The sequence below is a fragment of the Mustela lutreola genome, chromosome 5 (assembly GCF_030435805.1).
Source record: "Mustela lutreola isolate mMusLut2 chromosome 5, mMusLut2.pri, whole genome shotgun sequence".
Lineage (NCBI taxonomy): Eukaryota > Metazoa > Chordata > Mammalia > Carnivora > Mustelidae > Mustela > Mustela lutreola.
This window is the reverse complement of record NC_081294.1, coordinates 24,104,581-24,248,759: the sequence shown is the minus strand read 5'-3', so window position 1 is coordinate 24,248,759 and position 144,179 is coordinate 24,104,581. Positions and strand designations below refer to the sequence as shown.

General features: G+C 35.6%; 1 pseudogene; it reads right to left on the bottom strand.

Annotated features, from left to right (window-relative positions):
• Positions 1-54,805: 54,805 nt before the first annotated feature.
• Positions 54,806-55,375, bottom strand: LOC131831102 (histone-lysine N-methyltransferase SETD2-like; annotated as a pseudogene).
• Positions 55,376-144,179: the final 88,804 nt, after the last annotated feature.

The window sequence follows — 144,179 nt, the reverse complement described above, 5'->3', positions numbered from 1 at the left end:
TTCCCTAATCTTCTTTTCGACTTTCAATTGGGTAGTGTATTCTTAATGGATTTCATTACCAAGCTTCCCTTAGGATTTAAAATAGGACTTATCTCCTAAGACTGGGTTCACTCCAAATTTATGTTCTCTAACTTCAATTGAGCTGTCACTGAAACTCTTCAATTGTGTGTGCATATGTCTTCAATTCATTCCTCTTTTTTTGTTTTTTGCTTTTTCATTTGGCCCTTCCAAACCATTTCCACTCTCTTCAAGACCCAAACACACATTTCAGCTCAGCTATTATTTTTGAATGCCAAGTATGCAACTATTTTCCTATGTGATGAAGTACAGAGATCAGTTAGGTTTTCTTCTACTTACCATGAGCTCCCACAGAAGAAAGAATTGCTCTTTTAACCCTTTTGGAGATGAATTTACTGGCTACTTCACTGAAAAGATCAGTCATCTAGGGTGTATTTCTGTAGCCTGTCTCTTCCTTGTGAGAATTTCTTCCTGTGACCATACCCTTGACTCTTCAGAACTCTACCATATCATTCTGCCATTTCCTTTTTCCTCATTGCTGGCTATTTTGAAGAAAGGTATGTGGCTTCTTTCCTAAATGGCTGCCTTCACCTATGCTCTTGATCTCTCCTTTCCTTATTGTCCTCTCTCATTCTTAATTCAATCATTTCACTATATTCCATAAACATATAGAACATTTTTTTTTTCTTATTAAGGGAAAAAAAGCCCATTTCACATTGGTTTCTGCAACCCTCAGGCAATTACCCACTTCCCCCTCCCCCCATTCTTTTATCACTATGTCCTTACTTCCCATTTTTTCATCAGTTCCACACAATATGATTTCTTTTTCTGCTATTCTATTAAAACTGTTCTTTGAAGAAACCAGCAAATTTCAAATTGCAAAATCAATACCTCTTTCTTAGCACTCAGAATTTCTCTGTTGTCTTAACATTGTTGACTGCCCCTTATTCATAAAATCCATGGGCTTTTCACTTCCCATTTGTTTTTCTCATCTGATTTTCTCCTCCTGCCTTTGTGACTTCTTTAACTTTTTTGCTTGTTCTCTTCATTTTTCAAATTTTAGTGTAAGGTCTAACCCAGTGTTTTGCTGTTGGCCTTTTTTTCTTTCTACATCTCTTTATTATTGAACAATTTAAGTAACTAGTTCAGGTGAGGGAGAAAGGAAAAAAGGTGACAATGTAGCATTTGCATACTTACTATGTACCAGCCACTGGACTGAATATGTTACATAAAGAATTCCATTTATTCACTAAAACAAAACCTAGGATATCATTTATCAGCATTTTACTGCGAAAAAACCAAGGCCAAGTTAGAGCTAAACATATTTTAAGGAGTACTTTTTTACATGCCTGGCTTTGTATTTTTCTTTCTACTTAAATTGAATTTATTCAGTCATCTCAGACTTAGTATTACTATCTTTAGTGGTTAGTTGTAGTATTTCAGATAAAAGATGATGAATAAGGTATCCACTGTTTCATAGTCAGATTTTATAGTAGGTCCATGATATAAATTCAAATATATCCTTTGTAACATTGTGCTTTGAAACGATTACTCTGTCATATACCTTCACTTACAAAATGTCTCTGGAATAGCTTTTCTGGATAAGGATTCATCACATTTACATGGACATCCTACTGTCATTTTATGTTCCACACATGTAAATAGCTTAATTTTAATCTTTTCTAAAAATGTATTTCTCTATCTGATAGCGCTGACTTTCTGTTTCTTTCAAGGAGGGCTGGCTTTTTATATCAACATTTACGTTTCCATTTTCAGTTCTTTCGCTATAACTTCATTTAGGAATGCATGTGACCACATATCACTGACGTACAGCTCCAGAAAAGGAGTTGGAGAAGAGTAAGCCAAGAATTATGGAATATTTAACTTAATGGTTTAAAGATATACATCTGCATAATATATTGTGTCAAGTAGATGGATGTCCAATGATACTAAAATCTTACACATTAATAGATTGGGAGGGAGTTTATTGAAGTCTGAATGGCTTAGATTCACATTTCTAAGAGTCTTCATATTTTGCATTAAGAAGCAGGCTTTTATGGAATGAGCTATTTTCTCAAAATTCTTATGTAGAAGCCCTTAATGCCCAATATGTCTATATGTAGATATAGTCTTTACACGATAATCAAGGTTAAAGGAGGCCAAAAGGTCCTAATCTGACAGGACCTTATAAGGTGGTCTTACAAGAACAAGAAGATATCTCTCCCCATCCCCGTTCCGTCCGCCATGGGAGACCCAACAAAGAGGGCCATCTGCAAGTCAGGAAGAGAGCACTGAAACTGAAACTGACCATGCTTGCATATACAGTACTGTACTGTAAATGTATTTTATCTTCCTTATTATTTTCTTAGTAACATAGCCTTTTATTTGGCTTGCTTTATTATATGAATATAGTATATGATACACATAACATACCAAAAATGTGTTAATTGGTTGTTTTATATTATTTTAAGACTTCCAGTCGACAGTAGGCTATTTATAGTTAAGTTTTGGGGGAGTCAAAGTTATATGCAGATTTTTGACTTTGCAGGAGGTCACTCCCCTAAGCCCCCCTCCCAGCATTATTCAAGGGTCAGCTGTATATCAAAACCCTCTGAATGAATTTTTTAAAAGATTTTATTTATTTATTTGACATAGAGAGAGACACAGTGAGAGAGGAAACACAGCAGAGAGAATGGGAGAGGGAGAAGCAGGCTTCCCGTGGAGTAGGGAGCCGGATGTGGGACTTGATCCCTGGACTCTGGGATCATGACATGAGCTGAAGGCAGACACTTAACGATTGAGCCACCCAGGCACCCCTCTGAATGAATTTTTAAAAGATAAACATATATATATATATATATATATAGAGAGAGAGAGAGAGAGAGAGATCCTCTTACAGATTGAAATGAGCTTTTCATCTTCAAGTTTTTACAGCTTTTTCTTGAAGTTTTTTAAACCCCCATCATTTCCTTTGATGCTGTATACAAATTTTCTTCAAGTCCTATTTGTAATTATCTAGACTTGTGGTAATGAGTAAAATAGGGAAACAGGTCTCTGTGAGTGAGATTTCCCACAGAAAACTGTTGTGCTTATCCGTCCTGAGAAAATAGGAATGAAATCATATTGAAGATACTTGTGTTCATCCTGAGTTTGCTATAGTTTAAAAATTCTGGATGAGTCAGAAAAGAATTAGTCTTTTGATTTTGAGGTAGTATATGATTTTGTATCACTAATTTTTTTCTAAAAGTTGATCCAGTAAGTAAAATAAAACATATCGGTTTTGTGTTGGAGGGCTAATCCAATCCCAGCATTCTTGACTTGTTAACTGCTCACATCTGTCTTCCTTCCTTTCTTCCTTCCTTCTTTCCTATTTTTGTTTGTTTCTTTGTTTTTGGAAGGGAGTTTATTTATATACTATTATTCTTAGGTCTTATGAATTGTTGTTTATTTTATTGCTTGTCTGCCAGCCTTGCTCAAATACAAGCTCTGAGGGTAAATATCTTGGTATGTTCAGTTCCCACATGGAACAGCTCTTGGTCAGTGGTCAACATGTGCTGAATAAACAAATGAATGACTAGTTCCATTCTCCCTTGCCAAGGTCTAGGGAGAAATAAGCCCCCAACCAATGTACTTGGAGTTACAGGGAAATGAGTACGTCTGCTTCTGAAGACCAAGACCACATGAGAGGATGGAGGAGGAGGAAATCCAAACTCGGAACTTGTCACAGCTAGTGATTTCTGTGACGCCAGCTTCTATTTCAATGATTCTATTATTATGACAGCCCTAAAGAATCAGCCAAACATTAAAATATTAGGGATGGTGTAAATTATGACCCCAAAAGGGTTAGTAGCCCTGTATTCAAAAACATCCCTATCCATCCTTAAGAAGAGTCTTAGAGAACCAGGAATGGAAAAGGGGAATGTGTAATTTTGTTGCTTTGCCTCCTATCATTGCTATCTCACCCCCACTACGTGTGCTCTTGTTTTTTAAAAGAGCTCCCTGGAGTTGAATGGTGAGTGGAATAGGAGGATGCAGAAGCTGGTCCGCACTTGCTCATTCTATTCCGAAAGCCATTCTGCAGTTTGTTCGCATGGAACCTCAGCAGAAGCACTCACATTATTCCCCTGAAGCTGAGCGAGCTGTATTAAGGGGCTTACTCAAGTTTCAAGGTTTAGGAAATTGGGTGGTGGGTCCACAAATTGTGCATCCTGACGTTTGATCTCTGTCTTCCGTATTCTTTTTTCAGATCTGTCTCATAACTTAACTGATTCTGTAAGATGGGTTTCGTCCTTTTATTCATCACGTATTCTTTTACTCAGAAAAGTAGAGGATTTAATCACAGAGTTTGCAAATCAGCATTCTTGGGTTCAAATTTAGGTCTGGCACTTAATACTTACATGATATTGAGAAAATTATCCCGGCTCTCTGTCACTCTCTTTCCACATCTCTAAATTATGGATAATAATAGACCACCAGGCATTATTATTGTTTCTGAAGTCACTTGTTTTAAAATTTATTCACAATGTATCATTTTCTGTGTTCTTTATTATTTCTTGAATATTAATCTTCCTTCTAAGTTCACTCTCCTTCTGTCGGAAGCATTTACTTAGAAATTTATTTTCTTATGAATGTGGTGATGACAAACTCCTAGTTTTTGTTTGCCTGCTCTTGTTCTTGAACTAAATTTTCACTGCTCACAGTATACCGATTTGAGAGAGATTTTCTTTTAGTGCTTTGAAGATATGATGCCACCATCTTCTGGTTTTCACTATCATGTGAGGGAAGGAAGCTGTTGGTATAATCATTGCACCATGAAAATGAATCCGCTTCATTCTGCCTGCCTTTATGATCTCTTTTTGGGGATATTCTGTTGAACTGTGTGTATGTGGGGATGGGTATCTTGCTTGAGCTTTGTTTATCTTGCTTGAGCTTTGCTGGGCTTCAATGGTTTTTTGATTTCATTGGTTCTGGAAATTTTTTACATTAGATCTTCAAATACTTTCTGTGTCATGTTCTCTCTCTTTTCTACTTCTAGAAGGAAAACTACGTGCTTATTGGGACACCTGAGTGGCTCAGTCAATTAGATGTCTGCCATCAGCTCAGGTCATGACCCCAGGGTCCTGGGATGGAGTCCCATTTGGCGCTGGCTCCTTGCTCAGCGGGGAGCCTGCTTCTCCCTCTGCCTGCTGCTTCCCATACGCGTGCTCTCTCTCTCTCTCTGACAAATAAAGTAATAAAATACTTTTAAAAATTTTAAAAAATACATAAAATTATGTGCTCATTAAACTTGCTTAGTTTTTCATATATTAACATCTTTCATATTTTATCTTTTTGTTGTACTCTTCCCTTATAGCTATAATGTAGTTTAATAATTCCATAATTAATCTGTGTAAAAACTGTCCACTGTGTTCTCATTCTAGTTATTCAGGTTTTAATTTCTAACAGTTTTATTGAGTTACTTTTCAAATATCTTTGATTATTCTTTATTTTTTCTTGCTTGCTATAAATATTTCGAGCTTAGATTTTATGTTATTAAGCATAATCATTAGTTATGTTAAAATCTTTGTGTGTAATTTATTACCTAAAATTTTCTGGGGTCTCCTGGGTGGCTCAGTTGGTTAAATGTCTGCCTTAGCCTAAGGTCATGATCCTGGGTCCTGGGATTGAGCCCCAGGTCAAGCTCCCTTCTCAGTCGGAAGTCTATTTCTCTCTCTGTCCTACCCCTCACTTGTGCTCTCTCTCTCAAATAAATAGATAAAACCTTCAAAAAATTTTTTTCTGGATAACTTTCTTTTGTCAGTTGCTGGCTTTTGTTCATGGTGCCTTATTTCCTTCCATTCTTATTTTTGTTGCTCCCCTTTCTAGGACATGCAGAGAAACGTAGAGACAGGGAAAAAGATTATTGTACTGTACTATATTTATCAAAAATAATCTACATATAAGGAGACCCATGAAGTTCAAACCCTTGTTGTTCAGTGAGCAACTACACACACTCACAAATATGTATTGTTGTCCTATGATTGCCGTAACAAATCACACAAACTGGGTCCCATAAAACAAAATTTATTCTCTCACAATTCTGGGGGCCTTATATCCAAAATTAAGGTGTTGGGCCACACTCGCTCCAGAGGTCTAGGGGAGAATCCTTCCTTGCCTCTTCCAAGTTCTCATGATGTCAGTATTCACTGGCTTCCTTGGATCGTGACCACATCACTCCAACCTCTGCCTCTATCTTCACATTGCCTTTCTACTATGTGTGTCTTTCCCTCTTCTGTCTTTGTGTTTCTTATGAAGACATTTGTCATTTTATTTAGGGCCTGTTACTGATGGGAGGGTCTGCATTGTGTGAATGGAGGTGCCAGTTCTTGGATTCCCCACAAAATATTTATGTGAGCACCCATTCAACCTACTGCGGGGGCTTTGATATTTCTTTTGATAATCGTATTTTTATTTCAAGGTCTTAAAGCTTAAAATCTTTGCCATGGTTCCTCCTTATGTCCTATCAGTACATGCAATGAAAATATTTCAGAAAGTAAAATACAGAAAAACAATGTAATTTTACAAATTATAACATGAACCATCTGAAAATATTGACTGAACTTTATATCTTTTGGGGAAAATAATTGGTTAATTTTGATGAAAACAGAACATAGCTAGCTTATATAATTGACTTGATTTTCTTCACTCCTGCCATGAATCCCAGTAGTTACTCAGACAACCTTCTGTTTCTGCATAAAATTAAATGTTATATAAAATACCAGTAAGAAGTAAAAGGTCAAAGTGATACCTTTATTCTTTTTTTTTGTCACATTGTCACAAAGGACAAAAATAATAGAAAAGGTCTGGAAACATTGAAGCATCAATATCATAGAATAAAAATGAAAAAGAAAGAATTTTAATAAAATGAAAAGGAAACATTTATGCAGAACAGAAATAAAACAAAAACATGACATACTAAAGGGTTAAGGCATAAATGAATTAGGTATTTGAAAACCTGATGAATATGTAGGCTATGTCTCGGATTTTCTGCTTCCCTCCTGACATTCATGTATCTGGCCTCACTGCCTCAGAGAATTCTGGGTGTTGGAAAACTCTTTTGCCACTTTGGACATTTCAGACCTCTTCACATCTCCAGGACAATGATCTATTATGTACCAATGGCAAGTCAAAATGGCCATTAGTAAGAATACAGAAGACCCTCTGACAACATTTACTTACCGGCAGCTACTACTCTATTCTGAGCTGATCATTTCCTTCACTCTTAAAACTTGCCTTTCAGTACTGCACTGAGGCCCATTTTCCTCTCTAAGGAAGCTGTATTGCATTTGATTGAGTCTCCCTTTCTCTGAGAGTGACCAGTGTAGATTTATCTCTTTCCTCTCGTCTTTCCCTTGTGTAAGGTCGCACAACTTTTCTGCTCCAACCGCAAAACTGCACTCAGGTCCTTTGGTTCTCTCTGTTCTTGAACAATAAATATATTACCTCAATTCAATAACAGATTAAAAACAGAAAAGCAAAGACAAATTTGCTGATTTAAAAATGATCATTTGTCCATGTTCTTTTTTTATGCCTTTCAAAAGAGAAGGAAAGTTCTCTGGCAGAAAATAGGTGATCCCAAGGGGATGTTGGGCATGTTTAATAAAACTAGCGCTGTTTGATCAGTTGGCGTCTGCATAATTGAGAGGAAAAGCTTTGCTGTCACTTGCATCCAGCTTTTATGATGGCTCAAAAATATCTTCATAAAAATCAACCTTTTAAAATTATATAGCCAAAGCCATAGCATCCTACTTCATTGTCTGTATTCAATAACGGTTTAAAAGACAAATGAAAAGATCATTATTGAGTTTTCATTCTCACCTGAAATCATTTGCTGGTGGTAAAATCGGTCAACGTGCCAGAGATGAGTTCTAATGGAGACTGACATTAACTCACCATGAGGCCACTAAATCAGAAAGAACCAATCAATTGTGTTCTGCATCTTGGGTTTGATTTTTCCAACTTATATGTTACGTCTGAGCGTCACTCTTTTCCTTGTCAGTGAGTATTGAGTTGGAATTTAGTAATATGAGAATGTAAAATATTCAGTAATCTCTGAGTGGCCAGAGAAAGCTGGCGTGACTTGATATTCTATTTCTAGGATAATTTTTTTCCTCCCCTGGGAGTTTGGGACAAAGCATGTAAGAAGATGCTATGACCTTTGGAGGAAAACCCAATCCAAATTTAAGAGGGTGTTATCTTGGGCTCAAGCTCTTTGCAAATCTACTTTAAATATTTAGCTATTTTGTTAGGTAATAAGAGTATTACAGTTTTAATCTCTGCTGTGATTTAGAAAGGAATAAAGAAGTAGTGATCTGTTTACAGTACATATTAACTAAATGCATTCATTTGCATAATACCTCTTTAGGGATGGACTACATCATTCAGTGATTTCTATATGTGGAACTACAGGGATATTTTAGGCTTCAGTGACACTGAGGTCTTAACTTAAATTCTATTAGATTAGCCCGACAACATTTCCTGATTAAAAATTCCCATTAGTGGTGAGACAACTTCTGAGAAGCACTTTTCACCTTATGGTGCCAGCAACTGGGGAGAATAAATATTCTTGTTTGAAAGTGAATTCCATATAGAAAGGCATGTGGTTACTTTTAGAGATATGAAAAGAAACAGTTTTTGACGTGGAGGAATTTAAATGTTCTGTAGGAAAAAAAATCCACCACCCAACTCCATGCTTTTTTAAATATTTAAATTCCAAATTCCTAATTGAAAGTCTGCAAATGCGAATTCTGTGGCAGATTTCAACTTTGACACCTTCATTAAAAAATGGAAAGTGTTGATAGTTCTTGATTGTAAACTGCTGGTCTTACTTTTAATTGTGTAGGTGTTTGTGGTGGATTACATTCCAATTTCCAAATGTTTCCTTCCTTCCCCTGTAAAAACACCCTCCCCCTCCATAATCAGGCTTGATCATGTGGTTTTTATTAGTCTTCCATAGGAGAAGATTTCTTCTCCATCCATTGACTGAATCTTTTGTGACTTGGTTTAGGCAATGAGTTGTGAGTAGCAGTGATGCATGTTCCTTTCAAGAAAAAGTTTAAAAACCACCAGCAATCTGCCATATCTTTTCCTCTGTCATGGAAATGGCAATATCCTAACCTAGGGTAACTCCTCATCTAAAATTCAGCAGAACAAAACTTCTGTTTTACCTCATAAATGATAGTGTTTCCCATGTGTATTACTTTCAGTGAAACTACTGCATGACTAGTTACTAATCTCTCAACTGAGGTCATTACTGTCCATTAATCAAAGTGCATAGCACTGCCTTAAGGCAGGTGTTAACATATGGTAAAGGACAGTGACATTAGGGTATAGAGCAAGCATTTTGTATTTGTATCCTCCTTGGGAGGATGGAGTTGCCTCCCATGCCTTCCTGCCTGCTTTGAATTTTCAATTATTTCTAATATATGTATATTTATTTGATGTATTTGTTTCAAGTTTTGGCTCTTATTTATAGGGTATACTATATTAAAGTAAAGACATTCATAGCATCTAAATTATGTTGCTCCAAAGTGAAATAAAAATGAAGAAAGTCTGCTGTGAGGGAGAATTAGAATCAGTTATATTAGACAGAATGAGAAACGAGAATTGAAAGAGAATGTAAAATCAAAGAAACAAGGAAGAAATAAGAAGGCCATACAAAAAGAAAAATGAGATGATTTTAGCCATTAGAATTTTCTAGAGATATGATTTTAAAACAATCGCCAAATGTTAAACGGATGCATAATTCTGAGAACATGAAGAAAAGCAGCTCAGAGATACTCAAATGAAAGATATCTATTTGAATATGGACACAGTTGGGAAAAAAGGAAAACCAAGAAACAACACCTCCCTCTCCCCCATTTAGGTCTATTCTTTCAAGTCATTGTCTTTGAAAGAGTTTAAAGGTGATATAAAATCCTTGGATGAATTTGTGTTCTCTGAAATCTTCAAATTATGTTTTCCAGGGTTATGGAATTCAAGGCAGGTCCTAGAAAAGAACTTGTTTCTTGACAACATTTCTTGTTTTTAAAATTTTTAATTTTTTTATTAACATGTAATGTATTATTAGCCTCAGGGGTACAGGTCTGTGAATTGCCAGATTTACACACTTCACAGCACTCACCATAGCACATACCCTTCCCAATGTCCAAAACCCCACCGCCCTCTCCCTACCCTCCTCCCCCCAGCAACCCTGTTTGTTTTGTGAGATTAAGAGTCTCTTAATGGTTTGTCTCCCTCCCAGTCCCACCTTGTTTCATTTATTTTTTTCCTACCCACCAAACCCCCCACGTTGCCTCTCAACTTCCTCATATCAGGGAGATCATATGATAATTAAGAAAGACGAAATTTCTTAAGACAACATTCAGAGACATCTCTGAATAAGTGAAATTGAGCACATTCATATTGTGCCTTCACACTCTTTATTTTGTTTTCCTGGCTGGACAATAAAGTCCATTTGGCCTCATCCATTTTGAGGAATCAAGAGCATATTGAAATTCTCTCACCTCTGCTTCTGACTGTAATCTGCTGCCACAGCTGCAAGTATGAGGTGTAGAAAATGAAAAAAGAAGGAATATGTTGAAAAACGCTAACACCAGGACAAGGGGTGTACTTTTTAACTGGCATGGAATAGACAGTGACCAGTCAGAATGGGATGGGGCACTGATTAACAGTAAGACATGTATCAGCCCTTACCTGTACACAATCAGTTCTGAAACTTGCCAACAAGACCTCTGGGTTAGAAACTGTCTTACTGAGAAGCTGGGTGAGTTCACCAAAGTGGCCACAAAGTTCTCATAGAATTTGCTTTTAACTTTTTCTTCTTATAGTTCCAGAGTAAAAATATCTGTCTCCATTCTCATCAGCCTTCTTTCCCTGTCGAGTTAAAATCAGAACAGATCTAGAATATTATAAAATTGGCATTTATATGTTAGTGTAACTCCACCCCTGAACTTGGTCTAGTTCATAGAGTGACCCACGATCAGGAATCTCAGAGGTCAGAAGAACAGCAGTAAAAGGAGGAGCCAGCAACTTCCCTGAGTAAAAGCCAAAACCTAAGACTGTCCAGCTGAGGTCAGAGTGTTTTCCTTCTCCTGGATAGCAAAACCTTATCATGGTTAAGAGCATGATCTATGCAAATTAGAATGCCTGGATTTGAATCTGCCAATCTGTATGACCTTGCCAAGCTATTTAAATGTTTTGTACCTCAGTTTACTTCATCTGTAAAATGGGAAATACTGTATTAGCTACTCGATAGTGTTTGGGGAAGAATTAAATAAATAAATATGCAAGGAATCTATAAAAATACCTGCCACATACCATACACTACATATATGTGCGTTAATACTATATTAATGGTATTTTCCTCTGTGTTGTCCCCTTTAGTTTCTTTAATTTCCATTCTTAGTTGTAATAAAAATATTCTCACCTGTAGATTGGCCATCTTTACCTTCTCTCACCAACTATTTTTAGCCTGAGGTCTTCTAGCAACTAGATGAAGGTAGAAAGCAAACATATGTGCTATTTAACTCCCCTTCACAAAAGGGAATTAGATAGAGGACTCAGGGAGACATCTCAGATCTTGGACCTTCTGCGGACAAGAATGTAAAAACATCCAGGTGAAGCTGGATATTATTTGAATATATATGTATGAGTTGAATCCATTAAAGTGAAAATTAAATACAACATAGAATGAGAAAAATTATCAGTGGCAGTGTTTATTTCAAAAATCACAAAACTAACATAAGAAAACTGTAGAAATGTACACAGTTTAAAAGTATTTTTTTGTAAACTTCTTACGTCTATTTTGATTATATCATGACTGAAAACATTGTGTCATGCTTTAAATTGGTTAATAAGAAACAGACCTTCATGGATGTTTTGTTTCCTGTTTATAACACACCTTTCATTAAATGACACTGTTTACTATGTTGGTCTTTATTTTGCCAGGATTTTGCCAATTTCCATCCCAAAGCACATAGCACTCAGAGTGACTTGTCCTGTTACTTCTTTTAGAGACTGGTTTCCCACTTTGGCAGGAAATATAGTCAAATCCATATGACACTAAAATATATTTCAAGAAAGCTATTTTTGAAAAGGGGAGGCATATGACTTAGGAAATTTTTCTTTCTCTCTGAGATGTCACTCCTTGTTCTCCTTGTAAGTCTACTTTGCTGGTTATTTTTTATTCCTCTTTCTTGGTTTCTTCTGCTTTCCTTTTTAATATTGATGCTATTTTAAGAAGTCCCCATCCTTTCCTATTCTCTTAAGTGCACTTTCTCCATGTCAGCTCATCTAACAATGCTCTCACTCTTGTTTTGCTAATAGACAGTTGTTTTCTGGAGAACTTTCCCAAAATATGTGAAATGTTGGCAATAGAAGGTTGAGCTTCATACTCCATAGAAATAGAGACCCAAATATTTGATTGAAAACCTAACTCCCTAACCCCAGAAGTAGTATGAGGAAAGTCACTGAGTCTAGTTTTGAAAATCTTGGAAATATTTTTTTCTATGATTGTTAAAAACCAATTTTTTAAAAATTGGTTATACGTTTTTGATGAGTTGTCCAATTGGATCAGTTTATCTTAAAAACTTTAGTCTGTGATTATGGGATTTTTATTGTCTTTAAATTTCAAGTACCACCTAGCCTGCATCAGTGGCTAGAGATACTTGAAATAAGAAATAAAAATGAGAATTTTCTTATACAGGAAAAGAAGAATGTAAAGGACAGGGGGGTAGGGTGGGAAGACTTTGTAGAACTACAAAGGAAAGGTAAAGGTACTCTCAGAAGCTTTATGTTGTTTAGCAAAGCATTTCTTTGCAGTTGATTTTGCTATATGGGGAAGTGTGTGAAAAGTAATTTGGAGAGAGAGATGACACATAGTTTTTAATTCACCCAGGGTCTGTAAGGCATATATGTTGACCTCTAAATTACCTCTTAACAACTAAACAGGTTGAAAAATAGAATAAGTCACCAGTGATAATGCTACAAGATGAAAATTCTGGAGAATAAACTTCCTCTGCCATCTACCCTGAGGTCCTAGACATGTCAGCGGCCATGAGAGTACATTCTATGCAGTAGAATTCAATGTGGTTCAGAAAGGCTATTATGCCTGAAGTTTGGGGACATATGAAACTCAACAGCAGTTAAGAATAGTTTTAAATATAACCTATTATACCTAAGCATATCTTTCTTACCCATCATGGTAAAAGCATATAAATGTTTATACCACTGTTTTTCAAGTCGAGTAGGTTGTTTTGTTCTTATGAAACCAACCCAAGACCCTAAATAACTTACGTAAACATGGCTGACTCCACCCACGTGGCAAACTTACTTGGAAAAGACCTGATTTTACAGGTGTGCTTCAGTAAAGAAACATATATTCATAATGATAGTGAGTTTTTCTGTCCTATTTTAATAATTCTTTCTCCATATAAGTTCTAATCCTCCCTGCCTAATTGGCAACCAGTAGAATATGTACAATCAGAGGCATATAGGCAAGAAACTTCCCAATGTAAAATAGTCCCAGAATGCTTTTTGAGAATCACTGAGAAGGATCCAGCCTCCCCCTCCCATCATTAGTCTTTGAAAGAACTGTGAAAACAACCTCTTTATAAATATGAATCAGGAGGAGATCAAACATGTGTATGTATTAGTATATGCAGTTGACACACATATATATATACAAATTTGGTCACCTCATATATATCAAGACTTTCTAAGTACAAGTATTATATTCTTAAGAATAATAAAACAAAACAAAAGAATAGTAAAACATAAGAATATGAGTACAGTAGATCTAACACATAAAAGAGGAGATTTGGCATGAATGCAAATACCTAGGATATAATGTAAAATCTAGATAACATAAGAAACTTTATAATTAATTGAGTGAGTGAATGAGTAATGGTTTTTGAGTTAAACTTGACAGTGAAGGACATTTTGAGGCACGTGGGAGGCACAGTTGGTTAAGCATGACTCTTGGTGTCTGCTCAGGTCCTGATCTTAAGGGTCCTGAAAATCAGTCAAGCATGTGGCTCAGTATTCAGCATGGGAGTCTGCCTGAGACTTTCTCTTCCTCTCCCACTGACCCCTCCCACGCTCTCTCCTCTCACTTCAAAATAAATAAATAAATAAATCTTTTAAAAAAAAGTAGTGAAGGACATGTAGCTAAATATAAATACTGGCTAAACAGTTGTAGGCAAAGGAATAGAATAAACGAAGGCATAGTAGAAAATAGATGGATGAATGAATGTCTGGGGAATTTCAACTTTATTTATAAAAAGTCAACACCATTCAACGTGTAAAGTAAGGAGAAAGTAAGAATGAGTACGGGGTGTTGAGACAAAGGCATGTTCAGAAGTATTTTGCAGAAACATAAATATAGTCACAGCCGAAAAGGAATCAAATGGGAGAGGAGAAGAAGGTGAAGTAGTACTCCAAAGTTTTTGACCAGCTTTGTTGCAAAGAGAAGGATCTTTAAGAAAATGTTGGGAATTATTATAATGATAGGGATTTGGAAATCATGTACACAGTATCTAGTATCAGAAGCAATGGGAAGTCATCAGATCATCCTTTATGATAAAATTAACTGCCATTTATTAAATCTTAATTATGTTCTGCTTTGCTTGGTGCTTCACATTTTATTTTATTAATTCTCCCAACTCTTGGAAGCACAGATTATCATTTGCCTCCCTGCCCCATTTACAGAGGTGGAAGTGGTGATCCCACAAAACATACACAACTCGTCAAAATGTACTCAATTAGCAGGTGGCTGCCTGGAGATTGACTATATTCAAGCTCAAGACTTGACATGCTCTTTGCTACTGCTGTTTGCTTCTCCCTCGAGGCAATTAGTTTAGTAAGATAAAGGAAAAAGACAAAAACATGGGAATTCTCATAATGAGGTGGGATGTAGGGATTTAGATTGGATAGGGAGGAGGCACCTTAAAACTGAAGACCTAGTTGGAGAAATGAGAAAAGAACCACACATTTTGTTTCATCATTTCATGGAAGGAGCAAGAGAAGTCCCATTCCGCTTGAGTGGAGGGAAGTGAATAATCACAGAAAGGTCAAGAGATACAGGTGAAGTGAGGGAAGTTATATTAAGATGATTACCTTGAAAGCAGTTGTTCCCACATGGCCTTAGGGGTTTTTATGGGGTCATTAGAAACCTGTTGAGGTATTGCCACTTCCAAAGACAGTTCTTAGTAATACAGATGCCAATTTTAAACTTTCCTCATAGAACAAACCAGGAAAAAGATGGGTTACCAAAACAAACCAATGTAGACACTATGATATTGAAATCTCAACCGTGATGACATTTAAAAGCAGAAAAATGATGATGAGCATTTTTCAAATTGGTTATTTTTTCAGGAAGAAACCTGAGATTCTAAATAATTTCTCCAAAAATGGATAGGTTTACACAGCAAGCTTATTTATAAAATGGCCGGTTCTGGAATGTGTGTTCTAGTAAAAACAAGATAGACACACACACGTGCAGTTTTAAAACTGTGATAAATCTGTAAGTTTCAGTGATATTTCAAATACTCATGGTATTATCAAAAGCTGAGCTCTGTTGAAAGAATGGCTTATTTGTATTATCAGTTGCACTTTAACCTCATCTTCCAGACTGACTATGGAGTGTTCGAACCCAGACAACAGATGGGATTATAACACGGGTAGCAACCATGTAGTTTTACAGAAAGAAGACCAGGGCATGACTCCTATTTGTTCTTTACTAACTAGTGACTATAGGCACCCACTTAAATTCTCCATGACTCATCTATAAAGTGAGAATAACATGGAAACTTCATCTCTAAAATGGGAACAACATTGACTATATTAAAATGGGGTTGTGTGGTAATATTTGTGAAAATGCTATATAGATTGGGAATTATTTTTAAAATATGTGACAATATTTTAAAAATTATTTTTATAAAAATATTAAAAAATTTTGTCACTGTTTGTTTCTGAGGTACAGAGTCTTTTTACTTTGTTGTTGTTGTTGTTATTTATATTAGGAATCCATGGTCTTAAAGTGAAAATTTGAAAAACAAGACCAGCTATAAAAGGTTCTTTTTTCATATTTTAATTTTATTTTTCTTATGTAGTAGCCAAAATCTCCACCAAAGGAAAAATGGGTCAGTTGGAGAATATAGATTTTTTATTAAAGCAATAATACATTATAGGAAAAAACCTTTAGGGTTATGGGATCATTTTTCATTCTCAATCGAGTTTTAATTTAAGGTGTGTGTGTGTGTGTGTGTGTGTGTGTGTGTGTGTGTGTGTTATTATTTTCTGAATCAGGTACTCGAACAATAAGACTAAAATGACACATTACCCAAAGTTATAAATAAAGAGTACAATTTAGTGTGATTTTTCCTCTAAACTATTCATGAATTATATAAATTTTTTTTTTTAATCTTTCCAATCACTGTTTTCCTTATGTCCAGGAAAGAAAGAAGTCCTTGTAAAGAGCAGCCAGCATTTTACAATTTCCTTCTGCCTCCCTGACACTTGTGTGGCTCTTAATGTTGCTCTTGAATGCTTCCCCCCTGCAGAACGCAGAATCATGATCGGACATTTCATTGTTTGACTTTCTGTAACACCCTACTGAAGACAGTACATTTAATCATTGTGTTTTGCAGATTAGATAAGGCTTCATCCTTGCTTTCTCTTTTCCTCCAGCAATTTAATATCGTGGTTGGCTTGCACACTTGTAATTAAAAAGTGACTTATGGAAGTGCACTGCAAACAAGACACCCACACCCCTTAGCAACCAGGGCTGGTGACTAGTTGTAATAATAATACAATGTCAAAACAGTATGATTTTTGCAGTGATTACTCATGTTTTTCTTTCAAAGGATGGATAAACAGGCTGTTAGGTTTGATATTCCAGAAAAGTGGTATCTGGAGCAGAAGAAGGGGGAACTGATGTTAATGTGCCCTCCAGCTTTACGATGGAAGGTCAAAAAATGCATCTTTCTATACTTACGTCTTCATTTATCTCCTTGTGTGTGCATGTGTGTGGCCATTTTGCTTACATGGCTTTTTAAGGTGAAGTAATTCTCTTAAAATTTGATTTCCTGTATGCTGTGGACCTTCACTAAACTCCAAAGCAGTCCTCCCTTCTAAGTGAGGATCATAGAAGCCAACAACAGGGCTGCCCTTGACTCGATGAAATTTTTCTTCAGTGTACTCACCATTCCGTGTGAGATTACTAGCTTTGTGGACTTCTTTCTTAGGAAGGAAAGTTTCTTACAGTCTCTCTTTCTCTCTGTCTTTCTCACTTTCATTTTGTGGTATCACTTGTAAATAAAATATGTTCCTGCCTGAAAATCATTATTGTATGACTGTACCTCTGCCAGACATAAGATTGGATACTGAGGATAATTGGTAACAACAATAGGGAAACGAACATGTGGACAGCCACAAGCCAATCAGGGAAGTAGATGTCCTGATAGTTTTGGAATATGTGGTTCTGTCAGGGCCCAGAAAGGACAGAATGAACTGATCTTTGGAATAAATTCATATGAGTATCTATCTTTTTAAAAAAACTTTTTTAAAAATTAAAAAAAAATTATTAACATATATATAATTTAATATTAGCCCCAGGAGTACAGGTCTGTGAATTGTTAGGCTTACATGCTTCACAGCACTCATCATAGCACATACCCTCCCCAATGTCCATAAACCCCCCACCCTCACCCTACAACCTCCCCCAGGCAACCCTCAGTCTGTTTTGTGAGATTGAGTCACTTATGGTTTGTCTCCCTCCTGATCGCATCTTGTTTCATTTTTTCCTTCCCCACCCCCCAAACCCCCCATCTTACCGCTTCGCTCAGCATAATACCCTCTAGTTCCAACCACGTCATTGCAAATGTCATGTGTCTATCTTAACAAGTGTTTTCAAATTAAACTCTAGTATAATCAAATCCTTGCTAGACAACACCAAGAATTAATAGGTATGTCTAATAAGTTTTAGAAGGCATTAAAAAACTAAGTTTCCACTCGGCTACAAAGTATAGTGGTCAATTAGAGCAGATGAAAAGAAGGCAGAATAAGGGTGAGTTTCAAGGACTAGGTCAGGGATCAGGACCAGAGACATAGATTCTGACCTGCTTTCAGTATAGAGTCCTGGGGTTTGAACTCGATAGGTAGTTTGAGCAAAGATATAGGCAAGTTGGACAATTCTAGAAACCGTCTGTAAAAGTGTCTCCAGTGTGGCAGAGTTTGGATGATTGCAATATTTAGATGCTAAACTGGAACAGCATTCCAGAGTAAAAGGTTACACCATTAGTTATTACACCAGACAAGTAGTAATAAACTGGAAATGACCCTGGGAAAATTGGCCACAGGCTCATTCTAAATAACTCTAATTCTAGGACCAGGCCCAATGTCAAGATGTTTGACATTGGCTTTTCTATCTTCTTTTCTTACTCTTCTTTCTGCCTCCCTTCATGATTATAGAGGCCATTTCTCCATCAAGCCCACCTCTACTCCTCTGGGAAGGTAGAGAACCATGAGCTAGGGCTTCAGCAGCAGGCTGTCCTCTTCACACTTTAGGAAACACTGCCCTCCACTTTTCCACTCTGTCCTCAAGCATGGGATTCTCTAAATTTTCCATGGCAGAATTAATAGCAGTAATTCATATTTTTATATTTAATTAACTATATCAAAGTATAATTTACTTATAGTTAAATACTGTCATTTTAAGTTCGCAGTTCTGTGAGTTTTGACAAACACATGCATCAATGTATATGTGCACCGCTATAAAGAAGATACAGAACATTTCCAATGCCTCAGAAACTTCACTCCTCTTTACAGCCCCTGTCCTATTTTCTAAAATTATACAGTTGACCCTTAAACAGCATGGGTTTGAACTGTGTGGGTCCACTTATACACAAATTTATTTCAATAAATATAGTACAGCACTATAAATGTATTTTCTCTTCCTTATGATTTTTTAATGACATTTTTTCTCTAGCTTATTTTGTTATGAGAATACAGTAGGTAATACATATAATGCAAAAACTATTTGTTAATTCACTGTTTATACTATTGGTATGATTTTGAGCAGCTGACTATTGATAAAGAGCTTGTGGAGTCAAAAGTTATGGATGGATTTTCAACTGCATGGGGTAGGGGGTTGGTGCTTCTAAACCCCACATTTTTTAGTGGTCAGCCCTACCTTAACTTGCTCTTCTATAATTTCATATAAGTGTGTTCTTTTGATTTTGACTTCTTTTGTTCAAAAAAATGATTTTGGATTCATCCATGAGGTTGATTGTATTCTGTAATTCACTCCGTATTATTGCTCAGTAATAATAGTCAATTGCAGGGATATATCACAATATTTATCCATTCACTGGTTGTTAGACATTTGGTTTGTTTCTAGTTTTAGATATAATGAATAAAGTTATTATTAAGATTCATGTACAGGCCCTTATGTGGACATATGTTTCAATTTATCTTGGTTAAATACTTTGAAAAGGAGTTTTGGAGTTTTATGGTATAAGAAACTGTCAAATTGTTAGCCAGAGTGGTTGATGATAATTTTATGTTCTCACCATCAAATTATCAAAGTCTCTATTATTCCAAAACCTCATCAACACTTTTTATCTTCAGTCTTTACTTTTAGCCATCCTTGTTGCTGTGTAGTGATATCTCACTGTGTTTTACTTAACCCTTTTCTGACAGGTAATGATGCTGAGCATCTTTACATATGCTTATTTGGTTTATCTTCTTTTGCAAAATTTATTTGAAATCTTTGTTTTTCCAAAATCATTATTATAAAAATTCCAAAAATACATCAAATTTTAAAGAACTTCACAGTTAATAGGAATATGTCATCTACAGCCAATCATTATATTTCACTGCAAGGTTTAAAAAATCATATTCATCTATTTATCCTTCTACTATCCATAAGTGAGTCTTATTTTTTTATTTCAGAATAAACTGTTTTCTGCTTTAATACATAAATATGAAATTCATTAACTGGATTGCAATATACTCACAGTTTTAATGTGACTTTTGCAAGAAAAATGCTTTTGCTTATGCATTACAGTCATATCATTACATAGAATGTTGCCTTCACTCCAGAATATTCTTTTATGCCATTTTCCAGTCAAGCCTGACTGTAATCACCTTTCTTATGTTTTTTTTCCCCATTGATTAGTTTTTTTCTTTTCTGGAATATGATTTATAAATTATAGAATATTCACAATTTTATACTTAGTTTTTTTTTTTTTTTATAGGAGGAACTACGTTGACAAGTTCCCTAGTATTTTTTTAAAGATTTTATTTATTTATTTGACAGCTCACAAGTAGGCAGAGAGGCAGGCAGAGAGAGAGGGGGAAGCAGGCACCCTGCTGAGAGAGAGCCCGATGCGGGGCTCGATCCCAGGATCCAGAGATCATGACCTGAGCTGAAGGCAGAGGCTTAACCCACTGAGCCACCCAGGTGCCCCTATACTTAGTTTTTTGATTCAACATAATTTTTGAGTTTTATTTATTTTATTTTATTAGTTTCTTTTCTATGACCAAGTAACAGTCCATTGAATATTTATCTATCCATTCTCCATTGGTGGGTTTTTTTCCCTATTTGAGTCTTTAGGAATAAAGCTACTATAAACATAATTGTACAATGCTTTTTGTGAACATATGTTGGCAGTTTTCTTGAATAAATTCCTAAGAGTGGGATTGTTGGATTATAGAGTATTTTTACATTGAACTTTATAAGAACCTGTCATAAAATTTTCCAGTTGGATTGTACCACTTTCCACTCTCTCTGCTTGTATTCCCTCTCTCGTGTTTCTCTCTGTCGAATGCATGAATAAAATCTTTGAAAAAAAAAGTGTAGGTATTGAGCAAGTCTGCTGAGAAAGCTTTAAGGTATCCTCTAGGTGATGTCTACTATGCTATTGGCATGGCTGCCGTGTACCTCATTTGAAATGCTCTCCTTATGTAGGCCTCCCCTGTCTTCTACTTCCCAGACTGCTTTTTCTCCACCTCTGACATTACTTGTTAATAAAAACTAGAATCCTCAGAGTTCTAGTCTAAGATAGCAAAACCCAGAGAGTGTAGGGAGATAGGGAGTTTCTCTCCTTCCTCAATCTCGGGCTACTTTGCAATGACTCAGATTTCTTGCCTTTTTTCTTGTATCTTGTATTTTTTCCAGATAATTGACAGCAGGACTGTACATTTCCTTTAAAGAATTCCTAGCCACGTGGATACAGTTTGCTTGTTGATTCCAACAAAACAATCATTTCAGATTACAGTTGTTCAATTTCCATACAGGAAATATATATAAGTGGAAGAGGGTTATTTTCTTACATTCTTTCTTATGAATTTTGTAATAAAAGAGCAGCTCCTTCATTAGTAAGAATTTACTGGAATCTGGGTTATTTATTCATTATTTGTCACATATAACATCAGTGGTACAAACCAGGTTGTGCCATGCCAAATCAAGAGAGTTTCCTTTATAAAAGTTCTACAATGTGAGGGAAAGACCATTCTTAGCCATTATTTTGGTAGCCTTTTCTAGCTTGACTCCTTATTTCCTTAGTGCAGTATCTTAAATAAGTGCACATATTTTCCAATAGGACATGAATACTTTGAACACAGAGCACAATATAAATGTAAAAAAAAATAATCTTTTTTCATATAGTATGCCAATTCCATCAATGTTTTAAAGATCTCTTGGTCAACTTCCTGCTGAAGTTTGAGTTCTCAGACTCTCATTTCTCTATGATGCCTCCAGAGTCTCTGTAAGAAGGATGCTTTTAACCAAACATGTGACCTGGGATGAGAGCTTAGCCCAAAGCTGATACTTGAAAATACTTTCATCTTCTTATGATTTGAAGAATCATTGCCTTTTTCCTCTGCAGTGGAAAACCTGAGATTTCAGCTAGGCCACTAGTATTATTTTTCATTTACTACTGATAAATCTGGCCATATAAGCTTATTTTTATTATCCAACAGTGACAGAGAAATTATTGTAGTCTTTATTCCTAATCAGTGTGTAATTACTGAGAGAAAGGGCAATCTCTAGGAAATATAAAGTAAATTTTGATTTATTTTCTCATCGAATGTTTCATCATTCAGACTGATTCTAAATAGAGTTAAGAATATTAATGTTTAGTGAGTTTGAGATCATGATTCAATGAAATCATATCGGGCTTATACTCCATACTCCTGGACAGGCATGTACAGGACACTTATTCATTTTCTTTAAAGAAAGAAAAATAAACATACATGGACTCATGTTTTCTACTTTGTCTCTTACATTAGCCATCTGTGAATTGATACCACCTGAATCTCACTTCAGCAGATAAGTATAAATTGCATATATTATAAAGATATATAGTGTATATAGATGTAGTGATATGTAGGTCCCTATCTGTCTGTCTATCTATATAGCTATCATGCTTGGCCATGTTCTGGAAGCCATATTTGTCTCCTTTGTCAAAAGGATATAGGCATTGTAGGAGTCTTGTCCTGAATAACAAAAACTCCAAAGAGTTCTTTAGAAAATGTGATAATTTAAAAGTTTCCAGGCCTACAGATTATTTTTTATTATGTTTATTTTATATATGTTTATTTGTTTGCTTGCTTTTTTTTTCTTTTTTTTTTTTTGTAGGAGAAAGGATAGCTCAGGAACATTGTTACACATTACACTTGCATTGAATAAGACCAGGTATCCCAACCCAAATGTCCAAGTGTATCTGGTTATTTATTTTTCTTGGTACAACTTGTCTTAGCATGGCCCATGGAAAATCTCCACCTGAGTATTCTCGGGTGCTTTGCTGAAATGTAGTTTCCTTAGCCACATTCAGACCCTCTATCCTTTGGGTAGAGATATTAGTATCTATATTTTCTAATAAACAGTCATGATGATGTATAGTTTGATGGATATAGAAGATTTTGCTAAGCTTTTTAACCCTAGGCAAAGAGAACCACAGAGGTTACAGGTTTTCTTGGCATAGAATATCTCAGTTTAGGTTAAGGATTTTCAGTTACTAGAAAGGTTGAAGAGTTGGTATGAAGGAATTTCATTTAGGAGCAGTAAAAATCATTAGCTGATCAATAGGCTTAATCATGTTTGTCTCTGAAAGAAGTGAGGAGGCCATTGGCATAGACGGCCTTTATCTTCCCTAGGATGGAGGTAGGTCAAACGTTATTTTAGAAGAGAAAAAATATCTCTGCACAGCAGACAGGAATAAGAGTGCTATGAGCACATTTGCCCTTTAATTTTTTACCAGTTAAGTGTACTCATAAAACAGAAAATATTCTCAGTATATATATATCTCTCAGGTAATTTACTCAAATGATTTTTTAAAAATCTGAGAAGTAGGGCAGGAGAATGGGACAAGGAAGAGAGTTGCAGCAACAGAAGGACAGCGCAAACCCTAAGCTAGAAAAACGAAGGAGAGAGATGATACGACCAGAGCCTAAGGGCTTCCAGTCATTCAGAAGAAGCAGCAGAAATAGTGGTAAGCTTTCTCCGTGGAAGCTGAAGCCACTGAGAAAACACAGATGTTGCCAAAGACACTTCCAAGGACAGAAAAGCACTACCTTCCAATCCCAGACAAAGTCTCAGCTGGCCAGACTAACTTAACTGGGTCAGTCCTGCGATGACACAGAGCAGAGGAAGGATGAGGTGGGTCAGAGGTCAACAAGCTCAGGACTGATGTAGTCTGCTTTTCTCCTGGTCTAGAGAACATGCACTCGTTATTCGAGACCTGTTTTATTTCTCATCATCTTCCTCCTCTTCTTTTAGAATTACCTCTTCGTTCTGTAAATAGAATCATGTGAAATTGCTGCTATTCAACTGCTCTTGAATTATAAAACCACAATGTCATATGTATGGTTCATCTTGATATCTTCCCCTAAAATACATATACTAGTAAGTGTTCATAAAGTATAAGACAAGCTGCCCTCACTTTTTACATACATCTCCCTCAGCTGAGCCAAAAGGGCTTTGATGTCTAGAATGTGCCTTACTTAATTTTATATCTCCAGTGCCAAGCACAGAATTTGGTACAAAATTGGAAATTAATAAACGTTTATTGGATGAATGAAGGGAGGGAAAAAAAAGTTTTGCATTACAACTTAAATTACCAAATTAGATAATGTTACATAAGCAAAAGACAGCATTCAATAAAAACATACTTCAAAATAATTTATTTTTTCACGTTAGAAGACTCCAATTCAGAGCTATGGCTGACTGTGCTAAATAGTTGAGCTACAAAGTTGGACTTTACTCTGTAGATTCATGTTATGTACTCAAAGAAGATTTAAAACAATTTAGGTATTGGGAATGGAATGAATTTAAACTTATGTATGTCATATATATCATATTTCACAACTATTTTTATGGCATACTTTCCATATTTTTAATTCTTATTTTTGAAATTTTCCACACAATTTGTCATTCTTTGTACAAAAAAAAAAATGAAATAAGCTTTTCTTGGCCATCCTGGAATTTGAAACATATTGTCATATAGGTAAAATGTTAACATCATATTGTAGCTAAAAAATGCAAGGAAAATATGAAGTTTTAGTTCAAATGGAACTCTCTTAACTTAATATGAAACCAAGCAGTTAATAAACAAATCTTTAGAATGACTGATAAAACTGTATACTCACCTGTAAAATCGTTCACTTAGTGAAGTTGTAAATAATGTGTGCTTTTCTTTAAAAACATGAAACTTGAGGCAACTAGGACAATGATAAGAACAAGTTAGGTTTATTTTTTTCTCCCCAAAATTCATAATTTTTATGCTAAAGTAAAAAAGCTTGAAGTGGAAGTTTTCTGTGAAAAAGACAAGAAGATTAAATGGCAAAAGCAGTACTTTACTCTTTAAGCAGTACTTTACTTTTTACTTATTATTTGTTCTTGAGAGTTCATTCTATAAAATGCCTTTATCACAGTGTAGTTACCATATTAACTGAGGCCACGGTCATCTTATTTATCTGCTGTAGAAAGTCACTGAACCCATAAAGATTTCATGATTTGTAAACACAGAGCCTCCAATCAGAGAAGAAAAATAATGGAGCTAGAACTGTACAGAATAGCACAGGATGAATAAAATAAAGATCTTTGGTTCATGATTATTGAAACACAAGGATCCATGAAAAAAAAATCATCCAATATACTTTTCCTGAGTGTAGAAAGTTTTTGAGCTCATCTCATATATCCCAAAAGATTCCAAAGGATGATCTGGGGGATGAATAAAATACTGTCTCTTGATGTGATTTACTCACTCATCAAAGATTTACTGAAAGTTTCTTATATGCAAAGCTCAATGGGAGATGCCCTATAAAAAGGTGGGCGGGGGGAAGAAACGTAAGGGTCATAGAGATAGTCTGATTCCTCAAGGAGGTTGTTGTCTTGATAAGGAAGAAAGACTACGTAATACCTCTAGGAATAAATGGTGCAGAAGATGCTGGTGTGCTATGTTTTATGTCATAGAAATAATTAACTTGAAACCTGAAATATTTGTTACCTATGGAAACGAGATCAGCATAGATTGGTACCTGAGGGTAGGTAAAAATCAAATCTTCATGGATGGGAGATAGAAAAGAATAATTTATTAGTTCATGACTAGAAAGGGTTGAGATTAGAAGCCTGGTGTCTGGTGCACATTGTGGAGGGGAGTAGGGAGAGGAAGGCTGGAAACATTAATGGACTGCAGATGATAACAAGTTTCCATGCTAAGATCACAAGTTTGAACTTAATTTAAGGGAAGTCAGTGAGAATTTAGACTCAGGTGTGAAGCGAGACACACTCTGAGCTTAGATTTTAAAAATTGCAGTTAAAAGCCTTGGATTAAATATCTTAGACTCCTTGAAGCTTTAAAATTGCATTTTTCTATCGTTCTGGGAGTATTATGGCAGAGGATATAGAAGAGTTATATTGAAGAAGCTTTAGCTGCTAGAGGTTTCCAGGGTGTTTCTCAATGGGTATAGGAGTGGAGGCAGGAGTATGTGGGCTTCTTTCAGAGAGAATGGGTAGAAAGAGGTTTTGTAGCAAAATTGAGGGGACCTGGAGGTACTTGGGTGGCTCAGTTGATTAAGCCTCCAACTCTTGATTCTGGTTCAGGTTACGATCTCAGGGTCATGAGCTTAAGCCCTGCATTAGGTTCCATGCTGAGCATGGAGCCTGCTTAGGATACTGTCTCTTCGTCTCTCTCTTTTCCTCTCCTCTCTCTTTAAAAAAAAAAAAAAAAAAAAAAATGGGGGTAACTGAAAACTGCCATCATGAGAATAAAGAAGAAGTTAAAGAGGTTTTGAGTTTTGTTGACTGGATTGTGTCACTATGGAGAATTGAAAGCTTGAAAGAAAAGGAGTAAAGGAAGGCACATTTTGAAATTTTAAATTTAGATATGTGAATTTTTAGGTGTTGACAAGTTATGTGCTTTTGAAACCATATAAAATGCACTTGACTCAGGTTCTAAAATGTGAACACAACCAGCATGAGATCATGGATGGGACATGCGGAACATAGAGGGAGGGAGTCCCATGGACAGTAATGTTGAGAGGTAAGCCTGATAATGAATCAAGTGCCAAGAAGTGAGTTGTTAACTCTGAGTGAGAATCAGAATCCAAAACTCAATCTGCCTTTATCACTGGCAGAGCATGGTGCAAAAAGCAAAGGAAATGAATTTTAACATGTAATTGTGCAAAGAATTTTGAAGGCATTATTCCTATGTTGTCCCTTTGAAGCCATATGTCCTATCCCAATATACATCTGCTGTTCTTAAAGAATCATTAGCAGAATTCTGGAAAATGGAAGAAAGTCCAAATATTAGAATTATTACAGACAGGTCTCACTATAAGACCACAAAATGTTGTTATTATTTTGGAAATTCATAGTGAAATGAAGAGTCAGAGTCAAACTCTTATGATAAAAAAAAATGGTCTCTTGGCAGGAAGGAAAATAATTGTCTATTTCAACCAACTCCATAGATTGATTATAGATAAATGCTTATATTTATGATTATAGATAATTATGTGATGATCAAATGGAAAAATGCACGGGAATGCCTCTGTATGTTACATTAAAATGTAAAGTTTTTTTTGTTTGGTTGGGTTTTTTTTTTGGATTTGAGATCTACCTATCTATCTGTCTATATTTGGTTCAGTTATTTGTTTTCAAATTTTTATTTAAATTCTAGTTAGTTAATATATAGTAATATTGGTTTCAAGGGTAGAATTTAGTGATTCATCACTTACATATAGGAAATATACTGTTAAAAATTAATAGAAAATAAATGAACTATTGGGACTTCAACAAGATAAAAACCTGCACCGCAAAGGAAATGTCAACAAAACTAAAAGGCAACCTTCAGAATAGGAGAGGATATTTGCAAATGACCTATCTGATAAAGAGTTAGTATCCAACATCTATAAAGAACTTATAAAACTCAACACCCCAAAACAAATAATCCATTTAAGAAATGGGCAGAAGACATGAATAGGTATTTTCCAAAGAAGACATGGCTAATGAACACATGAAGAGATGCTCCACATCACTCATCATCAGGGAAATACAAATCAGCCATGATGAAGTATCACGTCCCACCACTCAGAATGGCTAAAATGAACAACACAGGAAACAACAGGTGATAGGGAGGATGCAGAGAAAGGGGGACACTCTTTCACTCTTGGTGGGAATGCAAACTGGTACAGCCACTCTGGAAAACAGTCTGACATTCCTCAAAATGTTAAATAGAGAACTATGCTAAGATCCAGCAATTATGCTACTAGGTATTTACCCAAAGAAGACAAAACTACTGATTCGAAGGGACACATGCACCCCAGTGTTTATAGCAGCAGTGTCCACAATAGGTGAATTATGGAAGGAGCCCAAATGTCCATCAACTGATGAATGGATAAAGGAGTTGGGTATACGTATGTGTGTGTGTGTGTGTGTGTGTGTATATATACACACACATATAAATTTTCTTGCTATATATTTAAATGTATATATTTTATTTATATATTATATGTACTTTACATAAATATATAATATATAAATAAATAGAATTATATATAAATAATAATTTAATAGATAAATATAATGATATATGCATATATTATATGTGAATATATTATGTATATAAATATTACAAATATATATTATATGAGTATTATGAATATGTAATATATATAAAATAGTATAATAGATAATAGATAATATATCATAATCTATCATAATATGTATAATATATACTATTTAAATATAAATAATAAATATTATTATAATATATAATATAAAATAATAACAAAACAGATGAATATGGGTGGGGAGCTGAAGAGAGAGGTAGTCCATAAAACAGACTCTGAACTATAGAGAAGAAACTGAGGGTTGCTAGAGGGGGAGTTTGGTGGGGGATGGGCTAGATAGGTGATGGGTATTTAGTGAGGACACTGGTTTTGATCACTGGGCATTATATGTAAATGATGAATCACTAAACTCTACTCCTGAAACTAATATTACATTATATGTTAAATAACAGGAATTTAAATAAAAACTTAAAACAAAATAAAGCCTATAGTTTATAATACTGGAAAAATCTCAATTAATTGAATTTGTGGGAAGGGCAAATTGGTATGCGTTACAACTTTTTAATTGTGAGTACTTTCTTTTCAGGTTCCATATTTTCTTTTTCTGACACCATAGCATTCCCAGTTTTTTCTCTTTAGCCCCAATTTTCCTCCTGGACCCTGAAGTTGTATGTATTACCCTTATTTGGATGTAAAAACACTCAAGTGTAAAATAGCTCTAAGTATTATTATGATCATATTCTCCCTTTCTATATCACCTTCTCTTCCAAACTTTCTGGTTTCATGTTACCTCATCTAGTTAACACAGCACTGTTTACCCACATATCACAATCATATCTTTAGATGTCATTCTAAAAATTTTGTTTCCTTACTGCACCTCTTCTAATCATCATTAAATTCTATCAATAATATCTTTTTATATATCTTATAATTATTTTTTCTTGATTCTTACTGTTACACTTTCCTTCATATAGATATAGATTGTTTAGATTATCTACAAAGAGATCAGCAAGGTTTTTCTATAAATGGCCAGTTATTAAATACTGTAGGATTTCCAGGCCAATATCTTGTCTCAGCTACTCAGTTTTGTTTTTAGAGCATGAAAACAGCCATAAACAATGTGCAAACAAATGGTGTTCCAAAAACACTTTATTTATAAAAAGCAAAAATTATTAGAAATGAGTAGTTATGATATTATTACAATTTTTTGAAATTTATTTTTTATTTATTTTCGGCATAACAGTATTCATTATTTTTTCACCACACCCAGTGCTCCATGCAATCCGTGCCCTCTATAATACCCACCACCTGGTACCCCAACCTCCCACCCCCCCCGCCAATTCAAACCCCTCAGATTGTTTTTTAGAGTCCGTAGTCTCTCATGGTTCACCTCCCCTTCCAATTTCCCCCAACTCCCTTCTCCTCTCTAACTCCCCATGTCCTCCATGCTATTTGTTATGCTCCACAAATAAGTGAAACCATATGATAATTGACTCTCTCTGCTTGACTTATTTCACTCAGCATAATCTCTTCCAGTCCCGTCCATGTTGCTATAAAAGTTCGCTATTCATCCTTTCTTTTTTTTTTATTTTTATATTTATTTTTTATTAATTAATTTATTTTCAGAAAAACAGTATTCATTATTTTTTCACCACACCCAGTGCTCCATGCAATCCGTGCCCTCTATTATACCCACCACCTGGTACCCCAACCTCCCACCCCCCTGCCACTTCAAAACCCTCAAATTGTTTTTCAGAGTTCATAGTCTCCCATGATTCACCTCCCCTACCAATTTACCCAAACTCCCTTCTCCTCTCCTACACCCCTTGTCCTCCATGATATATGTTATGCTCCACAAATAAGTGAAACCATATGATAATTGACTCTCTCTGCTTGACTTATTTCACTCAGCATAATCTCTTCCAGTCCTGACCATGTTGCTACAAAAGTTGAGTATTCATCCTTTCTGATGGAGGCATTATACTCCATAGTGTATATGGACCACATCTTCCTTATCCATTTGTCCGTTGAAGGGCATCTTGGTTCTTTCCACAGTTTGGCGACTGTGGCCATTGCTGCTATAAACATTGGGGTACAGATGGCCCTTCTTTTCACTACATCTGTATCTTTGGGGTAAATACCCAGGAGTGCAATTGCAGGGTCATAGGGAAGTTCTATTTTTAATTTCTTGAGGAATCTCCACACTGTTCTCCAAAGAGGCTACACCAACTTTCATTCCCACCAACAGTATAAGAGGGTTCCCCTTTCTCCACATCCTCTCCAACACATGTTGTTTCCTGTCTTGTTAATTTTGGCCATTCTAACTGGTGTAAGGTGATATCTCAATGTGGTTTTAATTTGAATCTCCTTGATGGCTAGTGATGATGAACATTTTTTCATGTGTCTGATAGCCATTTGTATGTCTTCATTGGAGAAGTCTCTGTTCTTTTTTTAAAAGATTTTATTTATTTGACAGGGATAAAGAGATCACAAGGAGGCAGAGAGGCAGGCAAAGGGGAAGGGAGAAGCAGGCTCCCTGCTGAGCAGAGAACCTGATGTGGGGCTTGATCCCAGAACCCTGAGATCATGACCTGAGCTGAAGGCAGAGGCTTAACCCACTGAGCCACCCAGGAGCCTCATATTGTTACAATTTATATAATCCAAGCCTTCTCCCAAGTGAAGATATGTGTGTCTCATTATTATTTGAGAGAGTTTCCTATTGTAGAACTAGCAAAATTTCTATTGCTTTTACTCTGATTAGCCATCATTATTTAATTAATATAATACTATAAAATGTAGAAAAAACTATATATATAATTTTGAACTAGGTGAAAGATCAATATGGGTTGTAAACAGCATTCTTTCAACTTGTGCTTCAACAGTTGCTTTTATTATAATTTGTATGTATTCCAAAGGTGTTCTCAAGTAAGTGGAACATGCAACTTAAAGCTGATTAATGGTGTAATTGTCCACAGTAAACATGCTCTTTACCTATCTAATCATTATTATCAACATTATTTTTTTTATTTATATGTTCACACAAAATCCAGAAACAAGTGATGGAGAAAAGTGGCATTTTTAAATATAAGGAAATGGTTGAGAAGAGTTCTTTCTGCCATATTGAAGATTCTTACTTAAGATTTTAGTCACTTTTCTTGTTGTAGTCTTGTGATCCCTGTTTATTTAAATAGATAGAACATTTAAACTCAAATACTTCTCTTCAAGACATCCATATTACTAATGGCTCAATGTACAATAATGGAGAAAGTAGTGGGGGTGACATCAACAAGATGGCAGAGTAGGAAGCCCTGGACTTTTTCAGTCTTCCCACAAACAGAAAGATTCAGCTATAATTCACCACAAAATTCTTTTTGTGAATTGAAAGGCTCCCACATCCTCAGAGAATGTGAGTCTAGGCTCACTGATTCCAGTAGAGGGATTTGGGGCATTCTCCTGAATCCCTACCCTTGATATTGAATCATACAATGAAGAGACCCACTGGTTCCCAGCTTCTCCCTGGGATGAGAAGAGGTTGATTAATGCATCCAGCACCCCAGCTTTCCTGAGGGGGCTTCCCAGAAGACTGGGACACTCCAGCTACCTGGGAGAGAAAGGGGAGGGCACTTTAGGCTAGTAGATGCCATAGGTCCCTACCCCATCCTGAGTGGATGAAACACTCAGCCCTCAGCTCCTTCTGCAGAAGAAAAGAATTGATCCATGCATCCAATATCTCAACTTCTCTGAGGCTGCCCAAATAGTTAGTATTTATCTTATCAGTCTTGGAGATTTGATGGGTCTAGTGAATGGCTATCCCAGGAGTTCAAAGTACTCATCTCTGAGTGCTGTGATTATGCATGATTTTACATTATTTTTAGGAATTTTATGTTTTCCAAATGCACCATGCTAGAACATGGATTACTTTATAAATACAAATAGCATAATGAATTTTATTAAAAAGAATGAGATATATTTTGTCCGGGTGAAAGGGAGAATTTTTGTTTTGAACTTAGATGCAGTTATTATTTTAGTTTCCTAATTCTGTGGGTGTATGTTCATGTCAAAATAATGTGAATACAATATTTTACTTTCCCAGTATTTTCTTATTTTATGGTGGCTATTACTTGCTATTACTTCAAAGAGATTGAAAAGATTAGGATCTGGGTAACTGCTTAAACGTATGATGTAGTTGAAATCCATTGAAATGATTTCTGGTATAATGTGATAATTGTATCAAGTATTAAAAGTGCAATGATTTTGGGACGCCTGGGTGGCTCAGTTGGTTAAGCAGCTGCCTTCGGTTCAGGTCATGATCCCAGCATCCTGGGATCGAGTCTCACATCGGGCTCCTTGCTTGGCGGGGAGCCTGCTTCTCCCTCTGCCTCTGCCTGCCATTCTGTCTGCCAGTGCTCGCTCTCTCCCTCTCTCTCTCTGACAAATAAATAAAATCTTAAAAAAAAAAAAAAGTGCAATGATTTTGAGTTCTGGTCTTGTTACACAGATGTTATCCCAAGCAAACTGAGCCATGAAAAAGCCCATTTGGTGTGATTCTAATTAAGAGTGTCCAAATTTTCGTGTAAGTAATGATTAGGCCATACCTAAAAAAACAAAGCTAGGATCTGAAAATAATGTGATTTTTAATAAAACTTATGTTATAATAGCAACTATGAATGAATACAATGGATAAATGTTAAATCTTATGTATAAGATTTTCCCATTTTTAAGCCCCCAAGTCTTTTATTTTAGTGATAAAGATTATCCTTAACTTTACTTTTGACTTTTGCAGAAAGTGTTGCCATGCTGATAGAACTTTGCCAGCAAAGTAAAATTTGGTTTGGGGAAATCCATACTGCACCAATGAGATTTCTTATAAATTGATTAGGTGACATTGGAGACTTGACATTCACTGGCATACTGGGGACTCTCTATTTTAAAAATTATCCAATGGCTTACATTAACAGCAAACCAAATACTACCCAAGATCATTATCCAAAAAAAGCTCTGCTGAAGTTGGTCAAACATAGACATACTTCAATTTTTAGTCCCTCCAACAGACTTCAGCCCATGGTAGGCAGATAGTTCAATGATAAAGCAAAACAGAGTGAGTACATAATGAATGATTGACACTTTAGGGGGATCTTTAATGCAACATGTTGCTACAGTTTTATATTAATAGAGTCATAAAATTTCTTTAGAAGACATTTATTATAAATGGATTAATTTGAGGCACGTAATTAAGTTCCTTTCCAAATGGCAAATAGCCAATCAGAGACAGAGCATGATTTCTGACCTTCTTTTCTCCTTAGTCACCAATGAGAATGACTTTTCTACTTGTGAGTCTCACAGTTTTCCATTTTATTAGCATTCTGTCTGAGAACAACCAAGTCACATGGATTATAGATTCCAGTTTTCCTGTATTTGAAGTCAATTTATTTAATAAAAAATTATATTTGTGTGTTGAAATTCTATTCAACACAATATTCTTTAAAAATATGTTTTAAAAACCACATATTGTTCAATAGCAAGAATCAAAAGATTTCAGCATACATCAATTGTGTAAAAGTGGTTTAAAGTTTCTATAATTTTCATGACATGAAAAAATACTCATTCTTCCATATCCTGCATTAAATTGTCTTGAGCTATATAATCCCAGTATGTTTCTTACATTACTTACACTAATCTTTACTTCTTCTTGCTGCAGAGATTCTCAGTCCTAACGAATCAAATATTAACATATTCAAAGGTCGTTGACTAGCTGAAGACAAATAAAGGCATCTTCACTCACCTTATTATCATGATTCACCTTTACCACACTTATGATATGGACCTCTTTTAAAAAGCCTTTAGATAAATCAGGAAAATTTCAAATTGATAGATGAAACTGAAATTTTAATATATATAACTTAGTTTCCTCATGAATGTAGAGCAAAATTCATAAGGTAATTATGATATCATCAATCATAAGTTTAGATACTGTTTCCCAAGGAACATTCATTACTACATAAAATTAAACAAGATGCTGATTTCCTAACATGTAGGAATACTTTTCAATGATAACTATATACTTATCTATTTTTAAATTCCTTTTAGGAAATTTATAAATGCATTATTAATAACTCAAATGTGTAAATAAAATTAAAATAGTTGTTTACCTGTGGACTAGACCTGAAAAAGAGAAATCTTGGAAAGGTCTTAGGCTTTGGAGATCTAACTAGTGAGGCATTATATAAGTCTAATGAGACTCCTAAACATGACATTACATGGCAGGCAGACTGCTCTTTCTCTAGGGAATGTTACAAAGGACATTCATTATCTATTAATGGTGTCAGATTTATGGTGAAGACTGTAGATATTTCCCTGAAACAAGGAAACTATTTTAAAATTACATAATTTAGATTTAGAATAAAATGTCCTATGCTGTTCACTGAGCAGCTATTTTAAATATTTCTTTCAAAAACAAAACATTTATAAAATGACTGAACAGAATTTTAAAATAGATATGATTGCATGTCAAAACAATTTGGTAACTTCGTTTAAACCAAAATAAGTTTTCTTCCTTATTTCCAAACAAAGACAAAAAGTTTTAATAGCATTTTTATTGCGACCAGTTTGTTTCAAGGATGAATACAAGTGTTTCTCAAGCCGTGTTCCAGGGAACATTGATGCAGGTGAATGCTGATAGTTTATTTGTTTGTTTGTTTTAAAGTGTGCTGAAATAATTTGAAGAATGCCCAATTTAAAAAGGGTTTGGATTCAGAATGTTTAGACTGCTATTGTGATTCTATATCCTTTTCAGAGACTCACTATAGTTTGTTTTTATGAACTAGATAGTAGAGTGTTGTAGAGGAAACAGAGAGGTAAGAAGTAAAAGCAAAGAGAATCTGTGTCCTACCTCCTTGAAAGTCCAGCAGAAGAATGTTTCTCACATGACTGAACCAGCATGGACCTAGCACTAAGAGCCCCAGAACAGGACCTAATGAGGGAGTGAGGGGGTGGCTGGCCTGGCCTAATCATTGAATGTCAAAAACAGAAAGGGACACCTGAGAAGATGCTACCTAGGTAGGGTAGACAGTTACAACCCAGACAAGATTCCTTCTGTCCCCAGCGGCCTAGAGTGATTGAAATTATATTTCTCCAACCAGCTAGAATGGAGACTTAAATTAGAAATTATGCTTAGTAAAAGGAAGTGTAGGAAATTGAATTCTTTGCACATCTAATTCTGTGGATTGAAATTTATTTTGACTGTAGGAACTTTTTTTTTTTTTTTTTTTGACTAAGATTCTTAGGAATATACTTCAGAAAACAGTAATCAAGCTAATTAATTCCTGGCAGTACATATATTTCATACTTACTGAGTTGAGCAAATTTGTCTTCAAAACACAAATTATTTAATAGGTCTGATCTACTTAAGCATCATACTAGATGTATGAGGTATGGAATATTGATAATTATCTTAATCAATGAAGTAAAAGTAACAAGCTATGTCTAAATGATCTGTGACATTTTCAGTCTTGACCTTGGCTTAACTTAGACCTTGGCTGATACTGTTTTCAGCCTTTGGATCTTTGGTGTGGCTATAATTTCTGAATAATTATTTTTCTCCCAAGAATGTGTTTTTCAATCTAAATTATCCATTTCTTTTAAAAACTAATGCAACCATGCAAGACAATGTAGCACTTTTAAAAAATTTCTTTGGAGTTATTTTATAAGCCATAATCAAAACTCTATTTTATTGCTTTAAATTCACATGTACTTTTAGATCAAGCATAGTATTACCTAAACTCATCACTATGTAGAATTCAGTGATTTTGCAAAGTTTAATGAACCATATCTAGTCTTAAAAGTTGAAGATTTGTTACTCTTAAAAACATCTCTGGTTCATAGTAGGCCTGTGTTCAGTACTTGTTGAATAAATGCAAAAATTATCCTGAAGAATATACTCTAGGTTCTTTAGGCCTTTTCAAAGCCTAGTGTATTTAGTTTAATTGTTATCTTTTTACAAAACATTCCACATCACCTTTCTCCTTGGATTTCTTCTATTATTTTTATGTTAAAAGCTAGTTATAAATTAATATAGTACATTTATTTATGCTTCTTATTTATTTTATTCTATTTATTTTTTGAGGTTAGGTAGATTATTCAAGTTTAATCCTACACATATTTAGTTAGGTGTGTTACATAATAGTTGTTGATATATCTGACAAAACTTTGTATCATTGCCGTTGTATATGAATTGTCTTTATTAATTTTCTCACTTAATCAAGAGAGATATTTTCAGTTACATAAAGAAAGTATGGACTAAATATAATTACATTGAAAGATGCTATACAGAATCATGTCAATTACATATGCCAAGTGGCTGAAAATATCAGTACATGGTTGTATGATATTTGACAAGAAATAAAAGGGAATTCTTGAAGCATAAAATATACTCTACTTATAGTAATGTTATATTTCTATTTATATTGTTCATTAAGTAATTACTGTTTTTTTTGATATCTGAAAAATTGTGGAGAACTTCCATTTTTATTGTTTTTCTTCATTTGTGTAGCCATGGATCTTAAAGTGGGGATTGCAAGGTTAGGCTCCAAGTTTCTATGACTACTGATTAGGTATATGCTCAGTTAGGTTGTAAATGTATCAGTGCAGTTTGTTGGGTAGAAAGCTGGGCTTTTATTACATGTTCATTGAATTATTAACAAAGGTCAAGATTATTGATCAATTTCTGTATTCTCTTATTTTCCATAATTACCATTTAGATTTTTATTTCCTATGATTCATATTTTGGCTTAAAAACAACTCTTGATTCTCACTTTCATATTCATATCAACCAACAAACATCTTGAGTGATTATAATGGGTTGTTCACTATGTAGGTGCCGTCCTTTTAAGAAATCACAGCTTAAATGGGGAGGATAATAAAATAAACATTGAACCAATAAAACAATAGAAAATCATCATAATCAAATGCTAAATTGCATGACAAAAGTTACAGATACTGTGAGAGTTCAGAAAAGTGATTTCTCTGTCAGTGTGCACAAGCTGAGAAGAGCTTCACAGAACAGGGGAGACAATATGACATTAAGTGCAAGTCTACAGAGGAAACTGAAATAAGGAGAGAATCCTAGAATTAACTCTATGTTCTCCAGCCTTAGAAAGCTATCTTTTTTTCAAGATTTTCATTTCAGGTTTTAACACCCAGCATTGAATTTCATAGTTGAATATAAAGTATTTTTAGGAGTCACAGTTATAATATTCTGTCAGTTGGAGATGCCAAGAAAATCAGTATTCTATTATTATTTAAACTATTCATACAATGTTTAGGGGGGAGTTTTGATTGCCTTACTTTCCTCTAAGCATTGGGATAATTGGGTCATCTTGTTAAAGTGTTATAAAGTACAGATTTGCACAATGACCAGGAATGTTTACCAGGGCCTAAACTTTTGCCTTTATTTGTAAAAAGAAGTCTTGATGTTTTATAAATGTCAACAGAAAGTTGGCTCCATTCATGATGCCTTTAATTCTTAGTACTTCTGCCAACTGATCCTTTTTCCAGGTCTTTTTCTAGGAATTTCTAAACATTTGATCAAGTGCTCTATGAAGATTTTCCATTTTTGTCATTCCAAGACTTTTTTTTTTTTTTTTCCCATTCCAAGACTTTGGTCACATACATGCTTCCTAAGATTTCATAGAATCATTCTATATGAAATTAGTAAAGACCACTAATTCTCAGAGATCTCACTAGTTTTCCCTTAATTATAGATTTCTATGGTGAGTCATGCTGGGTTACTAAATGTTAAACGAGTTCCTTTGCTGGATTTTTCCCAGATTTCATTATGCTAAAGTATAGGTAGATCACTAGTGATAGAAATATTATGCTGCATCTATTATTTAATCATAAAATATCTATTAATGCTTAATGGGACAAGCATTCTGTGGGACACAGTGAGGAGAATGCTAATTTAAGCCAAACGCCTGAATCCCCTTCCATTTTCTGGAAGTTACATGCCTTGTTCTGGATCACCGAGTGGTCACTGGCACAATAAACATCTGCAGTCTCTCCTATCTGAAACTACATTATGATGAAAATAAAGGAGGCTTTAAAGTGTAGCAGGAGCACAACAGAAGGCACATGGAAGAGGAGTGACGGAGGAAATGGGGGGGGGGTTGCAGCTGCAATGTGGGGTCTGCTTAGCAAAATCAACGCGGGATCCTGTTTCAGATGGTTAATGGAAGGCAGCAGTAAAACATTAGGCAAGAAACAAACTAACTGAGGTACTGGCACAAAATAATTTACTTTCCAAACACTGCATATGAAAAGAATAAAACCTAGATATTTACAGGCAAATAATTAGTGATAATTCAAATAAACATATATTTAAAAAAGATATTTCTGACAAAAATATAAGCAATCAACTGACAAAAATATAAGCAATCAACTGAAACTAATACTACACTGTGTGTTAGCTAACTGGAATTTAAATATTAAGAAAATAGGCAGTTACTACATGACACTTTGGCCAGAGTGGGTATGTGTGCTATAAATTAAAACCTCTGTATTCTAGTTGGGATTAGCTGCCCAGTCTTTGTTTCTAAACTTTTCTTGGCAGTCAACAACACCCACTGAGATGCTGACAGATCCTAGCAGTCTATTACCTCATTCTTAAATATGGATGGATTTTTAAAAATCTATGACATATTTGAAGAAAAAATAAAGATTAAGGTAATCTGAAAACCAGCCCTAGTACAGACAGAGATAATTAAAAGAAGAGAAATAAACTTAAAAAAAAAATCTCATGACCAGCAAAATTTGAGATGCTATTTTTTTTTTGGAGAAAAACCAATATTAGAAGTAATCCACATAAAATGTAGTATATAACTAAGTTATTTAACTCATTATATATATGATAAGAAATACAAAATACTAAATAAAAATTGTTCAGTAAAGGAAATGTAATCATATAGCACACTGCTTGACAGTATTTTAAACTAATTATTAAGTCACAGGAATACACAGTTTGGCTTACTGAGTTTCCAATATTTAAAATCAACTAATGATGAGAGAGGTTTTAATTATGATTATGCAGCAGAGAATAAGTTATGTCCCTGATATAAAATGATGACAGAAAAGATGTGTTTCCTAAAGTCTTAATTTTGTTAAGGGTATATAGCAGTGGAATATCTGGACAGAGCTATAGCAGCATATTATTTAGATATCTGAAAATAGCTATCAGAAAAATGAAAAAAACATAAACAACAATAGCTCTTCAAGTGAGAGTAACAGAAGGTGAGCAGTGGAGAAGGAAACCATTGGCTTTTGGGCCAATGATTTTAAATTATAGGATGTATTGCTTTAATAAGAATAATAAATCAAACTTAAAATAACATTTAGCAAATAGATTAAAATATGGATTATCTCTCAAAAGACTTTGGAAAGATAAATAAGAAGTCTTAATATATTTTCCTTTTAGAGATTGAAATTGCTAAATTCATTTTCCTAATATTTCAAATTTAGTAAGTTTCATTATACTGTGAATTTTGATTGTAGACATTTCCCTAACTATCTTCATATCCTCAGCCTCTAGTAAGTACTTTCTATAGAACAGGTACTCAGATGTTGGTACTTCCATAGAAACAAGCACTTAGATGTTAGTAATGCATCAGGAAGACATGATTAATTGAGATGACTTTAATATTCATTAAAAAATATATTAATTGATTAATAATAAAATAATTGGAGGATAGATGACAGAAGTATATACAATATTCTTCTCTGTGAAGTTCTTTCCTTGCAAATGGTCATATGTGCTATGCCCCAATAATGGGTCCGTGATTAAAAGAGCGAGACTGATACAAAGTGAAGGTCAAGCAAAGCTTTATTTCATGCCAAGCATCAAGAATCTAACCGAACTTTCCGGGATGCACCTCTTACAAGAGAGGGCGACCTTTCTCTGTTTCACAGACTAGCTTTTAAGGGCAAATGTCATGCTGTCGGGCCTGGCCACGCACAGGTGGCCAATGAGATTGTAACACACACAGGAAACTATACAGTGATGCTAGGTGACCAATTGAGTTACAATTTACCCTAGTAGACATTTGAACGAGCCTATTACACCTTGATTGGGATTGGCGCCCAAAGGGCGGGGCCCATACTCCTTGGTAACCAGGCAGACAGTATGCATCCCCCCCACTGATTGGATGTCTCCACCTGGCCTGACCCACCTTTGTATCTGGGCTTTGTTACCTGAAGCTGGTTTCAGGGACTTGTCTCCAAGTAAATCCCCTGGGGGAAGGGGATAGGTAATAGGTCCTTACAATAGGTCCTTACAATATGAACAATATAAACATTTATTCAGTCAAATATGTATTATTTCTGGATATGGATTCAAATCTTAGATATTTTCTTTACTAAAGTCAATCATTGATAATTTTTTTAAAAGTTCAAAAGATAATTGAACTTTCTATAGAAAATATGTTGAATTTTATGAGCTTTTATTCATGCAAGGTAAAAATACTATCTGAAGTTTACCTAAATCAATTGTTAGCATTGATCTCTTATTTAAGGTAGAGACAGATGAGTGAGTGTATCAATAATGATTCCAAACAAGAATTCTTAAATATAACGCGGCTCCTCTCAGAAAATGTGGTTACTTTTATTTTTTGCATGCTTAATAATGCATGCTAATCGATATTTTTTGCAAGCTTCAGTAAGTGTAAATATATGCTTATTTATTTGTCCTTTTTTGGGGAATGCTTATATTATTCACAATTAATGCTGATCACTTATTTTCTTACTTGTGAATCCTGAATAGGAATGTTCATCATCTTCCCAGGCTATTGTCTTTATATTATCTACTGGTAATGGTCAGGGCTTACTAAATTTTAAGCCATCCTTTATTATGATGTTTAGCAGATTTGCATATGTAAAACACATTATAGATACTTCTGTCTTTTAATATAAACACTGTATTTGCTCAGGATCCAACCAATAGAAAATATTTTAACATGTGAGATTAGGAAAGAAGCAAAAACATTCTGTCAAAATTAAAGGGAAAAATCATCTCACTAAGCCATCAGGCATAGGCTAGTGTTGTTTGATAGGATGTATATGCAAATAAAATCACTTGCTGCTAAGTTTCATTTTTCCTGGGGCTTGCTTGCTTGACTTGTAATTCTGTATCCCTGCCAGACGGTGACTTTCTGAAGGGAATTTCTGTCTCTTGTTTCATGGGAAGATTGAGGTAGCAAAATAGTTTGTAATAAGAAAGAAGTCAACCTTTGCCCTGAACACAAAATAAACCTTCAGCTTACTTTCCAAAGCTCAGCAAAACTTGGGTACATTGTTTAAAAGTGTGTATAGGTGAAACTCCATAACTTTTAACTCTGTCAGAGTCTGGAGACAATCAATGTGAAGAATGAGTAGAAAACCTATTCTAAAAGAAATTTTTAGCTCTTTAGGTGTAAGAATGAATACATGAACAGTGTCTGAACTCCTCTTTAGATTAAATAAGGTTCTTCCAATTTCTTCCGTATTTAATGAGACCAAAATAACTCAGAATGTAATACCACCTTCTCCTTTCAACCCCAAGATCTATTGAAGAAATGTTACATTCTCTTAAATTTATTTACTAAACAAACTTAAATTGAACTGAAATATTCACATCTATTCTTACTTAGCTACTATTAGAAAAATATGTCCAAAGGTAAAAAGAATTATTTTATTATGATATAGAAATAATTTGCCATTTCTCAAATGTAGGTATCATGTAAGCAAATATGACATCTGAGCATAATAGCAAATGGGCAGGAAAATAATGTATATGGATTATATCCTTAACACACATATAGAAATATATACAAGGTATAAAATAAAGACATATGGGATTAAAATCTAAGTTAATGCTTAATTAAAGCTGAATAATCAAGTTATTTCTTAAATACAAAATTCCTCATCATTTGATATATTTTTTCCATGTATGTGACAGTGGTTTAACTTATTAAAAAAGAGGTCAGTCTCTATAGTTAGAACTTTATATAGAAAGAGAAAGAAAGAAACAAACAAACAAAACAATCACTGATTGGGAATGGAATGTCGTAAGAAAAGTAGGGATATTTTAATGTAAAGAAGTAGATCCTAGGTGGGGCACCTGGGTGGCTCGGTGGGTTAAAGCCTCTGCCTTCAGCTCAGGTCATGATCCCAGGGTCCTGGGATCAAGCCCCTCATCTGGCTCTCTGCTCAGTGGGGAGCCTGCTTCCTCCTCTCTCTCTGCCTATCTCTGTGCCTACTTGTGATTTCTGTCTGTCAAATAAATAAATAAAATCCTTAAAAAAATAATAATTAAAAAAATAAAAAAGAAGTAGATCTTAGGAAGGAATAAATAACGTAAACAGGTAAAAAATTATTAAAATTTTCATCAGTTCACAGATTTTTAAAAATTTTAAGTGAATTTCTAATTACTAAGTTCTGATTTTTTTGTGTGTCATTTCTAAAGTTTCATGTATAAAATCTTAGTATATTCTCATTTGGAGCCGAATTCCTTCACTCACTGTACTTGTAGATACATCCGTTTTTTGCATGATTAGTTTGTTCATTTTTATTGCTTAGTAGTTTTCTATATTATGATTGAATTATACTATGTTCATTTACATGCTGATACTTATAAGAGTTTGTGTGGGATTTATATTAATTATTCATAGCAGTGTTTACAGAACTCATAAAGGTATGGGGTTTTTGTTTTCTTTACATGCAGTTTTCCATTACAAAATCAATATTGGCCATTTAGATTTTTTATGTATTTTTTTAAATATACAGCCATTTAGATTTTTTAATTTTATTTTTGAGTCAGTTTTGGTAATTTATGTCTTGTAAGTAGTTTATCAGCTTCCTATAGATTGCTGAATCTATTGACATTAATTGTTTATTACAGCCTTTCATTATCTTGGTAATGTCTATAGGATCTATAAATCTCTCTTTCTATTTTTGATATTAGTAAGTTGTGTCTTGGTTTTTTTTCTTGATGATCCTAACTGCAGATATATAAATGATTTTAATATTTCCAGAGAACTACATTTTGGTTTTAATGATTTTTTTAATGTAATGATTTTTTTGGCTTTAATGATTTTTTCAGAGAACTACATTTTGGTTTTAATGATTTTTTTTCTTTGTGTTTTCTGTTTTCTCTTTCATTTTCTCTTATTTTAATTTTTTTCTTCTCTCTGCTTATTTGGATTTAATTGGCTTATATTCTAGCAAGAAGTTAGAAAAGCAATGGATTTTTAAATTATTGATTTTAAATCTTTCTTATTTTCTGATAGTATTTAAAACAAAACATGTAACTCTAAACACGGTTGTAACTGCCTCCACAGACTTTGATATGTTGGATTTTAATTTAACTCAGTTCAATATATTTTCTAATTAACCATGTGATTTCTTCCTTGATCTATGATTTATTTAGTTTTCTGTTCAAATTTTAAAATATTTGCAATTTTCAAAATGTCTTTCTGTAACTAGCTTCTGATTTAATCTTGTAGTCTGAGCAGGTTCTCTATATATACAATTGAATATTTTTGGAATTACCAAGACTTTTCAATTTTGTTAAAAGGTCTGTGCTCACTTAGGAAGAATGTGTATTACACTGTCATTGGGTGGGTATATTAGTTTCTTTGGGCAGTTGTAATAAATTACCACAAACTGGGTGACAAAGCAACAGTTCTATTTTCTCACTATTCAGGGGATCAGAACTCTAAAACCAATTGTTTGACAGGATTTGTTCTTTATGGAGAGGCTCTGAGGGAGAATCCATTCCATGACCCTCTTCTAGTCAAAAACTAGACCACCAAAACTAAACCACCAAAAGTGTTTGCCAACAATCTTTGGAATTCTTTGGCTTGTAGAAACATCTCTGCATCTTATGGCTCTGTCTTTATATCATCTCATTCTCTGCGTCTTCTCCTTACAGTCTTTATAAGAACAGTGTCATTGGATTTAGGCTCCTCCCTGATCCAGGATGATATCAACTCAAAATCCTTATCTTCATTACATCTGCAGAATCTCTTATTCCAAATAATTTTACATTTTGAGGTTCTAAATGGACACAGATTTTGCGGTGAGGGGCGGGCATTATACCACCTGCTGTACTGGGTAGGTGTTTCATAAAGGCAAGTTAGGTTCAGTTGGTGGATGCTGTATTTCATGTTTTCTCTCCCTTTACTTATTCTTGTCTATTTAATTTTATCAGTATAAAGCTATTGAAAGGAGTATTAATATCTCCAACCACAATTATAGATTTAATTCTTCTGTCAGTTTTGCTTCATGCGTTTTGAACATTTAGGATTATAATGTCTTCTGCATGAACTGATCCTGTTTTCATTATGGAAGAGTCCTCTCTATTCTTGGTATTATTCCTTGTCTTAAAGTCTATTTTCTGATATTTATTTCACCACTCAGATTTCTTTTGATTAGTATTGCATGGCATTCCTTTTTATTATTTTACTTTTGACTCCTCTTTGTCTTCTTCATTTAAGATGTATCTCTTTTTAGATGATACAGGGTTCTGTCTTGTCTTTATCGGACCTTACAAGACTTACCTTTCAATTGATATATTTAGATTATTTACTTTTCCATCTTAGTCTTTGCTTTCTGTTTGTCTCATTTATTATTTAGTTCTTGTTTCCTCTTTGTCTTCATTCATTATTTCTGTCATTTCTGGATCTCTCTGGTGTTTCTCCCCCGGATGTTTATGGGTTATGTTTGTTAATTTGTTTGCTTGTTTTTAACATCCTGTAATTTTTTTTTTAAGATTTTATTTATTTATTTGACAGAGAGAGAGATCACAAATAGGCAGAGAGACAGACAGAGAGAGAGATGAGGAGAAGCAGGCTCCCTGCTGAGCAGAGAGCCCCATGCGGGACTCGATTCCAGGCCCCTGGGATCATGACCTGAGCCGAAGGTAGAGACTTAACCCACTGAGCCACCCAGGCGCCCCCTGTATTTTTTTTTTAATCAGTGTATTGCCACTGTGTACTTTATATTGTTGAATGTATGGTTTGTTGTTTTCCTTTAAAGAGTTTTAGACTTTGCTTTTGTATTTAGTTTGGTTATTTGTGGGTAAAGTTGATCCCTTTAACATTTTTTAAGCTATTAAAAGATGGTGATCTGTTATAACCTTTACACTGGACTAATTTAGTCCCACAGTGAAGGCATGGCCTTCCTGTGCATTCAGCTGCAGTCATCTTGTGTTCAGTGAGGTTTCTCAATGCTGGCTAGTGAGAATTTGAACACTCATCGGCTTTTAGTGTTCTGCTAATTATTCAACTTATAGCTCTCCTACAATTTTCTTTCCTTGAAAGTTGCTCTTCATTCAGCATAATGGAATTTTACTTTACATACGTACAGATTGATACTGATGAAAGATTCAAGAAGGCTCCTATGGATATCATAGAGGTCTTTCCCTGAAGGAGCCTCCTTTGCAGTATACAGCCCTATAAATTCTACACTTTGAGTGTTATGGTCTTTAATATTTAAATATTTTCCTTTCTCCCCATACCTTCTGCCGGTTATTCTCTTCATTACCAGCTGATGGCTTTGTTTTTTAGATTATTGAGAAAATTCGAACAATAAAAAGTTAACTTTGGTATGCTTTTATCACCACAATTGTCTACCCTCAGGCATCGAAGGACATACCCACTGTCTTCCCTATTATTACTTTGAACAAATGGTCAGTGCTATTCACAATGATTTATGCCTGCACATGTGTAGTAGGAGTCATCTACTTTCACCTGTTCAAGGACATTGCTTCGTGAATTCTTCCATCTTTCTCTCGGTTCAACAGTGCCTCTTCCCTCCAAGCATACAAATATCCTACATTTACTAAAAAGCAACTCATGCTCCTCTCATCAGCCCCAAAATGTCCCCAGCAATTGCGCCCATTTCTCTGCTTCTTTGTGGAGGTAAATTCGTCAAAGGGTAATCTATATTCTTATCTACTTCCTCCTCTCTCATTTTCCTTTGAATTTAGTCTAATCAAACTTTTGTATTTACCAGCCCATTGAAACAGTTTTTGCCAAGTCACCTCAAATTGCCACAACAAATCTAATCCAGGCTAGTGTAGTCTAATCCCTGACCTCCTGGTACTCATCAGTTATGAGAATTTGCAGTAAATAATTGATCAGCCTATTTTTTTCTTGATATACTTCCTTTACTTGGCCCCCAAGGCATTATTCTATAAACTTTTACTCTACCTTACCATCTGTTCCTACTGGGTCCTCTTTGCTGATCTCTTCTCTCCAGACTTTCACTCTTGGAAGGCTTGATGGCTTATTTCTTGGACTTCTTCCCTATATTTACTCTCTAAATTGTGTCACTCTATTTCATAGCTATAAATTCTATTTACAAGCTGATGGCTCCCAAATTTATATCTCAAAGCCAGACAACTCCCTTAAGTTCCAGGCTTACTTGAGGCTGACTATCCAAAAGATTCATTTGGATGTATAATAAACATCTCATAATTAATATGTTTAAAGCCAACATCCTGATGTTGTTCCCAGGCCTCCTTCTCTTATCTTACCATCTCAAAAATTGTAATTCAACACTCCTAGCTCCCAGGACCTTGAAATAGCTTTGACTTTCCTCTTTTCCTCATTACCTACTCAATCCATCTACAAATTCTGATGGTTCTACATACAGAGTACACCTCAAGTCTCTTTCTTCTTCTCCTTGTGCTCTTACTACCACTCTGGACCAAGCTACCACAATTACTGCTAGCCCACTCAAATGGGCCCTATTTGTTTCCATGCCCCTTTGTCTTATTCTTCCTTTGCTGCTCTTTTCCACATTGTAACCAGAGATGCACCTTTTAAACGAAGTCATCTTTCTGTTCTATCAGTCCAGTGTCTTCCCTCCTTACTCAGATTAAAAGCCCAATTTGGTATACTTAATGCCTCTCATTCTTCTTAACTCTTGTTACTTCTCATTGATTTTGCCCCTCCGTCAACAAACTTGCCTCCTTGGTGTTCATCAAACATATGCTCCTCTTGGAGCACCTAATACTCAGAGACCCCTGAAGGAAGAAACTGAATCTCAGTTCAGATGGATAACCTAACTCAGCTAATAAAATACCTCAAGTTTAAGTGGAATAAGGACTAAAACCTAATCTCTTTCTATAGTTTTTTTCCCCCCCTCAGGATAGCTAACATTTAAAATTCAATAGAAACATGTTGTGTATTGAGACAGACATGGGGTTTATTTTTTGACTTTCTCACTAATTCTACCTTGCAACCACTTTTTTTTTTTTTTCAAATACTATCAGTATGGTTTTAGTATTTTCAGAAAAATTTCTTATGTAATCATGGATGCTATTGAAGATCTTTCAATAGATTTCTCTTGATTGTAGGGAGAAATTTTAAGTGTGCTAGTTTCTTATTAAAATAATCAGCAACAATAAAACAATCTGGCTGTCTAAATTTTTACTCAGAAAACTACTCAAAAAGAAAACATGTGTAGATGATTAACCACATGGGATTGAATTATAAAGAAACACATTCAACAGAACTAGTATAATTTTGGCACATAAGCTATGAGATGTTTTATTCTTTAACTTCTATAGAAAGTTAGCAGTGAAGTTTTGTCCATTTGGATGGTACCACAATTATTTCATTGAGCAGTTCTTCCTAATTCCATATCACCAGCTGAAAAGAACAAATTGCATTTCAGTAAGAAGGAAATAGCTACACTCTTCCTCAATTCTGCCATAATTCAATTTCCTCTGCTGGATGCTCCAGTCCACTCCTGACTGATGGTAGGCAGCAACATATGGCAATACTGAGAGAATTTATAAAATAACTCTGCTAATGGTAACAAACAAATAAACAATCAGGAAGACTCAACAGTCAGGGAGAATTAATAAAGCTGGCAAATGCTTGGTTAATAGAGCTTCTCACAGTGAACAAAGCCAAGTGTCTGCACACATCTTGGTTGAGCTTTCTCTCTTCAGCCAGAGCATATTAATTTCCAGGGCTGCACTGACTTGAATATGGTTAGAAATAGAAGTATTTGTTATGAAGGCCTCCATATTTCTTGTGCTCTGAGTGATTTCCCAAAAGTCCAACTTCCAAAAACCAAACTAGTAAACTGTGATAATCTTTGCAGAATGCAAAATCTAATTCTTTCTTCCTTTTTTTTAAAAGATTGTATTTATTTAAGAGAGAGAGAGAGAGAGACAGCAAGAGTAGGCTCTCTGCCTAGAGGGAAGTCTGACATGGGGCTCAATCCCAGGACCCTGAGATCATGACCTGAGCTGGAGACAGCCACCTTAACTGACTGAGCCACCCAGGCACCCTTATTATTTCTTATGGCAATACAACAAACAAACAACAACAACAACAACAACAAAACCATACAAACCTTGCTAAAATATGTAGAGATGGAATGATTAGAAGGTACCTTCTATATTTTATTCGCATTGTATCATTTTAAACTTCTAATGGTTTGATGTACAATAAAAATAAGTGTATGTTTTGAAAATTAATTTGCTTATATCAAACCAGTTGCTAAGTCCCTTTCTGTCTCTTTTAGTGACAAGTACTCCTTTAACAATTCTTTTTCAATTTCTGTTATAATACTTAATAAAAAGATTATAATTTTCCTAATCAAAAAAATACAAGAAAACAAAGGAAAAAAAATGTTATTTTAGAAGAACAGATTTTTCTCCTTTGCTTATATGCCTTCACTTTTAACTTTGTCTAATTCTTCTAGACTTTACAGGTTAAGGAAACTGCTTATCTTTTTGTCCCAAATTAGAATTTTCAGCCCAAATACACCATGTAGGTCTATTTCCTTTTCTAAATTGTGATGCTTATTCTCATGTGGTTCTTTACAATTTGGAATTGTTTCTTCTGTTTTTTCAGTTTTTTTTTTTTTTTTTTTTTTTTTGGTTTGTTTCTTTTTTTGTTGTTATTGTTGTGGGGTTTTTTGTTTGTTGTTTGTTTGTTTTTAATGTAGTTTGAGTCTCTTCAAAATTATCAGAGTTTCAGATTTTATACTTTGGTGACTATCCTCATGCTCTTTTTTGTTTGTAAGATACAAACTTTCCTCTTCCTTATCAGTTGTTCCCAAATTTAGCTTCCAATGCTGGTCACCCAGGGGAATTTAAAACAACAACAACCACCACAAACTAAAATTGAATTCTCGATAAGTAGTAGTAGACTTTAGACAGTGAACATTGGAGACTTTGAGCCTGAAGTCCAGGTAACAGTATTTATTTTGAAGTCTATAGGTGACTCAAGGGTTAAAGCACAGCCAGGGTTAAAAGCCCTGACTGGGAGGTTGCAGCTGGAGATTAACATCCCTTTCAGTGTCCCTGATGAGGAATATTCAGAGTTTGTGTCTTTTTAAGCTTCTCCCAATAAAAGACAGAAAACCCAATGCTTCCTGGCTTTCAGCTTGGACTTTTCCCCCAATTCCCTTGCAGCTAGGGAGGGGCGGGCTAAGGAGAACAGAGAAATTCACCAGCATTCAAAGGGATTCCTGGAAAATGTTCCAGAGTTTAGGTCTTAGCTCCTCTGGAGCTTTGAGCTGAGCCATTTGAAGCTTGGAAGGTATTTAATCCTAGGGGGCATTCCATCTCCATTATCACCTTTTTAAATCATACTTTAGACTTCTCCATTCAACAACATTCTCCTGTACTCTTATCTTCATATTGACTTGTATTTCATTATCACGAGGAGGATAAACTGTAAGGTTGTTTTGAGGTGAGAAAGACCTGTTTGTGATTTTTTTTTCTTTTCTGAAATGTACTTTCTAGCGTTGTAGAAGAGATAGCAGTACCTATTTCCTGGATTGCTTCAAGGACTTAACAAAGCAATGCATGTGAGATGCTTGGTCTTGGCTTTAATACATAAAGACTACTATCCTTTCCTTTCGGGTCTGCATACTCATGCATCCCCAAGAATGCATCCCCAAGGAGGTCCTTTGTTAACTAACTTCCCCAACCTTTTGTTCCCCCCATAGGCTCTTCATAGTCCCAGCTACCACTAAATCAGATTCTTTTCTGAAATTGATGTATCCCTGTGGTCTTCCTAAGTGGAGATATTCAAGTTCCCATGTCTTCTCTATTATTTTTATATTACATCTCCTTGAATAACTATATAAGCATATTAGAAAGTTTATATACTACAAAACAATGCAACTGAAATCGCTAAACATGGATTGACCACTTACTCTTTCTCTGGGTACTGTTCTATGGAAAGAGATGTTGCTTGCAGTCTAGAAATTGGCCCACGGACTGAAGCGCTGGAAATGGTCAGCACTCAGATGCAGCTGGTGGTTCCAGTGTTACTGATTATATTCTGCCTAAAACCTAAACATGCTTCTGTTCCACATCTAGGTTTAAGTGGATTTCCTAGCCAGCCAGATAAACCCTTACTGATACTGTGGATTTATGTCCTAATAGGATTTACCACTTACCCCAAATTAAAACAAACAAACACATATCACTGATTCATTCTCAGATCAATAAAGCTCTTATGGGTTGAAAAGGCATGTTTTACCTCATGATATATCCATGCAGAAAGGTGGGCCAAAGGACAGCTGAGGATGCTCAGGGCACATCTTCTCTCTAGGGAGTAATTCTGCAGTGAAGAGAAAAGCGGTCTGTACACTGAGTTAGAAACCTTACAGTTAGATTTGGTATGTACATTACCTGACTATGAGGACTTGAGTCAGTTAACGCCCCAGGCTAGACAGTGCTCACCTGTAAGCATTCATGTAATGTGTGTCTTATGCCCTAAATACCATTAAACACGAGAAAGGATAGATACAAGCTTAAGGACTTTATAATTTAACTGGAAGGAGATCTTCAGACATGACAAAGGATGAGATAAAATGGCATATTTTCATTCTACTTATTTGGTTACAGACTAAGTATTACTGAAAATCTAGGAAGAGAGCAAAATCGTGGCTAGCAGCTGTAGGCAGAGACAACCCACAGATCACTACAAAAGATTGTTGGGAGAATTAAATTGAACAAAGGGTTGCTATGGATTTTAAAGTGTAGATGTTCAAAATGAAGCGTAAGATATTTGTGTAAAGGTAGTTATGTAAGGAGGGCACGTATTGCATGGAGCACTGGGTGTGGTGCATAAACAGTGTATCTTGGAACACTGAAAAAATTAAATTAAAGAAAAAATAAAGGTAGTTATGTGATTAAATGCTGCTATTTGATGAAACCAGAAATTTATTGCTGAGATTTTTATGTTCAATCCACAGTTATTTCCTTTGAATTGAAAATATATAAGAGTAAATTCACCAATGATTTAGTCTGACTTTTGTTATCTGGTATAATCACCTAGAAAGCAGGTGGCCTTTATGGAGCTTTATGGCTTCTTCCGGTGTTATGTGATGTGCTTTTTCACTGCCTGTTGCCACCAATCCATTCAGATGCTGTTTCTTTGGTATAAAAACTTTTATTTTTTCCATTAAACAGCAAAGGTCACTTGACAACAAAATTTTGGACAATGCCCAAATACAGTTCTGGGCAAATTACCAACATTATGGGCAAGGTACTGAGGGTCTGTAGATCCTCCATAAATGGTCAAAGTCAGATCCGTGATGGAACTGATGATAGTTTGCATTTACATAGGATCTTCCAGGCTATCAATTCACAGACTTTGCGAACTTTGCCTGTCATGAAGGTGAAGAACGAACCTGAAACACAGCAACCGTAGGCCGGCACAGAGGGATTTGATAGACTGAAGTGTTACATTTAATTGAAAATATAGGCGAATGTTAAGTAAGAAGAGTGCAATTATGTGAACTGGAAGAGTTCCAGGTCTCTTTCTCTGTCCTGGGGGCATTATGGACTCCCAGGAAGTGACCAGATTGTCAGTGCTAAGGCTTACGTGTGAAGGACACCACAGGAGCGACTGGTCACTGGGGAGCGTTATAAAGTGAGAGTGGGGATTTTATTTCTTGCAGTGAAATGGCCCTCATCTAGATGACAATACAGTCGCAGGGTGGAGTGACCTAGAGAAAAGATCTTTGCATAAGCACATTTTCTATTTCATCCTTTTGTTAGAAATCTCAGAACCGCTTATGAATGTTGGCTTAAATTGTACAAAATGAAGTATCACCCAAATAAAAATAATATAATGGAGGATGAAGGACAGAATTCTGGAGTACTAACCACTTCAAATGAACTACACATATTGCCAACTCACTGCATATATTTTGAAGGCTAATTACTCAGGAGAGAGGAGAGATAAGTTCACTTTATATTTTGGAACTGAAGAAAATACATATGAAAGAGTCAGGGAAAAGAGTAAGGCTACAAAGAAACACTTTCATGTAGACCGTAATCCCACAGGCCAGTTTTATTGTTAATATTTTTGTGGCATTTTCCCATTTTAACCTTTATTTTTACATATTAATGTTTCCTTTCTCAGCTCTTTGATATGGCAGCTTGACACGAGTTCACATGTTCTGAGTGAAAAATGATTGCACTGATGCAGTCTTGTATTTTATTTCCATTTCATTCATAAAAAAGCAATGGAAGCAAGAAATGAACTGACTGGCGAGTGGCTGTGGTATGTCAAGAACCCTCTGCGAGGCCTAGGTACCTTTCTACTCTGCATGTTCCTTTTAAAATGACCACGTTGTACTGGGAGGCACTTTCAAACTAATAGAAAGATCTTTACATTCTCAGGTATATGTTCAAGACACAGCTTTTCCTCTCCCAACTTCTTGTCTTGATGCTAGAGCCTTGATCTGAGTCCTTCATCAACATCTTCTTATTTCTTACATTATACTTTATTGCTGTTGCAGCCCTAACCCCCATTTTGACTATTTTGGATGTAAGGTGTTCAGGAGGTCCCTCAGGTTATATGAAGTCATAAGGGTGGGGTCCTAATTCAATAGGACAAGTGCATACTCAGAGGAACAGCCATGTAGGGGTAAAGAGGTCATCTGCAAGCCAGGAAGAGAGTTCTTCCTAGAAACTGATCCCTGCCAGAATCTTGATCTTGGACTTTCCAGCCTCCAGAATTATGAGAAAATAAATGTCTATTGTTTAAGCCACAGGCTGTGGTATTGTGTTATGACAGTTCGAGCAGATTAGGACACTTGTGTCACACATATTCCTTCCCCACCGTATCCTCAACCCCACCTGTGGCCATTTACAAAATCAGAGATTGCATTGTTCTGGAAAATGGCTAATTAAAAGCAAAAATCTCAATCAAGATGTGAACTCAAGAATTTTCACGGCAGTGTTTATTTACTTCTCAGCTGAACTTAAATGACCCACAAAACTTCTCAACATTTTTCTGTGTATGGGGTCATAGGATTTCAGTGTTGGGAAAGAGATAACCCATACTGTGACAGAAATTGGGATACGTTGCCTTATGCATCCCAACCCCAGAAGATTCCCTTCTGGATCTTGGCCTGTCTTGATGTGGGAGGCATATAGCTGACCTCTCTGTCCCCTCTTAACATCTTGCTTTGTCATTCACTTGTTTGATCAGTGAAACATGAGCGGAAGTCATGACGTGCAGGTTTTAGCAGAAATTTTAATAGCCACTGTTGGTTTTGCCAGTTTTCTCATTCATTTCTCTATGGCAATTATAAGACATGTTTGAGAATTGGAGCTACTTGATTCCAACTCCCAGCCATTGGGTTCCCCCAGCTGCTCAGTCTCTCTGAGACTCTAGTCACTGCATATGAAAGAGGAGCCATTTCTGCTCTGCTATGCTGAAACTATTAATACACAGAATCATGATCGTAATCAAATTATTTTTTTAAAACACTAAGTTGTGATTGGTAGTTGTGCATTGCAAATTTAGCCAGGTTTGCCTTCAAAGAGTTTTTGTAAAAACCCTTTGTGCCTAATGTGAAGATGTGTCTTTCCTAGGAATTTTGCAGTTGCAAAAATTACCAAAAAAATTTGCAATCTTTGAGGTACTCCAAGGGCATATATATAGCTATTTCTTTAATGCATTTTATTTTTTTACATAAAATGTTCAGGAAAAATTGGGTAATGTAAAGTGATTTTAAGCAGCAAATCAATCTTATCAACAGAGCACCAGACCTGTAAGAAACAAAAACAAAAACAAAAACAAACAGAGCACCAGACTGTGGGAAACCACAAGGCAGCCTGCTTTGGAATATTTACATGATAACAAGTTAAACCTTGTAGGAGAACTTAAACCATCAGTACAGAGCCCTTCCTGTGATCTAGCACAAGGAGTCTAAAAGCAAAATGAAAAACAAACAACACCAGGAAAAATCAAACCAATCATTTTCAATATATTCATGTATACATTAAAATATAATACAGATCTTCAGGGTGAGTGGTCAAGGGAGGGGATGAGCATGGGTTTGGGCACTGACAGCCCCTTCAGGGAGGAGTCGCCGGTTTGGGAATGGGGTTAGGGATCTTCGCAGGATCCTTCCCTACGCCCTTCCCTCTGATGGCCTCCAACCACACCCCCCACAGCTCACAAGCATGGATCAGTTGTACATGGAGCTCATTTCCATGGTTTTCAATTGAAATATGCAGGTGTCAATTCCCCAGGGCGATGTGTCGCCAGTAGCACAGTCCTGGAGGGTGGGTGGGTCAGTGGGCCCACAGTGTTTCTTCTCCCGAGTGTATCCTACCTGTTCACCTGTCCTCCCACCCTGGCCCCATGAGTCATTCTAATTCAGTTTCTTTGGTTTTGTAAACAGCCCCAGGCTTATGCATGTACTTTTTAACATACTTGTTGGTTTCTTGTTTCACATTCTCTTTGTACTCTGGGTCCTCAGGTTCTTATAGTATTTCAGCTCCTTATTCATAATATCCTGAGTCAGCTTGTGAGCAAGGTGTTTGAAGACTTCAGTTGTAATTCTTTCCATTTTGCAGTCAGGTTTCTGGTAAGGGTTCATGCCCTGGACAACGAACTGGAGCATCTCTTCTCGGAATACTTCTTCGCTTTTCTTAGCCAGCTCACTTCAGGTGTCTGCTTCTGCTGCCTTGGGCTTTTTTGAGGTCTTCCTGGGTTTTTCATCATATGTCAGGGTTCTTAGGTCCATCTCAGCTTCATGTTCAAGGCTGGCATCCTCTCCTGGGCCTTCCCAAGTAGGAGGGTCCCACTGAGTCTGCCTTGTGATCTCATCTCCCTTTTGGATCTTGGACTATCTTCTAGTTGGGAGCTAAGACAATGGATTTTTGGATTGGGAGAAGAGGGGGATGGCAGATCCAGAAGATTATTTTTGCTACCATTTCAGGAGGTTGTAAGGACCGAGGTCGCCATGTTACAACTTGCAGTCATGGCTGCAATTTTCTGTACCATCGTTGCATGGGCTGTGCATGAGCTGTGGAAATCTGTTGTTCCTGGGTATACTGACGACTTGGCTGGGCATAACTGTACAGCTGGTGGAGCTGTCTGTGAGTAGGGTTGATGTCACACCATAGACAGTTGGATAAATATGTCCTTGGGACTATATGGTTGCTTGAGACTGCAGCAGGAGAGTACTGCTGCTGGACACCGACAGGCTATTGGTTTGAATCCCAGACCCCAGATTTTATCTGTGGACTTGGCCTGGGGCTGGCACTGGCAAAATGGTGATGCTGGAAGTCTTGGTGAACCTCATCATCACTTTGGGTCACATACTGTGAACTGGAAACTTCCCAGGGGCTGCCACATGCAGAGGGGCAGTGAGGGGTTCCATACAGAGTTCCACTAAGGGCTGAGAATGATTGTAAGGAGCATGAGAACACACAGAGTCCATGCTGGGTGTGGGGAGGAGGACCTTTCCAGCAATGTCCATTGCTAGGATCCATGCTGGCCTGCATGGGATAACCTGGTGAGTAGCCAGCAAAGGGATGATGAGGGGCACTGTAGCCAAGAGAGTCAGAGGGCATTGGAGATGTCATTCCCAGGGTCTCCATCCACTGTTGTTGTTTCTGAGCCTCCCACGGGGCCACCTCTTGATCAAACAACATCCAGTGCTGCTCTCTAGAAAAGTGTATTATGGTCTTTAATTTGTACTTTCTTTCTAGAAGTTGGGGTATCATCTCTGACATTTTGATCCCACCCACAGGCAGAAGAAGGTGGTTAGAGGGAGCCCCTTCATCTCCTTTTCCCCTCTTTTGAGTTTGCTTGTCCAGGTCTACCTCTCTTGACCTTTTAGGAGTCTTTGGGGTGGCTGTTGATCTCTGAAACCAACAGCATCTTTTCCTTTTACAGTTTCTGTATTCTCCTTCTCAGTTTGACTTTCCTTTGGAATTCAGCCTACCTCCTTTAGGTCTTTTCAACTACCCATGAGCTTGGTGGCTAAATCCCTCCTACCTACTCTTTCATCTGTGTGTTCTTGGCTCCCCCAAGTCTCCACATCAGATAGCCTGCTCTTTGTCTTGGAATGGTGTTTCCTCAGCAATAGTTTCTTCCAGTTCCTTGTCCCTGTCCTCCTTGGCCATATTGCAGCACCAACCTTGGCTTCAGATGTGGAAAGCTTATTGGGTTCCATGGCAGTTTCACCGTCAACTTCAGATTCAGACACCTGTTGTGTCACTGTTGGTACCTCCACCGCTTCATCTACAGGGACTTTTTCTAACTAGATATAGGCTCATTTCTGATGTTAGTTTTCAACATGCAGGTTTTCAGAAAATGTAGATATTATAAGTTCATGGTTATGTACATTTTTCCACCAGAGACCTGTGTACCAGACACCTTATAGACCTCAGCTGAAGCAGTTCCAATGTTAGCTGATGTGCAGACCACAGGATTTTTTTTTTTCTTTGTTTTAAACTGTTTTAGGTTACCAATTGGTAGAAATGAAAGTAGTCACTAAATTTGATAGTTGATTGATTCATCTTTAAAGATTTTATTTATTTATTTATTCATTCATTTGAGAGGGGAGAGAGGGAGAGAGAGTGCATGGGGGAGAAGCAAAAGGAGAGGGATAAGCAGAATACACGCTAAGCACAGAGCCTGATGCTGGGCTTGATCTCACAACCCTGAGATCATGATCTGAGCCCAAATCGAGTCACAGGCTTAACCGACTAAACCACCCAGGCTCCTGGATACTTGATATATTAAAGAACCTTTGGTTGAAAAGCATTTTCTCTTAGAAATGGTTATTCTCTTGTCATTTAGCACTAAGTATTGCTGTTGAGAAATCTGGTTATGCTGCAGTTGGGCCTTTTTCTAAAATTGCGCCCTGGCTTGGCTTCTTCCCCTTCACTGTTATACTTCTGCCTTATCCTGTACAATTTTTCTTGGGAGCCTACTCTTAGTAAATTACTTACACACACCTCCAGTTCTCAGGGTTTGCTTCCTGACATTACAGGTAGGACAGGTGGAAGAATTAAATGTTTTATCCTCCAAGAAATAGGCATTTCAAAGAAGGGTAAAAAGCCATTGAGGTGCAGAGAGGTCACTAAGTAGGCCCTTGATTCTTGAGGTAATTCAAGTAGGGAAGGATAAGAGAGCATGAGAAGTTTCATTTGAGAAGGCCAAAGGTAGCGCATTTTAAATCAAAAACATTGCAGAGTCTCTACTCTTCTTTCAGACATCTGCTTTTTTGGTGAAATTTTAGCTTCTACCATCTTATAAATACCAGCTGGACACCTTTTGTTCCTGTCTCAACTTCTGGATAGCCTTTGAATTCTGATAGGTTATTGTTAATAAGGTAAATATATTGCAAAGTCTAATCAAATTATTCAGTGTCTTGCTTTTTTATTTATCAAATAAAAGATCACAAGCTTCAGATACAAGAAATTTATTGAAAAGCTTTCATGTGCATCTCAACACCAACTACTTCATTTTCCTCAGGACATTAATCTTTCTATTTATCATCTTTGCTTTTTCATATGTTCCGACCCTGGCACAGTATCACAAATTCATAAGGGCACAATGAAAACAATACTTGCTTGTGCCTGTGCTGTGACCATTTGTTATCACCTCCCCAAAGAAGAAAACATGTAAAAGTTCCACTTTAAACCACGTTTTCAATAAGATTCTTCATTTGCTATTATCTCCCTTTCGGTCTCAGTATTCGTAGTTGCCTACGGAGATACTATTCTCACTGTTCACTAAAGTTCCTGCTGTGCCTGAAAGCTAGTTCCTGACAGTGAGTTCACAGTCACCTCTGTGAGAAGAAACTAGGGCTCCCAAACTCAAAAATGTTTGCTCCAGAAGAAAAATGCTCATATGTTTTATTTCTACTGTCTTCCGACATTCCCATTGCTGATAAATTATAGAAAGAGGACAAACGAAGGATGAGTTCCACGATTAACATTTCCATGCTGGCGCTGACCTCCCACTGGGATATATTTCCCACCTGACAGGTGGTCTATTCTGCTGAAGTACTACTGAGCTGGTGAACTTAAGCAAGAAATATGACCCACCTCTCAGACCTCAGAGCAGCAGGGTTCACGTAACCATCTGAAAATCTCATGTTGAAAATCTCTTCAGTAATATCTTTATTAACTGGCACCTCTGATCTGCCCACTTGGAAATTTCTGTGGTTAATGGAAAAGGAGATAATAGAACGAGTGCCTTGTTCCTCAAATCTTCTAGGAAAATCTCTCACCAGTGTCTGAAAGACTTCTAATGGGCTTTGATTATAAACTTAAGAAAACTATACTTACATCATGAAATAGCATATGTAGTCTTTCTTTAGATTAGAACCATTTTTAGTTTTAGTTTCCTTTGAGATTTGATAATAAATACATGCTAAGGCTTCTCATTATAAGAGAAACAGAGTTATTGGCAAATTTCCAGAGTATTAGGAAAAGTGAGAATCTCTTTTTTGTAATAATTACATATAACAGTAATTAATGGTCTGGGACTTGTGTGATTAAATAGATCTCATACTTAGATTTTTCTGTAAGTCAATACACCTGAGTATTTTCAGTTTCTAAACATATCTACTTTCTTAATTCATATCGACCCCATTTCTTTTGAATTGTACCTCCAAGTATTTGAAGTTTTCCATAGCATATCTATTTTATCCTCTTTCTAACTCACAACAGAAGCCATGTCAAGGTAATTAACTTTGATAACCTATTTAGCATAAAGTTATTATAAGAGAACAAAGAGCACAAAAACTTTCCAGAAAATCCCCCAAATTCTTAAGATTTTTATTTAGAGAACATGTTGCCATCTTTAAACCTTAAATAATATCTATTGTGAGAAAACAAAACAAGTTTTATAAAAAAATTTTTTTGAACTTTTTAATGAAGAAATATTTTGAATAAATTATAATGAAGAAAAAATCCAGAGGAGGGCTTAATCATCAGGTTTCAATTGCATAGATCATAGATAAATATTTTTAGCGAAAGACCATCTATCATCAAATCTAGTATAATTTCAAAAAGCATTAGCATAGTTGTGATTATAGATGATCTTCTAATAGAAGAAATCTACTCATTTTTGAGAAAGCCCTGAAACTTCTGGTTACATGACAACTTGTTATCTGCTTGTCTGTCTATCACCATCTGTCTTAAAATTTTAATTCTGGTAGAGTTAACATATAGTGTTATGCATTTCCTGTGTACAATATACTGATTCAACAATTCTATACATTACTCAGTGCTCATTATGTTAAGTGTGCTCTTTTTTTTAAAGTTTTTATTTGAATTCCAGTTAGTTAACATAGAGTGGAATATTAGTTTCAGATACATGATACAGTGATTCAACACTTCCATACAACTCCTGGTATTCATCACAAGCACACTCCTTAATCCCCATCATCTATTTAACCAATCCCCATACCCGCCTCAATTCTAGTAACCACCAGTTTGTTCTCTAGTTGAGTCTGTTTCTAGGTGTACCCCCTCTCTCTTTTTTTTCCCCTTTTGCTCTCTGTTTTCTTTCTTAAATTCCACATAAAGTGAAATCAAGTGGTATTTGTCTTTCTCTAACTTACTTTCTCTAACTTACTTACTTACTTAGGATGGTACCCTCTAGATCCATCCATGTTGTTTCAAATGGAAAGATTTCATTTTTTATGGTTGAATAATATTCCATGTTATATATATATATATATCTTTCTACTTATACTACTTCTTTATCTACTCATCTGTTGATGGATCCTTAGGCTGATTACATAATTTAGCTATTATAAATAATGTTGTAATAAACAAAGGGGTGCATATATTATTTCAAATTAGTGTTTTTATATGCTTTTGGTAAATACCCCATAGCAGAATTCCTGGGTCATATGGTTGTTCCATTTTTAACTTTTTAAGAAACCTCTATACTTTATTCCACAATGTCTGCACCAGTTTGCGTTCCTACTTGCAGTGCCTAAGGGTTCTTTTTTCTCCACATCCTCACCAACATTTGTTGTTTCTTGTGTTTTGATATAAGCTGCTCTGACAGTTATGAGATGTTATCTCACTGTTATCTCACTTTGATTTACATTTGATAATGAGTGATATTGAGCATCTTTCATGTGTCTGTTGGCCACTTGTATGTCTTCCTTGGGAAAATGTCTATTCGTGTCTTCTGCCCATTTTTAAATTAGATTATTTGAGGGGTGGTGTTGAATTGTATGAGTTCTTTCTATATTTTGGATACTAACCCTTTATAAGATGTGTCATTTGAAAATATTTTCTCCCATTCTGTAGGGTGTTTTTTAGTTTAATTCATTGTTTCCTTTGCTATGCAGAAGCTTTTCTTTTCTATTTTTTAAGATTTTATTTATTTGCCAGAGTGAACAAAGAGTACAATTAGGAGGAGTGGCAGGCCTCTACTGAGCAAGGACCTTGGGATCATGATCTGAGCCAAAGGCAGATGCTTAACTGACTGAACCATCCAGGCACTCCACTATGCAGAAGTTTTTTATTTTGATATAGTCCCAATAGTTTATATTTTGCTTTTGTTTCCTTTGCTTCAGGAGATATATCTAGAGAAATGTTGCTATGGCCAATGTCAGATAATTTAGTGCTAATGCTCTTTTCTAGGATTTTTATGGTTTCATGTCTCACATGTAAATCCATAATCCATTTTAAACTTATTTTTGTGTATAGTGCAAGACAGCGGACCAGTTTCATTCTTTTCCGTGTAGTTGTCCAGTTTTCCCAACACCATTTGTTGAAGAGACTATCTTTTTCTCATTGTATATTCTTGCCTTCTTTGTCAAAGATCAATCAATTATATAATGGTAGGTTTATTTCTGAGCTTTCTATTCTGTTCCATTGGTCTATGTGTCTGTTTATGTACCATTACAATTCTGTTCGGATTGCTACAGCTTTATAGTATATCTTGAAGTCAGGAATTGTGAAACCTCCAGTTTTCTTCTTCATTCTCAAGATTGCCTTGGCTACTTTGGATCTTTTGTGACTCCATACAGATTTTAGGATTATTTGTTCTAGTTCTGTGGAAAATACTGTTGGTATTTAGATAGGGATTGCATTAAATCTACAGTTGTTTTGGGTAATAGAGACATTTTTGCAATATTTGTTCTTCCAATCTGTGAGCATAGGATAGGTTTCCATTTATTTGTGTCATCTTCAATTTCTGTCATCAGCATTTTATAGTTGTCAGAGTATAGGTCTTTCACCTTCTCAGTTAAGTATATTCCTATTTTATTATTATTATTTATTATTATTATTTTAAAGATTTTATTTATTATTGGACAGAGAGAGACACAGCAAGACAGGGAACATAAGCAGGGGGAGTGGGAGAGGGAGAAGCAGGCTTCCCGCTGAGCAGAGAGCCTGATGCAGGGCTCCTCCCAGGACTCTGGGATCATGACCTGAGCCGAAGGCAGATGCTTAATGACTGAGCCACCTAGGTGCCCCAGTATTTTATCATTTCTGGTACAATCATAAATGGATTATTTTCTAATTTCTCCAATTTCTCTCTCTGCTACTTCAGTATTACTGTATATATATGCAAAGGATTTTAGTATATTTAGTATGTTGACTTATACTCTGTGACCTTACTGAATTCATTTATCAGTTTTAGTAATATTTTGAAGTAGTCTTTTGAGTTTTCTATATATAATATCATGTCATCTACAAATAGAGAAATTTCACTTTTTCCTTACCAATTTGGATGCCTTTTATTTCTTTTTCTTATCTGATTGCTGTGGCTGGGACTTCCAATAATATGTTGAATAAAAGTAGTGAGAATCGATATCCTTGTCTTGTTCCTGACCTTAGGGGAAGAGCTCTTATATTTTCCCCATTGAGTATGATGTTAGCTGTGTGCTTTTTTTTTATATATGGCCTTTATTATGTTGTGGTATATTCCTTGTAAACCTACTATTTTGAGGGTTTTAATCATGAATGAATGTTGTACTTTATCACATGTCTTTTCTGCATCTATTTAAATGATCAGATGGTTTTTATCCTTCCTCTTTTAAATGTGATCTATGATGTTGATTGATTTACTATTGTCTAACCCCTCTTGCATCCCAGGAATAATCCCGCTTGATTGTGGTGATTGATTTTTTAATGTACTGTTGGATTCAGTTTGCTAATGTTTTGTTGAGGACCTTTTCATCTGTGTTCATCAGAGATATTGTCCTATGGTTCCTTTTTTTTTTTTTTTTTTTTTTTTTTTTTTTTTTTTTTGTGGTGTTTTTATCAGGTTTTAGTTTCAGGGTAATGGTGGCTTCTCAGAATGAGTTTGGAAGTTTTCTTTCCTCTTCTATTTTTTGGAATAGCTTGCCAATATGTATTAACATTTCTTTAAATATTTGGTAGAATTCACCTGTGAAGACATCTAGTCCTGGACTTTCATTCATTGGGAGTTTTTTGATTACTGATTCAATATCATTGCTGGTAATCAGTCTATTAAAATTTTCTATGTCTTCCTGATTCAGTTTTGGGAGGTTATATGTTTCTAGGAATTTATCTATTTATTCTAGTTTGTCCAGTGTGCTAGTATATCATTTTGTATAGTATTCTTTTATCATCCTTTGTATTTCTTTGTGTCACTTATTACTTCTGTCTCATTTCTGTTTTGGAATTGTTTAGCTCCAACTGTTTTGTCCTTCCTATTCTCTTTAATGTGGCCTTCTCTCTACATTTAGCTTTGAGAGTCCATTCTGCCAGTCTTCAGGTCTTCTTCTGGGTTATTTGCCCTGCTGTGTGTGTTACCTACCTATGTCCATGGGACAATGTAAGCCTTGGGTTCTCCTACTCTGCCATCTTCCACGGAATCTTCATCTTAATAAAGATTAAGAGAGTGTAGTTTAGGTTTTTATTCCATAGGTTTGCTTCTTGCTACATTGATTTGGTATTGGTTTGTCCCTCTAGCAGTATATTAATTTGCTTTGGAAATCCTAGTTACTGACTTCCAGATATTAGAAGAAAAATAATAGGTTTCTTCTTTAAGCACATTTTAAACATACATCAGTATTTAGAGATTCTCACATAGGTATAGTAAAGAAGATAACTGCGAGGACTGTCAGATAATAACTAGCCATATGTGTTTATACTGTGATTTATGTCATCTGTGCAGGATAACTTCAAATATCAGAACATTCTTCTTGGATTGGGAAAAGTGAATAGAAAACTAATGAGCTTTCTATGACAGCACATGCCAAATAAAAGTAAAACCTTTTCTTTGCTTGTTTGTTTTTTATTTTCTGTGTTTAAAACATTGCTAAGGGTTTTAGGTAAGATGAGGAAGATTCCAAGTGGGAACAGAGAGATTGATTAGAAAATTCAGTCCAAATTTTCTTATCTCAGAGCATAAAAGAGGCAAGGGAAATTGATATTTTATAATGAAACCCTTGAGGGTTCCTTCAATCCTCTCAAATGCTAGACCTATTTTCTAGAGAAGAAAAGAAATATCTGGCAATACTTTTATGCATTTACTAAAACTAAAATATGCACAACTTTTTAAAATTTTGGATGAATATTGTTGTTGGCTATTCTTTTAGATCTGTACATTAAATGTACTAAAACTTAATATGATACTAGAAAATTTCCTTCTAAAAAAGTTTTAATTTACAAAAGAAAACTATAAGCATAATCCAAATATGAGGTATTTGAGTTATTCAGACTAAATTAAAATAATTAAAATTATCAAATGTTGGCTTTAAAATCTAAGGATCAGTATTTACATGTGTGCAACTAACTCTACCAATTTGAATGTCTTTGAAGTTACAGAAAGCCAGTTGTTTGAGATACAGTGTTTGAAGATCTAACTTTGAATGGGAAATTTGATGTTTTTTGTTAGCATGAAATGCTGCCATTTGTCAGAGGAAAGGAGAGAAATATACAGAATTTGTTGCTAGCATGAACCAAAACTGAGACCTAATTTCCTTGCATTTTTGTTTAATGCTGTTCCAATCGGAGGCATGAAATGAGCTGGACACATCATCTGAGGATGGCAGCTTCACAGGGAACCACTAACCTGCTAAAAAGCTTTGCATGTGTTTGTTTATTTTGGGGATTGTATTTCTCAGTTTACGGATGCTTATCCAGAACCAGCTTTCTACACTGGCAAGCAAAAATGAATGCATTTTGAATGTGTGTGTGTGTGTGTGTGTGTGTGTTCTAGTAATATTGACCTACTTCACTGGGAAACTAATAACTATTTGTTGATGAAAGTGGGGTGAGGGAATCTGGAGATTTTAAAAGAATAAAGGTTAATCAGATATGCTTGCATAAAATCTGGCTACTGCCTGATAGGTAACTGAGTGAAATAACTTTGAGTGATGGAGACTTATTATATAATACATAAGCAGTTTGTTAAGGGAAAGATAATGTTCACATGTTAAAAATGTCAATATGCAAATGAAAGCAAACATGGTTTTCCTCTCCTAATCCCTGGCAGGCATGCACATCATGGTGAACTTTCTCCCTTGATTCCTTTTGGTTCATTTATATTATTGTATACACATGGTCATAAATAAGGCTAAGGAACTATATGACATAGATAGGCAAACATCAGCAGCAAATCTGTATATGGAAAAGTTAAGAGGCATGTTGTCTGGAGTGAAGATTTCCATAGTTGGAAGGGAACTGCAGAGACCATGGGGCAAACTGGGTGGACCAGCCTATGGGCAGAAAGGTCTTGATTAAAAACTTTGGTAGTACCTTATTTTAACTAATGATGTACTCTATGGTGAGTAATATAACACAAATTAAAAAAAAAAAAAGAAATGGACTCATACATCTCATATTTCTTAGTTGTGATTTTTGTTATGTAAATTTTTTTCCCCTGAAATTTGCTAGGCTCTTATTTTAGCCCTTTCACACTCTGATCTCAGTTTTCAGTTTTTCTTCCCAACTTTATCCTTCAACATCTGCTCTGACATGCCCTGTTCCTTAAAAATGGGTCTAATTCATAGTATCTTGAATCGCATCTAATTTACTCAGGCCATTTCTCTCACCCATAAAATGTCTCCCTTCTCTACCCGTCTACACTTAGTTAAACTGTATGTAGACACGATTCTAGCTCCTTTAAGAGATTTTCTTTGAGAATTTTGGGCAGAATTGACTTATCTGTTCCCTGAATTCTCTCCCCTTGCTTTACTTTTTGTACTGTGTGTGTGTGTGGGTGTGTGGGTGTAGTGTGTTCATGGCACGTTGTTATATTAGTATCTGTTGCTGTCATATCAATCTAACATACCCTTAGAAACTTAAAACAGCACTAATTTGTCATTGCATAATTTGGTAGTCAGAATTTCAGTCATATATGTTAAATATGTATAGCTTCCTACATGTCAATTAGACCTCAATAAAGTGTTTTTTTTTTTTTTTTAAATAAGTTTAGGCACAGAATGACTCAGCTGTTTCTCCATCTTAAGTCTCCCAAGACCAATGTCAAGGGGTCAGTGGGGTTGCATTCCTTTCAGGAAGTTCTGGAGGAATGACACTTCCAAGTTCATGCAAGTTGCTCACAGAATGCAGGTCCATGAAGTGATCTTGGACCAAGGTCTTTATTTCCTTGCTGGTTGATGGCCTGAAGTCCTTCCTCAGCTTCTAGGGGCCTCTTATGTTCCCTGGTGAGTGTCTTCATTCCTCTATCTTCAAAGCCGCACCAACAGGTTGAGTCCTTATGCTTTGAATATTTTTGACTTCCCCTTTTGGAGAATACGTTCTGCCTCTAGCCAGAGAATTTTCTTTGCTTTAATGGGTTTATATTATTACATTGGGTTCACCTGAATAATTCAGGATAGTCTATTTTAAGGACCATAATCTTACTTCCATATCTTGGCTGTTGCAAATAATGCTGTAATAAATGCAAGAGTGCCTCTATTTCTTTGAAATCCTATTTTCTTTTTTGGGGGAGTGGGTATATATCCAGAAGTCAAATCGCTAGATCATATGGTAGATCTATTTTTTATTTTTTTAGGAGCCTCCATACTGTTTTCTATAGTGGTTGGATCCATATCAGTACATGAGTGGATAAAGAAACTACGGTATATATCTATATCTCTACATATCTCTTACACACAGGCACACACATAATAGGATTTATTCAGTCATAAGAAAGGAGGATATCCTCAGGGCACCTGGGTGGCTCAGTGGGTTAAAGCCTCTGCCTTCAGCTCAGGTCATGATCTCAGGGTTCTGGGTTCGAGTCCCACATTGGGATCTCTGCTTAGCAGGGAGCCTGCTTCCTCCTCTCTCTGCCTTCCTTTCTGCCTACATCTGATCTGTCTCTGTCAAAGAAATAAATAAAATATTTAAAAAAAATCTTAAAAAAAAAAAGAAAAAAAGAAAGGAGGGTATCCTGTCATTTGTGACAACATGAATAGACCCTGAGCCCATTATGCTAGGTGAGATAAGTTAGACAGAGAAAGACAAATGCTATATGTTATCACTTATAGGTAGAATCTAAAATAGCTGAACTCATAAAAACAGAGAGTAAAATGGTGGTTACCAGGAGATGGGCAGTGGAGGGATAGAACAGATCTTGTTCAAGGTAAAATCTGGCAATGAGTAGTAACTAACCCCTAGAGATCTAATGCACAGTATCATGAGTATAGCAAAAACATTTTACTATAATGATCAAACATGCAAAGAAACTAGAACTTATCCAATTATCCAATCACTAGACAGAAAGGATAATTATGTAACATGATAGAGGTGCTAATTATTGCTATAAGAACAATCATATTATAATATATAAATATACCAAATTAACATGTTGTATAGCTTAAATTTACAAAATGTTATATGTCAAATATATTCAGTAAATAATTTTTTAAAGACCATAATCTTAATCACATCTGCAAAATTCCATTTCGGCAACAATACCTTGATTACATTTGATGGAATAACTAGGGAACAGGCATCTTCAGAATTTTGTCTGCCACAGTCATTATCACACAGTTGACCTCTATCTTTTATTACCTTGGTTTGGCCACGGTAATATCTTTTTGAATTGGCTTTCCACACTCCTTTGGAGTTAGTGTTCTTGGTGTGAATTAAATTGTGCAAAAGAAATATTTCATGCAGATTTGAAAAGTACAAGTTAGAGAGAGGCCACCCTCCTGTAGCCTCTTGCACATCCCCTAGGGAGGTAGTCATTTTTCTGAAGTTGTTTCCAGTATGCATTTCTAGCTTCCTATGAGTCAGGTAACAGTGGGGTTTGCATTGGTTTCTTGATTTGACTCCTTATTCCCTGACTTATGGATTCAGTTAACCAGTCTTTAGCTTCATCTTGTCCAAGATGCTGTGGCAGTGGTGGTCCCAGTGGTGGACCCAGGGCTGGTCCCAAAGGAAGTAGCTATCCTGCTGAGCTGTTGTTCTGTTGATGGAGTCTTACTAAGAGGCTCAGGCAAAGCATACTTTTAAATTTTGTTATTAGCTTTTGTAAGAGCCTATTCTCTTTTATTCTTCTTTGTGCTTAAAAACATAGCGATAGTTTATTGTTCTTCTACTGAACCTTGCCTGACATAATATTTGACTCCAGGAATAACTGCAGTGTAGGAGATGGGGTTTTGGTTTAGTGGTCAGGTAACAGGTGTAGAGCATCTGACGCTACATGTTAGGACCTTGTGAGTCCATGGCCAAACATTTGTTAAAATTACCCTATATAGTAACCTGGATGGAAAATGTTCCACAGTGCCTATAGCTTTGAGGGAAGTAGTTCTGTAGAAAAATAATGTTTATATATCATTTCTGCTTCTGACTGTTCTTAACAAAGTATTATATACAACAGAGGATCTGTCACAGGCAAGAATTCTTGAGTGTGTGGGCAGAGATAGATATGGAAAGATCTAGAAATCTGGGGCTTCACAAGACTGAAAAAATCTATGGCTAACTCTTTACCCCAAGAATCAGATATTAATGCCATGCAAGGAAGCCAGTAAATAAGACAGAGTTAAATGTAATCACCAAGTTCAGAAGAAAAGTTTAGATATGATTATTGGCGCATGGAATCAGCGGCAAGCAAATAGACCAAATGCCTAATATATTCTGAGGTAGTTCTATTATGGAAGAAATTACAATTCTCTGTTGAAAACCCCATGTCTTTTCAATCCCAAAAGTAACCCTCGAATTTCCATTCAGGAGCAAGCAGAAAATAGACAGGCAGTAAGATGAACAGCCTGTGAAGGGGAATCTGCTCTCTAACATCAATTGCATTTTTGGTCACAAAAGATGATAGAGAAGAAGTGACCTCTAAGAGAGCAAAACCCTAAGAGGGCAACAGAAGATCCTGGAACTGTGAGACTCCCAGAATGCTGAGGCAGGGTCTGTATGAAGAATCTACTTCATTTCCAGGAAAGGAGTTTGGCCCTTCTAGTCCACCAGAATTCTTCTTCACCAGTGACCAGTTGTCCCGGAGGGTCTTTAACAGTCTTCCTTTTTTGAATGGTCATTTCAAAGATGCTTATCTTGCTCTTATTCATTCAGGTATCTCTCAGGTAAAGAACTTATTCTGAAATCACATAGGTAAAATGAATTATTATAAGTCTGTCTTTGTGTAGGCATATTTTTAATGCATAGGGAGCAAGGAAAATGATCAGCTTTATGTCTGCTATGTTTCTGTTTTAGAAACATAGCAATTTTATACTTAATTGTATAACTTATACAAGAGTTAAATTATCCATTTCCTAATGTAACCAACTTAGTGTTATGAATAAATTTTAATAAATGCCTTGAATTATTCTATGATTTTCATACTCTGTCAAATTTCTGTAGTTTGTGTAAATCATGATGAATGTTTCCTCCTTATTTCCTAAGTAATTGAGAAATAGTGATAAAGAGATCTAACCTTTAGGTGAATCCAAACACCGTTATAATAAAACAGAACTTTCAGCTCTTTGCATATTAAATAAAACTACCTTGATTATTTGGCAGTTTCCACAGTTAACTTTTGTCACAAACTATGGGAATTAGGATGCAACCTTTGTTATGGTAGGACTAAATTAATATGAGTTTTTATTTTATGATACCCATTACTTTTGGGAACTTGAAATAACTTTTTAAAAAATTTAAATTATGATGATGTCTTATTCATATCTTCTTTAAACATCCTTTAAAACAATTATTTCAGTTATTAATAAAAATTATATATCAGATATTTATCAACTACAAAGTTCTAGGTATTTTGTTAGGCATTTTGTTATTTATAATCTACTAATACTTTGATATTATTTCAAATAAAACAGTTGAACACAACTTAATTTCTAGAGGTATGTTATGAATCTTTTTTTTTTTTTTAAGATTTTATCTATTTGCCAGAGATCACAAGTAGGCAGAGAGGCAGAGGTAGGCAGAGAGAGAGGGGGAAGCAGAGAGCCCGATGTGTGGCTTGATCCCAGGACCCTGAGATCATGACCTGAGCCGAAGGCAGAGGCTTAACCCACTGAGCCACCCGGGTGCCCCTGTTATGACTCTTTAAAATAAAACAAACTTAAAGAATCACAATAAATAGGAATGCAAAATCATTAGGAAATATAAGAAAGGCATTAACCTATATATAGCGAGAATATACTCTGTTTATGATTTCTTGTAAGACTACCCCATACACAGAACATAATACAATAGACCTCCCCTTGAGTTAGAAAAAAATTATCAATATTTTGTCAATGGTGATTTATTTATCCCCTTCAGCTTTCCCTATACCATTTATTTTTTTTTAAGATTTTATTTATTTATTTAATTTTTTGAGAGGAGGGGGGAGAGACAGAGTACAAAAGCAGCAGGGAGGAGTGGAGGGAGAGAAAGAAGCAGACTCCCCACTGAGCAGAAAGCCAGAGGTGGGGCTGGATCCCAGGACCCCAAGATTATTACTTCAGCCAAAGGCAGATTCTTAACTGACTGAGCCACCCAGGCATCCCACCGTACCCCTTAAATGAGAAAGAAATCTAGACATCTTGATCAATCACTAAGTCAATAGTGGTATTTTATGGAGGACTTAATTACGTGTGTTTTTATATACACATCTTGCAAATATTTTGAGAAGACACTTTTTAAAAGTTATATGCCCTTGAAATTTATTCTTTATTTCTTGCCTAGAAATTTTACAGTTAATTATAGTCAGTATCTTTCTTTATTGTTTACATTTGAATATTTATTTCTTATTGCTGTGGAATGTGTCATTGTAATGAGGAAGAAAAGTCTCATTCCATCTCTAATCCCATGCCTCTAGAACCCCAGGAAGAGGAAAAGTACACTTAAGTTAAATGCATCCTACTCATTTCTTAGGAATGGGGAAGGTCTTCTCATTTGGGCAGGATCAAGAGGTCCAAGTAAAAGGAGTGAGCAGAAACCAAATATATGTATTTATTTTTGATTTGTATTCTAATAATTATGGCATAAAAGAAAGATGTTACTTCAATTTACAAAGTCCATGGTTAGTAAATATCAGTGATTCATTCATTCATTCCAAAAATATTTATTAGATCTCTGTTATGGTTCATGTATTATGTAATAATAATAGATATATAATCTTAACCCCCTGAGCTACCCAGGTGCTCCTAGATATATAGTCTTAAAAGTCATATTTACTCAGTTTCCCGTGGCAAACACCAGAACACAGGATTGAATAAGGCCCTGGTACTGTCCTAGAACAAATGGAACCACGAATAACAGAACCAATTAGATAGGGCCACAGTGCTAGGGACCACACAAAAGGCGAAGAGAGCCGTTGATTTCAAAAATGGAGAGGGAGTGATTTTAGCCATTCTGACAGGTGTGAGATGATATCTCATTTATAGTTTTGATTTGCATTTCCCTGATGATGAGTGATGTTGAGCATCTTTTCATGTATCTCTTGGCCATATTATGTCTTCTTCAGAAACGTTCTGTTCAGAGGCTTTATCCATTTTATAAAAAAATTATTTATTTATTTTAGAGAGAGAGAGAGAAATAGAGAGAGAGCATACACAAATGTGAGAGGGAGACAAACAGACTCCTCACTGAGCACAGAATCCAAGGCCAAGTTCAACAGGGGACTTAATATGGGATTGCATCTCAAGACCCGGAGATCATGACTTGAGCTGAAACCAAGAGTCAGAGACTAACTGACTGAACCACCAAGCTGGCCCTCCTCTATCCATTTTTAATCTGATTTTATGGTTGTTGTTGTTGTAATTGAGTTGCATGAGTTCTTTTCATATCTTGACTATTAACCTCCTATCATATATATGATTTACAAGTATCTTCTCCCATTCAGTAGCTTTCCTTTTTAATTTTTAAAGACATTTTAAGAAAGATTTTATTTATTTATTTGAGACAGAGAGAGCACAGGCAGAGAGAATAGAAGGCAGAGGGAGAGGAAGAAGCAGACTCCCCGCTGAGCAGGGAGTCTGGTGTGGGACTTGATCCCATGACCCTGGGATCATGACCTGAGCCGAAGGCAGATTATTACAATTCAGCCACCCAGGCACCCCACCTACTATTTTGTTGATAGTTTTCTTCATTGTGCAAAAGATTTTAATTTGATAAATTTGCTTGTCTTTGTTTGTTGCCATTGCCTTTAGAATCAGGTTTTTAAAAAAATCATTGTCAAGACTATTTTCAGGGAGCTTATCACCTATGTTTTCTTCTAGGAGTTTTTGGTTTCTGGCCTTACATTCAAGTCTTTAATCTATTCTGAGTTAATTTTTGTGTATAGTGTAAGGCTGTTGTCAAGTTACATTCTTTTGCATGTAGCTGTCCTGCTTTCCCAATGCCATTTATTAAAAGGACTGTTCTTTCCCCCATTGTATATACTTACTTCCTTTGTTGTAAATTAATAATAAGTGTTGGTGAGGGTGTGGAGAAAAATGGATCCTTACACACTATTGGTGGGAAGGTAAGCTGAGGCAGCCACTATGGAAGACCGTAAGGGAGCTTCCTCAAAAAATTGAGAGTTAAACTGCCATATGATTCGGCATTCCAGTCCTGGGTATTTACCTAAAGAAAGTGCAAATGCTAATTTGAAAAGATATATGTACTCCAATGTTCATTGCAGCATTATTTACAATAGCCAAGATACGGGAACAACCTGTGTCCGTCCATCCATGGATGAATGGGTAAATAAGATGTAGTGTGTGTTTCTGTGTTTGTATTTGAATACTACTCAGCCATAAAAAGAATGAAATCTTGAGATCTGTGATATCGTGGATAGATCTTGAAGGTAGCATGATAAATGAAATAAGTCAGAGGGAGAATGATAGCTACTGTATGATTTCACTTACAAAACTGTGGATACAGAGAACGGATTGGGGGTTGCCAGAAAGGAGGGGGGCTGGGAAGTAGGCAAATTGGTGAAGGGATCAAGGAATACAAACTTCCAGTTATAAAATAAATGAGTCATGGAGATGTAATGTATGGTGTGGTTGTTATCGTCGATAGTATTGTGGAGCAAACTTGAAAGATTCAGGAAAGTAAATGTTAAAACTTTCCATTACTAGAAAAATATTTTTTGTAACTTTGTGTGGTGACAGATGGTGACTAGACTTATTGTGGCGATCACTTCACAAAGTGTACAAATGTGAAATCATTATGTTACATATCGGAGACTCCTTTAATGTTATATGCCAGTTACACTTCAATAAGAAATAAATGGAGAGGGAGTGGAGGAGGTGGTGATGTGTAAAAGTTTTAAAGAGGAAATAAAATGTGATCTACGTGGTTTGAGAAGTAGAGGATAGTGTGGGAAGAGAGCATGCGATGCAGAGAAACTGGAAAAAACACAGTGTTAGTATGATAAAAATATTTTGGATCATAAAGGATTTGGAATTACATGCTGAGGAACCTGAGCTTCAATGTATAATGTACTTTATTCTTTAAAGATTTTATTTGAGAGAGACAGAGCGAGAGCAAGAGAGTGAGCACAAGCAGGCGGAGGGGCAGAGGGAGAGGGAGAAGCAGGTTCTCCATGGAGTAGGGAGATCCACATGGGGCTGGGATCATGACCTGAGACAAAAGCAGAACTTAACTGACTGAGCCACCCAGGCACCCCTAGAAACATATTTTAAGAAAAGGAATTGCATGATCGAATCTAGTTAATTGAACCATTGTTCATATGCCCCATAGTGCCAGATAACTGCATTCTAAGATGTCTATCATTTGCTGAGCCAGATGACTCAATTAAGCTCAGGGTGAAAACGACATATATTCCACTCTTTAGCTTGATTTTTACCACGTTTTTGCTATTGAAGCCTGACCACAGCTGAAACCTTGACGGAGAATGGACATTTTCCTCTTTCCCTCCTCGAGTCTCTGCTCAATTCAGGTTTATTCTTTAGTGGAGGAAAGAATTGCTGATCAACATCCCGCAGCCTTGGGCACAGCTGGCATCTGCAATACTTTGGTGCGTGTCCAAAAGCCATGCAGAGAAGTGACATACCAGAGGGAGGGAGAGCTTCGAAGTGATTTCTCCACTCCCTGGAGAAGTCTCTACTCAACACAGTGGCAGAGGGTTTCAAAAGCGAGCTAAGGAAAGTCATATCTGCACAGACATATAAACCTTCACCAAGGTTCCATCCCAAGATTGAAGTTAGTCTAGTGTCTGATTTCTTGGGCCAAAGTATCAGGTTGATTTTTTCCCCCCTATAATTACTATTGTGACCATAGTATTTGCTGCAAGGCTTTCATTTGTATCACTCTCCTTAGGCAAACCTATGGATTTGTTTATCAATGGGTGTTTAGAGAGAAAGAAAAAATCCCTTTGCATTCAGGATTGTGATTTATAAATGCGATACCAGTGTAACTCATTGTTCTGGAGTTTCCCTGGTGAGGAAGAAATTTCATTTGGGTGTAATTTTGTCAGAGCTCTGGGAAGTGCTTACCACTTTTGACATGTGAGACATCACAGCTCTGGGAAAGAGCTGATTACCAAGTCATATTTGTTATGGCTTTCCAGGTGGCTGGGTATTTCTAAAGCATCTTGCCTCTCATACAGCTGTACTCACACTGTTTCTTTAGAACGCTGAGTCTATATGATACAGAAGCAGGAGAAAAAGGACTGCCAGTTATGCAGATGATTTATGCTTTGTAATTAGGAGAATCAGAAAGGCAGTAGAGTGCAGTGGTTCCACACAGTGGCTATATCGGATTATCCTTGGACCAGTCATTCTTCAACCATATTATTGTGGGCAATTTACTAAGCATTTAAAATCTAATTTCCATAATCTGTAAAATGGGGTTAGCAAGAGCTCCCTCACAGGCATTCCTTTATGTTGTTCAAAGTTTTTTCAACTGTGTGTAAAGATTTATCAGTATCTATCAGGTAATTACCTCTAAATAGCTAATGGCTTTTACTGATGTATTACCAAAGTCTGAATAACTTTCAGATAGCATAAAATCTGGTTACATGTGCTGAAAAATAAGAAATTTATGAGGTATTGGAACACTTATTCCTGTCCTTTGTAAAGCTAGTTTCTATTCATTTGCATTCTTCATTTTTCGGAAGAGAGACATATCATATCTGTAGCCTATATGGAAAGTCAGTCAATGCATTTCATTCATTGGTCTTTTTCAAGTAAAAACCTTTCAGACAAATGGAAAATTTTTGTTTACTTCTTTTGCTCGAAATGCAGTCCACAATTAGTTTTAAATTACTTATTTTGCTAAATGGAAGAGCAGATTGCTAAAATTTTAGCCAAGAACTGTACCAATTCTAACCCATTAAAAGAAGTTGGAGCTTTATTGAAATAATCCTTTAAGGACCACAGCAAAACATTTGTTAAATTGCTATCATTACTATTAATTTTGGTATCATTTTGACATATAGCATAGGGTATCTGGAACTTGACTTTATTGATGGGGTTAGTGGTAATTTACTTTTCATAGTGCCTTCCTTGATCAATGAATTTAGAACTAGAGAGCTTACATTTAATTCTGTTAGCCTGTAAATCTGTGTGAGTGTTTAAGCGTTGAGTATTTAAATACAATTAACTGGCTGGCAAGAATTTGGCAGGCTTTGATTTCAACAACCATTTATTTGTTTGTGTGTTTCCAGCTGGGATTGTACTGTATCATACTGAATGGTATCGATCAAGTCAGTTGGGTGACTGGTATGAACCGTCTGAAAATAACTTATCTCATACCCAGCACTGCTCAGCTCTAGATCATTTATCACTGTGCACAGAGCATGAATGTCTGGGACTATTTTGTTTCCTTTTTGAGTGATAGTACTTTGCTTAAAAGAATAGAACAGTTAGAGGAAATGATCAGAATTTCCTCTAAGAAAATCTCGGTAGTCATTACCAAAATTATTGATCAGCCCTGAAAAAGGAATAAGGAGATCTTATGAAAATCATGATTAAAATGCTATTTCAGATTTGAAATCTAATGTACATGTAATATGAAAGGACAAGAGCAAGGGTCAGAATTATACAAAAAAAAAAAAAAAACTAACCAAATAAGCTACCTCTAAGTGATTATTTTATTAGTACATATTACTTAAATATCCCAATATTATATTTCACCAAGCTGTCATGTAGCCTATGGATATTTGGGGGAAAATTCAGAGGGCATAATCGTTAATCTTTTTTAAAGTAAGAAAAGATCCTTGAGCTTGAATTCTCATCTTCAACATAGGTATCATAATACCTACCTCATAGGACTGTTGAGTATTGAGTAGGAAAACATGTCACTGGTTCCTGAGAAACAAGCAGAGAACCTTACTTCCATCTTTGTTCTTACACTCTATCCTTGAAATACTGGGGTTTCGCTTCTTTTTTAATACTGACCTGATCACTCAAAATGTACACTACAGCAAGAAACAAAAACACGAAAGAATAAAAATGACATAGTGAACGATTAAAGTTTACTTGTTCTTATGGGCAAGCAGAGAAATGCAAATGAGATATAACTGGACTTTGTTCTGCTTGAAACATTTCCATGAATGTACTTATATTTTACACAAAAACAAGCGGGGGAAGAGAAAAAGGTAAATTCAAAGCTAGAAGAGCATCCATCAGACTGAACCTGATGTCAATGCCAGAATGTGTCTGTGCTCCAAATGAGTTCTCAGATTTTAAGAATCTGCTCTCCAGGGTGCCTGGGTGGCTCAGCAGGTTTAGTATTGGACTCTGGATTTAGGCTCAGGTCATGATCTCAGGGTTGTAAGATGGAGCCCTGCATGGGGCTCTGCGCTGGGCGAGGAGCCTACTTAAGATTCTCTCTCTTCCCCTCCCTATGCCCCCCCCATTATGTATTTATACATCTTTCTCTCTCTCTGTAAGAAAAAAATAAAAAAGAATCTCCTCTCCCCTCAACTGTGATTATTTGATATTAGGAGTTAATGAAATCTTAAGATAGCCCTGCCAGTTTTTCAACGGAAGATTGAATAGGGAATAGACTAAGAATCATTTTAAAGGCTGGAGGACATCAATGACGATTTATTCTACTAATTAAATAATTTTTAGACCCTTTTAAAGGAAACACTATAGAATTTAAAGTCTTAGACTCTAAGGGTCTGTCAAAAAATTCTGGGCAACCCAGGACCACCTATGATGTTCAAGATAGAGGAGACCGAAGCTGGGTTTGGAATACAGGAGTTCCCAGGTGAGACTGGCAGTCATAACAAAGTCAGAGAAACTTAAAAAGCTGACCCATGTCATTTTTGTTACTGGTTTATTTTATTTAGGGACTTCTTAGGGCTTAAAAATGCAGATAGGTACTGTTAATTTCTAGGAAGGGAATCTAAGATGCCATACTCATTAAGGTTGACCACAAAATGATTTTGTTTTTTGAATGCCTATAAATGTCTTATAGAATTAAGTATTCTTCTATGGACATAATTGATAAAATATGTATAATTGATAAAATATGTATATACAAAGCCTCTTGAAATACATTCTTTCTATATCTCCTCTGCCTCTTGATATTCCTAACACTGGTGGAGATTTTACACCTACTTGGAGAACGTGTTGAATTATTAGCCATATTTAAATGAAAATAAATATAAATTTGTTAAAGTATCTAACACGACTATCAGAGTAGTTTTACATTTATCTTTTCCCATTCCTATGACCAAATTCAAGTGGAATTATGTTATGAGTCAATCAAATCAGTTTTACAAAGTTGACTAAGTACTGGAAATAGATTTAACTGGTGGTTGAATTATGTTCTAATGAAAATGAGAAATAAGTTGAAATATGCCCTAATTGTCCAATTACATGTTTTAAAAGTTATCTATTCTTCATGAATATATAAATAAAAGTAAGGATAACAAAAATGTTTTGAAATAAGTACATATTTCCTCTAAGAAAATCTTGTATCTATATGTAATTCCCTCTGTAGCTGTCATTTTAACGATAACGTTTTAAGGAAAAATTAAGGACATGACAAGTTTTATTAAAGGGCATTTAAGTAAAATATGTGGAGCTGTTTCAAAGATTAAAACAAAACAAAACAAAAGATTCAGAATTTCACTTCAAAATGTGGTCAGTTGTTTTCGTTGTAAAAGAATGCTCTGGAAGGCTGAGTGGTCCTGCCAGAGCCCAGTATATTTGAGAAATCTCAGGGGAAGATTCATCCTCCAGGGATTTTCCGTTTCCTCTTCACTTCAAAGCAGTCAGGCTCAGCATCTTGATAATAAGCCAATGTGAACATCCAAACATCTGTAGTTTCTCCCTTCACACACTTGGTCCTTTTGTGCATATGTCAGACTATGGCAGTGTAAATCTTAGAGAAGATGTTGCCCTTTACTTCGGTTTTAACTTAAGCCCATCTCTCACCGAGTCGGATAATCATATCTGTGTTGCTTATTCATGGAATTAAAGAAGTCACTCTGTAAAGCCGGACAGGGTCAGAGATTCTGGATTCTGCTGGTTTATGGAGAATAAATGGTAGCTCAGAAGGGACTTGCCTCATGGCACACGGTAGGGAAGCCTTCCAGCTCTGGTCATCTTCTGAGAATCTCTCTGCACCTTGAACTCTTCTCCACGTGCAGTTCAAGAGCTGCTTCCTGACCAGTAGCACTGTGCCAGGCTTGGTAGGGACGCTAAATCTGCATGTGCTGATATAAAAGTCTCTTTGGTACTAGAGTAGCTAGTGGTGTAGGTTTTTTTGTTTTTGTTTTTTGTTGTTGTTGTTATTGTTTTTTAACCAAAGGTTTTTGAGAAACAGTATAAGATAATTTATTTCTAATGATTATAATTCAAAGAGCTTTGGATGTATGTTTGCTTATGAAAGAATGCATAAGAAGATAGAATTGAAATAATTTCATTAGTACATAATGTCTAACAAGCAAAATGACATCAGGATGATTTTTTAAATTTATTTTTTCATTGAGGCATAAATGACACACAAAAAGTGTTCAATCAGATGGGTTTATACCTATGTTTGTAACTAGATGTATGTCTACACCTACACATAAACTTACATCTATATCTACATCTGTATCAACCCATTATCATTATTAGTCTCTCAACCACTTGAAAGCAAGTTATACACATAATGCTTCTTTGCTCTAAATACCCATATGAATTTCCCCCAAAGTAAGGATATATTTTTTCATTATTTCCAAGTAACTGTCTGAATAGGATAGCCAACTTTTTATTTTTATTCTTTATTTCTTTGAAAAGATTTTATTTATTTATTTGAGAGAGAGAAACTGAGCAAGTTCGTCGAGAGAGAGAAGGAGCAGTGGGGGGTGGGTTTCAGGGAAGAGGGAGAGGGAGAAGCAGACCCCTGGAGCTCCATCCCTGGACTTGGGAGCAGGGATCATGATCTGAGCCTAAGGCAGGCACTTAACTGACTGAGCCACCCATGCGCCCTAGGATAGCTAACTTTTTAGAAGGCCAACTGAGGACACAGACATACAACACCAGTGAGATATATATATATATATGCACAAATACACATACATATATATGTTATATATGTGTAACATATGTGTATAATTGTTACTTTATAATATGTATATTATTTATATTTATACTTATATAATATACAATAAATATTACATAATATTTATTTAATAGATAATATTTATATTATTTATACATCACTTATATATTATATTATTTATTATATATTATATTTATTATATATTCTATATTTATATATTATTATTAATATATAATATTTATATGTTACTTTTAAATATATATGTTACTTTAACATAAACATATGGAAAAAGTGTTTATTCAAAAATACATATATTATTCTGTCTTTTCTCTTACATCAATGCTATTATTTAAATAGGGCTAGCTAACAGTCTCAATGAGTAGTAATTAGTATTGCTAATTAAAATAACATGTGAAAATATAACAATATTTTATAATGTTTTTTTCTGTCCTGTCAAATGGAAATTTATTTAACCTGCTTTTATTTTTTTTTTTTTTTTTTTTTTTTATTTTATTTTTTTTTTTTTATAAACATATATTTTTTATATACATATATTTTTATCCCCAGGTCTGTGAATCACCAGGTTTACACACTTCACAGCACTCACCAAATCACATACCCTCCCCAATGTCCATAATCCCACCCCCTTCTCCCCAACCCCCTCCCCCCGGCAACCCTCAGTTTGTTTTGTGAGATTAAGAGTCACTTATGGTTTGTCTCCCTCCCAATCCCATCTTGTTTCATTTATTCTTCTACCCACTTAAGCCTCCATGTTGCATCACCACTTCCTCATATCAGGGAGATCATATGATAGTTGTCTTTCTCTGCTTGACTTATTTCGCTAAGCATGATACGCTCTAGTTCCATCCATGTTGTTGCAAATGGCAAGATTTCATTTCTTTTGATGGCTGCATAGTATTCCATTGTGTATATATACCACATCTTCTTGATCCATTCATCTGTTGATGGACATCTAGGTTCTTTCCATAGTTTGGCTATTGTGGACATTGCTGCTATAAACATTCGGGTGCATGTGTCCCTTTGGATCACTACATTTGTATCTTTAGGGTAAATACCCAATAGTGCAATTGCTGGGTCATAGGGCAGTTCTATTTTCAACATTTTGAGGAACCTCCATGCTGTTTTCCAGAGTGGCTGCACCAGCTTGCATTCCCACCAACAGTGTAGGAGGGTTCCCCTTTCTCCGCATCCTCGCCAGCATCTGTCATTTCCTGACTTGTTGATTTTAGCCATTCTGACTGGTGTGAGGTGATATCTCATTGTGGTTTTGATTTGTATTTCCCTGATGCCAAGTGATATGGAGCACTTTTTCATGTGTCTGTTGGCCATCTGGATGTCTTCTTTGCAGAAATGTCTGTTCATGTCTTCTGCCCATTTCTTGATTGGATTATTTGTTCTTTGGGTGTTGAGTTTGCTAAGTTCTTTATAGATTCTGGACACTAGTCCTTTATCTGATATGTCGTTTGCAAATATCTTCTCCCATTCTGTCAGTTGTCTTTTGATTTTGTTAACTGTTTCCTTTGCTGTGCAAAAGCTTTTGATCTTGATGAAATCCCAGTAGTTCATTTTTTCCCTTGCTTCCCTTGCCTTTTGCGTTGTTCCTAGGAAGATGTTGCTGCGGCAGAGGTCGAAGAGGTTGCTGCCCGTGTTCTCCTCAAGGATTTTGATGGATTCCTTTCGTACATTGAGGTCCTTCATCCATTTTGAGTCTATTTTTGTGTGTGGTGTAAGGAAATGGTCCAATTTCATTTTTCTGCATGTGGCTGTCCAATTTTCCCAGCACCATTTATTGAAAAGGCTGTCTTTTTTCCATTGGACATTCTTTCCTGCTTTGTCGAAGATTAGTTGACCATAGAGTTGAGGGTCTATTTCTGGGCTCTCTATTCTGTTCCATTGATCTATGTGTCTGTTTTTGTGCCAGTACCATGCTGTCTTGATGATGACAGCTTTGTAATAGAGCTTGAAGTCCGGAATTGTGATGCCACCAACGTTGGCTTTCTTTTTCAATATCCCTTTGGCTATTCGAGGTCTTTTCTGGTTCCATATAAATTTTAGAATTATTTGTTCCATTTCTTTGAAAAAGATGGATGGTACTTTGATAGGAATTGCATTAAATGTGTAGATTGCTTTAGGTAGCATAGACATTTTCACAATATTTATTCTTCCAATCCAGGAGCATGGAACATTTTTCCATTTCTTTGTGTCTTCCTCAATTTCTTTCATGAGTACTTTATAGTTTTCTGAGTATAGATTCTGTGTCTCTTTGGTTAGGTTTATTCCTAGGTATCTTATGGTTTTGGATGCAATTGTAAATGGGATTGACTCCTTAATATCTCTTTCTTCTGTCTTGCTGTTGGTGTAGAGAAATGCAACTGATTTCTGTGCATTGATTTTATATCCTGACACTTTACTGAATTCCTGTATAAGTTCTAGCAGTTTTGGAGTGGAGTCTTTTGGGTTTTCCACATATAGTATCATATCATCTGCGAAGAGTGATAATTTGACTTCTTCTTTGCCGATTTGGATGCCTTTAATTTCCTTTTGTTGTCTGATTGCTGAGGCTAGGACCTCTAGTACGATGTTGAATAGCAGTGGTGATAATGGACATCCCTGCCGTGTTCCTGACCTTAGCGGAAAAGCTTTCAGTTTTTCTCCATTGAGAATGATATTTGCGGTGGGTTTTTCATAGATGGCTTTGATGATATTGAGGTATGTGCCCTCTATCCCTACACTTTGAAGAGTTTTGATCAGGAAGGGATGTTGTACTTTGTCAAATGCTTTTTCAGCATCTATTGAGAGTATCATATGGTTCTTGTTCTTACTTTTATTGATGTGTTGTATCACATTGACTGATTTGCGGATGTTGAACCAACCTTGCAGCCCTGGAATAAATCCCACTTGGTCGTGGTGAATAATCTTTTTAATGTACTGTTGAATCCGATTGGCTAGTATTTTGTTGAGTATTTTCGCATCTGTGTTCATCAAGGATATCGGTCTATAGCTCTCTTTTTTGGTGGGATCCTTGTCTGGTTTTGGGATCAAGGTGATGCTGGCCTCATAAAATGAGTTTGGAAGTTTTCCTTCCATTTCTATTTTTTGGAACAGTTTCAGGAGAATAGGAATTAGTTCTTCTTTAAATGTTTGGTAGAATTCCCCCGGGAAGCCGTCTGGCCCTGGGCTTTTGTTTGTTTGGAGATTTTTAATGACTGTTTCAATCTCCTTACTGGTTATGGGTCTGTTCAGGCTTTCTATTTCTTCATGGTTCAGTTGTGGTAGTTTATATGTTTCTAGGAATGCATCCATTTCTTCCAGATTGTCAAATTTATTGCCGTAGAGTTGCTCATAGTATGTTCTTATAATAGTTTGTATTTCCTTGGTGTTAGTTGTGATCTCTCCTCTTTCATTCATTATTTTATTTATTTGGGTCCTTTCTCTTTTCTTTTTGATAAGTCGGGCCAGGGGTTTATCAATTTTATTAATTCTTTCAAAGAACCAGCTCCTAGTTTCGTTGATTTGTTCTATTGTTTTTTTGGTTTCTATTTCATTGATTTCTGCTCTGATCTTTATGATTTCTCTTCTCCTGCTGGGCTTAGGGTTTCTTTCTTGTTCCTTCTCCAGCTCCTTTAGGTGTAGGGTTAGGTTGTGTACCTGAGACCTTTCTTGTTTCTTGAGAAAGGCTTGTACCGCTATATATTTTCCTCTCAGGACTGCCTTTGTTGTGTCCCACAGATTTTGAACCGTTGTATTTTCATTATCATTTGTTTCCATGATTTTTTTCAATTCTTCTTTAATTTCCCGGTTGACCCATTCATTCTTTAGAAGGATACTGTTTAGTCTCCATGTATTTGGGTTCTTTCCAAACTTCCTTTTGTGGTTGAGTTCTAGCTTTAGAGCATTGTGGTCTGAAAATATGCAGGGAATGATCCCAATCTTTTGATACCGGTTGAGTCCTGATTTAGGACCGAGGATGTGATCTATTCTGGAGAATGTACCATGTGCACTAGAGAAGAATGTGTATTCTGTTGCTTTGGGATGAAATATTCTGAATATATCTGTGATGTCCATCTGGTCCAGTGTGTCATTTAAGGCCTTTATTTCCTTGCTGATCTTTTGCTTGGATGACCTGTCCATTTCAGTGAGGGGAATATTAAAGTCCCCTACTATTATTGTATTGTTGTTTATGTGTTTCTTTGATTTTGTTATTAATTGGTTTATATAGTTGGCTGCTCCCACGTTGGGGGCATAGATATTTAAAATTGTTAAATCTTCTTGTTGGACAGACCCTTTGAGTATGATATAGTGTCCTTCCTCATCTCTTATTACAGTCTTTGGCTTAAAATCTAATTGATCTGATATAAGGATTGCCACTCCTGCTTTCTTCTGATGTCCATTAGCATGGTAAATTCTTTTCCACCCCCTCACTTTAAATCTGGAGGTGTCTTCGGGCTTAAAATGTGTTTCTTGGAGGCAACATATAGATGGGTTTTGTTTTTTTATCCATTCTGATACCCTGTGTCTTTTGACAGGGGCATTTAGCCCATTCACATTCAGGGTAACTATTGAGAGATATGAATTTAGTGCCATTGTATTGCCTGTAAGGTGACTGTTACTGTATATGGTCTCTGTTCCTTTCTGATCTACCACTTGTAGGCTCTCTCTTTGCTTAGAGGACCCCTTTCAATATTTCCTGTAGAGCTGGTTTGGTATTTGCAAATTCTTTCAGTTGTTGTTTGTCCTGGAAGCTTTTAATCTCTCCTTCTATTTTCAATGATAGCCTAGCTGGATATAGTATTCTTGGCTGCATGTTTTTCTCGTTTAGTGCTCTGAAAATATCATGCCAGCTCTTTCTGGCCTGCCAGGTCTCTGTGGATAAGTCAGCTGCCAATCTAATATTTTTACCATTGTATGTTACAGACTTCTTTTCCCGGGCTGCTTTCAGGATTTTCTCTTTGTCATTGAGACTTGTAAATTTTACTATTATGTGACGGGGTGTGGGCCTATTCTTATTTATTTTGAGGGGCATTCTCTGAACCTCCTGAATTTTGATGCTTGTTCCCTTTGCCATATTGGGGAAATTCTCCCCAATAATTCTCTCCAGTATACCTTCTGCTCCCCTCTCACTTTCTTCTTCTTCTGGAATCCCAATTATTCTAATGTTGTTTCGTCTTATGGTGTCACTTATTTCTCGAATTCTCCCCTCGTGGTCCAGTAGCTGTTTGTCCCTCTTTTGATCAGCTTCTTTATTCTCTGTCATTTGGTCTTCTATATCACTAATTCTTTCTTCTGCCTCATTTATCCTAGCAGTGAGAGCCTCCATTTTTGATTGCACCTCATTAATAGCTTTTTTGATTTCAACTTGGTTAGATTTTAGTTCTTTTATTTCTCCAGAAAGGGCTTTTATATCTCTCGAGAGGGTTTCTCTAATATCTTCCATGCCTTTTTCGAGCCCGGCTAGAACCTTGAGAATTGTCATTCTGAACTCTAGATCTGACATATTACCGATGTCTGTATTGATTAGGTCCCTAGCCTTCGGTACTGCCTCTTGTTCTTTTTTTTGTGGTGAATTTTTACGTCTTGTCATTTTGTCCAGATAAGAGTAAATGAAGGGGCAAGTAAAATACTAAAAGGGTGGCAACAACCCCAGGAAAATATGCTTTAGCCAAATTAGAAGAGATCCAAAATCGTGAGTGGGGAGAAAGGGGATAAAAAGAGGTTCAAAAAGGAAGAAAGAAAAAAGAAAAAAAAAAAAAAAAAAAAAAAAAAAGAAAAGAATTTTTTTTTTAAAAAGAAAACACCTAAGAAAAATGTAAAAAAATATATATATATATTAGATAAACTAGTAAAAAATCGTTAAAAAAGAAAAAGGTAACAGTTAAAAAAAAAAAAAAATTTTACCCGAAGGCGAGAAAAAAAAAAAAAAAATGAAAAAGAAAAAATTAAATTAACTGCAAGACTAAAAAAAATCACAGGAAAAAAGCCATGAGTTCCGTGCTTGGCTTTCTCCTCCTCTGGAATTCTGCTGCTCTCCTTGGTATTGAAACCGCACTCCTTGGTAGGTGAGCTTGGTCTCGGCTGGATTTCTTGTTGATCTTCTGGGGGAGGGGCCTGTTGTAGTGATTTTCAAGTGTCTTTGCCCCAGGCGGAATTACACCGCCCTTACCCGGGGCCGGGGTGAGTAATCCGCTCGGGTTTGCTTTCAGGAGCTTTTGTTCCCTGAGCGCTTTCCGTAGAGTTCCAGAGGACGGGAATACAAATGGCGGCCTCCTGGTCTCCGGCCCGGAGGAGCCGAGAGCCCAGGGCCCCACTCCTCAGTGCGCCCTCAGAGAACAGCGCCCAGTTACTCCCGTCTGCCTGACCTCCGGCCGCGCTCCGAGCTCACCGAGCCTGCGACCGGTTCAAGGTAACACGGAGCTGCGAGCTTACTGTCGGCTCTGTCTCTGTAGCCGGCTTTCCCGTTCCAATACCCGCAAGCTCTGCGACACTCAGACACCCCCGATCCTTCTGTGACCCTGCGGGACCTGAGGCCACGCTGACCCCGCGTGGGCTTCGCTCCGGTTTAGCCTCTGGAGCGATGTCCCTCCGCGGAACAGACTTTTAAAAGTCCTGATTTTGTGCGCGGTTGCTCCGCCGCTTGCCGGGAGCCGGCCCCTCCCCCCGGGGTCTATCTTCCCGTCGCTTTGGATTCACTTCTCCGCCGGTCCTACCTTTCAGAAAGTGGTTGTTTTTCTGTTTCCAGAATTGCTGTTCTTCTTCTCTTCGATCTGCCGATGGATTTTCAGGTGTTTGCAATCTTTAGATAAGCTATCTAGCTGATCTCCGGCTAGCTGAAGCAGTCTCAGCTTGCTACTTCTCCGCCATCTTGACTCCTCCCCCTATTTAACCTGCTTTTAAAAATTATTTATTTGGTGTTTGTATTTGATAGGCTATATTATTATATATTCTTAAAATAAATGGATTAAAGCATTTTTATTTTATTTTATTTCATTATTATTATTTTTTAAAGATTTTATTTATTTATTTGGCAGACAGAGATCACAAGCAGGCAGAGAGGCAGGCAGAGAGAGGAGGAAGCAGGCCCCCCGCTGAGCAGAGCACCTGATGTTGGGCTTGATCCCAGGACCCCGGGATCATGATCTGAGCTGAAGGCAGAGGCTTTAACCCACTGAGCCACCCAGGTGCCCCAGATTAAAGCATTTTTAAAAGGAGACTGTTAAAACAGTAAGACTAATTAAATAGGTATTATTGATTCTTAACAAAAGTAACAATGATATGTTTCCTCCCCATGATACAGTAGGATACTTTTACTCTTTTTTTTAATATTAGACTTCTCAACTGCCCACAGCCTTCATAGCCTTCACAGCCTTCATAGCCTTTCAAAGGTATTTTATCCTCTTTTCTTTTCTTTTTTCTTTTGACGTAGTGTTAAAACAATACCATCAAACAGAGCATTCACTTTGACTCGCAGATCTGCTTTTGTCAAGTACATATTACATGAATTCCCAGTATCGATTGAATGTGATGACATCAGCCTAAATATACTCTCAACAAAAGCTTTTTAGCAGAAATATTTAGATGTTTTAATAAGATGTTAGTTTTTTAAAAGATGTTTATGGACATATAACTCCCATAATGTAAAAGAGCAACAACATTTGTTAACTATTTTAAAGTGTGTATTTGTAAGGCTATACAATCATCATCTTTCTGTGGTTCCAAAATATTTTCAAGACCTCAAAAGGAGACTGTGCCCCACGAAGCAGTCCTTCATCATTTCTTCTTCCCCGAAGCCCTCATGATCGCTGAAAAGCAGATGCTTTTTGTCCCTATGGATTTACCTATTCAGGGATATATCATATCAATGAAGTTATATATATGTGACCTTTCTGTCTGATTTCTTTTACTTAACAAAATGTTCCAACATTCATCTATATTGTAGTGTCTGTATTTCATTCATTTTTTATGATTGAATAATATTCCATTGAAGATATGTGCCAAATTCTGTTTATCTATTCATCAGGTAATGGATATGGATGATTTCCACTTTTGGTTTATTGTGAATAGTACTCCTATATAGATTTAGGTATTTCTTTTTGTTTGAATACCTATTTTTAACTTTTCCCCATGTATATCTAGGAGTGTATTTGCTAGATCATATGGTAATTCCATGTTTAACTGTTTTTTTAAAATTTTATTTATTTATTTGACAGACAGAAAACACAAGTAGGTGGGGAGGCAGGCAGGGAGAGAGAGGAAGAAGCAGGCTCCCCGCTGAGCAAAGAGCTCGATGCAGGGCTCGATTCCAGGACCCTGGGATCATGACCCAAGCCGAAGGCAGAGGCTTTAACCCACTGAGCCTTCCAGGCGCCCCTCCATGTTTAACTTTTGAGGAGCCACTAAACTGTTTTCCACATTAGCTGAAGCATTTTACATTTCTACCAGAATCCACAGTCCATTGTCACTTGTTATTTTCAGTGTTGTTATTTGTATTGTTACTATTGTTCTTACAGCTACAGTGGGTGTGAAGTTGGTATCTCATTGTCATTTTGATTTGTACTTTCCTAATGACTAGGGTTTTACACATCTTTTCATGTACTTTTGGGGCATTTCTGTAACTTTCTTTGGAAAAATGTCTATTCAGATCCTTTGCTCATTTCTAGATCAGATTATTTGTCTTTCTGTTGTTCAGTTATAGACTTATTTATAGGGCTCTCATCAAGAAGATAAGAGACAATAGTTGTTGTTAAGGATGTGGTGAGAAGGAAACTATTACATCTTGTTAGTGGGAATGTAAATTGCTCCAACCACTGTGACAAACAACTGGTGTTTTCTAAACAATTGGTGGTGGTTGCTTAAAAACTTAAAAATAGATTTAGCATATGATCCAGCAATTCCATGTCTTGGTATATATCTAAAAGAAATGAACACAGAATTTTGAGGAGATGTCTGCATTCCTATGTTTGTCACAGCATTATCCACAATGGTCAAAATAATGGAAATTACCCAAATGCCCATAGATGGATGAGGGACTTAAAAAAAAAAAAAAAAAAAAAGATGTGGTACATATACGCAATGGAATATTATTCAGCTACAGGAAAGGAGAGTATCATTCCATTTTCAATAACATGGATGGACCATAACACATTATGCTAAATGAAATAATTCAGACAGTGAAAGCCAAGTACTGTAAGATATAATCTATGTGTGCAACCTAAAAAAGTAAACTTATAAAAATGGTAAAATGGTAGTTACAGGGGATGGGGTAGGGTATAAGCATTATGGTGTTTAAAAGTACAAACTCGTAACAAGTAGTAAATAAGCCATAGAGATATAATGCATAGTGTAACAAATACAGACTCTCATAAATACTGCTACATTAGTAATCATATTACATACTAATAATCATACTACATATTACATCAATTACATACTACATATTAGCATATATATATATAAATATATCAAAGCAACACACTGTATATCTTAAATATATACAATGTTACATTTTTCAGTAAATGAAGACATATATTCTGGATACTAGACCTTATCAGGTATATAATTTGCAAATTTCCATTCTTATGAGTTTTCTTTTTACTTTCTTGATAATATCCTTTGATGCACAAAATTTAAGATTTTTGAGGTCAAACTTATCTGTTTTTCTATTTGTTTCTTGTGGTTTTGGTGTTGTATCTAGGTCCATTGCCAAATTCAAGATCATGATATATACTATTATGTTTTCTCTCAAATTTTTTTTTTGTAGTTTTAGCTTTTATATTTAGATCTTTGATAGCTCTTGCAATAATTTTTGTATATGGGGTGAGGTAGGAGTAATACTTAGAAGTTCACTAGTAGTGACAGCAGATTTCTAGTCTTGCAGGAATTAGTTCTCCAAAAAATGTCCAATCTGCACAACTCAGGTTTGTTCTGGTAGAACAGCTGTTTTTCTCTCAGGTCCTTTACCTCCATAAATCCATCATATGGACTATCCATTTCTACACTGAAGCACTTAAGGTAAACCTCTTTCTCAGAAAAAAAATGGCTTTTAAGCACAGCAATAATTTGCACTTGTGAAATTAAAGGTGGGTTTCAAGTAAATTATATTTTTTAGTAAAGAAATTGAGGAATTCTTTAAGTTGGCTGCACTGTTTTAGTGACTTTTTTTGTGTTCTGAAACAATCTTATTTCCAAAAAGTGAATCTTTTTTGCTATATAGTTTTGTCATAACCTACACATAACATTAAATATTCAGTCAGTTCATCATTTTCTAGCCTTCTTATGATCTTTTCAAATAATACCAAAAATTTTGAGAAACTTAACATATTTTTACTGTAATTCTTTTAATAATTCTCATCCACGATGTATTTCTAAATTAGAGAAGGGCAGTTTGCATGCATTTGAATGTTGCTAAGAGTAAAATTTAAAATTTCTCGTCACAAGAAAAAAATTGTAACTATGTATGGTGAGAGATAGTAACGATACTTCCTGTGGTGATCATTTTGCAGTGTATACAAGTATTGAATCATGTTGTTCACTTGAAACTAATGTAATGTTATGTATCAGTTACACCTGAATGAAAAAAATTAATTAGAGAAGGGCATTCTTACTGTTCAACATCTTGAAAATATGATGGTTCATCAGGTCAACATTTTTAACTTAAAAAAAAATATTTTTGGCAACAGTCATAGCTGTCTTATAGGCACATGTCTGAGGAGATTATCTCCTTCAATTTCTATAAAGTCAAAATTCCCATTAAGTGCTTTCACATGTTTTGAGGAAATTGAAGGTGCCCCCCCCATTGTAAAATCTTCAGTAATACAAGCAGGAAAATCACATGTATTTTAGCAGCATTATCTACAAGGTATGCAAAATATTTAGAAGGAAATACATTCTCTTTGGTAAGAAGGTTATAGGCTGAATAGAATTTGCCAAAATGTGCATTTGCATTGTCTGCAGAATGTAGAAGAACATGAACAAAACCTAATTTTTAAAAAGATTATATATATATATATATATATATATATATATATATATTTTTTTTTTTTTTTTTTTTTTTTTTTTTTTTTTTTGAGAGAGAGTGAGAGGGAGATAGAGGGAGAAGCAGATGCCCTGCTGAACAGGGAGCCTGATTCTGGACTTGATCCCAGGACCATGGGATCATGACCTAAGCCAAAGGTAGACACCCAACCAACTGAGCCATTCAGGTGCCTGAACAAAACCCAGTTTTTATTTGGGTATGACACTAACAATTATTTGTTTAATGTTTTCTGATGTTTTCTCAAAATCCTTGTAGAATTTGAGACTATAATTTGAAATTTCTATTTAAAATCAAAATACCTAAGAGCTCAGGAGCTTTATATTTTTCGCTGTTGCTATCATTCTATACATCACTTGATAGAAAGTGTGATCCTAGGCATGAGCTTAGAGAATCAACTCTTCACCGTAGAGGTCTAATGCATTGTCATCAAAATCTCTCCTTTTGTTCACCCACATGTCAGTTTAGTTGCAACTTCTGGTCCAGGGGATGTAAGTGTACTCAGTTTCACAGATCACTTAAAGGAACAATACAGTAATCTGTTCCTGTGGTACGCCCAAATTAATTCAGTGCTCCTCTTTCCAGTTAAGCCATCATGTTCTTTTAGGAGATGAAAACTTTTGACTGATTTTGAAAAACGTGCTACTTATCCTATACTCATTAGATTCATTCTTCATATTTGCTTTCACAGCTCTTTCTCTACTATCCCCAGTACCAATTTATTTTCTACGTATTGTACTGTAGCCTCTCCTTTCCTTTTTCACCTCCCTACTCCATTTGTGTGTGTCAATCTTAAAAATAACACAATAGGTTACTCTTCTTTTTCAGCAGTATTTGTGTCATGCTGGCACAAATACTGTAATCATTCTCATTTTCCTTACTGGAACACTTAGAAAAACAATCCTAAGTCTCACAATGATGAAAACCAAATGAAAGCTATCTGGATACAAAGTGCAACAGTTGTTCTACAGGAAATATCAAAGCTGAACTGTTGACATCATGATTACAACTCACATACATGGCACACTTGTCACATCATTCAGAGTGAAACAACAATGGGCACTCCAGAATCAGACGAGATCGGGCGCGTTCAGGGTGGTATGGCCGTAGACGCACTCCAGAATCAAGACTCACAGAACATTCCCACTATCAGTGGCAAAGTATGAAAACAACACCAGCAGCTATGGGTAATCTATGTTGTGACACAATATTGCTTTCTTTCTCCATGTTTGGGCTCATGGCCTGGGTTTTGTAATCCCCTCCAACCTTCTACACCTATCCTAAAGAGCATGTGGACTTTTTCAGGGACTTTTTGTGGCTGGGGAGAAGCTTCCTATAAAGATGCACTTCCTGTGGTAATATCTATATAGTACTGGGCATATTAAGACAGGTGGTCGCACTGTCTTCAAATCAGATGATCAAGCTTGATAGTTACCACCATTCAATTCACAAACCTCATCCACATTTTCTCTATCTGTTTCTGTTGACATCCATGTAGGCAATATTTCTTTTTCCTTTTTGGTCCTAGGTCCAATCCAGGATCATGTGTAGTGTTTATTTGTTATTCCCTTCCAGTGTTCTCAATGTGGAACTCTTTCCAGTTGCCCTCTTCTTTCAAAACCTTGACAGTGTCTTTTCTATTTATAAAAGGAATTTATTTGATGTTTTCCTCATGATCAAATTTAAGCCATGTATGGTTTGCAGGAATCCGACAGGACTGGTGATGTGTTAGTCTCAGTGCATTGCCCCAGGAGGCACACACTGTGGACCTCTCCTGCTAATGGTGGTGGTGATCTAATCATAAAGTCAATTTCATGCATGTGAAAAATTCCACTGGAAAGGCACTTCCCAGTTTGTAGTTGCTAAGTATTTTACTGAAAGATACTCAAACTTAGGCCAATATTCTGCTCTTCATAAAACTTCACCCACCAGCCTAAACATCCATTGTCCATTCTTGTGTGAGTCAACAACCACCATGCATCTTGTCTAATCGTGAATTTGTATTTCCACCATTTCCTTTGTAGCCATTAGTTTTCTTTCTTCTATAAGGAGATCCTTTCCCTTTTCTTGAAACTTTAAAAAAAAAAATTGTATCTGTATAGACTCATGGATTCTTGTTTTAATCAATGAGTTGAATTTTGTTACTATCATTATTAATTTTGATGCTCAAATTGTTTTATTTTAGCACTTGAACCCTTTCTTCATCCTTTTGTCATATGGCCATAATTTTTTTGGCACTTACTTTTTTTGTTTGCATAAAATTGTGCAGGCTCATCTTGTATTTTTCCTAACTCAGCCATGAAATCAGGCATTTCTCTCATAAGCAGTAGATTCTTTCAATTAAAAAAAAAAAGTCATTTAGAAATACTTGTGCTTCTCTTAGCAAGGAGAGATTTAGGAAATAAATGTATACATATATACATATCTATATCTATTTCTCTATCTATATATTTATTTATGATTAATAACCTGAATTTCAGACTGATACTATAAATTCCAGTGTAGTATCTCAGAATTTTTTCCAGTATGTGAACATGCCATATTTATAAATCCTCTGACATAGAAGAACCTGGATTTTGGTACTCTCAATTTAGTTATGGTATTTGCTCAATTCCTCCTCACAACTTTGGTTCTTGGATACTTCATCACTTCCACTCGCTTGTTACCCACTCCCACTACTACCTTCTTATATGTTAGCTCTATCTCACCGCTTCATGTCACCCCCATCATCATTCTCCCTCAGATGCCAAGAAAATGGCTGCCTCCACATGTCACTATCAACTCTTTGGTACTTGCTCATTGCTCATCCCTCAGCTTTCTGCTCTCCTGCCTCCACTTAGACTTTAGGAGGATAGCACCTCTGCAAAGTTACTTCTCTGCACCATGGAGATACTTTTAAAAATTGCGTGAATATTTTGCCTATCATCACTTATTCAATTCATCTAATACTGTTTCTTTTGTTTTGGGGATTGGGATATGTCCTGAAAGTAGTCAGGTAACATTTATTCAGAGTTACTCAAATTGTATCTGAGATTCAGTGAATAACAATGGGAGGGCTTTTGCTATTATACATTTTTATTACTTGTGATGTATTAAATTATTCATTTATTCATTCACTTATTCATTCATTTAATTTTACCTAAGAATATGTTCTTTCCTTTCAAATTGGGAGGTGGCAGAAAAGTGATAGTACTAACCTTTTAAAGTCCTACTTTATACTTCCTTCTGAGCCTTTTGTAAAAGGAAAAATAGTTTTCTGTTAGACATGGGCCACATAGAATCAAAACTACTAAAACTGTTTTTTGAAAGGATCTTCTAGCTTTCTCACACTTGGTCCACTCATAAACAACTGGAGAGAACCAGATTTGAAAAGAATACTCATGTTGGAATATTGGATTTAGAAAATAAAAAAAAAATTATTTTATATGTTGAACAATATTTATATATTAAAAGTTTGACAGGATTTCAGTTTCTTCTTATGAGAAGTTATTCTTGACAGGATCTTTTCCACAGTTATTGGCTTAAACTTATTCATATTACTCATTTTATTTTTAATCTGTGAAAAATGTGTTTCCCTTGATCAGGCTTATAAAATGTCTATTATGTTTAAAATTTTTAAATTTAAATGCAATTTAGTTAACAAATAGTGTATTAGTTTCAGGAGTAGAATTTAGTGATTTATCAGTTGCATACAATACCCAGTGCTTATTACCCAGTGCCTTCCTTAATGCCCATCACCCAGTTACCTCATCCCCCCTACAACTTACCTTCCCTCCAGCAACCTTCTGTTGGTTTCCTATAATTAAGCTTCTCTTATGGTTTGTCTCTTTCTGTTTTTATCTTATTTTATTTTTTCCTTCCCCTCCCCTATGTTCATCTGTTTTCTTTCTTAAATTCCGCATATGTTTGAAATCATATGCTATTTGTCTTTCTCTGACTTATGTGAATTAGCATAATATCCTCTAGTTCCATTCACATCATTGCAAATAGCAAGATTTCATTCTTTTTGATAGCTGAGTAATATTCCTGTGTGCATGTGTATGTGTGTGTGTGTGTGTGTACATCTTCTTTTTTTTTTTTTTTATTTTTTATTTTTTTATTTTTTTATTTATTTATTTATTTTTTTTATAATTTTTTTATTTTTTATAAACATATATTTTTATCCCCAGGGGTACAGGTCTGTGAATCACCAGGTTTACACACTTCACAGCACTCACCAAATCACATGCCCTCCCCAATGTCCATAATCCCAACCCCTTCTCCCAAACCCCCTCCCCTCGGCAACCCTCAGTTTGTTTTGTGAGATTAAGAGTCACTTATGGTTTCTCTCCCTCCCAATCCCATCTTATTTCATTTATTCTTCTTCTACCCACTTAAGCCTCCATGTTGCATCACCACTTCCTCATATCAGGGAGATCATATGATAGTTGTCTTTCTCTGCTTGACTTATTTCGCTAAGCATGATACGCTCTAGTTCCATCCATGTTGTTGCAAATGGCAAGATTTCATTTCTTTTGATGGCTGCATAGTATTCCATTGGGTATATATGCCACATCTTCTTGATCCATTCATCTGTTGATGGGCATCTAGGTTCTTTCCATAGTTTGGCTATTGTGGACATTGCTGCTATAAACATTCGGGTGCATGTGCCCCTTTGGATCACTACATTTGTATCTTTAGGGTAAATACCCAATAGTGCAATTGCTGGGTCATAGGGCAGTTCTATTTTCAACATTTTGAGGAACCTCCATGCTGTTTTCCAGAGTGGCTGCACCAGCTTGCATTCCCACCAACAGTGTAGGAGGGTTCCCCTTTCTCCGCATCCTCGCCAGCATCTGTCATTTCCTGACTTGTTGATTTTAGCCATTCTGACTGGTGTGAGGTGATATCTCATTGTGGTTTTGATTTGTATTTCCCTGATGCCGAGTGATATGGAGCACTTTTTCATGTGTCTGTTCGCCATCTGGATGTCTTCTTTGCAGAAATGTCTGTTCATGTCCTCTGCCCATTTCTTGATTGGATTATTTGTTCTTTGGGTGTTGAGTTTGCTAAGTTCTTTATAGATTCTGGACACTAGTCCTTTATCTGATATGTCGTTTGCAAATATCTTCTCCCATTCTGTCAGTTGTCTTTTGATTTTGTTAACTGTTTCCTTTGCTGTGCAAAAGCTTTTGATCTTGATGAAATCCCAATAGATCATTTTTTCCCTTGCTTCCCTTGCCTTTTGCGTTGTTCCTAGGAAGATGTTGCTGCGGCAGAGGTCGAAGAGGTTGCTGCCCGTGTTCTCCTCAAGGATTTTGATGGATTCCTTTCGTACATTGAGGTCCTTCATCCATTTTGAGTCTATTTTTGTGTGTGGTGTAAGGAAATGGTCCAATTTCATTTTTCTGCATGTGGCTGTCCAATTTTCCCAGCACCATTTATTGAAAAGGCTGTCTTTTTTCCATTGGACATTCTTTCCTGCTTTGTCGAAGATTAGTTGACCATAGATTTGAGGGTCTATTTCTGGGCTCTCTATTCTGTTCCATTGATCTATGTGTCTGTTTTTGTGCCAGTACCATGCTGTCTTGATGATGACAGCTTTGTAATAGAGCTTGAAGTCCGGAATTGTGATGCCACCAACGTTGGCTTTCTTTTTCAATATCCCTTTGGCTATTCGAGGTCTTTTCTGGTTCCATATAAATTTTAGCATTATTTGTTCCATTTCTTTGACAAAGATGGATGGTACTTTGATAGGAATTGCATTAAATGTGTAAATTGATTTAGGTAGCATAGACATTTTCACAATATTTATTCTTCCAATCCAGGAGCATGGCACATTTTTCCATTTCTTTGTGTCTTCCTCAATTTCTTTCATGAGTACTTTATAGTTTTCTGAGTATAGATTCTGTGTCTCTTTGGTTAGGTTTATTCCTAGGTATCTTATGGTTTTGGATGCAATTGTAAATGGGATTGACTCCTTAATATCTCTTTCTTCTGTCTTGCTGTTGGTGTAGAGAAATGCAACTGATTTCTGTGCATTGATTTTATATCCTGACACTTTACTGAATTCCTGTATAAGTTCTAGCAGTTTTGGAGTGGAGTCTTTTGGGTTTTCCACATATAGTATCATATCATCTGCGAAGAGTGATAATTTGACTTCTTCTTTGCCGATTTGGATGCCTTTAATTTCCTTTTGTTGTCTGATTGCTGAGGCTAGAACCTCTAGTACGATGTTGAATAGCAGTGGTGATAATGGACATCCCTGCCGTGTTCCTGACCTTAGCGGAAAAGCTTTCAGTTTTTCTCCATTGAGAATGATATTTGCGGTGGGTTTTTCATAGATGGCTTTGATGATATTGAGGTATGCGCCCTCTATCCCTACACTTTGAAGAGTTTTGATCAGGAAGGGATGTTGTACTTTGTCAAATGCTTTTTCAGCATCTATTGAGAGTATCATATGGTTCTTGTTCTTTCTTTTATTGATGTGTTGTATCACATTGACTGATTTGCGGATGTTGAACCAACCTTGCAGCCCTGGAATAAATCCCACTTGGTCGTGGTGAATAATCCTTTTAATGTACTGTTGAATCCTATTGGCTAGTATTTTGTTGAGTATTTTCGCATCTGTGTTCATCAAGGATATCGGTCTATAGCTCTCTTTTTTGGTGGGATCCTTGTCTGGTTTTGGGATCAAGGTGATGCTGGCCTCATAAAATGAGTTTGGAAGTTTTCCTTCCATTTCTATTTTTTGGAACAGTTTCAGGAGAATAGGAATTAGTTCTTCTTTAAATGTTTGGTAGAATTTCCCCGGGAAGCCGTCTGGCCCTGGGCTTTTGTTTGTTTGGAGATTTTTAATGACTGTTTCAATCTCCTTACTGGTTATGGGTCTGTTCAGGCTTTCTATTTCTTCCTGGCTCAGTTGTGGTAGTTTATATGTTTCTAGGAATGCATCCATTTCTTCCAGATTGTCAAATTTATTGCCGTAGAGTTGCTCATAGTATGTTCTTATAATAGTTTGTATTTCTTTGGTGTTAGTTGTGATCTCTCCTCTTTCATTCATGATTTTATTTATTTGGGTCCTTTCTCTTTTCTTTTTGATAAGTCGGGCCAGGGGTTTATCAATTTTATTAATTCTTTCAAAGAACCAGCTCCTAGTTTCGTTGATTTGTTCTATTGTTTTTTTGGTTTCTATTTCATTGATTTCTGCTCTGATCTTTATGATTTCTCTTCTCCTGCTGGGCTTAGGGTTTCTTTCTTGTTCTTTCTCCAGCTCCTTTAGGTGTAGAGTTAGGTTGTGTACCTGAGACCTTTCTTGTTTCTTGAGAAAGGCTTGTACCGCTATATATTTTCCTCTCAGGACTGCCTTTGTTGTGTCCCACAGATTTTGAACCGTTGTATTTTCATTATCATTTGTTTCCATGATTTTTTTCAATTCTTCTTTAATTTCCCGGTTGACCCATTCATTCTTTAGAAGGATACTGTTTAGTCTCCATGTATTTGGGTTCTTTCCAAACTTCCTTTTGTGGTTGAGTTCTAGCTTTAGAGCATTGTGGTCTGAAAATATGCAGGGAATGATCCCAATCTTTTGATACCGGTTGAGTCCTGATTTAGGACCGAGGATGTGATCTATTCTGGAGAATGTTCCATGTGCACTAGAGAAGAATGTGTATTCTGTTGCTTTGGGATGAAATGTTCTGAATATATCTGTGATGTCCATCTGGTCCAGTGTGTCGTTTAAGGCCTTTATTTCCTTGCTGATATTTTGCTTGGATGACCTGTCCATTTCAGTGAGGGGAGTGTTAAAGTCCCCTACTATTATTGTATTATTGTTGATGTGTTTCTTTGATTTTGTTATTAATTGGTTTATATAGTTGGCTGCTCCCACATTGGGGGCATAGATATTTAAAATTGTTAAGTCTTCTTGTTGGACAGACCCTTTGAGTATGATATAGTGTCCTTCCTCATCTCTTATTATAGTCTTTGGCTTAAAATCTAATTGATCTGATATAAGGATTGCCACTCCTGCTTTCTTCTGATGTCCATTAGCATGGTAAATTCTTTTCCACCCCCTCACTTTAAATCTGGAGGTGTCTTCGGGCTTAAAATGTGTTTCTTGGAGGCAACATATAGATGGGCTTTGTTTTTTTATCCATTCTGATACCCTGTGTCTTTTGACAGGGGAATTTAGCCCATTCACATTCAGGGTAACTATTGAGAAATATGAATTTAGTGCCATTGTATTGCCTGTAAGGTGACTGTTACTGTATATGGTCTCTGTTCCTTTCTGATATACCACTTGTAGGCTCTCTCTTTGCTTAGAGGACCCCTTTCAATATTTCCTGTAGAGCTGGTTTGGTATTTGCAAATTCTTTCAGTTGTTGTTTGTCCTGGAAGCTTTTAATCTCTCCTTCTATTTTCAATGATAGCCTAGCTGGATATAGTATTCTTGGCTGCATGTTTTTCTCGTTTAGTGCTCTGAAAATATCATGCCAGCTCTTTCTGGCCTGCCAGGTCTCTGTGGATAAGTCAGCTGCCAATCTAATATTTTTACCATTGTATGTTACAGACTTCTTTTCCCGGGCTGCTTTCAGGATTTTCTCTTTGTCATTGAGACTTGTAAATTTTACTATTAGGTGACGGGGTGTGGGCCTATTCTTATTGATTTTGAGGGGCGTTCTCTGAACCTCCTGAATTTTGATGCTCGTTCCCTTTGCCATATTGGGGAAATTCTCCCCAATAATTCTCTCCAGTATACCTTCTGCTCCCCTCTCACTTTCTTCTTCTTCTGGAATCCCAATTATTCTAATGTTGTTTCGTCTTACGGTGTCACTTATCTCTCGAATTCTCCCCTCGTGGTCCAGTAGCTGTTTGTCCCTCTTTTGCTCAGCTTCTTTATTCTCTGTCATTTGGTCTTCTATATCACTAATTCTTTCTTCTGCCTCATTTATCCTAGCAGTTAGAGCCTCCATTTTTGATTGCACCTCATTAATAGCTTTTTTGATTTCACCTTGGTTAGATTTTAGTTCTTTTATTTCTCCAGAAAGGGCTTTTATATCTCTCGAGAGGGTTTCTCTAATATCTTCCATGCCTTTTTCGAGCCCGGCTAGAACCTTGAGAATTGTCATTCTGAACTCTAGATCTGACATATTACCGATGTCTGTATTGATTAGGTCCCTAGCCTTCGGTACTGCCTCTTGTTCTTTTTTTTGTGTTGAATTTTTATGTCTTGTCATTTTGTCCAGATAAGAGTAAATGAAGGGGCAAGTAAAATACTAAAAGGGTGGCAACAACCCCAGGAAAATATGCTTTAACCAAATTAGAAGAGATCCAAAATCGTGAGTGGGGAGAAAGGGGATAAAAAGAGGTTCAAAAAGGAAGAAAGAAAAAAAAAAACAAAAACAAAAAGAAAAGAAAAAAAAGAAAAGAAAAGAAAAGAATTTTTAAAAAAAGAAAACACCTAAAGAAAATGTAAAAAAAAAAAATATATATTAGATAAACTAGTAAAAAATCGTTAAAAAAGAAAAAGGTAATAGTTTAAAAAAAAAAATTTTACCCGAAGGCGAGAAAAAAAAAAAAAATGAAAAAGAAAAAATCAAATTAACTGCAAGACTAAAAAAAATCCCAGGAAAAAAGCCATGAGTTCCGTGTTTGGCTTTCTCCTCCTCTGGAATTCTGCTGCTCTCCTTGGTATTGAAACCGCACTCCTTGGTAGGTGAACTTGGTCTCGGCTGGATTTCTTGTTGATCTTCTGGGGGAGGGGCCTGGTGTAGTGATTCTCAAGTGTCTTTGCCCCAGGCGGAATTACACCGCCCTTACCCGGGGCCGGGGTGAGTAATCCGCTCGGGTTTGCTTTCAGGAGCTTTTGTTACCTGAGCGCTTTCCGTAGAGTTCCGGAGGACGGGAATACAAATGGCGGCCTCCTGGTCTCCGGCCCGGAGGAGCCGAGAGCCCAGGGCCCCACTCCTCAGTGCGCCCTCAGAGAACAGCGCCCAGTTACTCCCATCTGCCTGACCTCCGGCCGCGCTCCGAGCTCACCGAGCCTGCGACCGGTTCAAGGTAACACCGAGCTGCGAGCTTACTGTCGGCTCTGTCTCTGTAGCTGGCTTTCCCGTTCCAATACCCGCAAGCTCTGCGACACTCAGACACCCCCGATCCTTCTGTGACCCTGCGGGACCTGAGGCCACGCTGACCCCGCGTGGGTTTCGCCCCGGTTTAGCCTCTGGAGCGATGTCCCTCAGCGGAACAGACTTTTAAAAGTCCTGATTTTGTGCACGGTTGCTCCGCTGCTTGCCGGGAGCCGGCCCCTCCCCCCGGGGTCTATCTTCCCGTCGCTTTGGATTCACTTCTCCGCCGGTCCTACCTTTCAGAAAGTGGTTGTTTTTCTGTTTCCAGAATTGCTGTTCTTCTTCTCTTCGATCTGCCGATGGATTTTCAGGTGTTTGCAATCTTTAGATAAGCTATCTAGCTGATCTCCGGCTAGCTTAAGCAGTCTCAGCTTGCTACTTCTCCGCCATCTTGACTCCTCCCCCTGTGTACATCTTCTTTATTCATTCATCTGTCCATGGAAATCTCGGCTTTATCCATATTTTGGCCATTGTGCACATTGATGCTATAATTATTGGGGTCCACATGCCCCTTCGAAGCACTATTTTTGTACCCCTTGGATAAAACATGATAGTGCAATTGTTACATCTTAGAGCAGTTCTATTTTTAACTTTCTGAGGAACTTCCATATTATTTTTGAGTGGCTGCACCAGTTTGCATTCCCATCAACAGTGTAAGACGGTTTCCCTTTCCCCACATCCTCACCAACATCTGTTGTTTCTTGAGGTACTAATTTTAACCCTTCTGACAAGTGTGCAGTGGTATCTCACTGTGGTTTTTATTTGTATTTCCTTGGTGCCCAGTAGTGTTGAACATTTTTTTCACGTGTGTGTTAGCCATTTATTTATTTTCTTTGAATAAGTGTCTGTTCTTGTCTTCTGCCCACTTTTTGATTGGATTATGTTGTTTTTTGGGTGTTGAGTTTGATAAGATCTTTGTAGAATTTGGATACTATCCCTTTTTCTGATGCATAATTTGTAAATATCTTCTCTCATCCTGTAGCCTGCCTTTTAGTTTTGTTGATTGTTTCCTTCACTGTGCAGAAGTTTTTTATCCCGATGAAGTTCCAATAGTTCATTTTTGCTTTTGTTTCCCTTGCCTCTGGAGACATGTCTAGTAAGAAGTTGCTGTGGCTGAGGTTGAAGAGGTTGCTGTGTGTTCCCTTCTAAGTTTTTGATGGATTTCTGTCTCACATTAGGTCTTTCATCCATTTTGAGTTTATTTTTGTGTATAGCATAAGAGGGTAGTCCAGTTTCATTCTTCTACATGTGGCTGTCCAATTTACCCGGCACCATTTGTTGAATAGACTGTCCTATTCCCCCTGCATATTCTTTCCTGCTTTGTTGAAGATTAGTTGACTATAGAGTTTAAGGTCCATTTCTGGGTTCTGTATTCTGCTCCACTGACCTATGTATCTGTTTTTGTGCCAGTACTATCTTGTCTTGATGATTACAGCTTTGTAATACAGCTTGAAGTCTGCAATTGTGATGCCACCAGCTTTGGTTTTGTTTTTCGACATTCCTGTGTTTATTCAGGGTCTTTTCTGGTTCCATACCAAATTTCTGGTTCCATGCAAATTTTAGAATTGTTTGATTCAGCTCTGTTAAAAATGCTGATGGTAGTATGATAGGGATTGCATTGAAGGTGTAGATTGCTTTGGGTAGCATAGACACTTTAACAGTATTTGTTCTTCCAATCCATGAGCATGGAATATTTTTCCATTTCTTTGTGTCTTCCTCAATTTGTTCCATGAGTTCTATAGTTATCTGAGTATATATCCTTTACCCATTTAGTTAGGTTTATTCCTAGGCATCTTGTGTTTTTGGTGCAATTATAAATGGGATTGATTCTTTAAATTCTCTTTCTTCTGCTTTGCTGTTAGTATGTAGAAGTATAACTGACTTCTGTGCATTGATTTTATAGCCTATCACTTTGCTAAATTCCTGCATCAGTTCTAGAAATTTTGGGGTGGAATCTTGTGGTTTTTCCATATAAAGTATCATGTCATCCACAAAGAATGAAAGTTTAACTTTTTCTTTGCTGATTTGGATGTCTTTTATTTCTTTTTGTTGTCTGATTGCTGAGACTAGGACTTCCAGTGCTATGTTGAACAACAGCGGTGAGAATGGCCATCCCTGTCTTGTTCCTGACCTTAAGGGAAAAACTAAGAGACAATGATATTTGCTGTGGGTCTTTTGTATATGGCTTTTAGATGTTGTGGTATGTTCTCCTTTTCCTACATTTTGGAGGGTGTTTATCAAGAAAGGATGCTGTGTTTTGCCAGATGCTTTTTCTACATATATTGAGAGGATCATATGGTTCTTTTACTTTTTTTAAAAAAATTAGTTTGGTGTATCACATTGATTGATTTACAGATGTTGAACCACCCCCGTAGCTCAGTAATAAATCCCACTTGGTCATGGTAAATAATCCTTTAAATGTACTGTTGGATCCTATTCCTAGATTCTCTGAGGGAATTTTTGCACCCATGTTCATCAGGAATATTTGTCTGTAATTCTCCTTTTTAGTGGGGTCTTTGGTTTTGGGATCAAGATAACGCTCATCTCATAGGATAAGTTTGTAAGTTTTCCTTCCATTTCTATTTTATGGGACAGTTTGAGAAGAATAGATATTATAATTTTTAAATGTTTGGTAGAATTCCTCTGGGAAGCCAACTGACCCTGGACTTCATTTTGTTGGGAAATTTTTGATTACTGATTCAGTTTCTTTGGTGGTTATGGGTATGTTCAGAATTCTATTTCTTCTTGTTTCAGTTTTGGTAGTTTATATTTTTCTAGGGATTTATCCGTTTCTTCCAGAGTCTCTAATTTGTTGACATATGATTGCTCATGATATTCTCTTATAATTATTTGTATTTCTGCATTGTTGGTTGTAATCTCTCTTTTATTCATGATTTTATTTGGGTCCTTTCTTTCTTCTTTTTGATAAGTCTGAATAGGGGTTTAGCAATCTTGTTAATTGTTTCAAAGAATCAGCTCCTAGTTTTCATCTGTTCTATTTTTTAATTACTGTATCATTGATTTTCTGCTCTCAGCTTTATTATTTCCCTTCTGCTGGATTTAGGCTTCACTTACTGTTTTTTTATCTATCTCCTTTAGGTGTAAGGTTAAATTGTATATTTGAGCCTTTTGTTGATTCTTGAGGAAAGCCTATAGTGTTATATACTTCCCTCTGAGGATAGCCTTCGCTGCATTCCAAAGGTTTTGAACTGTTGCATTTTCATTTTCATTGTGTCCATGGATTTTTTAAATTTCTTTTTAATTTCCTGGTTGACCCATTCATTCCTTAGTAGGATGTTCTTAAACTTCCATGTATTTGTGGGCCTTCCAAATTTTTTCTTGTGGCTAACTTCAAGTTTCATAGCATTGTTGTCTGAAAGTATGTATGGTATGATTTCAGTCTGTACCCATTGAGTCCTGCTTTGTGACCCAGTATGTGATCTAGTCTGAAGAATATTTCATGTGCCCTCAAAAAGAGTGTGTATTCTGCTGCTTTAAGTCAAAATGCTCTAAATATATCTGTTAAGTCCATCTGGTCCAGGGTGTCATTCAAAGCCCTTGTTTCCTTTGTGATCTGCTGCATAGATGATCTGTTCATTGGTTTGAGTGAGGTGTTAAAGTCCCCTACTAATATTATATTATTAACAAATTTCCTTAAGTTTGTTATTGATTGATTTATATATTTGGCTCCTCCCAAGTTAGAGGCATAGATATTCACAATTGTTGGATCTTCTTGTTGGCTAGACCTCTTTATTATAATATAGTGTCTTTATCTCTTATCACAGTCTTTGGTTTAAAATCTAGTTTGTCTGTTGGAAGGATTGCTAGTCCAACTTTCTTTTGATGTCCATTAGCATGATAAATTGTTCCCCAACCTTTTACTTTCAATTCAAATATGTCTTTGGATCTAAAGTGAGTCTCTTATAAGCAGCATATTGATGGGTCTTGTTTTTTTATTCATTGTGATACCCTTTGTCTTTTGATTGGAACATTGAGTCCATTTACATTCAGAGTGATTATTGAAAGGTATGATTTTAGTGCCATTGTATTATCTGTAACGTTACTATTCCTGTAGGTTGTCTTTTCCTTTCTGGTCTTTGTTACTTTTGGTCCCCCTTTACACTCAAAGCACCCCTTTAACATTTCTTGAAGGTCTGCTTTAGTGTTCATGACTTCCTTTAATTTTTTCTTGTTTTCAAAACTCTTTATCTCTCCTTCTATTCTGAATAACAGTCTTGCTGGATAAAGCATTCTTGCTGCATATTTTCCCCACATATCACACTGAATATATCATACCAGTCCTTCTGGCCTGCCCAGTTTCTGGACAGGTCTGCTTCCAGCTTTATGTGTCTGTCCTTATAGGTTAAGGACCTCTTGTCTAAAGCTGCTTTCAGGATTTTCTTTTTATCTTTGTAATTTTTCAAGTTTCTCTATAATATGTCATGGTACTGACCTATTTTTGTAATGTTGAGTGGAGTTCTCTGTGCCTCTCAGACTTGAATGCCTGTTTCCTTCCCCAAATTAGGGAAGTTCTTAGCTAATTTGTTCAACTAAGCCTTCTGCCTTTTGCTTCTGCTGTTCTGGGATTCCTATAATATGGATATTATTTTGCTTAATGGAATCGCTGAATTCCTTAAGGCTACTTTTATTTCTTTCCCTCTTCTTTTTGCTTTATTATTTTCATAATTTTATCTACTATGTCACTGATTTGCACTTCTGCTCTGTCCATCCTCGTTTTGTGGTCTTCAATTGGGACTGGATCTCAGTTGTAGCATTTTTAATTTCAGCCTGACTAGATTTAGTTCTTTTATCTCTGCAGGAAGGGATACTGTAAAGTGTTTTCTATTCTTTTTTCAAGCCCAACTAGTATCTTTATAATGGTTGTTGTAAATTCTAGTTCAGATGTCTTATTTATATCCATATTGAGTAAATCACTGGCTGTGACTACTACCTCCTGTTCTTTCTTCTGGGGTGAATTTTTCCGTCTCATCATTTTGTCCAGAAAAAAAAAAAAAAAAGAATGAAAAGAAAAAAAAATTACAACAATAAAAACCACCATAACAACAAAAACTTCAGAAAGTGTTCCTGGTGTATGCTGTGTACACTCTACTGTTGCATTTTGTCTTCTCTATCCCTCTACTCCATCCTCTACAGTTCCTCCTTGCTTGAAGTGAGTAGTGTTTGGACCTTTAACTAGGTGTGCTTTTTGTTTGTTTGTTAAGATAAACCTAGAAAAAGAAAAGAAAAGAAAAAAAAAAAAGTCTGGCTCAAGACAGGAAAAAAAGGGAAAGGAACAAAAATACAAACAAATAGAAAATGCAAACAAACAGAAAAACAAACAAACAAAAAATAACAACTATAAGCCTGATTCCAAAGGATAAGAAAGAAAGAAAAGAGACTAAGGAAAGAAGAAAATAAAAAAGAAGGCTGATCCAAAATATAAGAGAAGGAAACAAACAAACCAAGAAATGAACAAAACATTATAAGCCTGATACTAAAACAAAACAAAACCAAGATAAAAGATGAGAAAAAAAGAAAATATATATGTATATGTACACACACACACACACACACATAAAACAAGAAATAAAAAACTAAAAATTAGAAAAAAAAAAAAAAGCAGCACAAGCCCTGGTCCTATTTTCACCAGAAGATGATGTTTTGGAGCAATGTTTAATCAGTAGAGTTGGTATATGCAGGGAGCCTGTATTGATCTTCTGAGGGAGAGTTATGCTGGGCTAGTTCACAAGCAGACTTGCCCTTGTAAAGATGCCCCTGCTAGGCGCAGGGTGGCACGGTTGTTGTAAGGGACTCCAGCCTCCACTGGAGGTGCTGTGTTTCTCTTTAAGCCCTACTGTGCTGGTGAGATGGGGAGCGGGAGGTGTGGTGGCAGAGGAAGATGGCTTTACCCCGCTATTTCCTCCCTAGGGAGGGGAACTCCTGGCTACCACTGTTCATGAGGTCCTCACTGTGTCCTGGGCTTTCATCAGATCCCTGCCCTTAACCTGTCTGTTCCCAAACTTTGAGAACCACAGATCTTCTGTATTTTATCTCTGGCCAGTACCTGGGATTCAAAACTCTGAGGTTTGAAAGGGTCTGGCAGGGTGCACACCTCCTCCCCTCCCCTAGAGGAGAACCTTGAGTCGTGCCCAGCACCATCCTGTCCTGGAAAAGCAATCACACGGAGGCCCGAGTCTTTTGTGGCAGCGACTGGGTTATCTGCATTCTGCCGGTGTCTCTGTACTCGGCTCAGTTCTGTCCCAGAAAAGCAGCTGCTCCGTTTGCACGTGGTGGTTTAAGCCTGTTGTGACTCACAGCGAAAAGCTGCTACAAGGTTATCTGCCCTTTGCCCACACCTCTGTCCTCACTGCTAAGGGTCCCTCATTGGCTCCCAGCTGGCCCCTTGTCCTTGGAGAGACAAAATACACTCTTCCAAATGTACTCCAGGAAGGGGAGCGAACTCTTCCGGTGCAACCCAGGTGATCTCCGCACAGCAGCTGGCTGCGATCCCTATCCACTACACTCTCTCGCCCTATCCCTCTCCCTGACTGCTCCGTCGAAAGGGTTCCTTTCCCTCTGTGGTCCCACGGCTCTCCTCTCCTCCAGTTCATGGCTCTGAACCTTGAATCTGCTCTATTCTCTCTCTTCAACTGCAGATTGTTTTCTTTATCCTCAGATAACCAACAAGATTACCTGAGTGACAATGCAGGTGTCTAGATGGTGTTCCTAGTTGGATGGGTGCACATACCTCAAAATTGGATATGCCATCAGAAAAACTTTACATTTCTCCATAGTATAGGTACAATATTCCCTTACTTACCATGTTATATGTGTGTGTGTGTGTGTGTGTGTGTATATATATATATATATACACAGTTCCTGGGTTGATGGAAATGAAAAGACTGGAATAAGTTAGATTATAATATAGCTGTTGGTACCTTTGAATTAGTTTTCAAAAATGACGTTTCCATCTTTTTACGTCTTATTCTACAAATAGAAAGACATTAGGCTAACCAGCTGTTAATGATGCTACAAATAGAATTTCCATCTATAAGAGGAACAAAATTAATTTTGATTGTTTAATAAATGCACTTTGCTAACATTCCTTCCTCATGAAAACTCTATACACTACGACAATACTAATTTAAAGGTGAGAAACTGAGGGCCATTTGCCCATTCTTCTCTGGTTCATAAGTGGTCAGCCTGGGAGGTTTACTCTGTGTTGTCCTTGATGTCAACACCCTATATCTTCCCAACAATTAGTTAAAGGTTCAAAAGTAAATGGTCTATCATTTGTCTATGTGATTCTAATTAGAGAAGGTATCTGTATTTTTGGTGAAATAGTAGATTATAAAGCTCTGTTGAAACTTTGCCTTTTAGGGAAAATATGATTATTTTAAACAGGAATAGTTGTGATTCAGACTAAGCCCAGGAATTCTGATACTGCCATTGTGTGACATTAATTATGATTTAAAGATGAATGACATTTAAATTTGAGTGAACTTTACCAGTGATGTTTGTGGCAATACTCATTTGGCTTTATATTCTGAATCAAAAAATGTTAGAACTTTTTGCTCAACTAGAACATGTAGATGCATAACTTTGAGAAAAGTTTTAGTGAAGTTACTTTTATGTAGAAATACAATACAGAAATAGTTTCATATTGGTATTTGAAAACTACAGTATATGGAAACATGTGCATATATACATACATACATAAAATAATATATAAATTCAAGTGTGGAAGTTTGTTATTTAGCTAATTCATAGTAGCAAGGAGAAATAGAAGGACATATATTAATATTGCTGAATGCTTACTTACTTGCTCTCAAATTTGTATTGACAAAAGCATAATCAGATGTAATTACACATAGATAAAATTCCGTGGGTTTAAAACCAAAGTCCCTTTTGATGTGTGCATAAGAATAACTTAAGCAAAAAAAAAAAAAAGTGTTTTTAAGCAATGATGTCAGATATTCTTTTAGAACAGAATGACCAATTTCAACACTATTAAAATAAATCAATGTTGTCTTTACAACCTCTTACAAGGTCATTAATTATTATAAAGAAAAAAAAATCCAGAACCTTTAAAAATCAGAACAAACAGTTTTGTTGAGGAGGCAAAGACTTCTCAAAACATAGACCATTTTCAAAACCACTTATATCATCAATAAGTGCTGCATATGGGAATTTTGGCCTTGGTATATTGATCATTCTAGCAAGTACAGGATGACAGCACACGTAAGATTTAGGACAGCTGGAAATTGGTTCCTTTTCCACCGTAGTTCTTAGTTACCTTCCAGGGCTTCACAAAGCACAGCTGTCTGAGTCTTTGTTTGAAGAAGAAAATAAAAATACAATCTCGTCTCTTCTCTCCTTAAAACAATTCAATGGTTTTTGTTTTATAATCTGAAATCTGAAATCTGAAACATGACCTCAAAACAACCAGCATCATCTGCCATGCTTCTGCCCTACTCTTTACCTCTCCCACTGTATTTGACCTATTTGGGTTTTCTGAGATTCATCATGTACTGTTACATGTACGTATGATTCTTTCTGCCTGGAATGGTCCCGTGCCCCCTACTCTACTGCTTCAAAACTTTGCACAATTGAAGTTGGTTAGATATATCTTGACAAGTAATTGTTTAATGACTGTTCTGTCCATTGGAGTCTACAGCCCTTAGACATAGAAGCTCCTGTGTCCAGCCCTGTATGCCCAGAGGCTGGCATTTAGTAAGAACACAGAAGGTGATTATGGATTAACTACCGTGTGATAGCAGTTTCATATAAAAAGTGTATGAACAGGGGTGCCTCAGTGGTTCAGTCAAGGCTCTGCCTCAGTGGTTAAGGCTCTGCCTTCCGCTGGGGTCATGATCCCAGAACCCCACATCGGGCTCTCTGCTCGGCAGGGAGCGTGCTTCCTCCTCTCTCTCTCTGCCTGCCTCTCTGCCTACTTGTGACCTCTCTTTCCCTCTGTCAAATAAATAAATAAAATCTTTAAAAAAAAGTGTATGAACAGCTTTACAACACACGTAAGTAGGCTTATAATTTCAAGAAGTAAATCAGCAAATTTTGTGAGTGGAAATGTAATACTCAGGTCACATTCTGTTTTAAAAGGTTGTAAAAAATACAAACAAATTTTTATTTTTTGTAGAAGATTTTAGGCAGTTTCAGAAGCTTCCCCCCCCCTTGACAAACCCATTAAAAGAACATTAAAAGAACCCATTAAAAGAACAATGAAAAAACATTCCTCTTTTGACATGTGTGTGAAGTCCTCTGCCATTTTAGTTCTTATCTCATCTATTAATATCTGTTTTTAAGAGTGATATCAAAGTGGGCTGATGTGCTTATATGCCAGTGGCTCTCAACCAGGGTCACTGAATTCTTTGTGGGAGGTCTGGCAACGTGTGGAAATATTTGGGGTTGACATGCTGAAAGGTGGGACTGGTAGCTAAAATCCTACAATGCACAGTGAAGGCACTTGAAGAATTATTTAGTCCAAATGTCAATAGTGCCGAGGTTGAAAACCCTGATACAGAGAATGGAACTCTGAATTATTCTGTCCTGGGTAAATATAGTTTGTGTAATACAGCCTGAAAGAATGTTGCTCTAAGTTAATTAATTTACATTTGGTACTCATTAGACATAAATAGTATTCTTGTTTCATAATGTGTAACTGGCTTATTTAGAGTTCAGTACAAATAGCTTTTTATACTAAACACAATATCTTGCACATTCTTGACATTCAATAAATCTTCGTTGAATCAAATTTTATTTGGCACATCATTTCAGCTTGTCGAGATCATTTTGTATCCAAAATCTAACATCTAAATTATACCTAACTTCGTAGTTTCATGTCAAGCACAAACTTAATCAGTATGGGATCTATGCCATTGATAGAAGTAGTAAATAAGACAAGACCATACATAAAGATGAAATTCTGGAGATTCGTTATGGAACATAAGCATTTTTAAAATTACCATTTCATCATAGTGGTGTGTACTTTCCCTGTGACATCTGCTTTGTATAAGTTTGGCATTAGTTGATGGAAATAATGTGACTATACTTTACAGATTTCATGTATAGAAAGGAATGTGAAAAAATAATATTTTAGGGTAATTATGAAAAAATGGTTCAGTGTCTTAAATGGGATTGAAACATTCATACAGATTGATAAAATAATATTATGCCTGCTATAGACAAATAGATAGAGACCAAGGAAAAAATACACAAGAGAGAATCATTTTAAAATATTATTAGCTTAAACAGTAAAAGTCAACATTTATTGAACACTATTTTTCAGGCACTAAGCTAAGTGCTCTACATGACTTACTCTGAAGTATGTATTCTTTTTATCTATATTTGATGGGCTCATCAAGGTTAAGTAATTTGTCAAAGTCCCCTATCTATAAAGAGATATAAGAAAATATATTCAAATTCACTAACGGTTAGACACTTAAATATTAAGCAACCACATGAGAGACTTCTGCATTGAAGATTAGGGAAAATTAAAAATACAATAATATTATAAGTTTTAGAACAAAGCCTATATATATATATATATATATATATATATATATATACTTTATATATATATAAAGACCTCATCTAGGTGAAGTCTTTAACTCAATGGAAATCAAGTTGACAGTGTTTCTCAAGCATCATAAAACTGTTTTTATGCTTTAGCTTACAATCCCATGTATAACTTATCCTAAGCAAAAAAAAAAAAAAAAAAAAGTTAAAATAAGAATATATATGTACACATACATATATATAAATTTGCTTATGATAAACTTATCATTTAGAATGGTAAAGTTAATTAAATATCTAGAATCAAGTGGATTAAATTGGACAAGAGCAGATTAATGAAATATTATGGATATTATTAAGGCCTATTTTAAATGTGAAGATTATGTAGCAACCTAGAAACATTTTATTATAATTTTGAGAAAAGAATGACAGATGCATGTACATTTATTGTCAATCAATCAAAATCTGGCTACCTATAAGAAAATCTGGAAAGGAATATGTAGGAAATGAAAATAAGTCGGTAATGTAGTGGCAGAACAATTAAATCAATGGAAACAGATTTAATTCAATATATATATGCTATTCAAGTCTATGGGTACCAAAAATAAATTAATTAAAGTAATGCATTCTTAGGTTGTATTTTAGAATCGATTATGTATCCAGAACAGAATAATTCAGAGTCATGCTCCCTATATCAGGGTTTCTCAACCTTGCACTATTGATATTTTGGGTTGGATAATATTTTTTGTGAGGGACTGTCCTGTGTATTGGAAGGGGCTTAGAAGCATCCCTGGCCTCTATCTACCATCTCACCATCCTCTAGTATAACAGTCAAAAAATTGTGAACTATAGTCTTGTAGAGGACTGTTTGCAAAACTCACTACAAGCCTTCCTTTATCTTTAGCAGTGCATTTTGTAAGGTGTCTGCAACTCTTCTCAAGTGGATTATATTTTTCTAGCCCCTTTTTCTGGCCTGGCGTTTTGACTTACTTTGGACAATACATCAAGCTAGTAATTATGGGTCCCAGTTCCAAGCACAGGCCTTGTAAGTCTGCATGCATTTCCACTTGCTTTTTTTGCCTCCTTACCTTTCATCTGAATAAGCCCACACTTGGAAATTGGAGGAAGAAAGATAGCATGGACCAGAGATAATTTAGGAGTTTCAGCTGAGATTCTATATACATACATCTGAGAGAGCCCAGACAAGGTAGCAAAAGACAACTCATAAGCAACACTTAGCTAACCATAAATCATAAGGGATCCCACTCTTTAGCAGAAGAACATCCCTGCTGAATTTAGCCTAAATTCCTAAACCACAGAACTGTAGGCCAAGTAGATAGCTGTTTTAAGTAAGTAAACACTTGTGTGCCTTGTAATGTAGTAGTAGGTAACCAACATACTGTGTAATACTTAACTTTACAGCTTCTGGAAAATGTGTGTTGATGCCAAACCTCTGCAAAATAAAGTTCTATACCCTAGAGTTTACCTTTCTCCGCAAGATCACTCACTAATACTTCTAGTTGAAATATACCTGGGTTTCCTACAGGATGTGTAATTTCCAGTCAAGTAGTAGAGACCATCATATCTTGTGGATTATAACTACATAAACAGCTAGATTTACTGTAAGATATAATTTGATTTTACTTGATTAGAACCAATTAGGTTTTATACAATTAATTTTACACTCCCCCCCCCACTTAATGTATGCTTTTAGGGAGTAATGAAGTTGCAAGGAAAAAACAAATATTACTTTAAGATAAAAATATTTACAAGAGATAGGTTGAAACTGCTGGGATATTTTGTGAAAATAATTAGGTTTGCAGATTAATGAAGTAAAAATTATTATAATTGTATTCTAGCAGTAGGACACTGTTGATACTGATATTGTTTGTACTGAAGTCCTTTTCTTGTATATAATTACCACTCTTCTAGTAACCTGTTTGATAAGTTTTCTGATGGAGTTTTTTTTTTTTTTAATCTTATCTCACACTGTGGTGCTAACAATAATTTAATATAGGACCTTATTTTATGCTATTTTGGCAAGTGATACTGGGTTTTGTTTAAAGAATTTTTGAGGACATGTTGAATAATCTTAGATATGTAATATTTTAATACAGAAAGTCAGAACACGGGACACCTGTGTGGCTCAGTCTGTTGAGTGTCTGCCTTCAGCTCAGGTCATGGTCCCAGGATCCTGGGATCAAGTCCCGCATTGGGTTCCTTGCTCAGCCGGGAGCCTGCTTCTCCCCTGCCTGCTCTGCCTGCCACTTCTCCTGTTTCTCCATGCCACTTTGTCTCTCTGACAAATGAATAAATAAAATCTTTTTTTAAAAAAATCAGAACACTTAGGCTGCAGTTGAAAATTTTTACTACTGACATTTTTCATATTTCTACATTTCATGCAGTTTCCTTATTTGAATTTAGACATTGTGAGCAAATGACTGTAAAAGTGGCCTTAATTTTATCCCTTACCCTATAAATATGGTCCTTGCAATGTGACCTTACAGCTCCTTCCATCAAGTCGGGGTGGGGGGTTCCTTCTCCCATTCTGAATTGAACTGAGTTATAACTTACTTTGGCCACTGGAGCATGGCAGAAGAGAGGGTGCACCAGGTCTGGCACTAGGCCTTGAAACAGTGCTTTGGTTCACTGTCCTGGATTCTTTCCTCTATAAGAAAAGTAGTTTGGCCAAGCCCACTGGAAAAAGGGAGACGAGCCAACCCCAACTGACCCATTGGCTGACTGCAGATAGATGTGTGAGCAAACCCAACTGAGATCAGCTTCACCCAGAGCGGATGAGCAGAACCACCAAGCTGACCTGTAGTCTCATGGGCAATAATGAATCTTTTTGTTTTAAGCTACTATGTTTTGCTGTGGTTTGCAGGGCAGTGATGACAAACTATACTATATAAAATAATTACCACAATTTGTATACCTCCTGTACTATTGTGCGGTTTAACTTGCATTATTTGTATGAAAAAACAAGCACATACCTTTGGCCAATATTATTTTATGTAATGATGCCATAAATCATTTTATAAATTAAATTGTATTACATTTTCTAAATAAACAAATTGTATAAACTATTTTATGCATATATTTTTTGTTTATCTGAATTTAGTTTATTGATTTTTTAAAAATTAACCATACTAATGGGAACACATTAAAGTTTATTTTGCATGTGACTAAAAACATTATTTTCCAAATTGTGTTTTTAATTTGAGAAATATTTATGCTATAAAATTATTTTAAAATAGAAAAATTGATTGAAATGTGCTTTTCTGACCCTTTTAAAACCTAATTTGATGTGTTTTAAGTATATAGATGTTTCTTATTTAAATATGAAGCAAAGACAAGTTAAAGAAAACAAACCAATTGTATTAGAGTGTTTCAAGATTTTTTTTAGAGATATAAATACTTAGTTATTTAAAACATTTAATGAAAAATTTAGAAAGGGGAAAATCATAGACCCTTAACAATGATTTAGAAAACCATGTTTCTTACTTGAGTGGGATAACCATGAACAGTTTAAGTCACTGTTAAATGATAGCATTTTCTCTGATAGGACATGTTTATACCATTCTGATAAAGATAGCTATTACTGTAATTTTCTTCCCTGAAAGGGCACATATGGGAAAATAACATTTACTGTGAGTTTATTGACTTGGCCCAGGAATTGTCTTATTAGTACTGACTGCTGCTAGAAAACAAAAAACAAAAAACAAAAAAACAACGGCCAATAATTGTTTCAAAATTCTATTGGAATTTTGTGCTGCACTGTGTTTATGTTAACTTTTTTGCAGGTGCTGTGCTGTTCAGGGCCTTCTATGAGCCACTAGTTTTCATTCATTTGTCCTTGTTTCAGCTGACATTGTCATTTGTGACTGCCCAAGACTATAAATGATGGTCTAATGTCACTTCTCTAATTACTTGGCATCTTGCACTGAAGTTTAAGGCTCCTGGGTCAATAACAGCTCTCAGCTTAGTATTCAGCAAAAAACATAGATATGTATATGGATAACTCTACAGGGGAAAAATGTGTAGCTTGTGTCTTTTTTATTATCAAGCCATAACTGACATACAAAACTGTTGTATATGTTTAATGTATATATCTTATGAGTTTGAAGATAAGTATACACCAGTGAAACAGTCCCCATAAACAATGCTATAAACTTAGCCATTCTGGCTTAAAGTTTTCCCTCTAGGGACACCGACTCTTAATTTTGGCTCAGATCATGATCTCAGGGTCCTGGGATCGGGCTCCCTATGGTCTTTTTTAAAAATTTTTTTTTATTAATTTCTTTTCAGTGTAACAGAATTCATTGTTTATTGCACCACATCCAGTGCTCCATGCTATATGTGCCCTCCATAATATCCACCACCTTGCTCCCCCAACCTCCCACCCCCCGCCCATTCAAAGCCCTCAGATTGTTTTTCAGAGTCCACAGTCTCTCATGGTTCATCTCTCCTTCCAATTTCCCTCATCTCCCTTCTCCTCTCCATCTCCCTGTGTCCTCCATGTTATTTGTTATGCTCCACAAATAAATGAAACCATATGATATTTGACTCTTTCTGCTTGACTTATTTCACTCAGCATAATCTCTTCCAGTCCCATCCATTGCTACAAAAGTTGGGTATTCATCCTTTCTGATGGAGGCATAATACTCCATAGTGTTTATGGACCACATCTTCCTTACCCATTTGTCCATTGAAGGGCATCTTGGTTCTTTCCACAGTTTGGCAACTGTGGCCATTGCTGCTATGAACATTGGGGTACAGATGGCCCTTCTTTTCACTACATCTGTACCTTTGGGGTAAATACCCAGTAGTGCAATGGCAGGTTCATAAGGAAGCTCTATTGTTAATTTCTTAAGGAATCTCCACACTGTTCTCCGAAGTGGCTGCACCAACTTGCATTCCCACCAACAGTGTAGGAGGGTTCCCCTTTCTCCACATCCTCTCCAACACACATTGTTTCTTGTCTTGCTAATTTGGCTTTTAACTCAGTGAGAGTCCCCTTGAGGATTTCTCTCCCTCTCCTTTTGTCTCTCTCCCCTGCTTATGCTCTCTCTCTTTCCCTCTTTCTTTCTTTCTTTCTCCCTCTCAAATAAATAGACCTTTAAAAAGTAAAATGAAATAAAAATTCCCTTCCGTTCCGTTTATGTGTGTGTGTGTGTGTGTGTGTGTGAGAGAGAGAGAGAGAGAGAGAGAGAGGGAGATAAGGACATTTAGCAATAGATTTACCCTCTTAACAAAGTTTGCAGTGTATAGTATTGTAATCTATACACACTATGCTCTACAGCAGAACTCTGGGACTTATTTATCCTATATAACAAACTATATACCTTTTTACCAATATCTCCCCAGTTCTTCCTCCTCTGAGCTCTGGTAACCACCAATGGATTCTGTTTCTATGAGCTTTGCTGTTAGATTCCTGCTATAAGTGGGAGTGTGCAGTATTTGTTCTTTTGTGTCTGTCTTACTTCACTTACCCTACCATCCTCTAGTTTTGTCCACTTTGTAGCAAATGGCAGCATTTCTGTTTCTTTTGTGTGTGTGTGTGTGTGTGTGTGTGTGATAAAATGTACTAATATTTATTTATTTATTTTTCTTATTATGTTATGTCAGTCACCATACAGTACATCATTAGTTTTTGATGTAGTGTTCCATGATTGTTTGTGTATAACATCCAGTGCTCCATGCAATATGTGCCCAGAATTTCTTTCTTTTTTTTAAAGCTGAGTGATATCCTGTTGTATGTATATACCACATTTTCTTTATACATTCATCTATTGATATTTAGTTTTCTTCCCCCCAAATCTTGGCTATTAAAAATAAGGCTGCAATGAACATGTGAGTGTTAACAATCCTTTGACATCCCAATTTCAATCCTTTTGGAAAAATATGTAGAAGTAGGGTTGCTGGATCATAGGGTAGCTCTATTTTTAATAATTTGTGGAACTTCAAACTTCAAAACCAACTTCTGTTGGTTTTCCATAGTGGTTGTATCAATTTATAGTCCCACTAAAAGTGTACAAGTGTTCCGTTTTCTGTATATCCTTGACAGCATTTGTTATCTTGTATTTTTGATAATAGCCATCCTAAGAGGTGTGAAGTGATATCTCACTGTGTTTTTTATTTGATTTTTCTGATGCCTAGTAAAATTGAGTATCTTTTCATATACTTGTTGCCCATTTGTATGTTTTCTTTGGAGAAATATCTATTCAGGTACTTCATCTATACTTTAATTAGGTTTTTGCCTTTTTGCTATGGGTTCTAGGAGTTCCTTATATATTTTGAATATTAAGCCGTTTTTTAAGCTTAATTTTTTATTCAGCACTTAAAACACAAGGTGTAAGTGTCTATAGCATTTGGGAATAAGCTAAAATTTTCAAAATCCCTATAACTGAAATTTAATAAATTACAATGGTTATGTTTAGAACTATCCCATATCCTCCATCTCCTGAATTTCTTTCTTCCTACCTTTCCCCTCTTTACATCCTCTGTCTCTAGTATCGTGTATTTAAAAGAATTTTTTGAGTATAGCTGTATCAGATGTACAGCATGGTGATTTAACTTCTCTATATATTGTTATGCTCACAAATGTAGCTACCATCATCACCATACAATGCTATTACAGTGTCATTAACCATATTTCCTATACTATAACTTGTGTTCCTATTATTTTCTCATTCCATAGCTGGAAACTTCTATTTCCTACTCCTCTTCACCCATTTTGCCCATTCTTCCAGCCCCCTCCCCTCTGGCAACCACCAGTTCATTCTCTGTACTTATAGGTCTGATTTTGCTTTTTGTTTATTTGTTTATTCATTTGTTTTGGTTTTTAGATTCTATGTATGTGAAATCATATGGTATTTGCCTTTTTCAGTCTGACTTATTTCACTTAGCATTATATCTTCTAGGTTCATTCATGTTGTCCCAAATGACAAGATCTTGTCCTTTTTATGGCTACATAATATTCCATTGGATATAGATATACCACTTCTTTATCCATTCATCTGATCAATTTGCTTTTTATCTTGGCTAATATAAATGATGCTGCAATAAACACAGAAGTGAATATACGTATTTTTGAATTAGTGTTTTCATTTTCTTTGGGTAAATACCCAGTACTAGAATTATTGGATCATATTATATTTCTGTTTTTTAATTTTTGGAGAAATCTCCATACTGTTTTCCACACAGCTGTATAAGTTTATATTCCCACAGATGGTGCATAAGGAAGAGTTGTTTTTTTTTTTTTTTTGCCACATCCTTGCCATATTTTTTGTCTTTTTTCATTTTAGCCATTCTGACTGGTGTAAGGAGATATCTCATTGTGGTTTTGATTTCCTTTTCCCTGTTAGTGATGTTAAAATTTTTTTTTCATGTGGATATTAAGCCTTTTTGAGACGCATCATTGCAAGTATTTTCTTATATTCCATAGGTTAGCCTTACTTACACTCTTGTTGTTTTACTTTGCAGTGTAGAAGAACTTTACTTTGGTGTAGTCCCATTTATCTATTTTTGCTTTTACTCCCTATGCTTAGGTTTATATATGAGAAATCATTGCTATGACCAAGAATATTTTCACCTATGTTTTCTTCCAGGAATTTTACAGTTTCAGGTCATACATTTAAGTTGTTAAATGTACTTTGAGTTGATTTTTGTGTATGGCTTAATATGAAGTTACAATTTTATTCTTTGGCATGTAAATATGCAGTTTTCCTAATACCATTTATTGAAGGGACTGTTCTTTTCCATTTTGTATTTTTGCTCTCCCACCATTGTGAAAGATCGGTTCATCATAAATGTGTGGAGGTTTAAGATTACTAAGTGTACCTTTGTGTTTTAAGACCTTACTAAAAGCTTGTGTTCTGAGACCTTTGTATGGGTACATTTCTGATGAATCCTGAATAGACAAAAATGTTGATTTATTAAGGGCAAGCTTTAAAGAAATCTCACTTGAATTCTTCTAAGTCTGAACCAGAAGAAGCCTTCTTTCACAAACATGATTTATGAAAATGTGTTTATCTAATACTTTAACATATTTGATTAGTTGAACCACACCCAATTCTTTCAGGAGAAGTGCTTTATTGTTTCCTTTTAGTAGATGAGAAAATTGAGATGTGAGGCAGTTTGCCCAGTTTCACACCATAAATCACCAGCAGGGCTGGGATTAGTATTCAGTGAACTTGGACTCTATTCATACATCCACATCCCTAAATCCATAGATCTGATGAAGCATTTTATAAGGTAAATTATCTTTCATTTGCAAAGATCACATATTCTTAAAATTACTTGGATTTGAGTAGTCAAATTATAAAAAAATAAACAACTTCAGCCTCATGTCTTATTGTGTTAGGAGAACATTGTTAATATTCTATTCATTTAGTCCATTAGTGAAGTATGTGCAGGAGAAAGACAGAGATAAGAAAGACAGAGACATAGGTCACCAGAATTCATATTAGAATGTTTTTGCTTTGAATGTCAACTTAGTTCTAGCTTTATTTCAACTAAATTTCAAAACGTGTTTTATATTCCAGGAAAAGGACATCTCTGTGATTTTTTTATTTTTTTGAGTTGAAGTGATTATCATAAGAGTTAATATATCCTTTTATGCCTCTGTACTTCATTTCAAAATATGATCAAGTTGATAGTGTTGATGTAAAAGATAGTTTACCACATAGGATATGTTGGAAGATATAGAAGTCTCCATGGAAAATTTAGTTTAAGTATAGGTTTCTTGTAATAATACTCCTTTTCTACATAAAAGTCATCTGCTAGGGGGGATGGGAGGGATGGGTGGCTGGGTGATGGCCACTGAGGGGGGTATGTGCTATGGTGAGTGCTGTGAGTTATGTAAGACTGGTAGATCACAGACCTGTACCCCTTAAACAAATAATACATTATATATGAATAAAAAATAATCATCTTCTGGCCATTGACAACATAAATATTAGAGATTTTTAATACATTTTTTATAAGTAAGAAATCTCCTGAATTTTGTCCCTAAATAAACTCCCTTTTTGTTTTTATAAATTTAACATTCATTTGGAAATTTACCCCTCTAAGAATGTCTATTCTTTATCATACAAAAATAAAAAGGAAACCAGGCTGTTTTTAGAAAACCCTTCTTCCTCATCCTTAACCACCTCAGATCATCTATTTGTTTCCATTTGGAGTCATGTTTCTCTTTAAAACTCAAGACAATGGAGAATCAATTCAAGTTTTTTTTTTTTTTTCATTGTTAATAATTTATGTTTCACTATGAGCTGAATGGTGGAGACATAGCTTCTGAGACTAGTTAAAAGATGATAAATAGATTTCTCTGTAAATTCAGAAACAATTCAATTTTCTGAGGTGGGTGTGATAGCATTAGGATTGTGTTGCTCAGTATTTTCAAGTCCTTTCTGAGGAATTTAGGTGCCTCAGTGTTGGTATTTATGTTAGTGTTTTTATCTGATGACAAACAGTCCTTTACAGATTACTACTTCCATCAGAATTCTGTTAGCTTTATTAGCAACATAGTCAAAGCCAATTAACAGGGATATAAAAAACTAAGGATGCCTCTACCTTTCATTCTCCAGAAACACTGCAATATAAGAAATTCAACATACTGAAATGTAAAACAGTCATTGTCTCCTTTAGGACCATAGAGGTATCAAATACAATGTGAAGACTCAAGAATCAATGTATAAAAAAATACAATTAAAATATATTAGAGCCCATTAGGTGTTTTGTTCCTGGTAGTAGAACTTTAGTAAAGTCATAAAAAAATAATCTGCAAATATTTCTTACCAAGTTACTTAATTGCCCTAATTTCCTTATGTTCTCATATGCAGAAAGGTGCTAGGTTTCTAAAGGGGGAAATGATGTATTAAAGTTCCGAATCTGTTACTTAAAATCATGTCTCAATACCTCTACATAACTGTTTTTTTTTCCAGTTTAGCTAAATTTAGTGTTTGCAAATCAATATAACAAAGGTAAGTAGAAAATATATCTCACTTATCTACTTCTCTGAAAAGAATGGATAATAAAATTAAGATAGCTCACTTGGGAGTTCTCTGCTTACAAACTGATTGAATTAGGGTAGGATGTGTAGATTGGAGACAGTTTTACTTCAGCTTAACTATGACTTAGAACACAACAGCAAATAAGATCTGAAAAGTTAATACGGATCATTATCTTCTTATGTGTGTCTGTACATTTGTGTGAGTATGTGTGTGTATGAGACATATGATAAATATTATTGAGTACCTATTATATAGCAAGTGGTGGCACCAGACACTGCGAATATAACTGCAAAGTGATTGTTTTTACTGAGCTGCTGAAGGATAGAATTGAGCTCAGGGTGAGAACAGCAGCCATTTTTAAACTTGAAGTGTCATTCAAAAATAACTATCTGTTTTATTAGAGACAGAAGTTTGAATTAATTTTGAAAGGTTTCTTCATTTCAGGAAAAAAAAAAAACTTTAATAGTGGTATGGTGGTAAGGCAATGGTACTGTTCTTAAAAAGGAAAGGGTTAGGCAATGGGCAGATAAAATGAACTTCATAATAATTTATAAAAGTTTCTTTACCGGTAAGAGTTGTATCCTGGAGATTCTAATAATACTGCTCACTAATGGAACTGGTTTTGGGAGCAAGTTGGAGTCTGTTTTGAGTGAGCAGAAAGCAACTCATTTGTTTTTTTCACACCTCCTTCGAATTTTCTCTGTTGGATCACTCTTTCTTACCTCTAGATTAGATAAAAGTCTGCACAGATGCCATAGTTTATGTATGTACAACCAAATAGCCATAATTTAGAGGTATTCAAAATTCTAGTTTCACCAAATTAAAGCTTTTATCTCTCATATCTCCCCTACACCCAGTTTTGTTTGGATTTAGGTTTTAAAAACTACACAGTGGGTTTAATAACAAGAGTTTCAAATTAGAAAACGCAATTACTATTACTAATCTATTACTCTTCTATTACTAATTTATTCTATTACTAATTACTAATCTATTACTATTACTAATCAAGCTATTACTATTCTGATCCTGATTCTAATATATTATTTTAGAAATGATGGACAATATTCTTTGTTTGTAGAAATTCTAAACATTTGCCCCTCAAAATTGGAGAAGTCATAACAATGTAAGAAAGAAGCCACAAGTTTGTGTACTTATATTAGACACCAGTCCCAAATGGTTTGACAAGAACTTAGTGTCTAAATATTGGGAACAGATAATTTCCAAATAGAGTAAAATACTCTAGATTACAAAAGAGAATGAAAGCTATTTAGTGTATTTAATGAGACTAATACCCCCATAATCAAAATGAGATAAGGGCAGCGGAAAGTACAAAAATAAAGGAATACACATAGGTTAACTTTAAATCAAGCAAGCAAACAAACAATAAAAAAAAAATCCAACACCCAAAGTCAATCTCATATATTTATGTGGAGGTGTACATCTTAAATAAAACATTATTTAACTAAGTGTATTGATATACTAATACAATAATGTATTAGAGCCAAGTGAATTTCCCACTCATGACTTGCAACAGCAAAATGATTCACATTACAAATAATATTGAAGTGAAAGTATTCTAAATGTATTTGAGTATGTATTAATCTGAGTTGAAAATCTAAATATATTTGTGAAAATTCCATATCCATCTGATATGTGTTTGTATTTTTCTAGAAAGAGAAGAGATATTTTCAACAAAATCCATACTCAGTAAAACAGAACAAAACAAAACAAATATATATATGTATTATTGGTATCTAAATTAAGTAACATAGGCAACATGACTGCCCTCATTAATACTATTCAATATTAAAAAGCCATTAGATTTCTAGTTAAAAAAATAGTACAGAAGAAAAATAAAATTATAAACATTACATTGTGTGTAAACACAATCTTTTATTATATTGAGAAAATATGATAATCAATCTAGAAAATACAATAAAATCAATTGAGAAACATTAAAATAAGAGAATTTAACAAAATGAGGAGATATGAGATTAACATAAAAATTAATAGGTTTATTATGCATCAGCAAAAACCAATTTAAAATAAAAGAGTAAGTTGTCATCCATAATAGTAGCAAAATTATAAAATAAATTGGAATAGAACTAATCAGAATATATAATAATCATATGAAGAGAAATATAAAACTTTCCTCATGAGTAGAAACTCCCACTGAATAGAGAAACACCATGTTTCTGTATAGAAATCTTTAGTATTGTAATATGTCATTTCTACCTTAGTTATACATAAATTTGGTTCAATGTTATTAAGAAATTGGTACTGTGTTTCAATGTAACCTGATGAACTGGTTCTAAAACTCAGTGAAAGCAAAAAATAGTTATGAGGTTGCCAAGATAATTTTGTAAAAATTGTAAAACAAAATAGTGGGCCCAGAAAAAGTTCAGTGTGAGAATTAACTGTAACAGTGGCATTTTGAGACATTAGAGAAAGATGAACAGGTCAATAAACGGTTTTGAGATCATTGGCTATTTGAAAAATAACAGAAATCTTTAAAATACTATTTACCAAAATAAGTTAAATTCCTGATAAATCTAACACAAGATAGATAAAAATATTTTATTAGAGGAAAATAAGTTTATGACATTTCATTAGCAAATGTCATCTTAGACACAATATGAGATGCACAGCAAAAGATAGATTATATTGATGTATTGGGAACTTTTGACCCAGGAAGATGTATAATTTAAAAAGTGGAAAACCAAGAGATTGATAGGGAATATTTAAAATATTTATAACAAGTCAAAAAGTAAAAGACAAACATCTGAATGGGAAGTGAAGTAAAGAATAAGAACTGACAATTTACTGAGTAGGATATCCTAATTTTTGGTAATAGATAAAAACACGTAGTTTTGATGGAAGTCAAAGAATCACAACTAAAATAAAAAATGCTTTATTTACCAATCAGACTAAAAATTTAAAGAATATATCCAATATATGTTAGAGGGCTATTTAACAATACTTATCGAAATTCCACATATTTGCATCTTTATACTTCAACATATATATTCAAAGCAGCTTTCACAAGAATTATGATGACAGAGAGATTTTAATTATGGGAAATAAATAAAAACAATAAATATATAAATAAAACAACTATAAAAGCTCATCCATGAGAATTATTTGAATAAACCACACAGACACACATTCTATGGAATCCAATGCATTGGTTAAAAAAATACTAGGTTTTATGCATATTTATAAAAATATTCTTAGTGTGTTTAAAAAATTTCTTGATGATTCTATATTGCCAGACACAAACCTAAGAAAAAATTATATTAACAGGAGTAATCCTCCCCAAAATTTACAAGGTAGTAATGTTGTTATACTCATTTCACAAATGGGAAGAGCAAGTCACAGAGAAATTATATAAAATTAAAAAAGAAATAATACTCTGTTTTTCTTTGATTCTTATGTAAGTATGTAATTATACCAGTAAACTGGTAATGGTGATAATATTTACAGAGCAGAGCTGGATTTGGGTATAGCATTTGTGGAAAATCAGCTTTTCCTTTATTGAATGACAATTATTTTAACAAAACTAATTTTGTTTTAACAAGTGTTTATTATTTGTTTTATTTTAAAATGATTTTAATATGAGCAGTGTAGATCCATGAAGTTTAATTTACTAAATTGTATCTTGGAAACAAAAATCTTTATCTGAGAAGTAACTCTTAATATCTCAAGTATCTTATTGTGGGACCAACATATATCTATATCTATCTCTCTATCTATCTCTCTATCTATATATTTTATTTCCCTGGTTAAAAGCATTGGAAAATACATAGCAAATATCATATATGTGCATGCTATATATTCAAAAATTGCTAAAATTCATGCTTTGTAAATAAAATTAAAATTATTTCTAAAATAATGTAAATGTCAAAAAGCATAGTAATATCTCAGTACAGGTCTCAGTACTTTCAGATATCAAGATCTGCATGCACTATACACAAACAATGAAATTTAAATTTAAGTTAATCATAATGTTTAGGGAATAGCAACTTCTGCTTAATTAGAACTTTCTGGTGTTAAGAATTGTGTCCATTTTTCTATTTATTGAACATAATTGGATATTTACGAAATGATTGGGGAAATGCTTAAAAACACAAAGCGATGAAGTTACGTCAGAGGGACCAAACTGAAAAATTTCCTAATAGCCAAAGTTGCCACAAAATACATAATATACTATCAGATTATAATCCAAAGTATAATAGAAACATGTGTGACTTTCTATTGAAATGAATAAATGCTTGAATAATTTAAAAATGGAGAAAACAATCTCAAATATAGGAGGATTCCAAATGAATTATATTACCCATTCCTCAAGAAGGTAGACTTTAATTCTCCATCCTTTAGGTGGGGTCAGCTTAGTGATTTGCTTCCAAAGAGCAAAGTAGGGAAAGGAGAAAACAAAAAAAACCTTCAGAGTGGTGAGACGTGGACAACACCATCTCAGCCAGGTGGTCACGCTTACATCATCAGTGTTAAATCATGTTGAAGTATGTATATGTGACCTGATAAGATGAGAATGGCACTTCAACTCTGATCTTATTCCTCAAAAGCCATTAATTATTTTTTTTTCTAACCACTAGATAAACATCAGATAAACTCACATTGAGGAACATTCTATAAAATATTTGTGTAGTACCCCTCAAAACTCTCAGTCATGGAAAGCAAGGAAATTCTGAGAAACTCTCTTGGTCTAGGGGAGGTCAAGGACATATGATGACAGAATATTATATGATAACCTGTATTGGACGCTGAAACAGAGAAAGAACATTAGGGGAAAACTAATAGAATCCAAATAAAATATGGCACTTAGTTAAGAATGTAGTGATGTTGGCTCATTACTTAGGATAAATGCACCGTAATAAAGTACTGTGTTAATGACAGGGCAAGCTGGTATGGAGTAAACTCTCTAAATGTCTTTACAACTTTTCTGTAAATCCAAAAGTTTATTTATAAAATTATTGAAGAGATAGTCATATTTGGGGGTCAATCACCATCTGACTTTGTGAAGTCAAGGTCACTTGTGAAGAGTGAAGAGGCAGCCCACCTCATGGTAAATACAGGTGTATGGATGTAAATCCATAGAAATGGAAATGCTTACAATAGAAAATAATGTGGTCTCTTATTTTTAAAATCTATCACTCAGGTTTGTTTTAAAGCTGGCTTGTATATTTATTATAAAAATGTAAGTGAAGTGAAAAGAGTTGTTTAATTGAGGGTTTGATCATCAGAGATCTGTTTTTAATTAATACCATGACACATTTTGGAGTCTACAAGCATTTACTCCTACTGTAGCCATAGTTTAATCTCCCACTAAAATTTGATGAGTCTAGGAATTAAATTGATGGGTGTCAAATGCTTCACATCAGACTTTCATGAACTTGAATACCTCATTAACCTGCATAATTGTTCTGGCTGCTGAGACTGTTGGAGTCTTTAGACATATTTGTCCATGTATTTGTTATCTACTTCTGAGGGTCATAACACAGATCTACTCACTTTTATTAAAAATTCTAAGACAAAGAAAAGAAAGATAAAAAATATTGTTAGGAAAAATTTGCTATAAAATAACTATTATCTGAATGTGTAAACAGAAAACATGAAATCTTCCCCTGGAGTGTATAACGGATATTTTCTCAGAGAGGAAATCTGAGTCTTTCTTCCAGAACTATGAAGTTTTCCCTGTATAAATTACTTGTCTATGAAAAATTTTTCACTTACTTATCTTTAATGAAAAAAATGAAAATAAAATTGATTTGAAATAATACTGAAATTAGTAAGAATCCCACTTTTTTCTTTCTTTTTTACAGTTTTGTTGAGCTCTACAATATTTAACTGGGTCCCTATTTGTAGATCCACTTATAACAAATATGGGCATATCAAAAGACAATGATTTTTTTAAAATTTTATTTTCATCATCCTTAAAAAACAGGAAGATGACATTGACCTTAGGAGAAAAAAGGTAATTTGAATTCCCTCTTCTCTCTTTCCTCTTTTTCTCTCTCTTCTTTCTTTCTCTCTCCCCCACCTTTCTGCCCCCAGGTATTTTTGTGACAGTTGCAGAGTTAATGTATCTATTTTACCCATTATGAAGCTGGTATACAGATGCTGTACCCAAAATATCCGTATCCTACCATGACTACTTCAGTGGACTTCCAATTATCAGGATATATATCTTGATGTCTGGGGACTTTATCTGAAACCCTTTCTCCCTTCAGGATCACACTGACCAGCAAGGGAATTATACTCTCAGAGCATAGCATTAACTCCACAAGGAACAAGAGTTGGTGTGTAAATACCCGAGCTTCCTCTCCACTTGCTTATAAGGTAGAAAAATCTTGAGACATGTGCTGTATTATTTCCCATAATTTTTCCATGTGGTTAAATTTTAGATGATCACTGTGGTAGCTGGCTTTCTGCCTTTTCCTATCAAATTTCTTTGCTGCTCTGAGATTGTTTTCTGTATGTTTCAAATAAGCCCCTTGCACTTGAATTCTTATCTTGGAATCTGCTTTCAAGACAGCATAAAGATGGTCTAGGCAATTATGGAGAAGAGAATACAAGAGAATGAGAAAGTGATTTCCTTCAAAATATGTGAAATTTTAAGATCCAGGCAATTATTTATTTGCTACCAATGGGAAAAGTAAAACATTCACGTAACACTCACTTCAATTTGATGCATAATTTACTGTATCTCTATATGTAATTTCCTTAAAGTCCTCTAATATTTGAACGTTTTATTATTTATCACTGGTGACATCTGGTCAAACATTTTGATTAATTGATTTCTAAAGCTTTTATTTGTTTATTTATTTATTTAGAGAGTCATGAACAAGGGAGAGGCAGAGGGAGAGGGAGGGAGAAAAATCTCAAGCATACTCAGGTCTGATCATGGAGCTTCACATGGGGCTCAGTCTCAGGACCCTGATATGACCTGAGCTGAGATCAAGAGTCAAACTCTTAACTGACTGACTCACCCAGGTGTCCCAAACATTTTGATTTAAACATAAGAAAATTTCCATCTCCAGGAGCAATTAAGTGATTTATATCAGGTTGTAACACTAATTGAGCAAATTTACATGTGTCTTAATTTTGTGTTTTTAATACTTTTCTAACAATGAACACCTTTGTTTTCCTGACAAAACCAAAAAGCAACTTATGCTTTGATGAATAAACAATAGATTGTAATAATCTCATTAACTGTTTGTGTCACCAAAGGTGCCAAATTTTTTAAGGAGAAAGACAGGAAACACCAACCAGGCATGAAGCAAACTGTCTCTTAGAATTTGCGAGGGAAAGACTCTGAGTAACTAGTGTATTGATTTTATTGGTTTCACAATCAACCCCAGGAAGTAGAGGACTTTATGATCCAAGGTGGAATTTTGGATCTTATTGGTTAGTATTTTGGTGAGAATTTTCACATCTGTGTTCATCAAGAATATTGGTCTGAAATTCTCCTTTTTCTTGGGGTTTCTGTCTGGTTTGGGGATCAAGGTAATGCTGGCCTCGTAATATAATTTTGAATGTTTTCCTTCCATTTCTATTTTTTGGAACTGTTTCAGGAGAATAAGTAATAATTCTCGATAAATATTTGGTAAAATTCCCCTGGAAAGCCATCTGGCCCGGGGCACTTGTTTGTTGGGAGATTTTTGATGACTGCTTCAATCTCCTTACTGGTTATGGGTCTGTTCAGGTTTTCTGTTTCTTCCTGGTTCAGTTTTGGTCATTTATATATCTCTAGGAATGTATCCATTTCTTCCAGATTGTCAAATTAGCTGGCGTATAGTTGCTCATAGTATGTTTTTATAATTGTTTGTATTTCTTTGGTGTTGGTTGTGATCTCTCCTCTTTCATTCATGATTTTATTAATTTGGGCCCTTTCTCTTTTCTTTCTGGTAAGTCTGGCCAGGGGGTTATCAATCTAATTAATTCTTTCATAGAACCAGCTCCTAGTTTCGTTGATCTGTTCTACTGCTCTTTTGGTTCCTATTTCATTGATTTCTGCTCTGATCCTTATGATTTCTCTTCTCCTGCTGGGTTTAGGCTTTCATTGGTGTTATTTCTCCAGCTCCTTTGGGTGTAGGATTAGGTCACATACTTGAGACCTTTCTTGTTTCTTGAGAAAGGCTTGTATTGCTATATTCCTCTCAGGTTCCTCTCAGGACTGCCATTGCTGTGTCCCACAGATTTTGAACAGTTGTGTTTTCATTTTCATCTGATTTCATAAATTTTTTTCAATTCTTCTTTAACTTCCTGGTTGACCCATTCATTCTTTAGTAGGATGCTCTTTAGCCTCCATGTATTTGAGTTCTTTCCAATTTTCTTCTTGTGATTGAGTTCTAGCTTCAGAGCATTGTGGTCTGAAGTATGCAGAGAATTATCCCAATCTTTTGGTACTGGTTGAGACCTGATTTGTGACCCAGGATATGATCTACTCTGGAGAATATTCAATGTGCACTAGAGAAGAATGTGTATTCTGTTGCTTTGGGATGGAATGTTCTGAATATATCTGTGATGTCCATCTGGTCCAGTGTGTCCTTTAAGACCTTTATTTCCTTGTTGATCTTTTCTTGGATGATCTGTCCATTTCAGTGAGGGGTGTGAAAGACCCCTACTGTTATTGTAATATTGTTGATGTGTTTCTTTGATTTTGTTATTAATTGGTTTATATAATTGGCTGCTCTTATGTTAGGGAAATAGATATTTAAAATTGTTAGATTTTCTTGTTGGACAGACCCTTTGATTATGATATAGTGTCCTTCATCATCTCTTATTATTATTAAGTCTTTGGCTTAAAATCTAATTTATCTGATATAATATTGCCACCCCAGCTTTCTTTTGATGTCCATTAGCATGGTAAATTGTTTTCCATCCACTCACTTTAAATCTGGAGGTGTCTTTGGGTCTGAAATGAGTTTCTTTCACATTTTAGACAGCATATAAATGGTTCTTGGTTTTTTTTTTTTTTTTATCTATTCTGATACCCTGTGTCTTTTGATTGGGGCATTTAGCCCTTTTACATTCAGGGTAACAATTGAAAGGTATAAATTTAGTGCCATTGTATTGGCTGTAAGGTGACTGTTGTTGAAAATTGTCTCTATTCCTTTCTGGTCTATTATTTTTAGGATCTCTCCTTGCTTGGAGATCCCCTTTCAATATTTCCTGTAGGGTTGGTTAGGTGTTTGCAAATTCTATTAATTTTTGTTTGTTCTGGAAGCTTTTTATCGCTACTTCTATTTTCAATGACATCCTAGCTGGGTATAGTATTCTTGGCTGCATATTTTTCTCATTTAGTGCTCTGAATAGTTCATGCCAGTTGTTTCTGGTCTTCCAGGTCTCTGTAGGTAAGTCTGCTGTCACTTTAATATTTCTCCCATTGTATGTTGCAGACCTCTTGTCCAGAGCAGCTTTTGGGATTTTCTCTTTGTCAATGAGACTTTTACATTTTACTATTAGATGAGGGTGTGTGGACCTTTTTTTATTTTTTTATTTTGAGGGGGATTCTCTGTGCCTCTATGCCTCTGTGAATTTTGATGCTTGTTCCCTTTGCCATATTAGGGAAATTCTCTATTATAATTTGTTCCAATATACCTTTTGTCCCTCTTTCTCTTTCATCTTCTTCTGGAATCCCAATTATTTTAATATTGTTTCATCTTATGTCTTATGGTATCACTAATCTCTTGAATTCTTCCCTCATGGTCCAGTAGTTGTTTGTCTCTCTTTTGCTCAGCTTCTTTATTCTCCATTATTTGTCTTCTATATCACTAATTCTCTCTTCTGCCTCATTTATCCTAGCAGTAAGAGCCTCCATTTTTTTGTTGTACCTCATTAATAGCCTTTTTGACTTCAACTTGGTTAGATTTTAGTTCTTTATTTGTCCACAAAGGGATTTTATTTCTCCAGAAGGGATTCTCTAATCTCTTCCATGCCTTTTTCAAGCCCAACTAGCACCTTGATAATCATTATTCTGAACTCTAGTTTTGGCATATTACCTATGTCCATATTGATTAGGTCCCTAGCCATCAGTACTGCCTCGTGTTGTTGTTGTTGTTCTTCTTCTTTTTTTTTTTTTTTTTTTTGTGGTGGTTTTTTTCTGCCTTGTCATTATATCCAGACATGAATATATGAATGATAGAGTATAATACTAAAAAGGTGGCAAAGACCTCAGAAATATATAGTATAACCAAATCAGAAGAGACCCAAAACCAGGAGTAGAAGAAAGGGGGAAAAATTTAACAATAAACAATATGAAAAAATATATATATATACATATGTATGTATATATATATATGTACACAATTGTGTGTGTGTGTGTGTGATATAAACACACACAAAATAAAGGTTAAACACGATGAAGGGATGTAATCTAAGTGTACAGATGAAAATTTAAAAAGATCCTAAGAATTGAATTGATAAGATATGTTGGTAGGAAAGAGAAAAAAAAAAGAGGAATGATCAGGCTGGAGCTAGATTTAGGGTATATTTTGAGTTTTTTTTAAAATAATTTGTTAATAAGATAAAATAGTTTAAAAACCTTGAAAGAGGAAAAGTTAAAAAAATAGAATTAGAAAAAAATAGAGTTAAAAAAAAATTGACTTTGCGAGACTAAAGGGTCATGGGGAAAAAACCATGAATTCTATGTGTTGTTTTCCCGTAGCTCTGGAGTTCCACAGTTCTCATTGATTTGGTTAACTTTGTCTTGGCTGGATATTTTTTCTGATCTTCTGTGGGATGCACCTGTTGCAGTGATTCTCAAATGTCTTTGCCTGAGGCAGAATTGCACCATCCTTGCCAGGGGCCAGGCTAAATAATCTGCTGGGGTTCGCCCTTGGGAGCTTTTGTTCCCTGAACACTTTTCATAGAGCTTTGGAGGACTGGAATGAAAATAGTGGCCTCCAAATATCCAGCCCAGAGGAAACCAAGAGCTTGAAACCCCACTCCTCAGTGTGCCCTCAGAGAAATCAGTCGATCTGTCCCATCTTCCTGGTCTCTGGCTGCACTCTGTGTTCACCCGGCCTGTGACTGACTTTTTCTATCTCTGGCACACAGCCCCATTTGGAGTCTCCAAACCCAGTAGATTCCTGCAGTGCACTTCTGTGCCACTCCTTCCATTGGGGGAAGGTGATTCCCCCCGGGTTTGCCACTTGTGGGATCCCTGCTCGAAGAGCAATGGCCCGAAGGTGCCTCAGATCATGGGTTAAGGTATCCCCAATCTGAGAGCTCACTTCTCAGCTCCATCTCTGTAGCCAGCTTCCCCACTCTGATACCTGGCAGCTCTGTCACACTCAGACACCTCCAGTCTTTCTGTGACCCTGTGGGTCCTGAGACCACACTGTCCTTGTGAGGGCTCCACCCACACTTAGCCTCTGGAGAGACATCCTTCTGTGGAGCTGACTGGTAAAAGTTCTAATTTTGTGCTCTGCTGCTCTACCACTTGCTGGGAGCTGGCCTCTCCTCCCACAGTCTCTCTTCCCGAGGCTTCAGATTCACTTCTCTACTCCTCCTACCTTCCAGAAAGTGGTTGATTTTCTCTTCCTAGAATGGCTGTTCTTCTCTTCTATGTCCTATTGCATATGTAGGTGTTCAGAATGTGTTGATAACTATCTACCTGAACTCCTGGGACCTAATTCTATTTCAGTTTCCTACTCCTCTGCCATCTTGCTTCTTCTCCCTAAAGATTTTTTCATGGAGGATTTATATTTCTTTCTAGTAAGTGAACTTTGAAAGACAACTAATTTCAGAAATTTCAAAAACCATATATTTTACTATTGCAAAGAAGAGAACAAGTTTATTCTTCATGCATTGAATGGAGGCTATCTCTCTTCTAGATTGTTGTTGCAGGTTATAATCTCAGCACACTGGGGTTCATAGATGTTAAGAAAAGAACCATAGGATATCATGAAAGGCAATTTCACAAAAGTCAAGAGGGGATATTGTGACAGGTGTATTTTATAATGATGTTAGTGTTAATGGTATTATTTTGCTACCAACACTTTGTGTTTAGTGTGCATTATGTTAGACATTCTGCAAGGCCCCTTATATTTATTATCTTATTTTATTCTCAGACTAACACTACAAGATAGCTGTTTTATTTTTTTCACCATTTTTTTATATTAAAACTGAAGCTCAAAGCTGTGAAACTGAATTTTCCAAGACAACACAGCAGGTCAGTAGAGTAATTCAAACACTGGTGCATCTAATCTTAAAGCCCATCCTACTTAGTGTAAGTGATGTCTAAATACCCATTTTGAGGTTAAAAAGGATATGTTAAGTATGTAAGCAGCATATTAGCATATTTCTGTATACATGATTTGAAAACATATAGCTGGCACTTGAAAAACTTAGGACTTTATGAAGGAGACAATTTTTATACATATTGGTAATAGAAAAGACAAAGGAGTCCATAAAATTATTTTTCCAACTTAATGACCTTAAGGTCTTTATTTTTGTCTTAGTGACACTTTTCTTACCTGAAAATGTACTTTTTTTTTCCTCTAGTTTATATTTACAGTGAGAAACAAAGAGGGGATGCCTCAATTTTTAAGGAAGAAAGCACATTAATGTAATTTTTTCCTCTTAGCTGTGGGAAACAGCTATCAAACCTAGTATCTCAATTTAAATTTGTTTCTTATAAATATCTAACTTATGAATCATAAGACTAATTTGTGTACAATAAGAAAATCAGCTCCCTTCATTGTAAAAATGACTCCTTGTGTTTGGCAACATGAAGTTACCACTTTTTTTTCTGCCTTCTTCTACAGTTGCAGGCTACCCCAGATATTTAAAGTGAACCTTTGCTAAGACCATATTTATATATAACTAATATATCTTTAAAATTCTTGTGTCACAGAGAAATATTTATTCATCTTACTGTTTCTGTGTTCTTCAGCTATCTAAAGTTATTTTACATAATAAGTGAGTTTGTAAAACTCTTTAGGATTGTATCATTTAATAGAAATTTTGCTATGTTCATTTATATTATTTTATCTTGCCTGATTCAATAATTCATTAGGGAAAACTGTTTTTGGACTTGCTAGCACCAAGAGAGGAAATGAGAGAGAAGAATCACCCCTGAGTAAAAACCTTATTAACAGCTATTCAATGAATTTAATCCTTTCTGGAATCCTGCCACCATTTATTTCTTCAGCATGCCGGCATATTAGATTTTATACCGGTAGTTTTCATATACACACCAGAAACATTATTCTGATTATCAAAGCACTTGGGAAAATTCAACCTGAACTGACCTGAGCTTCTACTATGAAAAGGGAAGGGATATAACATTAAAAGTTATCAGTCTATTATTAAGAGATAAAAGAAGCAAGAGGGAAACTCATAAGTGAACTAAAATATGCTCATCAAAGATTAGGCAGTCTTAATTGCTACCAATGATTATTGTTCATATAGAGACCCTGGGAGAAAGATACGTTCCATCAAAATATTAAGCTTTTTCAAAATGACTAATTAAGAAATACTGATTCAGAACTGAAAATTTCCCTTGAATGGCAATGTGCAGAGTTGCATGCCACTGACTTTAAGTCTGTGGAGGTTTCTGCAAAATACAACTGAAATCATAATTGTAATTGTGTATATTAAAACTTTAAGAAACTATTTAATGAAGAAAATGAAAGCTAGGCAAATGGATAAATAACTTTAAGACATTTTAATTTAGTTTAAAGTAGTTATTAAATACCGTCTACTAACAAAGCAAAGATTTATTTATTTAGTTAGTTAGTTAGCTAAAGATCTATAACAGTTGGTCTAGCTCTTTGGTCAAATTGATGTTTAATAAAAGTTGATGAATACAAGGAACAATAGAAAACAATAATATTCATAAATATGTACAAACACATTCCTATGCCATCTCAAAACTTTGAAATAAAATAAAATTTATTTATATCTTCTCTGTTGAACAAGGCAATCTTCTGTTTAGTTTTGGAGAAGAACAAAGAGGCATGTTTGATGAAGGAATTAATTTTAGGTGAATCTGAAAGGGAGGGTATGATTCCAATAGGAAGAAATGAAAGGAAGAAAATTCTAGGAAGAAAAAACTATGACCAAATTCAACAAGTTTTGATGAATGTGGATGTATATATGTGTAAAAGGCCTTTGTTACCTGCATTTCATGGTTATAGTATATACATTTTGATACATTTTATTTTCACTTTATTTCCAAGAAAATCTTTATAAATTTGGTTTGTTTTTCTCCTTGGATTCAAGGTTATTTTTATTTATCAGTGAAAGGCCTTTTTATTTTGGGTGTTATTAATGTTGATTTTGTTTTGTTTTGCTCAGTGAAGGCTGTTTCTGTTACTTTGATTCTTTGGGAACTGTTGAGGTGTGTTTTATGTGTGTGGTTTAGGGTACAGGAATTAATGTTCTCTAAGATTTGAAAAAGTTTGTTTTCATCATGGCTCAAATATATATGTTAAATAGATACCACATACTTTTGATTCTGTTTTTTATATCATGTACATTTACCAACATTTTGTCCAGTTAATTGTGAGAGGTGTCTTAAAATCCCTGCGATTTGTGGGTTTCTGTTTTTCTCTCCTTGCATTACCTATTGTTTCTACTCTGTGAACACTGTTGCTGCATTTGGGGGACATAACTATCAGTCACTCTGTCTTTGCATTCTCTTGGCACAGAATATGCATACAGAACCAATCATAATGTTAGTGTCAAATTGATTTTAACAAAGCGAGCACACTCATGTACTATGCAGTGGATCAATAAATAGGATGTTAACATCACCGAAGACATTGCTTGGCCCCTCCTAGTCACTTACCACTCGCCTTTGGTAGCCATATACTTGGCTGTGAAAATCAAGTTTAGCTTTTCCTGTTTTGAATTTATATAAATAAAATTAAGCAATTTTGTTTTTTCACCTAACATGAAGTTTGTAGTGTTTGTCCATATTTCACAGAGGGATAAATTGTTCATTGTCATTGTCATAGTATTGCATTAATTGCTGATGTTGTGAAGGGCTCCTCAGATCTTCCCTCAAGACTAGCTGCCCAGGGGGCGCCTGGGTGGCTCAGTGGGTTAAAGCCTCTGCCTTCGACTCAGGTCATGATCTCAGGGTTCTGGGATCGAGCCCTGAGTCGGGCTCTCTGCTCAGCAGGAGGTCTGCCTCCCTCTCTGCCTACTTGTGATCTCTGCCTGTCAAATAAATAAATAAAATCTTAGAAAAAAAAAAAAAGATTAGCTGCACAGTTCTTGGGTGCTTTGTTAGCAAAGGACCACCTGCTTAAGTCCTTTACATGTTTTAATTGAGCTGACTTTTTCTTCCTTCATTATTCTGGATATAAGTCTCTTGAATATATGTAATATATATGTTGCAAATCTCTTCTCCTATTCTGTGGTTGACTTTTACATTCCCATAATGGGGATTTTGAATAACAGGAGTTCTTACTTTTAATGTAGTCTACTCATCATTTTTTTTCTTTATGTTAATAGTTTTTGTGTTTAATTTAGCAAAAGTTTTCTGCAGGGCAATTATTCAATAGATTTTTAATCCACCATTCCCCAAAAAGGGAATTTTTATTATCTTTTTATTTTTAATATTATTTTTATTATTATTATTATTTTTTTTAAGATTTTATTTATCTATTTGTCAGAGAGAGAGAGAGTGAGAGCGAGCACAGGCAGACAGAGTGGAAGGCAGAGGCAGAGGGAGAAGCAGGCTCCCTGTGGAGCAAGGAGCCCGATGTGGGACTCGATCCCAGGACGCTGGGATCATGACCTGAGCCGAAGGCAGCTGCTTAACCAAACTGAGCCACCCAGGCATCCCTTTATTATTTTTTTAATGTCTAAAAGATCTGTGGTAACATTTTTTCATTCCTAACATACATATTTTTAAGATTTATTTATTTGTTTGAGAAGGAGAGAGAGAGCATGCACATGCACAAGTTGGGGGAGGGACAGAGGGAAAGAAATTCAAGTGGACTCTGTGTTAATGCAGGACTTGATCTCAGGACCAAGTGGAAAATGAGAGGCTGTCACTCAACTGACTGAGTCACCCAGGTGCCCCTCATTCTTCTAATCATTCTCTTCTATTTATTTATTTATTTATTTGACAGAGAGAGATCACAAAAAGGCAGAGAGGCAGGCAGAGAGCGAGGGGGAAGCAGGCTCCCTGCTGGGCAGAGAGCCGGATGTGGGGCTCCATCCCAGGACCCTGAGACCATGACCCGAGCTGAAGGCAGAGGCCTAACCCACTGAGCCACCCACGTGTCCCTAATCATTCTCTTCTTATTTATGGTTTCTCTCTTATCCCTTTACACTTATTCGACTTCATATTTAAGTTTTTCATTCATAATTTTAAATGTGTCATTCCATTATTTTCTGCAAGGTTTTTTTTTTCTAATAATTGTATTTAAACAAATAACTTTATAAAATACTCTTACTTATATATTCTGTTGTTATTACTTACTCTTTCCTTACTGTTATTAATATTGAAATTATGTAGTAATTCTTCACAAAGCCTTTCATTTCCTCCATAATTTTATTTGAAGTATGATCTGTTTCTATAAAAAATTGATAATTTAGGGTTTTTTTTAAAATATTTTATTTATTTATTTGACACAGAGAGAAAGAGAGATCACAAGTAGGCAGAGAGAGAGGGGGAAGCAGGCTCCCTGCTGAGCAGAGAGCCCGATGTGGGACTTGATCCCAGGACACTGAGATCATGACTTGAGCCAAAGGCAGAGGCTTAACCCACTGAGCCATCCAGGTGCCCCTATAATTTAGGTGGTTTTAATGAAGATAAAAATGAAAAATATACATGGTTTTCTAAAGAAAACCCTACAGATAGTATTTAAGTGTTTATTTTCATTCAAACTTCATGTCTTGCTTGCTCTGCTTTTAAAAGGTATCATGGTAATATGGGTTCCCCAGGCAAAGATCCTTAGGTGAAGATTCATTTGTATGTAATAAATTAAGGAAACACTTCTGAGCAAAACCAGGAAATGAGTGGAGGACGGAGAAGAGGGAAGGGGAACAAGTCAACAAAGGGTGCAATTTTTGGCAATGTCCCAGATTCAGCCATAAATTACACTGGACATTTTTTTTTTTTTCCTGGCCCTGGGAGCAAGAGCTGGGCTTATACCTGCATTCACTATTTAATGACTGTGAGTTACCTCTGCTCTCTCTGCTTGTATACACAGATCTGCTCTAGTACCCGGAGGGCAGTATCCCAAAGAACAGTTGCAGCTGAGGGCTTGCTTATAAAATCAAACACACTATAAACCTGGGCAAGTGTCACATAGAAAAGAGACAAGTATCTGAGAGGACCTGGGCTGAGCATGGGCTGTTTCCACTGTACTAATCTTAACCTTCCAATTAATTCCCTCTACACCCACAGCCTGTCCATACCCACACCTAATCTTAAATATCTTAGTTTGCTCTTTATGAATATTTGGAAATGCAAATGTTGGTGAAAGTCTACTTTATTAATATTTTTATCTCTCTCATCATGTATATGGAAAATACTGGCTTTGAAGAGACTTAAGAATGATTTTCTATCCATTATATCATTATAATAGATATAAATAATTTATTTCAACTTAATATTTTAACAATGTTATTCTAAGTTTATTGTTTAATAATGTAACCAGAAAATCTTGCTGGTTTTGTTTCAAGAAAATTGATTGTATTGTAAATAAAATGAAATATAGAGGCTTTGAGGAGTTTATAAACTTTACAAATTCTAAAGTCAACCAACTAGTTAATATCAGGATCAACTAGTTAGTGACAGGCTTATATAAATTCAGTGAATTGCCCTTTTCACAGTTTTATGCTGCATTGTTCCTTAATTCCAAGTATCTATAGCTGAAACCAATGTAATCTGAAGTGTAACTGCTGAATGCTTTTGTGTGGTGGGGGTCACAGAGGAGCAAAGGAGAAGGTACTTGATTCTAAGATAGGATTAAGTTCATTAATACTCAATGTATTTTAATTAGAATAGATCTTCTTGTTAGTATATCCCTGAATTACTACATATTATCTATGCTGTTCAGGTATGCTTTGATTTTCTTGAAATGAAAACAGCAGGATTTAATGGTTTTATTATTAAAATTCTTTTTTTTTTTTAAAGATTTTTATTTATTTGACAGAAAAAGACACAGCAAGAAAGGGAATATAAACAGGGGAGTCGGAGAGGGAGAAGCAGGCTTTCTGCTGAGCGGGGAACCTTATGTGGGTCTTAATCCCAGAACCTTGGGATCATGACCTGAGCCAAAGGCAGATGCTTAATGACTGAACCACACAGGTACCCCTAAAATTCTTTAACCTACATGAATTAGGATATGACAGCCCAATAGTAAATAAGAGAAGTTTCCTGTAAAGATAGCAATCACTAAAATTTAAGCTGAATTTTAATAAACTATGAAAACTTTTAACTTTAAAAGTAGGTCAAGAATGTCTCAAGATTAGATTTTAATAAAATATTGCAAATACCACATTTCTCTAAATTTTAATACAACTAAAACAATTGTAAGAACCTGAAAAAGAAGCTATTTCCAAATAAAGCTATCTGATTATTTGTAAACATGTAAGTGAAAGAAGTCTTGTCCTGAACTTATGTCAAATTTTTGGAAAGTATTTTATTCTACCTGCATATGCCCACATACTTCTGTTTATCAATACACATTTCATCCCTTGCATGGATCAAAGGAAGAAATATATTCATAGCTTTAAAAAAAAATTCCTGAAAGGGCATTTTGAATAACATTTGTTCATATGGTTTCAGCCAGTGCTAGGGTGAACAAAAACTGTTCAAGCTTCTTAAATGGTGACATTCTAGTCCATTTTATTCAAATTATTATGAAAAATATACCTGTTGTCTCCTGTTCCTGGACTCTGAAGCTATGACTTATGGGTAGGAAAAGAAAGTCTAGTTGGATGTGTGAACCCCTCAGTTTCTTACACTGGTTATGACCCCAACAGTAGGAAACCTGATGAGTCTACCATAAGTCCCCAAATACTGAACTTCTTGGTTCAGCATAATCACTTTTATTGACACACCAAGGCTATCCCCTTGTCTTTTCAACATCTATCTACTGAAAGATTATCTGTAAAGCCCTCCTCTGTCCTTTCAAGAAGTTCATATAATTAGAAAATTTATTGTCCCATATATCATTAGTATTTATTACACATGCATCTGAACTTCATTCAACAAAAGACAAAGGAATGCAAAAATTTGAGGGGGAGACAGTGATGGTAAATATAGAAATTCAAGGTAATAGATTCATTCTAAAATGCAAAATCTATTATGTTTAATTTTTTAACAAAGGTTGTGGGAAATAGAGAATACAAGGATGATTGGAGAAGCACTAGTTATGGGAAGCAGGGATGGACAGGTTTCACAGGGATTCACACAGAGAAACCATATTCGAAAGATGCTGTGTGCCTCTAGGGTAGCAGAGGAGGAGAAAGTTTATGGCTCTGCATTACTCCATCCTTTCATTTCCACAGAAATCTTCTGCAAATATAGGGCCTAAGAAAAGCCAACTCATTTAATGATTAATTAAGGAAAACAAAAAGAACTAGCCCATAAAAGAAAATATAGATAAACTTCCGCAAACTTTATCAAAAACAATTAATACTGACCAGAAGAATATTTCATAGAGAAAATTAAAATTAAAGCCAGAAGGAGGAAGATGAGGAAGAGAAGTTAATTTTATATATCAGCTTGGCGGGGCCGTGGTACCCAGACACTTGGTCAAATACCAACCTAGAGGTTTACATGAAGGTCATTTTTAATCGAGATTAACATCAAAGTTAGTAGCCTGAGTAAACAGGTTATTTTCCATAAGGTGGGTGGGCCTCACGCATTCAGTGGAAGGCTTTAAAAGAAATGATTACAGTCCCCTGAAGGAAAAGGCATTTTGCTTCCAGACTGTCTTTAAACTCAAGTTACAATATCAGCTTTTCCCTGGGTGTCCAGGCTACTGCCCACCCTACCAATTACATGTGCCAATTTCTTAAAACAAATCTCTCTCTCTATATATATACATATATACACATGTATTTACGTATATTTATACATACATATATATACACATATATGTACATATATAACTATACATATATAAATATATGTGTATGAAAGAAGAAAGAGAAAGCAAAAGAGAAAAAAACGAACACTTATAAAGCTATATTGTATGACAAATTTTTAAAAAACAAGGTTCTATTCTACACTTGAGTTGGAATTTCAGTGAATTGCAAAATGTTCTATTCACACAAACAAAATAGTTTAAATAAAGCTGATTTAATTTAGTCAGCCAATTACTTGTTGACAAGAGAGTGTTCCACTTTTTAGAATGGTGTTATCATCTACATGTGATTGATTTGTGCTTTGAGTGGTTATAAGATCACTGGGTGATCTGAAAACATGCTTTGACAACATAAGATATTTCAACATTGCCTAATTTCTAGCATAGTAAAAACTATACCTGTAAAGATGGGTATTACTTCAACAACAGAGGGCTTTACAGAGTAGATTTTAAGCTTGTGAAAGCAAAGTGAATAATTAGATAATACCTTTGGCCTTCTGTCTGCAAACACTTTTTTTGTGTGAAATATACACATTTGGTTAGCATCATTTTCATCCTCAGAAAAAGACTGATTTTATTGCAGTGATTTTTAATAAAAAATAAATGACTTTGAATGCTATTTAAAGAGGGCTAGGATATTTATGAGGAAAGGAGCTTTAGAAAGGCTCAAGGGGAAATGTCAGTACCCACTCAAGAAGAACAGAAATGTCATTTTGCATTTAAAAAAAACATGCTCATGACTTTGCTGTAAAATTCACAAAACCTTTTGTGGCAAGGGAAAACTTTACTTGATTAGGTGGCACCATACATAGCTATATATCAAATCCTAACTACAGTGACTACGAGAGAAATGTTCATTGACGTCCGGGGAAGAAAAGCCCTTTTTTATCACAGTACTATTTGCACTTATATTTGAGTGGAAATGCACCACAAGGACCACAACATTAAACTCTGTCAATTCTCAAATTTCAATTGTCTGCATGAGTAAGCATCATTTCCTAATAATAGCTAGAAAGACTGTTTTCAGTTGTAAACACTTTTCCTTTTGATGGAAAAAGTACTATTTATGTCCTTAAGACCTTCTCCAGGGTTAAGACTTGTTTTAAATGTAATTTTTTTTCTTAGTGAATACCAATGTGTACCAGTTTTAAAACATGTCCCCAAATTCATTGAATTTAATTGACTTCTGTGAATTGTTTAAATAAAAGTCTTATATGCACATGATGAAAAATATTCCAAAAAATTCTAAGATAATAATTGGGATCTTCCTCTTTTTATTTGTTTTGATTTCTACCACCAAACTCCAAATAATGTGTACATTTATGAGAGGTGAGAGATGTGTTTTTTAACACTTAAGCTGATCTCACCATTGCAAGCCAATTCTGCATATTTTAATCTTTAACACTTGCTTAATACCATTGCAGACTGTGGGGACTTGGGACCCCAGACTTATCCCCCACATTAACTAGTCACTAGATGCCAGTTGCTTCCAATAAAGGGTGTGACCTTCAGGAGGGTGGCTTGTTAGACAAAGGGCCATTCTTGCAGTTGGCAGCAGTTGAAGACTACCTGCTGGGTAGGGGCCCAGAGGTGAGAGGATTAAGTTCTTTAATGCTGAGGCAGAGTCTGAGCAGTGCACCCCAGTATCCACTGTACTTTGTAACTTTAACTAAGGAATGAAACATCCACTTTTGTTCCCTGATTCTTTGGTTTCTTTTCTCGAAGCTTCATAAATGGCTGAAATGTAAGATTGTGTTTTCTCTCACATCAACAGAGACAGAAGCAGGAAGTCCTGCGGTGTTCTACTGATTCTGTGGTCATCTGGAATTCAGGCACCTTCTGTCTTTTACCTCTAACTTCCATAGCACTGGTTTCCATGCTTGAGATTACTTTTTGTCCAGGATGGACGTTGGAACTCCATTCCATTCCATTCCATTCCATTCCATTCCATTCCATTCCACTCCATTCCACTGCAAGCAGCAGAAAGAAAGGGGCAAAGAGTATGTCCCAACTGTGATTATCTAACAGATTTATTCTTCCAAATATGTTTGGGAAGTGACACAGTCAGGTGGTACACTGACTACCAAGGAAGACCAGAAAATATCAATGTCAGCTGAGTATTTTGCAACACTAAATAAGTATTTGTTACTATAGGAAAAGGGGACCCTGAATATGGGAAACCAGTAATCTCTGAATGTGTGTGTGTGTATGAGTGTGTACACCAACATATTTATATACAATGTTCTTTAGCTTTGGAAAACAATCGATTACTTGTTCACATTGACTTTAAATATTGTTCTTAATTATGTGATAAGTAAACAACTGTTTAAAATATTCAACTCAATAGAGTTTTATATTGAAAAATAGCTTAAAACTATGGCATTCTATCTCACTTAAATACAAATAATTGACACCTCTGCATTTAGAAAGAAAATTATTCTTTTTAAGCTCTAACACCCAGGTAACCAAATTGTAGGAGAAGGATCCACAAAATAAGTTTTTAGATCCAAATATATAAAATGTTTGAAACTAGTAAAAATGCTGTGACTATAACATGGTGAGCAAGGGAGGTGATAACCAAAGCGTCCTTGACTAAGATGATGACAAAATATCAATGGTAAGATATGAAAAACCAAAATAAAAACCAAAAAGATATTACCAAAGAGAAGATAAGTTTTCAAAAATAGCTTTGAGAGTATTTAGTCCTTTTCTTAACAAAACTTCATTCCTTTTCAAGAGGAAAAAGGCATTAGGAGTGCTCATTAATTAAAATACAATCCAATAAAATGTTATGCACCATTTGTTGATTATTAGAGTAGTTAATATTAATCCTACACCAAAAATCTTCTCATTACCATAGTATTATGAATTTTTGTCAGCTAAAAGGTGAAATTCCAAAATAAGGTATGTAAAATAGAGAAGTGTTTCAAGGAAAGAGAGGTCTTGAATAAAGTATAGAACAATTAAAAAAAGAAAACAAAAGACACCTAGGAACTTAACTATTGAAAAAGGAATGATTTAATAAATCTTAAAATATATAAAGAGCTTTGTGGAAGTATGGTAATCAATATTTTTCTTACA